The 109,582-nt window shown below is 55.0% G+C and overlaps 7 protein-coding genes, 1 long non-coding RNA gene, 1 other non-coding gene and 2 pseudogenes across 14 annotated transcripts; 4 read left to right on the forward strand and 7 right to left on the reverse strand.

Annotated features, from left to right (window-relative positions):
- Positions 1-8,280: 8,280 nt before the first annotated feature.
- Positions 8,281-14,083, reverse strand: FAM50A (family with sequence similarity 50 member A). 2 transcript variants are annotated; one of them, XM_055393415.2, is made up of 13 exons: positions 13,862-14,083; positions 12,711-12,795; positions 12,513-12,612; positions 12,132-12,277; positions 10,433-10,509; positions 10,261-10,327; positions 10,059-10,120; positions 9,751-9,827; positions 9,419-9,473; positions 9,165-9,213; positions 9,006-9,076; positions 8,808-8,918; positions 8,281-8,696 (listed from the first exon to the last, which is right to left on the reverse strand). In XM_055393415.2, the coding sequence occupies exons 1-13, from the start codon at positions 13,970-13,972 to the stop codon at positions 8,688-8,690; spliced, it is 1,020 nt and encodes a 339-aa protein (XP_055249390.1). In that variant the 5' UTR covers positions 13,973-14,083; the 3' UTR covers positions 8,281-8,687. The 2 variants fall into 2 exon arrangements, with proteins under 2 accessions (XP_055249390.1, XP_055249389.1); XM_055393414.2 differs by lacking the exon at positions 9,165-9,213 and having other exon boundaries at positions 13,862-14,081.
- A 724-nt stretch (positions 14,084-14,807) lies between these two features.
- On the reverse strand, positions 14,808-20,826 carry GDI1 (GDP dissociation inhibitor 1). Its single transcript, XM_055438612.2, has 11 exons — positions 20,499-20,826; positions 19,325-19,432; positions 19,067-19,166; positions 18,784-18,918; positions 18,120-18,318; positions 17,722-17,853; positions 17,082-17,181; positions 16,558-16,729; positions 16,113-16,257; positions 15,933-15,987; positions 14,808-15,842 (listed from the first exon to the last, which is right to left on the reverse strand). Exons 1-11 carry the CDS (start codon positions 20,541-20,543, stop codon positions 15,690-15,692), a joined length of 1,344 nt encoding a protein of 447 aa, XP_055294587.1. The 5' UTR covers positions 20,544-20,826; the 3' UTR covers positions 14,808-15,689.
- A 422-nt stretch (positions 20,827-21,248) lies between these two features.
- ATP6AP1 (ATPase H+ transporting accessory protein 1) lies at positions 21,249-28,947 on the reverse strand. The gene is made up of 10 exons (XM_055438613.2): positions 28,735-28,947; positions 28,379-28,505; positions 25,625-25,699; positions 25,169-25,362; positions 24,608-24,648; positions 23,783-23,868; positions 23,181-23,419; positions 22,667-22,714; positions 22,356-22,587; positions 21,249-22,129 (listed from the first exon to the last, which is right to left on the reverse strand). The coding sequence occupies exons 1-10, from the start codon at positions 28,884-28,886 to the stop codon at positions 21,920-21,922; spliced, it is 1,404 nt and encodes a 467-aa protein (XP_055294588.1). The 5' UTR covers positions 28,887-28,947; the 3' UTR covers positions 21,249-21,919.
- A 156-nt stretch (positions 28,948-29,103) lies between these two features.
- Positions 29,104-32,724, forward strand: LOC129564383 (uncharacterized). Its single transcript, XR_008687487.2, has 5 exons — positions 29,104-29,179; positions 29,548-29,746; positions 30,358-30,502; positions 31,618-31,765; positions 32,460-32,724. It is a non-coding gene; the product is annotated as an uncharacterized LOC129564383 (long non-coding RNA).
- Positions 32,725-41,065: 8,341 nt separating this feature from the next.
- TAFAZZIN (tafazzin, phospholipid-lysophospholipid transacylase) lies at positions 41,066-49,573 on the reverse strand. 4 transcript variants are annotated; one of them, XM_055393428.2, is made up of 10 exons: positions 49,087-49,566; positions 48,802-48,930; positions 47,580-47,625; positions 47,252-47,337; positions 43,019-43,099; positions 42,870-42,911; positions 42,577-42,639; positions 42,364-42,416; positions 41,936-42,013; positions 41,066-41,823 (listed from the first exon to the last, which is right to left on the reverse strand). In XM_055393428.2, the coding sequence occupies exons 1-10, from the start codon at positions 49,193-49,195 to the stop codon at positions 41,725-41,727; spliced, it is 786 nt and encodes a 261-aa protein (XP_055249403.1). In that variant the 5' UTR covers positions 49,196-49,566; the 3' UTR covers positions 41,066-41,724. The 4 variants fall into 4 exon arrangements, with proteins under 4 accessions (XP_055249403.1, XP_055249405.1, XP_055249402.1 ...); XM_055393430.2 differs by lacking the exon at positions 42,364-42,416 and having other exon boundaries at positions 47,580-47,668; positions 49,087-49,572; XM_055393427.2 differs by lacking the exon at positions 42,364-42,416 and having other exon boundaries at positions 49,087-49,568.
- Positions 49,480-61,098, forward strand: DNASE1L1 (deoxyribonuclease 1 like 1). The gene is made up of 8 exons (XM_055437694.2): positions 49,480-49,666; positions 52,738-53,336; positions 57,524-57,612; positions 57,687-57,773; positions 58,840-58,940; positions 59,089-59,201; positions 59,283-59,531; positions 59,619-61,098. Exons 1-8 carry the CDS (start codon positions 49,480-49,482, stop codon positions 59,757-59,759), a joined length of 1,566 nt encoding a protein of 521 aa, XP_055293669.2. The 3' UTR covers positions 59,760-61,098.
- A 696-nt stretch (positions 61,099-61,794) lies between these two features.
- RPL10 (ribosomal protein L10) lies at positions 61,795-64,139 on the reverse strand. The gene is made up of 6 exons (XM_055438603.2): positions 64,097-64,139; positions 63,301-63,359; positions 63,094-63,201; positions 62,761-62,899; positions 62,087-62,249; positions 61,795-62,002 (listed from the first exon to the last, which is right to left on the reverse strand). Exons 1-6 carry the CDS (start codon positions 64,117-64,119, stop codon positions 61,850-61,852), a joined length of 645 nt encoding a protein of 214 aa, XP_055294578.2. The 5' UTR covers positions 64,120-64,139; the 3' UTR covers positions 61,795-61,849.
- LOC129535323 (small nucleolar RNA SNORA70) lies at positions 62,296-62,430 on the reverse strand. Its single transcript, XR_008681597.1, has one exon. It is a non-coding gene; the product is annotated as a small nucleolar RNA SNORA70 (small nucleolar RNA).
- Positions 64,140-72,428: 8,289 nt separating the features above from the next.
- Positions 72,429-75,615, forward strand: LOC148773535 (large ribosomal subunit protein P1 pseudogene; annotated as a pseudogene).
- A 1,023-nt stretch (positions 75,616-76,638) lies between these two features.
- LOC148773536 (uncharacterized) lies at positions 76,639-83,174 on the forward strand (annotated as a pseudogene).
- Positions 83,175-83,257: 83 nt separating this feature from the next.
- On the reverse strand, positions 83,258-108,325 carry FLNA (filamin A). Of its 2 annotated transcripts, XM_055437984.2 has the most exons (48): positions 108,173-108,325; positions 104,814-105,301; positions 101,520-101,768; positions 101,334-101,431; positions 101,064-101,211; positions 100,501-100,619; positions 100,329-100,406; positions 100,073-100,235; positions 99,796-99,996; positions 99,162-99,299; positions 98,953-99,076; positions 98,700-98,836; positions 98,406-98,599; positions 98,205-98,318; positions 97,970-98,113; positions 96,975-97,098; positions 96,731-96,891; positions 96,553-96,643; positions 96,289-96,458; positions 95,913-96,030; positions 95,559-95,821; positions 94,737-95,334; positions 94,476-94,649; positions 94,227-94,389; positions 93,989-94,149; positions 93,730-93,900; positions 93,234-93,357; positions 92,986-93,142; positions 92,213-92,402; positions 92,033-92,056; positions 89,591-89,838; positions 89,388-89,483; positions 89,101-89,203; positions 88,872-89,012; positions 88,638-88,766; positions 88,282-88,455; positions 88,024-88,185; positions 87,727-87,930; positions 87,498-87,650; positions 87,262-87,384; positions 86,875-87,141; positions 86,611-86,748; positions 86,329-86,444; positions 85,669-85,801; positions 84,759-84,935; positions 84,362-84,580; positions 84,073-84,276; positions 83,258-83,740 (listed from the first exon to the last, which is right to left on the reverse strand). In XM_055437984.2, exons 2-48 carry the CDS (start codon positions 105,184-105,186, stop codon positions 83,553-83,555), a joined length of 7,944 nt encoding a protein of 2,647 aa, XP_055293959.2. In that variant the 5' UTR covers positions 105,187-105,301; positions 108,173-108,325; the 3' UTR covers positions 83,258-83,552. The 2 variants fall into 2 exon arrangements, with proteins under 2 accessions (XP_055293959.2, XP_055293960.2); XM_055437985.2 differs by lacking the exon at positions 92,033-92,056.
- Between the last annotated feature and the right edge of the window lie 1,257 nt (positions 108,326-109,582).

Consider the following 109,582-nt stretch of genomic DNA (forward strand, 5'->3'; position numbering starts at 1 on the left):
GAATGTTGTCATCTTAACAAGGCTTCCAAAATGGTGCTAGTGGTAAAGAACCCGCCTGCCAATGCAAGAGACATAAGAGATGTGAGTTAGATCTCTGGGCTGGGTAGACAACCATGGAGGAGGAAATGGCAACCCACTCCAGTATTCTTGCCTGGAGAGTCCCATGGACAGAGGAACAAGAGGGACTGGTGGGCTACAGTCCATAGGGTTGCAAAGAGTCAGACACAATGGAAGCAAATTAGCATGCACACACACACCATCTTAACAAGATTCTTTCCATCCATGAACTTGGTATGTTGTGATGATGAATTCATGTGTATTAATCTCACATGCTAGTAAAGTCATACTCAAAATTCTCCAAGCCAGGCTTCAGCAATACGTGAACCGTGAACTTCCAGATGTTCAAGCTGGTTTTAGAAAAGGCAGAGGAACCAGAGATCTAATTGCCAACATCCACTGGATCATGCAAAAACCAAGAGAGTTCCAGAAAAAGATCTATTTCTGCTTCATTGACTATGCCAAAGACTTTGACTGTGTGGATCACAATAAACTGTGGAAAATTCTGAAAGAGATGGGAATACCAGACCACCTGACCTGCCTCTTGAGAAACCTGTATGCAGGTCAGGAAGCAACAGTTAGAACAGGACATGGAACAACAGACTGGTTCCAAATAGGAAAAGGAGTATGTCAAGGCTGTGTATTGTCACCCTGCTTATTTAACTTCTATGCAGAGTACATCATGAGGAACGCTGGGCTGGAAGAAGTACAAGCTGGAATCAAGCTTGCTGGCAGAAATATCAATAACCTCAGATATGCAGATGACACCACCTTTATGGCAGAAAGTGAAGAGGAACTAAAAAGCCTCTTGATGAAAGTGAAAGAGGAGAGTGAAAAAGTTGGCTTAAAGCTTAATATTCAGAAAACAAAGATCATGGCATCTGCTCCCATCCCTTCATGGGAAATAGATGGGAAAACAGTGGAAACAGTGTCAGACTTTATTTTTTTGGGCTCCAAAATCACTGTGGATGCTACTTGCAGCCATGAAATTAAAAGACACTTACTCCTTGGAAGGAAAGTTGTGACCAACCTAGATAGCATATTAAAAAGCAGAGACATTACTTTGCCATCAAAGGTCCATCTAGTCAAGGCTATGGTTTTTCCAGTGGTCATGTATGGATGTGAGAGTTGAATTGTGAAGAAAGCTGAGCACCGAAGAATTGATGCTTTTGAACTGTGGTGCTGGAGAAGACTCTTGAGAGTCCCTTAGACTGCAAGGAGATCCAACCAGTCCATTCTCAAGGAGATCAGTCCTGGGTGTTCATTGGAAGGACTGATGCTGAAGCTGAAACTCCAATACTTTGGCTACCTCGTGCGACAAGTTGACTCTTTGGAAAAGACTCTGATGCTGGGAGGGATTGGGGGCGGGAGGAGAAGGGGATGACAGAGAATGAGATGGCTGGATAGCATCACCGACTCGATGGACATGAGTTTGAGTGAACTCTGGGAGTTGGTGATGGACAGGGAGGCCTGGCATGCTGTGATTCATGGGGTCGCAAAGAGTCGGACACTGAACTGAACTGAGGCTATAGTTGGCAATTATTTAATCAAACACTCATCTAGCTGTTGCTCTGCAGAAATTTCGTAGGTGTGGTGAACATCAACAATTGGTTGACTTTAAGTAAATTACACTCCATAATGTGGGTAAATCTTGTCCACTCAATTGAAGGCCTTAAAAGCAAAAACTGAGGTTCCCTGGGAAAAGGGATATTCTGCCTCCAGACTGTAATGTAGAAGTCCTGCTTGAATCTGCAGCCTGCTGACCTGCCTTGCAAATTTTGGACTTGCCACCTTGTCAGCCCTCACAACCACATGATCTAATTCCTTAAAATTAATTGTGTGTGTGTGTATGTGTGTGTGTGTATCCTCTTTTTTTACTCCGGAGAACCCTGACTAAATAGATGTGTTTTCATTTATTCAGGTTTGCTTTCTTTCAGTGATATTGTCTAGTTTACAATGTACGAGTCTTGCATTTCTTTTTTTGATGATTTATGTGAATTTTTTTTTCATGTTTTTATTGAAGGATAATTGCTTTACAGAATTTTGTTGTTTTCAGTCAAACTTCAACATGAATCAGCCATAGGTATACATATATCCCCTCCCTTTTGAAACTCCCTACCATCTCCCTCCCCATCCCACCCCTCTAGGTTAATACAGAGCCCCCGTTTGAGTTTCCTGAGCCATACAGCAAATTCCTGTTGGCTACCTATTTAAAATAGGTAGAATATTTTACATGGAAGTACCTACTTTATATGGAAATCTTGCTATTTATATTATTAATTTATTCCTAAGTATTTTATTCTTTATGATGCTATTGTAAAACAGAATTGTTCATTGCTCAGGTATAGAAATACAATTGATCATTGCTCGGGTATAGGAATACAATTGATTTTTGTGTAATGATGTTTCTTCCTGCAAGTTTGCTGAACTCATTTATTAGCTCTACTCTTTTTTCCAGCACATGTAGTAAGATTTTGCATATACAAGATTATGTCATCTGAGAATAGAGATAGTTTTACTTCTTCCTTTCCGATCTGGCTGGCTATATTGCCCTGGCTACACCCTCAGATATGCAGATGACACCACCCTTATGGCAGAAATCAAAGAGAAACTAAAGAGCCCCTTATGAAAGTGAAAGAGGAGAGTGAAAAAGCTGGCTTAAAACTCAACATACAAAAAACAAAGATCATGGCACCTGGTCCCATCATGGCAAATAGATGGGGAAACAATGGAAAGAGTGACAGACTTTATTTTCTTGGGCTCCAAAATCACTGCAGATGGTGAATGCAGCCACAAAAGTAAAAGATTCATGCTCCTTGGAAGAAAAGCTATGACCAAACTAGACAGCGTATTAAAAAGTAGAGGCATTATTTTGCCAACAAAGGTCCGTATAGTCGAAAAGTATGGTTCTCCAATAGTCATGTATAGATGTGTGAGTTTGACCATAAAGAAGGCTGAGCACCAAAGAATTGATGCTTTTGAACTGTGGTGTTGGAGAAGACTCTTGAAAGTCCCTCAGACTGCAAGGAGATGAAACCAGTCCATTCTAAAGGAGATCAATCCTGGGTGTTCATTGGAAGGACTGATGCTGAAGCTGAAGCTCCAATCCTTTGACCACCTGATGCGAAGAAATGACTCATTGGAAAAGACCTGGATGCTGGGAAAGTTTGAAGGCAGCAGGAGAAGGGGACAACAGAGGATGAGATGGTTGGATGGCATCACCAACTCGATGGACATGAGTTTGAGCAAGCTCTGGGAGCTAACGATGGACAGGGAAGCCTGGCGTGCTGCAGTCCATGGGGTCACAAAGAGTTGGACACAACTGAGCAACTGAACTGAACACTCTCCAGTCAAATGTTGGACAAAAGTGGGCATTTTCTTTTTAACTTTATAATTTAAAAGTATTTCAGACTTACGGAAAAGCTATAAGAAATGTACAGAAAGCTCCCATGTACCCTTAACTCACATTGACCAAGAGTTCATATTTTGTTCCATTTGCTTTCTCATTCTCTTTGTTTCTTGTGGGTGCATATATTTTTATTTCATATATTAGAATAATATTTACTCAGGCTTCCTTGGTGGCTCAGTGGTAAAGAATCCACCTGCCAATGCAGGAGACATGGGTTTGATCCCTGGTCCGGGAAGATTCCACATACCTCAGAGCAACGAGCCCCATTTGCCACAACTATTGGGCCTGTGCTCTAGAGCTCGGAAGCCGCAACTACTGTAAACCACGCACCTTGCTCCACAGCAAGAGAAAAGCCACTGCAATGAGAAGCCCATGCAGCAGCAAAGACCCAGCACAGCCAAAAACAAGTAAAAGAAGAAAAAAAACCTATGAGGCTGATATTCTGAAAAAACTATAATGAAAATATTTTCTCAACTATGTCTAAGTTGCATACAGCTTACTCCTTAACCCCTAAATACTTCCCTCTGTGTTTCATAACTATAGCATAATTGGCTTCCCTGGTGGCTCAGCTCATAAAGAATCCGTCTGCAATACGGGAGACCTGGGTTCCATCCCTGGGTTGGGAAGATCCCCTGGAGAAGGGAAAGGCTACCCACTCCAGTATTCTGGCCTGGAGAATTCCACGGACTGTATAGTCCATGGGTTGCAAAAAGTCGGACACAACTGACTGACTTTCACTCACTCACTCACAGCATAATTACTGTACTATAGTAATTATAGCCTCTTGCATAACCATAGTATAACTCTCAACACCAGAAATGTTAATCTTGATATTATTTTATTTAAGGTCTTGTTAAAATTTCACCAACTGTCCCCATGATGTCCTTTATAGTTTTGTTTTTTCTGATCCAGTCTAGGACCGACCCCACATGGCATTTCATTCTCATGTCTCATTGGCCCCCTTTAATCTGGAAGACTCCTGCTTGTCTTGGCCTTTCATGACATGGACGTTTTTGAAGAGTGCAGGCCAGGTATTTGGTGGACCATCCTCAGGTTGCATTTGTCTGATGTTTTCTCAGGGCAAGATTCAGGCTCTGTGTGGTGGGAGGTTACCAGGCCCTCTCTGTGCTTCTTATCAAGAGGCAAGTGTTATTGTTTTGTCCCTTCACTGTGATGTTAACTTTAAGCATTTGGTTAAGGTGGTAACTACCAGTTTCTCAATGGGCTTCCCTGATAGCTCAGTTGGTAAAGAATCTGCTTGCAATGCAGGAGACCCGGTTCGATTCCTGGGTGGGGAAGATCCTCTGGAGAAGGGATAGGCTAGCCACTCCAGTATTCTTGGGCTTCCCTTGTGGCTCAGCTGGTAAAGAATCTGCCTGCAGTGCGGGAGACCTGAGTTCGATCCCTGGGCTGGGAAGATCCCTGGAGAAGGGAAAGGCTACTCAGTCCAGTATTCTGGCCTGGAAAATTCCATGGACTGTATAGTCCATGGGGTGGCAAAGAGTCAGACACGACTGAGCTACTTTCACTTTCACCAGTTTCTCAAATGGACAGTAACTATTTTTCCCTTTGTAACTAAAAGATAGTTTGTAGAAAGGTACTTTGAAACTAAGTAACTATTCTCTTCTTCATCAAAATGTCACATCCTCACTGATAATTCTTGCCTGAATCAAGAATTACTCTAATGCTTCCCTGGTGGCTCAGATGGTAAAGAATCCACCTGCCAATGCAGGAGACCTGGGTTTGATCCCTGGGTCAGGAAGGTCCCCTGGAGAAGGGAATGGTTACACACTTCAGTATTCTTCCCTGGAGAAGTCCATGGACAGAGGAGCCTAGTGGGCTATAGTCCATGGGGTCACAAAGAGTCAGACACGACTTTCACTTTCATAGTTGCTCAGTTCCAAACCTCAAGATGATGATTACAAAACAGTGCTTCTTCTCCCTTCATGATCCCTCCTACTCAATGGCATCCTTCTTTCAGAAAGAACTCCTCTGTTTATCTATATATACATTATCTGTGTGCACTGGTGGATATGGATTTTATTAGATGGATTGTAATCCATTTTTTTAATCACACTACATGGAATGCAGAATCTTATTAATAGTTCCCCGTGCTGTGTGTGCTAAGTCACTTCAGTCGTGTCTGACTCTGTGCAACCGTATGAACTGTAGGCAGCCAGGCTCCTCTGTCCATGGGATTCTCCAGGAAAGAATACTGGAGTGGGTTGTCATGCCCTCCTTCAGGGGATCTTGCCAACCCAGGGACTGAACCCACATCTTCTGCATCGGCAGGTGGGTTCTTTACCAATAGGGCCACCGGGGAAACCCCTACACACAGGCTATATATATAAAAAATTCTGAATACATACTGATGCCCCCCCCAACTCCAATTTCACAGCAAAACTTCCTAGCCTTTCCCCAGTGTATATTTGTATCTCCCTTCAGCATTGGGAGACCTGGCTCCCAACACCACTGATGTACTGACTCATTTGCTTGATCCTCCAATAATGCAGAGAGCACTTTCAGAATCAAGTGTTTGTCCCTAGGACAAAAAAACCTACTAAGAGGGGTCTGGAATTTCCTTGCAGGATTTTTGTTGTTTAGTGTCGTCTTAAAACTGAAGGTATAAAGTAAAAGTGCTGTGTTTAAACACTGTTTGCAGGGACTTCCCTGGTAGTCCAGTGGCTAAGACTCTATGCTCCCAATGCAGGGCACCCGGGTTCAATCTGTGGTCAGGGAACTAAGATCCCACATGCCATGCAGCACAACAAAGAAACTGGGATGTTTGTCTAATTTTTTTTATTGATTTGCAGGAGTTTGTGCATGTCTGTGTGAATGTGTTTTGGATACCACCCCTGTCATAAAAATATTTTCTTTTCTCGAATCTACTGGCTTGTGTTTTCATTTTCATAATATCTTTTGAAGAGCAAAAGTTTGCATTTTTGTGGTCTGATTTATCAGTTTTTCTTTTTATGATTATTTTTTGTATCCTGTGCAAGAGAACTTTGCCCAGATTGCCTAGAGCAAGGTTACAAAGATTTTCCCCCTTGTTTCATTTATATGCTTTTTTTACTTTTAGCTTTTACTTTTAGGTCTACAACCCAAGTCAAATTCATTTTTCTCCATGGTCTAAGTAAGGGGTGTTCGTTTCCTATGGCTGTCAAAACAAAGCTCCACAAACTGAGTAGCTAAAACAACAGACATTTCTTCTTTTTTTTTTAACCCCTACCCCCTCTTCTCTCCTTTTGAGGTGATAAAATTATTCTGGGAGTAGATAGAGGTGATGACTTCACAACATTGTGAAATGTACTCAATGCCACTGAAATGTGCATTTTTAAATGGTTAATGGTTATTTTTATGTTATGTGAATTTTTCCTCAGTTGAAATAGAAATTGAAAAAAAAAATCCCCAGTGAGAGACCGCATGTGCCATCTCAGGTTGTATAACTGTTCCCCCTCTTTGGGAGTGACAGTACCGTGTTGGTGAAGCTGGGGAGCCAGGATTTTCACCCGTTGATCATGCTATAAAATGGGAGGGGTGTAGGAAGAAAAATCTATCACTCTCTGGAAACTTAATTATGCCTTCCCTGGTGATCCCGTGGTTAAGAATCAGTGCTTCCACCGCAGGGAGCGTGGGTTCAATCCTTGGGTGGAGAACTAGGAATCCTTCAAGCTGCACAGAGGTGGAAGCTGTTGGGAAATGTTTTCTTTTTGATTTTATTTATTTGACCGTGTTGGGTTTTCATTGCAAGATGCGTCCCTCAGAAACCATCCAGCCCTGGGTGAGCTGCTGAAGGGCTCCCTCTCCACAGGAAGCCACTCTTCTGGTGGCTTCTCACAGAGGGCAGGAGAGGGCTGGCGCAGGCCAGGGGATCCCCTCTCTGGGGTTTCCGGAACCCCACAAAAGGCCCCACTGACATTCTCAGAGCTGTCCCCCGCACCCAGGGCTTAGGCCAGGCCTGCCCACCCCTCCCCGCTGTGCCCCAGGTGCTCTGGCCTACGCGCCCCTCCTCCATCCTTCAAGTGAACCCAGATGGCCCTGCCCCAGACACAGGGTAAGGAAGCCCAAGTGACAGTTTCTAGCTGCCAGATGGGCCTCCCTAGGCCAGGGCTGACAGGGCCCTGCCACAGACAAGGAGGGCAAGGGAGACTGCACTGGGCAGAGCCCACCACTACCATCAGTTCTGCCCATCGGCCTGGGAGGTGGGGCCAGACCCAGAGCTGGGATGCTCACCACTGGCTGGGGGCTATCCACTGCCCTTTGCAGGCAAAGCAAAAAAGGGTGGTCAGCTTACCTTCCTCAGCCTCCTGGAGCTGGGTCCAGGGGAATTAGGAGTTGGCGGGGGCCGCCGAGGTGGGGCACAAATGACATCCTCAAGCTGGGGCCTGCCCCCCTGGGGGCGATGAGAGTAGCCAGCCCCAGGGCAGTGTGTGCAGAGCTACTCAGGGTAAGGTGGGCAAGTGGTGGGTACAGGGCACCCACAGTGGCCTTCCTGTGTCAGCACTGGGGAGAAATGCTGTGATGGGGACACAAGGTGGCTGGGAGCCACAGGACAGCTATGGCCCTTACGGAATGGGCCACTGGGAGACACAAAGGAGACCGAGGGGCCTGGGTGGGCAGCCCAGGGAGGAACGGCCTTCCTACCCACATAGGGGTTGTGGTGGGGACAGGCTGGCTACAGGGACAGCTGGGCCTGCCTAGGCCCCCAATGGATCACAAGTGCCCCCTCCTGCCTCCACGGATTCATGTTTCCACCCAATCTCCTTCCACCCTCAAATCCCCGAAAAACACACTCTTTCTTGCAAAACAGAAAGCAGAGATACTGCATGATTCTGTTTATCGAAACTTCCAGAATAAGCAAATCCAAACAGACAGGAAACAGACTAAGGGGTGTGAGGGGCACACTGCTAATGGATGTTGGGTCTCCTTTAGGGGTGATTCCAACACCATGAATGTACGCAATACCCCTGTGTGGTGTACTTTCACATGGTCACAATGGTGAATTTCATCTTATGTGAATTTTAGCTTGATCAAAAAAAGTTTTTAGACAAAACACATATTGGGTGCTCCAAGTGTCATGAAAGAAACAGGCAGGAACCAACAGCGCCAGGGCAGGGGCTGTGCAGGTCCGATCCCATCTCAGGAGTGGGGAGCCGGGTGCCTGGAGTCCTGGGGACAAGAGGAGGGGACCGCAGGGAGCAGGGGCCACATTGCCACCAAGTCATCGGATCTGGTGCAGGACGAGGGGACAGAGGAGGAGAGATGAGTGAAGTGGGGCTAGGTGGGTCTCCAGCCTGCCAGCCCGGCTGGGCTTCCACCCTGCGCTCGAGGGCTTCCATACCGTGTACTTGTCCCACTTCTTCTCGGGGTCATAGGGCTCCCAGCGGCTGGCGGGGAAGATATGCTTATTTTTCTCATACCAGCTCCGCAGCACCACCTTGCCTGCGTGCGACTAAGGACGGGAAGAGGCCCAGATACTGTGGCTCAGGGCCACTGGATGCCCACTCCCTCCTCCCTGCCCTGGCGGCCCCGAGCATACCTCATCCTTCTCCACGGTGGCGTCACTGAGCAGCCGCACATCATCGTGAACATCAAAATTGAAGAGGGGCCCTGCAGGGACAAGGGTCCAGCCCCCCCTCAGCTGCCACCCTACAACAGGGGCAAGCTCAGGGAGGAGGGCACGGCCAGGTGCACTCACCACTTTTCCCTCGAGCCTTGGTGACAATGAAGTCATAGAAGCTGTGGTGCTACAAGCCGAGCACAGGAAAGTGACAGTGGGTGACTCATTTCGGTGTCTCGCAGCTAGCCGCCTGCAAGCCCGGCTCTGACCCTGCCCACCCAAGCCAAAGACCCAGAGCGGGAGGGGGCCCCCTCAAATTCCCTGGGTGCACCAAAGCCTGAGACCTTCCCTACCACCCCGCCTGGGGCTGCAAGGACACAGAAGGGACTAACGTGGGGTATGATTAAGTCCTCCTTGATGTACATGAGCTGCTCCACCCCTGCCGATCTGAGGAAGAAAAGATGAGGAAGCCATTGGCCAAGGATACCAGGCACCAGAGCCAGAGGCCTGTGAGGCTAGCAGGCAGCCCAGGCCACAAGGCGCTTCCTACCCCAGCTCCCCATGGGGAGAGGGATGGAAAAAGGGGCCTGAACTCCTTTCTCGGGAGCACAGTGCCCAGCATGCCGCAAGCAGGAGCTGCCACTTGGGGGTCCCAGGTGCCAGGCTGAGGCTGCAGAATCTGGTGCACACGCTCACATGTACTCATATGCCTGCACAGCCCCACCTGAGTTCACTGAAGTCTTTGCGTAGGATCTCGAGTGCCTTCTGCAGGAACTGCTGCATCGTGTTGCCCTTCTTCATCTGTGTGAACAGGCACGCAGGAAACCAAGGGGTTGGGAAAGGAGGATGGAAGCCCAGAGGGGGGCCCTCGAGAAGGCAGGCACCCTGGAACACTCACTGCCCTCTTCCCTGCTCACCCCAGGCCACTCATGCCAAGGGGTCTGTGGGCTTTGTCAGGACTGACAGTTCCTTCTCACTGGAAGGCTGGGCCCAAGAGCAAGGGAAATGGGGCGCAGGTCTCACATCGCCTACCTTGACTGTGCGCCGGTGCCCAGAGCCATCCCAGTAACTAAAGGTGATCTCAATCTCCTCACCTACAAGACAGACCTGCTGCTTGGCCTCAAGACCCCTGCCAGCTCCCTGGGGCTCAGGGCACTGCCCATAGCAGCGTTCACAGAAAAGCAGGCATGGCCCCTGCCCCGGGCTGCACGCCTCCCACTCCAGGAGCTCTCACTCTTAATCTTCTCCTGCTTGGCTTCCCACTCCTGCCGTAGCTCCTCCCGGAGCCGATTTTCCTCCTCCTGGAAGAGAAATGGGCAAAGCAGGGAGGCCCAGGGCTGCTCAGGAGGCACGCGTGGCCCCCGCTTCCTGACTGAAAGCCTCTGCCAGGGTCACACCGCCTTTACCTCCCGGTCTCGGTCAGGCAAGAAGCTTGTGTCCACATCTGGGTTCTTCCCCATTTTCCTCTTCTTTGTGGTGATCTCTGGAGCAAAAGACACAAGAAGTCAACAGTATGATGGCCCTTGCCTCAGGGGGGCAACTGTATCAACTCTATCAACTGTCAGAGGAAGGACGTCATGCCACATCACATGATCTCTGGAAAAATCCACAGCACAGTCATGAAAGAACAAGAGTACAGAAGGCCAAGAATGTCTTCACAGGATTATGAAGATAGTTTTGATCTCGTGGACCTCTCCAAAGGGTCTCAGAGACCCTAGGGTCACCAGATCACTCTTTGAGAACCGCTGACCTAGAAGATGAGCCCGCACTCCAGGGCAAGGGTTCCAGAGCCTGGACAACTTACAAAAATTCCACACGGGGGACTTCCCTGCTGGTCCAGTGGGTACGACTCCATGCTCCCAATGCAAGGGACCGAGGTTTGATCTCCGGTCAGGGAACTAGATTCCACATGCCACAACCAAGAGTTTGCATGGCACAGCTAAGAGTCCACATGCTACAACTACAAATCCCATAAGAAAGACTCAGTACAACCAAATAAATACAAATATTTTTTTAAATGCTACACTGGCTACCGACGGCCAGGCCCCCAAAACAAAATCTCCAGGGGGAGGGGAAGCACCCACAAAGCCCCAATGACACACAGTGAGGTTGAAAGCCTCTCTCTAGACCCGTGCTGTCCCAAAGGTAGCCTCTGTCACACAGATGCAGCTAACACCCAATGCAACTGACCTGCCAATAGGAATGTTTTAGACACCAAATACTTAGTGTTACTAAACAGTACAAAGACTGCCAGGGTTTCCCCCAAGAGGCTGGCAGGCTCTTCGTTCTTTCTCCTGACAGCACTGGCTGCTCCCCTCAAAGCTGTATCTGTGCCAACCCCTGCCTCGGTTCTACTATACGCATCCCAGATCATTAGGCTTTCTAACCACCCACCCCCTCCAGGCCTGCTCACCCTCCCTAGTCCTAAAACTTGTGCACGCCCGCCGGCTCCACTTCTGGGCATACTCATCTCTCAACTCTACACGCCTCCTGACTCCCCACATCTCTGGGTGCTAACGAAATTCCCCTCATCCTGAAGGCCCAACTCAAATCAATCCCTCTCCCCTGGCCCCAGTGGGGTGCATGGTGTCCTGTGTGACTCCCACCAGGACAGAGATGGTGCCCAGTGTCTGTCCATCTGCCTTGGTCCTAGCCCATTGGCAAATGGGTGCTTGTCACACAGGAGCCCCATGGCGTCTTAGTTCTTGCTCACCAGCCTTCCCAAGTCTTCCCTGTTACCCCTTGTTCCCTTGGGCAAGAGCTGCTCTGTCCAATTAGCAGCAACTTAATGTCTGTGGTTGTGTCAATTTACACTGAAATTATTCAAACACAATTAACAGTTTGGTGCCCCAGTCACATGAGGCCTACTACACCCCCGCCAAGGGACTGCATACTCGGTTCCCAGTCAGTCTGCCACCAGAAAGCAAGCCCTCCACTCAGCTTTGCCACAGTGAAGACTTGGCTCTTTCTCTCCTGCCCCAACTTCTGAGGTTCAAGGCCCCAAATGTGAGCAGTTAAGGTTGTTGGTGGATGTGCTTCTTCACTCGAGACCCAGAAGCCAGGACAGAGCTCTGCCCGCTGAACCCATCCCCAGCCTGCCCTCACCTTCCCTTTCCAGCTCCTCCTCATCCATGGCCACCTCCTCCTCCTCCTCGCCTGCCTCCTCTTCTTCCTCCAGGGTGAAGGACAAGCTGGAGATCTTCCGCTTGGCCTCCTTCTTGCGCTCCTTTTCTCGCAGTTTCTCCAGCTTCCTGCCAAGGCACGGGTGGCTACCATGCATGTTCCCACCCCTAAGGCCCATTTCCAAACCCAAAGCCACCTGTGTGCTCAGTGCAGCGCAGGCCCAGAGTCCTACTGCCCTGGGTTCCTTCAAGTTCACCAGCAAGGCCCTGATGATCAAAAGGCACCCCCACCCACCGGCTTTCACAAGCAGGAACAGCCTCACCCGCCCCCAAAGACGAGCCCCATCTGGAGGGGATGACCCACAACTGGAGCTCCTTCGACTGCTCCTTCTTGGCGAGTTGCTTCTCCCGCTCCTTCACCAGCGCCTCCTGCTTAGCCTTCATGTCGTTCAGGGTCACAAGACCTGTGAGTTAAGGAGACGGGGGGGTGAAAGGTGGTCACCCAGAGCGAACCACGCAGCAGGCCTCGGGCCGGGAGTGGGGGCACGAACGCTTTGCATACCCACAGTGCTGGACTTGAGCTCGGCCTCCACGGCGTCGTAGTGCGCAGAGAACTTCTTGTCAATGTTGGACTTCATTATGTTCTCCTGTCCGGGAAGCAGAGCAGTGATGATGGCCACCTGCCACCCCACCATGGAAGTGGAGACCTGGGCTCTCATCCCAAATGAGTCCCTAGACTATGATGTGGCCTTGGGAAAAACATGGCCCCTTTGCCTGATGGAAGGTCCCATGGGGCTGTGAGAGGCTCTTCCAAGTGCCCAGGCAGCCAAGTGGGATGGTTTCCCTGCACTGTTCTGGTCTGTCCACATGTCCTGCTCACTCAGTAGTCTGGAGCCGTGGGTCCTACCTGCCGTTGGTGTTTTTCACACCCAGCTCTTGAGCTGAAACTCTGGAGACCCAAGGCAAGGAGTGACAAGAGGAAGAAGAGAGCAGCTGGGGGCCTAGACCCTCACTAAGCAGTGTGGCTCCCTCATGAGGCCCCCTCGCTCCAGGCCTGCCCCATCCCACTGCATACCACAGTATGGACCTCCGCAGAGAGATGGACCTCCCTCTGGCCACAGGGCAACAGCCGGGTTGGGGCTTGACTGTAAACCAAGGCTGTAGTCGGGCCTCAGCGTGCAGTCACTTCCCGGCTGTCGCGGGACCCAAGGCCCCCAAAGACCTAAGTGGGGTGGCCCACCGCCAGCGCCCACTCACAGAAGCCCTTAGTGAACCGCTAGCACCTAGGACCCTCCTGCCTGCCTCTGCTAGTTGAAACGGGTTCAGTGGCCAGCAGAGTGGTTGGGGCCCGCCTTTCCCGATAGCCACTGAACCCGGGCAGAGGCCTGACTCTCGGTGCTGAGGGGCCAGAGAGACAGGATGCTCTGTACCCTCGAGGGTCGCCCCAATTGCCACACACGGAAGCACTGAATGTGGCTCCTTCCTGTTGCAGGCTTGTCATAACCTAGCTCTTCTCAGCCTTCTGGGCCCATTTTAGAGAGGAGCAGACTGTCGCCGGCCCGCTTCCGCCCCTTGCTGGAGATTGGCGAGCAACGTCCCCACCCCAACCCGCCGCCCACACTCCAGTCCCGCCGCCCAGGGTCGCGCGGAGTCCCGGGGAGTCGGGGCGGCGGTTCGAGCGCCTGCTCTGAGGGGCCCCGGCCCGGCCCGCACCTCAGCAATCCTCTGCTTCATCTGCTCCATCTGCTCGCGCTGCTTCTCCCGTTTCTTCATGAGGTGCATGGCGCGGCCCGCCTCACTGGCGGCACCCTTGTACTGAGCCATGGCGGCGGAGACGGCGACAACGGACTGGCAAGGGCTCCAGAGCTAAAGCGGCTGTGGAGACCGCGGCTCTGTCCGCTGACGCCCACGCCATGACGTCAGCCACCAGGGATCGCGCAGCCGCCCCGCCCCGCCACGTGACCACTTGTCGCCCCGCTCCTAGCGGCCCCGCCCCGCCGGACCTTGGAGGCTGGAAGATCCGGCTCTTCCTAGCTTCCCCATCAGTTCCGCAACAATAAGCCCTGGCCTGAGGCTGGGTCCCCAGTCCTACTTCCTTCTGTTGACCCCAAGGCTGCCCCCACCCAAGACCCTTCACTTCTTCAGTGTTGATCTCAGTCTAAGGGTAGATCCCCCCAGTCCCCTGCTGCCTCCCTGCCTGAAGCGCCTCTGGTTACTTCTGCTTCCTTGATTTTGACTCCCCTCCAAGCCTGGGCCCCAGGCCTGTTTCCCCAGGCCTCGAGACTGGGCCTGAGTCCCTTCTGCCTCCTCCTTCTCCTTCTTGGCCTGAAGGCAGGGGCTCTGTGCCTCTGCTTTCGCCACTTCAACCCCCACCCCAGGTCAGACCGGTGTCTCCCATTTCCCTCACACTGACCCCCAAGGGTTGGAGTCCTGGTGTCAGTACTAGCTCAGTGTGTGGCCTCGGGCAGGGTGATGTGACCTGCTCCCTTCAGTTCTGGAATTCTGCAATTCCCTGATGAAGCAAGTCACCTTTTATAGCCATCGGGAACAAAGCTAAACCACGTGCAGTCCCAAGCCTGTGTAGGAGAGCAGGGCAGCCCAGGGAGTCAAGGCCCTGGCCTGAAAACAGCTTTGAGAAGAAAAAACTAAAGATCTAGGCTCAGATTTCAACACAGTTTTATTGGGAGAGTTTGTTTTCTGTGAAATACACTAGAGGATGGGGAAAGGGACACATTCACTTTGCAAGATAAGGATTTCCCACCACTAATGGGAAGGAATAGGGCGGGCAGGGCACAGGGGATTTGGATCCATTTTCCCACCTCCTTCTGCTTTGTTCACATGTCTTTTCTCTCTCAGGCAGTACCAGCGGACACAAAGACAAGAAACAAAAACAAGGTCAACCTCCTACGGGGCCACACCCAAGCCTTCTCCCTTCCCAAGCTGCGCCAGGGTTGCCAGGGTTAGGCAGGCCTGGCCAGGGTAGCTGTTCCACAGCCCCAGGGCACACCACGAGGCTGACGGGGACAGAGCTCCCTTCTCACACAGAGTAGGCCAAAGTTAATAAATTAGAATAAATTACGGGGGTAGACTAGGTAAAGGAATGTAACTTTGTGCTGGGAGGGCCCCTTCTTTCCAACACACTAGAGTTGGTGGGGGGAGGCAGGGGGCATCTCCAAAGGCCACTACAGTAGGGATAAGAACAACAGGGGCAGAAGTCAGCTTTCCTCCACGTTCTTCCCAAACAGAGCAGAAGAATTAGGGGTGGGGGGACGATAAACACACAAGGAGAGGAACCCCCTTTTCCCAGGATAAGGAAGGGCCAAGAAGGAGAATACTAACCAACCCCCCCATCTCCCAAACCATCACTAAGGTTAAGGATTTGGTCAGTGAATCAATGAGGTGGGTGACAGGAATGTGGTAGGGGAAGCAGAAGATGCTGGAAACGGGGACCCCCCCCAGCCACGCCCGTCTCCCCAGCCTTCAGGGAGAACAGACTCAGGTTGGGGGAGAGGACACCAGGGGCTGGGCCAGGGGTCAGCCATCACTGGTCAGCTTCCCCAAAGACATCATTCTGTTTGCGCTTCATGTTCTCAAAGTCAAAGGCGGAGCCTGCCATGCGCTTGTAGATGTCTTTGATGTCGTTGCAGGTTGTCTCAAAGTGTGTGGTGGCGTCGTAGGAGCAGGAACAGAACACCTGGAAACAGCCAGCGCCCAGGGCCCGAGGTGAGTGGGGCAGGGGCCCTGGGCTGGCAGCCAGGAGCCGGGGCCAGGACAAGCTGCTTACCTGGCTCTCGGAACCATCATCGATGGGCTCATACAAGTCACTGATGGCCACAAACCTGAGGGGCAGATGGACGGGCAGGTCTCAGGATCAGTCTTGCCCTCCCTGATGTCTGCCCTCCGGCTCCCTGCCTCCCTTCCTCCCCCCAGCTCCAGCCCCAGCCCCAGCCCCCCAGCCCCTCACTTCTGGTCAATGGGCTCCAGCAGCTCCAGGGCCGGCTCAACCTCCCTTTCAGGATCTGTGGTCTCCACCGTGGTGCTGGCGATGGCAATGTACTTGCCCTGCGCGGCCACGTTGTGTGCATAGGAGATCATGCACACGTAGATGTCTACCCACAAGAAAGGCTCCGTTAGCAGGGGCATGTGGGGGACTTCTGGGGGCCAAGCTCAACTCGGGCCCTCCTGCCCCTCCCCAGCCCTGTAGAGCTGGCCACATCCCAGCAGCCACCCTCATGGAAAGGAAGCGTCACTCCCTAGGGCCTCTAGGCGTAGGGACTGCCATGTGGATCCCTGTTCTTCCGTGGAGGGATCGAGCAGAGAGTCAGCCCCCGGGCTGGGGCGGGGTGCCGGCAAGACAGGGCTACCCCGAAGACAACACACTGGAGGAAGTCGCATGGGGCTTGGCCTACCTGACTTCCTATTGACCTGGTTCTGGGGGATGATGATTTGGCAGGAGTTGGCATCGTTGGTGTTCTTGATCGGGTGGCTGAGGATGCAGATGATACGGATAACCTGGCCAGCCTTCCGCACGCGGTCGGGAACATAGCTCGGGTCACAGATCAGCTGCTTGCAGCGGGCCACCTATGAAAGCACCAGAAGGCCTTGGCCCTATCTGACCGCCCCTCAATGTCTGAGGGCCAGGACGCCCAGGGAGGGCTGGCAGCTCTGGCAGGGGGGCCACTCCCCAGAGCTGTCACCATCACCCTGCCCACAGTATACATTCTCCTCCTGCGCCTCGGGAAGGTGGGCCCCCATCCACAGCTGTCTACTGACGGCAGTGACTACCGTCTTCCTCTGGAGCCCCAGTCCCCGGGCTGAGGCACCCGGCCGAGCTGCAGGAGCCCCAGCAGAGCCAGGGTGACCAGGAAAAGTGTCTCAAAGAAGAGGCCGAGCCCCACCGAGACCAGCGCGCCTGCGCAGCAGGAAGGCTCACCTCGCCCTCGGACTTGACGCCCACCACCTTGCCATTCTCCATGATGATGTCGTCCACCGGTTTGTTCAGCATGTACGTCCCCCCGTAGATGGCACTCAATCTACAGTGGGGAGAGAGACCATGAGGGTGCCTCCTGGGAGACACGGGGACCAGTGCTACCGCACGCCCTGTCCAGCGCAGGGCATGGAGAAGGTGGCCTCAGGCAGGCAGAGCTCAGGAGACCTGCGGGCTCTTCTGAGCTTTATTGCTGCCAGGACCTCAAGACTGAACCTGGAAGGGTCCCTCCTCTCTAGATTTAATGCCAGAAATTTCCAGCAAAGGGCTAGCGTGAGGGTGGCTCCTCAGGGAAACGTCCCAGGGAACAGAATTAATGGTCTGGAGAATCCGACCGGAGGTTTCAAGGCCACAGGCCCAGTCCTCGTGCCATCTGACTCCAGCCAGGAGCCAAGCGAGCCCCATCTGTGGTCTTTCATCTCCACACTTCAATGCCCTGCTGGGCTGCCATGACCCAAGGATGGCGGGAAGTAAACTAAGCCCACAGTGGGAAAGTAACAAAACACAGTGGAGATGCCCAAGGGGGCCCTTTCCATTGTTAGCCTCAGCCTTCTCCACTGGCAACCGACAGAAGCCATGCCCTCACCTTGCAAAGCCTTGCGGCAGCTCGCCAAGACCATAGAGTGGATACAGATATGGGCTCTTGCCATACCGAGCCAGGGACTCGCTGTACAACTTGATGCGGTTGATGGTCTCGAGACATGGCTGGTCCAGGTAGCTGGGGGAAATAGGGTCAGAAGAGGCTCCAAGAGCAGAAGGCCCAGTGTACCCCCACCCCAGCATCAGGCCAACCTTCCCACCCTTGCGGGCCTGGGAAAGACCATGGGTCAAACGCAGGGAAGGGACAGAAAAGGCGACAGGTGAGTGAGCCCGGAGTTGAGTATGGGAGGTAGGCAGGCTGAGCCAAGGGAGCAGCAGGCAGGAGTGGGGAGGGCAGGGTGTGGGCCAGCTGAGGGGTCATCTGCTATGCCAATTTCCCCTCACTCATCAGTGCGGTAGAGCGCCAGGGCATGGCCAGTGAAGTCAATGACATCCTGGCCCAAGTCGAACTTCCGGTAGACGTCACGCATGCTGGTGTTCTGGGGGTCGACGCCCTCAAAGGTCTTGGGGTCGTTCTCATCAAAGTTTGCCACGAACACCAGGAACTTGCGGAAGCGCCGTTTCTCAAACATGCCCATCAGGTCTGTGAGGGCCACGTGCAAAGCACCACTGAGGTGCGGGCCGTGAACCTCTCCACCTGCCAGGCAGGCAGAGCAAGCGGGTGCCCTAATTCCCAGTGGAGTTCTCATGCCGACCACTGTGTGATTTTCAGTTAACCCCTCTGTGCTTATTGGCCTGTTTCCTCAACTGTACCAAGAGTGAGTCTGGCTGGACAGCCTTTGAGGGCCCTCCCGGCTCTGACACTTGGGGATGTTTCACTGATCAGGTGAAGCCCCTGTCAAAAGCTGAAATCTGTCCAGAACACCATATTCCCTTTGCACTTGGACTCCCCTCCTGGCAACCAGTGGGTGCACACAGGGGGATGATAGAGCAAGGGGCTTTTGGTACTGCACAAGAAACATGACCTGCAGCAAGGGCCACCCTGCTTTCGCTAGCTGTCCCCCCTTCCCCCTCGCCCGATTCCCTGGCTCACAGGACCCACACTCACTGGAAGCCAAGGCTTCAGTCTCGGTAGATGGTACTTTGTAGATCTTGCCCCCCTTGTAGACAAAGCTGCCCTCCACCACCTTGAAGTCCAGGTAGCGAGTCACCTCTGTATACAGTAGCATCTTCACGAGCTGCCCTGCGGGGTGGCGTGGGCAAGGCAACACGGTCAGCGTGGCTCCCTTCACAAGCTCGAGCTGGTCTGTCTGCCCCTGGTCTGCAGTCTGACCCTTCTCTGCTCATCCCAATCACCCTGCCCCCCACAATACCTCCTTCATCTCCCTCACCATTGGCCATGAGGAATTTGGGGATCAAGTCAACGTTCCAGTCTCGGCCCCGGCCCATTGTCTCAGGGGGCCCCTCCAGCAACTGAAAACGCTTATACAGCTGCAGTCAGGGGAGGGGGAAGAGAGAGACAGAGAGATGCATCTCAAGGAATCCCCTTCCGCCCCCGCCCCCCACCCAGAAAACCTGGGGAGCTGCTTCATTCAGCACCCTATGCAAGAGGTTAACAAGGGACGGGCCCGGGGCCCAGAGCAGCCTACCTCCTCCAGGGGGGTGATGGAGGAGCTCTCGCCCCCATAGTAGGGGTTCCGGTCCATGTGCAGCACCTTCTTCCCGTTCACAGACATGATACCCGACAGGATACATTCCTGAGCGAGGGGCAATGTTCACTGCACTCCCATCTGTCCACATTCCCACCAGCAGCCCTGACCGTGTTCCCCAGTCCAGCCCTGAGAAGAGTCAACCTGAAGGACCTCTGCCTCAACACACAGCTCCTTGCATCTGTGGCTGGTCGCTTTGCCTAAAATTGGGGGGGGGGGGTGGCGCCTTCATTTGACCACGGTTTCCTTTTATAATCTTGCTGGGCAAAAAGGTGAACAAGGAAAAGGGTATCCAGCAGACACATGGATAGTCTTCAATCAACCAAGATGCCAAGAAAATCACCTATCAACGTAGAAGTCCACAAAAAAGCAGATAAAACACAAGGATCGCCTAGCTAGACAAGCACAAGACCCAAAAGGGAAGTAAAGAAAGGCTTAGCATGGTGCTGAAATCCGAGGCCCCACCCTGGGCCGCTTTCCCCAAAGAGGAACCCCTGACCCTGGGCTTTCCCAGCCACAGTAGGGGCTTCCACACCCGACTGTGGGGGAGGCGTCTCTCAGGGCAGCAGTCCAACAGGGTTCGGGGGAGGGTAAACACCCTCACCAGTCACTGTCACCAGCCCAAGGACAAAGACTGCAAATACGCCCCGAGGTCTCCATGGGAAACCGGGGTCGGGTAGCGGGAATGTGGTCACGGTCCCCACCGCGGCTCCTTCTGGAACATTCCCTGGGTCCTCGGGCCCCCTGAGAACCTGGGGAGGCAGGATGAAAGCCCACCCTGGCGAGGCCCCCTGCCCCGACCTGACCGGAGGTCCCTGTACCACGACATCCCAGCCAGAAAGAGCGCAAAATGAGAGAGGATGTTAAGCTGGTCCTGAGAAGGGGCCGGGGGTCGGGCCCGGGGTATCGGTCAAGAGAGACAGTCAGAAAAGGGGCCGCTTTTTGGGAGACCGGCCATGACAGGGATGGAGGCCGCATCACGGGGGCTGGGCACGGGGCTCTTTTCTGGGACCGAACAGCGCCGCGCAGGCACTGAGGGGAGGATGGGGCCAGGGGTTGCAGCATCCCAGGGAGGAGGAGAGGCGGCGCCCTGGACGCCGGTGGGCGCACTTACGGTGAGTCCGGTCCCCAGCACGATCACGTCGTATTCCTCATCCATGGTCAGGCCTAGGTGTCAGCGCCCGTCGGCTCCTCCTCCTCCTCCGCCACAGCCGCCGCCGCCTCGGCCGCCGCCGCCGCCGTCACCGCAGTGGACCAAAGATGGCGGCGCGCCGGCGCCGCTCGACCCCTCCGCAACGTCAAAGAGTCCCGGCCCCTCCCCTCCGCCGCCGCGCCGACCCGGGGACCCTGCTGTCCCCGCTTGCCTCCCGGGGAGGGTTGCTGGGGCCCGGGCTCTAGAACTCGCGCCACTTGACGGGCCACGCCGCCTCGCCGAGAGCCTCGAAAACAGGGCGGTGAGGCGAGGCGGGGCGGGGCGGGGCTGCCCGGCAGATGGTGCTGAGGCCCGCCAGGGATCCGTGCGCGGGAGCCGAGCTCGCCCCGCCCCGGGAAGCTCCGCGCGGCCCCGCCGGCTGGGTGCGCGCTGCTGCGGCAGCCCGGGGCGGGCCCCTGGGGACGTTTGGGCGACTATTGTCGTGGCCTCCCCCGCCTCCCTCTCCTGGGCGCTGACGGCCCCCGCCGTCCCCTAGTCGCTGAGGCGGGGACGGGGGGAAACCCAGTTTGCGAACGACCCTCTCGGCCTCCCCTGGGTCCCTGGAAAAGCAGCCTCCATCCCTCCATCCTCGGGCCTCCTCTCTCGGCCGTCAGCCAAGCGCATCCTCCCTTCCTTGTGCCCAGCGCAGAAATGAGTGACAAGAGGCCCAAGCATGGCGACCCGTCTTTATTTTATTCGGAAGGAAACCACGAGCACCCTGGGGCTCCTGCCGGGTACTCCCAACAGGAACAGGCCCCAAACCCCGTGATCACACCCAGCCCACCTGCCATGGAGGTCCCTTCCTTCTTAGGCCAAAGGAATAATCCCCAGTGTATGTCTTATTGTTAGCACATCACCAAAAAATAAAACAATAACGCCAGCTAAGCGGGACAGACAAATAGTACTTCCACACTCTCCCCCCCCAAACACAGGGTACGGAACAGCTCCTGGCTGCTACAAGGAACCCCATAGAGCCTGGGAAGGGAGGACTGGGTACACAAAAGCACTATCAACAGCAAGGAGCTAAGGTGGAGAAATGAGAATAAATAAGAAGAGGGGTGGATTTTGTAGAACTAACGGCCCCTACCTTTATAATGATCAAGCCTGGGAGCTCTGTCTACTGTCTATGCAGAAATATATACACCTTATGGAGAGAGATGTGGGGAGTGGGCAGCCCAGGGAAGACCTTCAGCAGGCTGAACAGGTAGCCTGACAAGCTAGGGGGAGCCAGGGAGTCATGGGATGGCGGAAGAGGGAGAAGCATTCCTGCCCAGTGGGCCTCTGATGTGGAGGTGACAACCTGGACCCCAGCCACGCCCTCAACCCCTGGCAGGTGTGTGGAATCACACAATCTGGGTCAAAGTGATGGTGGGGCCCTTGTGGTCGTCGAAGCGGTCCATGGTCTTGAGGCTGAGGATCATGTGCAGGCCGTAGGTGAAGATGAACAGCATGAACAAGGAGGTGAGCAACCCCATCCAGATACCCGGGGAGAAGAAGCCTGCACAGTCGCTAGCATAAGAGAACTGCTCGCCTGTCACATTGAAGGCCTGGATCTGAGGGACAGAAAGCACTGAGTGGCCCCACCCGGAGAGGCCTGGTAAGGGCGAGGGGTTCCCCAGCTGGTGGGAAGAGAGCACCAAGGGGACGGGACTCTAAGCTACATTCTCAGGCCCAAACCTGAAAGGACCTGGAGACCCTTCGCAGGCCTCTGCTCCCCCCGAACCCCTCCTCCAGCCAGGGCTCCCCCACTGTCAGGCACAGTTCCTCCTCCCTTCCTACCTGGAAGTCCCGAAAAGTCATCTGCCAAAGAGAGGGCTGCGTGTCAGGCACAAGGAGGTTGCCATCCTTGTTTTCACTGCTGACATGCTCGCAGTGGAAGGAATAAATGCTGGGCCCCGTGACCTGGGAGGCATTGAAGTAGGCGACGGAGCCGTTGCTGTGGATTTCCAGGTTCTCCAAGGTAAACCAGTGCCGGGCAGACACCGGGTAGAAGCGGTTAGCCAGAGTGAACCTGGGGGCGGGCCATGGGGGGGTCAGGCAGCTGGAGGCTGGAGCCACAGCAGCCCACCCACCTTGCCTCTCAGACTCACTTGAATGTCACCGTGGTCCCAAAGAGTGAGTCATAGGTCAGCACCAGCCTGTGGAGGAAGAGGGGTTTTCAGACTCTGGAATGGCCTTGAAAAGGCCCTCAGGTCTCCTTCTACCTGAGCTGCACCAGGTCCTCCCGCAGAGCCACCTGAAGAATCAGCGCCCTCGCTTGACAGATAGGAGACCTGAGACCCCCATCCCTTTCCAAGTCAGGAACCGGGTAGCACACAGGTGCCCCACCTCCAGCACAGGGCTCCTTCCTCTGGGTTCCCTGAACCCCCAGACTCCCTCTTGGGATTGCTTAAGGTGCTCAGGCTGGGCCATAAGGCTGCCCAAGGGGGTGGCACCGGGATCCAGGGTGATCAGGAATTGTTAACAACCAAGGCCCCAGCTAAGGACGAGAAGGCATGAGCCGGCAGAGCTCTGAGCAGCGGCCCCACCCTTCACCACCACCTGCGTCCTCACGGTGAATGCCCCCAACACAGAACCAGGCAGGGTCATGCACTTTGCCCTCACCTGGCAACGGAGTCGTTCCAGGAGGAGCCAGTCAGGTTGAGGTCCTGGACCCCAAAGGTGCGGGAGGTCAGGTCCTCCCAGTGCTCCCCGTATGCCACCGAGAAGTTTTGGGCCCAGAAGAGGATCCGGGGGGCAGTGTCATTGTAACTCACGGGGGCATTGATCGCAGGTGGCACCACCGTTCTCTGCAACAGCTGGCGACCCAGCCCTCCAGTCACCAAGGCTACATCGCGGGCCACCTGCAAACAAGAGCCCACAAAACCTTCTCTCAACAGCCCTGGGGGCAGGCCCTGAACCAGATAGTCTGCCCTTCGTCTCCCCCCTGGGCACCATCTCCGGTCCCACCAGTGATGCTCATACACAAAAGCTTCCTGTGAGCAGCTTTCCCCTAAGCCTCTGTGACATTGCTAATCTTTGCAACTTTGGACACTTAGACTTCATGTCCGAAGACGCCAGCCCATAAGGCTGATAGGACGAGATGGACAGTGATCGCCTGACTTCATGGCTCATCCATGCCCCCCACCCCTACACCTGCCCAGAGGAACCAGCCCCCCTCCAGGCTCCCTGACTGCACTCCTGGAGCCCTGGGCATGGGCACGTACCCTAGAAGGGCGGACCGCCGTGAGGGCCGCCGTGTAGGGGATGTCTTCTGACTTGAGTGTGCTCAGCACCTGTCCAATGACCTCATCTGAGGGGCCAGGGGGAGAACAGAGACGCAGGTCAGAGGCAGCCCCTCGCAGTCACTGTACCCAGCAGAAGCCGGGAGGGGCAGGCTGAGCCCTTCTGTGCCCTCTCTGAGCGCCTTCTCTGGATGGTGCTCTGTGAGACCACTTTGTGGAGGCAGGCACCCCTAGACGTCTCCACTGTGAAGCCCTTCCCACCCTAGCAACCGGCATGTCCCTGGGTGGGACACCGAGCCCCTCAAAGAGCCGGCTCCCATCAACCCCCCAGTAGCGTTTTCTGTTTCAACAGCCATTTCTCATCATCCCACCCGCTTCCGGCCTCCCCGGGAATACCATGGCCTCAGTCACCACCTCCCCCAGGTGGACAGAGAAAAGACAGCTACCGAAAACGCCAAATCCACCATGGCCAGTTTCCAGTGACCTTTCTGGGAGGAAGAACTGTCCTCTCTAGCGCAAGGGAGACAAGTTCTCGGAATAGGTGTTTGAAACAGTGCTAGCGTGTTAAACCCCCAGACCCTAGGGTGCAGGCTGCCTGGGTGGAAGCTGGCTTCCAGGCTGTGCAGAGGAGGCTCCTGGGGGTCCAACGCTTGGGCCGAGGCCTGGGGACCTTGCCCAGCTGCCAGGGGCTCGGAGAAGCAGCCAGGCCCCCTGGGAGTGCCGAGGGGCTAAGGAACCTGGGCCAGCTCCATATAGCCAAGGGCTGGATAAAGATGGAAACCATGCACCTTCCCCAACCCTGCTCACCATTGCCCATGAGGACTTCCTTCGGTGCCATCAGACCCGAGCTAGGGAAAAGATAGAAAGTTCGAGCCACCCAAATCCTGATGGCTCTCTGCCACCCATTGGGCTGCCTCCTGAAGCCCCTCCAGGCCCTGTCGTTCCCTGGTATAGCCCCGCCACCTAGCACACTTGAGCTGGGCCTCCAAGAGCCACACTCACCACCACCAGTCCCCCCTCCCGGGACCTCTGCTCACCTCGCAGCCATGCCTGGAATCCCCTGCGCCTTCTCCCCCAGCTCCGGAGTCCCAGTCACGTCCCTGCCACCTCTCCATAAACAGTCCCCGCTAGGCAGGTTGGTTCCCCGCTAGCGAGGCCCATGCCTGGCTCATCTCAGGAGGCCCAAGAGGCCTAGCTCGATGCTGGGCACTGACTCACAAGTCCCAACCTGGCTGGAGGGCCTTCCTGCCTCTTCTGGCCAGACAGACGCCTTCTGGGAGGGCCTCAGGGTGCTAAATGGAGGACAGCTCGCCTGAATGGAGCTGCGCCCCCAGAGCTTGGGCCCTGAGGCTAGAGGCCTGGCTGTACCTGGCTGTATAGGGCAGGCGGATGAGCAGCAAGGCCGGGATGCTGGCGTTGAGCTTAAGTTCCCGGAGAGTGGCCAAGTCGACGTGCAGGGGGCTGGCCCTGAGCTTCTCCTGCAGGTATGTGGTCAGAGTGCTGATCGCGTACCAGTCAACAGCAGGAAGCACCAGAGAGGAGGGGGCCAGGTCCAAGGCGTTCTGGGGACAGGGGGGATATAGGCAGATGAGTTAGCAAGGGGCCATGGGACCAGGGCCAGCCACCCAGACCTCGGTGACAAGCCACACCTATGCCGGGTCTCACTCCAGGTAAGAAACAAAACATGCCACACCCCTGGCCCTGAGACGCGGTCTTTCCCCGTCAAGCCAACGTCTCTGGTTCCTGAGGGGACAGTTCTTATTATGCTGGTGGAGGGGTGTGCGGGGTGGCCTCCAGGGTCACCGGCTGGGTGTGGACTCTTACCTCCAGGTTAGAAAAGGCGCTGTCTTGCTTGTTTCCAAACACACCACCATATGCTGTGAAGTCCTCAATGCTCAGCTAGTAGAAGGGAGGGAAACAGCCTCAGAAGGTTGGACAGATGCGGGGCCAGGGCAGGGGGCAGACACTGGCCCTGGGCATTTTTGCAGGGCCAGTAACATCTCATTTAGAGGCAGGTTTGATCTGGGGCGTGAGGGTGCGTTTTAGGGGTGGGGGCGTGGAAGGTTCTCTTTTTTCCACCAGCAACCCTCTCAGCAGGGTGAAAAGACAAGGAAGGCGGTCACGGGGTTGGGAGAAAATGTGTGGGTAGCTGACTCGTGATGACCTCAGGAGTAAGAGTCAGCGGCCTGCCTGCAGATAAGAGGAAATGTGGACAGAAGAGGGAAGCTGCAGGGAGGGGGCCGGCAGCAGCTAAGAACACTGATTGCATGCCCCCGGGGCGGAAGGCCCAGAAAAAGAGAACCTATATGCCAGCTGCAACAGATGGAGCTGCCTCTGTCCAGTTTGCACAGGACCCTTTGCAAAGGAGGGTGAGAAATCCCCTCTCCCTGCCCCAGTTTTGGTGGAAGGGGACAGAGGTGAGGACCTCAGAACACACTGGACTGACCACTGAAGGCTTCTGAGCACTCTGGACCACAATCACCCTGACCCCCATCCTTCTAATCTCCACAACCTAGGGATGTCCTTCAACTTCCGCTCTCCGCCCCAACTCCCAGCTTCCTCTGGCTTTTCCCAGGTGGGCCCAGAAGTGATCTTAATCAGCTTCCCTGATGTCATCGTGTTTAGTATACACACCTGCCCAGCCTCCTTGCCCTTCTGGGCAGGAATCCTGAGCCTCTCTGGCACCGAGGTTACCATTCCAAAAGCCTGTGTGTACTCCCTGCTGGAAATCACCCAAGGCTTCCTGCCACATTTTAGAACTGCGACCAACCCCTTTCCCCTCATCTCCGGGCTCCTCAACTGATCATCTCCTACGCCTTTCTCTTACTCACTGTACTCCAGCCATACCAGCTCTTCCACAGGCTCACCAGTACTCCTCGCCAAGGCCCTTTGCACCTGCTGTTACCTCTGCCAGGAATGCATACCTTCCTCCCCCAGGCACATGGCTCCATCTCTACCTCTGCTTAGATCTCTTCTTCAATACCACCTCCTCAGCAAGCGCTTGCCTGCTCCCTTTTTATCTTACACAGCATTGCCAGTCACTCTGTCCCCGAGTCTGCTTCCTTCTTATCTAAGGACTATAGTGCTGACCGTATGTCATACCAACTTAGCATTTACATAAACCTCTCACCCTCGCAAGGGTGTTAGCTTCTTCAGAGTAGGGGCTTGGGTGATTCTGCTCATTGCTATGTCCCCAGCACTTAATCAATACCTGGCACAGAGTAGGTAGTCTATATTTGACAAATGAATGAATGCCATCAGATGGGGGTGGGGGGGCTCCAGCCAGATCTTTTACATGGACTATCAGAATTGCTCCTCACTGCCCTCTAATGTCAGTGGTGTCTTTTTACAGAAGTGGAAACGCATTTGCAGAGTATTTCACATGTCTAAAGGCCAGTAAGCAGTAGAACTAGAACTGAGTTCCAGTCCGACTACATTATTCACCACCTCCTAGAAGGACTATAGGCTAGCACAGCTACCATCCCCTGCCACAGAGCAAGACCACAAAGGGAATGAGCCAAACAGGCCACCAATGAGGAATAGACGAGCAGAAGCTCAATAATCTTGCAAACACTAATCCTACACTGCCCTAGAATCATCTTGTGGTCTGCATACCTGCTTTAGGGGCAGAAATGCCCAGATGGGAGGGTAAACAGTGTGCTGGGTATGAGCACAAAATCACACTGGGGGAGGGGTGTCCAACAGACTCAGGCTGGAATAACCTGGGGCTTGCACAAGCCATGGAACTTCTGCTGATCCTACAACCCTTAGCTCCTTAGGCAGTAAAAGCAATATAATGACGTCAGCTCAGCTAGTATGAATGAAGCACTCAGTAAGCAATCGATCATTCTTCCATTCTCTGTCTTACGATCATTACAGTCAGAATCACAACTCTGCCACCCATTAGCTATGTGACCTTGGGCAAGTCACTTGCCATTCTTGGGCTTCTCATCTGTAAACAGGGCTCATCATCCCTGCCATGTAGTAAGTCAAGTAAGGGTTTGGCACTCAATCAGCATCTGGCCTCTGACCCCTTATTTCCCCCAATCAAGTGGGTGCCATTTCTGGGCCCTCACCATTCCTGTGCTCGGCAGAGTGGCTCAGTGGAAGCGTGTTGTGCCCATAACCCAGAGGTAGATGGATGGAAACCATCCTCTGCTAGCTGTTTGGCTTCCCAGGTGGTGCTAGTGTTTAAAAAAAAAACAAAACAAAAAACCCGCCTGCCAGTGCAGGAGATATAAAGAGATGTGGTTTCAATCCCTGGTTGGGGAAGATCCCTTGCAGGAGGGCATGGCAACCCACTCCAGTATTCTTGCCTAGAGAATCCCATGGACAGAGGAGCCTGGCGGGCTATTAGCCCATAGCGTCGCAGAGTCGGACACGACTGAAGAGACTTAGCAGGCACGCACCATTCCCACTGAATGTTCTAACGCAGGCCTTCCCAAGGAAGGAACCACACCTCCCTGTAGTTTGGACAAGGTCACTGCAGCTTCCCTCGGGGAATGGGCCTCAGTGTCCTGCGGGAGAGGGGGGCTGTCTCCTGAATGGCGAAGGGAGAGAGGGTTGGGGGAGGCGCACCTTGTCCTGCAGGAACAGCAGCACATTTCGGGGGCCCAGCTCCAGGGCGGGGTCTAAGTAGGTGGAGAGCTGCATGTCGCTGGTGATATGGCCCTCATGGGTGTCGGCCGCAGGAGCCCACAGGCCTCTGGCAGGGGATAGAGAGGTGCTGTCAAGTGGGGGCTTGAGATCTGAAGCCCGTGGGCTCCCAGCTTGATGCCTGGGGCCCAGGGCCAGCGCCCTTGCTACAGGCCGCCGAACAAGGGACAGCTCCCCTGGGCCTCGCCGCCCCCAGCCAAGGACAGCCCCGGAGTCGAGCGAGGGCACCTCAACCGCCGCGGTGCGCGGCGCAGCCAGCCCCTGCCCGCCCCGCTCACCGGTCACTCGACCACAGCACCAGCGGCACCTGCTGCTCCGACGCCGCCGCTGCCGCCGCCACCAGCATCAGCGGCAGCCATGGCATCCGGCAGAGTCCTGGAGCCCGCCGGGTCCCCGCCCGCAACCGAGCAGCCGCGGTCGCCGCCATCATAACCTCTCGGCCTCCACTGCCAGGACCCACCGCGGCCGCCGCGGATCAGGTGACCGTCGCCCCCACCCGAAGTCCGCCTTGAGCTGCCATTGGTCCGGGCGCAAGACGGCTCCCAGGCTCTCAGGTGATTGAACGATGTGGCTGTCACTCACAGCCGCTCCTTTTCGCTGGTTGGCTGTACGTGTCTTCAGGCGCGCACGCTCCAAATAGTTAAGGGGGCGGGGCAGCGCGCCTCCGGTTCCCACAGCCCGCCTGCCAATCTGCGGATGCTGGCGCCTGAGACCCAGCAGAAGGTACTGAGCGGGGTGGGCTCCGCTAGTCCCCGCACTCACGGCTTACCGTCTCCCTGTTTTAAAACTTCAGCATCAGGGTCTTTTCCAATGAGTCAGTTATTTGGCCACCTGATGCGAAGAACTGATTCCTTTGGAAAAGACTCTGATGCTGGGAGGGATTGGGGGCAGGAGGAGAAGGAGTCGACAGAGGATGAGATGGTTGGATGGCATCACCGACTCGATGGACATGAATTTGAGTAAATTCCGGCAGTTGGTGATGGACAGGGAGGCCTGGCGTGCTGCAGTACATGGGGTCGCAAAGAGTCGGAACCGACTGAGCGAATGAACTGAATGCTTAGAATAGCAAGAGTCCTTTCTTTTTCCCGCAGTTGGACCCTCCCTTATACAGGTAAGGAGAGAAGAGGACACCCAGGAGAGCGTCCAGAGAAACACCAGCACTCACTAGGGCAAGGAGGAGGATCCAGAAGAGAGATCGGAGAGGAGCATCAAGGAGGAGGGGGAAAACCCTGGGAAGTTTCAAGGACGCCATGATTAACAACGTCAGTCTCGACTGCTGACAGGAAGCAGGTAAGATGAGGACAGAAAACTTTCTTGTACTTCGCAACACCAGTTTGGTAAGAGCGATGTCATTGTGAGGAAGTGGAGACACAGCGTTGATTGTTCCTTTCTCGAAGTTTGCCTTCAGGAGAGGAAAGAGACAGCTAGAGCCACAAGATGTGAGATACCACCTCAAATGAATTGGGAGATTGTCATCTTTGTCTGTGCCTCTTTTTTTTTTTTTCTTGAGATATATATATATATTTTGTGTGTGCTTACAAAAGCACATACAAAACACTTACAATGTTTCAGGTGCACAGCTGAGTGGTTCTTATACACATATGTAATTTTTATAATAGACACATCTATTATTGTTAGGTTATTTTCCATTATAGATATTTCAGATAATTTTCCATTATAGGTATTCCATTAGAGATATTGACAAATTATTGACTGTAGTTACCTATGGTATACAGTGAACCTTTGTTGTTTGTTGCACATCTATTTTTTTAATTAGAATCTAGAAATCAAAAAAAGAAGAAATCTAACAATCTATTCATATTAAGTCAAAAAAGTGGAATCAAAATGTCATGTTTTTTTAGCTATATGCCTCTTTTTTTTTTTTTTGCCATATCATGCAGCAGGTGCCATATTAGTTCCCCAACCAGGGATCAGACCCAAGTTCCCTGCATAGGAAGCATGGAGTTTTAACCACTGGACCACTGAGGAAGTCCCTGTCTGTGACATTTTTTATTTCTCATATTGGCGACCATTGGAATCTAGTAGGTGAGTAAATGGGTGCTGTTTTTTTTTTAACATTGATACATGTACTGGGTTGAAGAGTATCCCCCAAAATTCATGTCTATCCAGAACTTATAAATGTTACTTCATTTGGAAATTAGATCTTTGCAGATGTGATCCAAATAAGGTCATGCTGGAGTAGGGCAGGCCCTAAATCCAATGACTAGTATCCTCCTAAGAAGAAAAAAGTTTAGACACAGGCACACAGGGAAGGCCAATCGATGGTAGAGACAGGGTTTTGCAGCCACAAATTGAGGAGCTCATGGAACCACCAGAAACTGAAAGAGACAAAGAGAGATTCTTCCCTAGAGCTTTCAGAGGGAACACAGCCCTGTTGACACCTTGACTTTGGACTTCTAGCCTCCAGAACTGGGAGAGAATAAATTTCTGTTGGTTGAAGCCTGCCCCTTTGTGGTAATCTCTTATAGCAGCCCTGGGAGACTAAAACACTATATGTTTGCAATTTTTCATAATAAAAAATATGGGGAGATGAAAGTTTGATCATGCCCGTTGCCAGCAAGGATGTTGGGAAATAGTCTCACCTACACGGTGGTGAAAATATCAACTGATCAAACTGTTTTTAGAGGATAATTTGGCAGCACCTAACAAACTGAAACCTGTATGACCTTTAACTAAGCGGTTTCCCTCTTAGGGATCCATTCAATAGAAATGGGCTTCCCTGGTGGTCAGCCTGCAGTGCGGGAGACCTGGGTTCGATACCTGGGTCAGGAAGATCCCCTGGAGAAGGAAATGGCACCCCACTCCAGGGTTCTTGCCTGGAAAATCCCATGGACAGAGGAGCCTGGCAGGCTACAGTCCATGGGATCACAAAGAGTCAGACACGACTGAGTGACTTCACTTTCACTTTCAATAGAAATACTCAGCCAAGCACACACAAAGAGAGCTTTGGCAGCACCGTTTATGGTTACAAAGATGTGGGTACTTGGGACTGGACATCAGGACACTGTCCAGCTACTGCTGCTGCCATCCCTGCCCCTCAAATACCATCTCCTTGGCAGAATTCAATCTATATGACCCCCCCCCACCCAGCTCCACAGAGCTAACAGACCACTGATCACCTCTACTCATCAACTGCTTAGGAGATTGTAATCATGGTTGTCACAAATGTGGCTTCAACTACGACAGTGGCAGTTGAGCTGAAGAAAGGAGGTGGGCTTGCCATCGTTGAGGAAGACAGAGACTGGAAGTGGCTCTTGGATCTGTCTGAGTTGGGGACTGGGAGACGAGGTAAGTTGGGGACAGTTAAGTTTGGGTTGCTTGTGGGGCCCCACAGTGGCAACGTCTGAGTCAGCTGCAGGGAGAGCTTTGTGCTGGAGCTCGCTGTGTCCCCAGAAGACCAGGAGAGGTTGGAAGGCATAGGGCTATGATCTGAGTTGTGTTTAAAAGGGCTGATCTGGCTGTGGCAGCAGAACGGATGAGGTGGGGAGAGTGGCAGCAGAGACCAGCAAGAGGCTGCTGCCCTTGTCTGGGAGGAAGGTGATGGGGCTGGACCAGGTGATGGAGAGACAGAGGGAAAAGCCAGAGAGACTGCAGAGATCGCTGCAGCATTGATGTGGGGTTGATGTTCGAGCAGGTGGCGTGGTGGCAGGGGCCCTGGGAACATCTGAAGTGAGAGATCGGAGCCAGGGTAGCCAGTGGATGGGGAAGGGAGAGACTAGAGTCCATGTGCTCGAGTCCTTCCCTGTCCTTGCTCTCACTCTCTGCCTGGGGGCTCAGTTGCATCCTCCTGGTCTGTCAATCCTGCTCAGCCTGGTGCCCCAAGGGAAAAAAAAACAGGGACACCCCCCAAACAGGGCATCACAGCATCACTGAAGTCCAAGTTTCAAGGGAAAGATTTTCTCAAAGGTGTGACCTTGCTGGCCAGCAGTCTCCTGCTCCCCGTCGTTACAGAGGTCCACAGATGCTTTTCTTCTTTGCTCAGTTCCCACAGGTCCCTGGAGTGGTAATCCTCTGGAAGCATGGCTACGGGCCGGGCACTGAGTCAGACTCAGACTCTGCCCCTCAAGTTCCCAATCTGATCTGCAGGAGATGCGACATCAGGGGTCCCAGCCCAGGGTAATGGATGTTCAAAAGGAGACACACAGGGCTGGGAGGGAGGTGCACAGAGGGGCGCCCACCTGAGTCTGCTTCAAATGCAAGGTGACATCTAAGCTGAGTCCTTCAATAAATATTGACAGCACCCATGAGTACCTTCTGTCTGCGGCTTCGTTTTGGGGGTGAAAGCATTTATTCATGAAAACCCACCTGGGCCCTCACCATCCCTGTGTCTTCTTTTAATACAATATTGGACACATCCCCAAATCAGTGTAATATCTGTGCTGTGTGGATTGTCTATGCTGCGTAGACACGCATCACCTTTACGTTACACACATCACATTATTGCATGTGAAATAGACAATAAAAGGAGCCCCCATCAGCTGCCCCAGACTTCACACAGTGCTGCCAGGTCCTGGGCAAGAATCATTCTCCCTGAATCCCTTTCTCCTGCCCCTCCCCGCCCCCAGAAGTAATTGCTAGTCTAAATTTGCTGTTTATCATTCCTTTTTCTCTTAGAGGTTGACCACTTCAGGATGCCCCCCTAAACAGTCTTGTGCTCAGTCTGCTGATACTTGAGGTTGACAAAATGGCATCATCCTGCTCGTAGACCCACACAGGGGACACGGGGAGCATTGGAGCATCCTCATGGAGTAAAACCAATGCCTGGTTTTCCTCTTCCCTTGGCAGATGCTGGTGCTCCTTACTGTCCCTTGGTTTGCCGGGAGGCTCTTAATGACCTCCAGACACAAGATGTCTCCGGGGCCATGGTTGACAGCTCTCTCGTTCACAATGATTCTGTCTCCTTCCCTTTAGAGCACCCCTCCTTGCCCATTGCTGGCCAGGAGACACACTGCAAGTGGCAGGGTCTGGGTATCAGGAGACCTACAGGCCACTTGTGGGAATCTTTCAGCACCCTCACCACAAGTGACTCAGCAATGGAACGTTGCTTGCAAAACCCTGAGCTCCATGCTGTGCTTGCTGTGAGACAGGTGAAGGGGGCCACCGCCTCACCCCTGCAGCCCATGTCACCTGACGTGCTCCCCAAAGTGGAGTCCACACCCTGAGCCCACTCACCCAGGCGTCACACAGCCCTCCCAGGCTTGCCTTCCCCCACACACTCCTTGTGTGACAGAAAAAGAAAAGTTGCAAAACCCAAACGTCCTGCGCAATGACTTAGCAAAGCAAACTTTGCCTTGGCATCACCCAAGTCGAGAATTCAAATGTCTACATCCTCATCCCCCTCCCATCACTTCCTTCTCCCTTCCACCAGTGAGCATGCACTTGATTTTTGGGGTTATCTCTTGGCTTTTCATAACTTTACCAATTGTATCAGTCCATTTGGGGTGCTGGGACAAAGTGTCACTTAGAAACAGCAGTTTATTGCTCGACTAGGCTTGCTGTCAGAGATCAAGTTACCATCAGCATGGGGGAGAATCTTCTTCCCAGGTTGCAGACTTCTCTTCGTATCCTCACTGGGTAGGAGGATTGAAGAAACTGGAATCTCTTTGATGACACTCATCCCATCTTGAGGACTTCACTCTCGTGAGCTCATGACCTGAGCACCTTTCCTAGGCCCCACCTCCTAATAAATACCATTAGAGCATTAGATTTCAATATATGAGTTTGGACAAACATCCTGACCAGTGAACCAGATTAGTAGGCATCTCTCAAAACAATGGTTTTGTTTTGTCTGCATTGGAATTTTGTTTAAGTGGAATTATTCAGTATTATATTTGTGTCTAGATTCTGTGCTCAAAATTGTTAATGTGAGTCATTGCATAAAAGTCACATGACTGCTGTTCTTCTGGACAGATATTCTGCCAGTCATTGAACCCTTCTGTTGAGGGATATTTGAGTATTTTCCCACTTTAGCTAGCACAGCTAGTGGTTCTGCAAACATATATTTGCCTAATGGTGCACATGTGTGTGTATTTCCATAGGGGCGTGTGTGTGTGTGTATCTCAGGTCATAGAGTATATACACTGGGTTGAACGGGCTTCCCAGGTGGTGCTAGTGGTAAAGAACCCACCTGCCAATGCAGGAGACGTAAGAGACACAAGTTCAATCCCTGGGCTGGGAAGATCCCCTGGAAAAGGAAATGGCAACCCACTCCAGTTTTCTTGCCTGGAGAATCCCATGAACAGACGAAGCCTGGCATGTTACAACCCATAGGGTTGCAAAGAGTCTGACGTGACTGAAGCAACTTAGCATATACTGGGTTGAATGGTGTCCCCCCAAATTCATGTCCAGGCTTCTGTGATGGCTCAAACAGTAAAGAATCTGCCTGCAGTGTGGGAGACCCGGGTTCAATCCCTGGGTTGGGAAGATCCCCTGCAGAAGGAAATGGCAACCCACTCCAGTATTCTGGCCTAGAGAATTCCATGGACAGAGGAGCCTGGCAGTCTATAGTCCATGGGGTTGCAAAGAGTTGGACACGACTGAGCTGCTAACACTTCAGTTTATTGTGCTTTGTTAATGCAATTACAGGAAATTCTTACAGTATATATGTTTTCAGCTTTGCCATTGTGCTTCCTCTTCAATGAAATGCCTGCTCACATCAATCTTCCCGTTTTTCTATGGAATGCTTATCTTTATCTTAGTGATTTATCCATGGGAGTCTCCATGGATAAATAGTCGATGAAGTGAAGTGAAAGGGACTCAGTCCTGTCCGACTCTTTGCAACCCCATGGATTATACAGTCCATGGAATTCTCCAGGCCAGAATACTGGAGTGGGTAAATAGTGATTTATTCATGAGATTCTCCAGACCAGGATACTAGAGTGGGTAGCCTTTCCCTTCTCCAGAAGCTCTTCCCAACCCAGGGATCAAACCCAAGTCTCCTGCATTGCAGGCAGATTCTTTACCACTGAGCCATCAAGGAAGCCCCCCTTTGCACTTTCTTCATGATGTCTTCTGGTGAACAGAATGTCTTAATTTTACTGTAGTAAATTGTATCATTTTCTTGATGGTTCATGTTTTTTGTATGCGTGCTCAGTCGCTCAGTCATGTCTGACTCTTTGTGACCCCATGGACTGTAGCCTGTGAGGCTCCTCTGTCCATGGCATATTTCCGGTGAGAATACTGGACTGGGTTGCCGTTTGCTCCTCTAGGGGATCTTCCCAACCCAGGGATGAAACCTGCATCTCCTGCGTCTTTTGCATTGCAGGCAGATTCTTTACCACTGAGCCACCAGGGAATCCCTCATGTTTTTAATATCCTGTTTAAGAAGCCTTTCCCTTCCCCTAGATTATGGAAATATTTGCCTACATTATCTTCTAGAAGTTGTCTTTGTTTTCCATGCATTCATGTACGTTGTGGGGTTTCCCAGGTGGTGTGAGTGGTAAAGAACCCACATGCCAATGCAGGAGACATAAGAGATGCAGGTTCAATCCTTGGGTTGGGAAGATTCCCTGGAGAAGGGCATGGCAACCCACTCCAGTATTCTCACCTGGAGAATTCCATGGACACAGGAGCCTGGCAGGCTACAGTCCATGGGGTCACAAACAGTTGGACACGATGGAGTGACTAACCCTTTCACTTTCTTCATGTATGTTGTGAGGCTAGGATCAAGTGTCTTTAAGAGAGCTGCAATTGTCCCAGTACTGTTTGAGATGAATGTCCTCTACCCACTGTCTTGAAATACCAATTTTGCTCTATATTAAGTGTCCTTACAGCTGTGGGTCAGCTTTTGGCTCCCTGTTCCATTCCACTAATAAATTTGTTTCCTGAGTACCACCCTGTCTTAATTATTATAACTTCACAATAAACTCTGATACCCAAAAAGGCAAATCCTCCCACCTTGTCCTTTTTCAAGAGGCTGTTCTTGGGCTATTGTGTGTCCATATCGATTTTAGAATCAATTCATTATATTGGCTAGATTATTTAAAGTTGTGGTAAAATGTACATAACAAAGTCTACCATTTTAGCCATTTTTTATTTAAAAGATTTATTGTGGTAAAATATTCGTGATATAAAAGTTTACCAAAAAAAAAAACTTTACCATTGCAACCATTTTTTAAAAAATTTTATTTAATATATGGTACAAAGCACAATGCCCAAAACATTAACAGTTAAAATTTCACGAAATTATATATATATATATATATATATATATGACTGTATCACTTTGCTATACACCTGAAACAAACACAACACTGTAAATAAAATATAGTACAATATAAAATAAAAATAAGTAACAGACCTTTGGGGCTTTACACCGAGTTAGAGTTCCTCTCAGAGGGATAACAGCACCACAGCCGTACTGAATCCACATGAAGGAGGCACACGAATGACTGGATTACAAGAGTTCCAGGAATGAGAGCTGCTCACCTCCCATTTTGCAACCATTTTTAACTGTCCAGTTCTGGGGCATGAAGCACATTCACATTGTTCTACAACCATCACCTCCATCCGTTGCCAGAACATTCTCATCCACCCCAAACTAAAACTGTCTCCACTAAACACTATCTCTCTCTATTCCCTCCTCCCCCAGTCCCTGTCACCCATTCTACTTTTTGTCTCTATGAATTTGACTACTCTAGGGATCTCATATGAATGGAATCATACTACATGTGGTCTTTTGTGTTTGGCATATTTCGCTTAGTGTAATGTTTTCAAGGTTCATTCACAATGCAGCCACAATGTCAGAATTTCTTTTCTTTTTATGGAGAATAATATTTGTATGACCCCAGTTTATTTACCCATTCATCTGTTGATGGACCCTTGAGTTTCCTTTTTGCTGTTGTGAGTAATGCTGTTATGAACATGGGTGTGCAACTGTCTGTCTGAACCTCGATTATCTTGTGATTGGAATCACATTTAATCTGTAGATCAATTCTGGAGAACTGACATATTTACTATATCAAGTATTCCTATTCATGAGCATGGGATCACTCTCCATTTACTTGGGTCTTCTTTAATACCTTTCCATAAAATGTAATGATTTTCCCTATATAGATCTTTCACATCTTTTGTGAGATTCCTAGTTACCTTGTAACTTTTGTAAATGGTGTCTTAAATTATAATTTCTAATTTTTTGTTGCTGGTGTATGTATGTAAATACAACTGATTTTTATACATGTTGTTCTTATAACTGGGAAGCTTTCTAAAACCTTGTTTCCAAATTTAGGTATACATTCTTTCAGGTATTCTTTCAGTTCCAGAAGCTAGAAGTGGTACCAAAACAATTAGACAAATGAAATGAAAAGTAGAATACTTGTAAAGAAGGAAACAACCTATTCTCTGCTATTAGGACTCTCCACATAGAAAAACCAAAAGCTGACTTTCACCTCATTTTGTTCCAAGTTTTCTGAGACTGAACATGAGACTTCCTTGGTGGTATGGTGGATAGGAATCCACCTGCCAATGCAGGCGACACAGGTTCGATGCCTGGTCCGGGAAGATCCCATGGGCAGCAGAGTAACTAGGCCCATGTGACAAAACTACTGAGCCACAACTCCTGAGCTCATGTACTGCAACTACTGAAGCCCATGCACTGACAGCCTGTGCTCCACAGCAAGAGAAAACACCACAATGTGAAACTTGTGCACCACAACTAGAGAGTAACCACCTGCTCTGGCAGCAAGAAGACCCAGTGCAACCAAAAATTAAATTAACAAATAATTGAAAACACAACCACATGGAAAAATGGAACACTTATGTAGGGTATCAAATTGGAACTTTTCGTGAAATAGTTGATGTCTGTAAAATGAATATTAAATATATACATGAAAAAGGGATGTTACATTTGGACCTATGCAGATGCAGACTGGCTGACAGTCTGTTTTTTCCTACAAGTGAAAGTCTCTCAGTCATGTCTGACTCTTTGCAACTCCATGGACTATACAGTCCATGGGATTCTCTAGGCCAGAATACTGGAGTGGGTAGCCTTTCCCTTTTCCAGGCGATCTTCCCAACCCAGGGATCGAACCCAGGTCTCTCACGTTGCAGGTGGATTCTTTACCAGCTGAGCCACAAGGGTTTATGTTCTTTTATTTTTTAATGTTTACAAGGGTTTATGTTTTTTTCCCGTTGTTGTTGTTCAGTTGCTTAGTCGTGCCCAACTCTTCATGACCCTATAGACTGCAGCATGCCAGGCTTCCCTGTCCTTCACTATCTCCTGGAGTTTCTTAAAACGTGTGTCCATTCAGTTGGTGGTACTAACCAACCATCTCATCTTCTGTTGCCCCCTTCTCCTTCTGCCCTCAATTTTTCCCAGCATCAGGGTCTTTTCCAGAGAGTCAGCTCTTCACATCAGGTGGCCAATGTATTGGAGTTTCAGCTTCAGCATCAGTCCTTTCAATGAGTATTCAGGGTTGATTTCCTTTAGGATTGACTGGCTTGATCTCCTCGAAGACCAAGGAACTCTGAAGTCTTCCCAGCTCCACAACCTGAAGGCATCAATTCTTCGGTGCTCAGCCTTCTTTAGTGTCCAACTTTCACTAATGGCGAACCTCAGATATGCAGATGACACCACCCTTATGACAGAAAGTAAAGAAGAACTAAAGAAACTCTTGATGAAAGTAAAAGAGGACAGTGATAAAGTTGGCTTAAAGCTCAACATTCAGAAAACTAAGATCGTGGTATCCGGTCCCATCACTTCATGGCAAATAGATGGGGAAACAGTGGAAATAGTGGCTGACTTTATTTTGGGGGGCTCTAAAATCACTGCAGATGGTGACTTACTCCTTGGAAGGAAAGTTATGACCAACCTAGACAGCATATTAAAAATCAGAGACATTACTTTGTCCACAAAGGTCTGTCTAGTCAAGGCTATGGCTTTTCCAGTAGTCATGGATGGATGTGACAGTTGGACTGTGAAGAAAGCTGAGCGCCGAAGAATTGATGCTTTTGAACTGTGGTGTTGGAGAAGACTTTTGAGAGTCCCTTGAACTGCAAGGAGATCCAACCAGTCCATCTTAAAGCAGATCAGTCCTGGGTGTCCTTTGGAAGGACTGATGTTGAAGCTGAAACTCCAATATTTTAGCCCCCTGATGTGAAGAGCTGACTCATTGGAAAAGACCCTGATGCTGGGAAAGATTGAGGGCAGGAGGAGAAGGCAACGACAGAGGATGAGATGGTTGGATGGCATCACCGACTCAATGGACATGAGTTTGAGTAAACTCCGGGAGTTGGTGATGGACAGGGAGGCCTGGCGTGCTGCAGTTCATGGGGTCACAGTCGGACACAACTGAGCGAGTGAACTTCACTAATGGAAGAAAGTGAAGAGGAACTAAAGAGCCTCTTTATGAGGGTGAAAGAGAATGAAAAAACTGGCTTTAAACTCAACATTCAAAAAACTAAGATCATGGCATCTAGTCCCTTCACTTCATGGTAAATTGAAGGGGAAAAAGTGGAAGCAGTGACAGACTTTATTTATTGGGGCTCCAAAGTCACTGCAGATGGTGAGTGCAGCCATGAAATTAAAAGATCCTTGCTCCTTGGAAGGAAAGTTATGACCAACCATCACTTTGTTGGCAAAGTGATGTCTCTGCTTTGTTCACTTTGCCAACAAAGGTCTGTATAGTCAAAGCTGTGGTTTTTCCAGTTGTCATACCTAGATGTGAGAGTTGGACCACAAAGAAGGCTGAGCACTGAAGAACTGATGCTTTCGAATTGTGGTGCTAGAGAAGACTCTTGAAAGTCCCTTGGACTGCAAGATCAAGGGACTTGATCCTAAAGGAAAAAAGTCAAGGAAAAGTAAAGGAAACAGTCAATCCTAAAGGAAACCAACCCTGGATACTCATTGGACGGACTGATTCTAAAGCTGAAGCTCCAATACTTTGGCCACCTGATGCAAAGAGCCGACTCTTTGGAAAAGACCCTGATGCTGGGAAAGATTGAGGACCAGAGAAGAGGGTGGCAGAGGGTGAGATTGTTGGACAGCATTACTGATTCAATGGGCATGAATTTGAGCATATTCTGGGAGACAGTAAAGGACAAGGAAGCCTGGTGTGCTGCGGTCCATGGGGTCACAGAGTGAGACACAACTTAACAACTGAACAACCACCTGTGGACAAACTGGAGGCCTAAGCAGAGCTGGTTTTTCCCTCAAGAGGATTTCCCTTCTGCCAGGAGTGCTACCACCCTGGATCCTCCTACCTTTTCTCCCACCTAGAGCCCCAAACTCAGTCAAGTTGTCCCCCTTCCCACCTCCCATCACAGCACATGTAGTTCACGGTGGCTCACTGGGAGCTTCAGAGACCACCTCTGCCTTGGGAACCAGCCCAAGGACTGAATTGCTACTTGCTTCTCCCCACCTTGCAAACTTTAGGTTCTGAATCAAGTCCACTAACCTCACGCTGCACCATTTGCAGAATGAGATGAAGCCCTACTGTTGTCAGGCTGCATGGGGATTGCAGACAAGGATGGAAGTCTTCAGTGGCTGGTGCCCACAGAGAGCCCATCCGATCAAGTGCTGTTGATGTGCCCAGAGCTCTCAGAGGCCAGCCTTCTGGTCCAGAGGGTCACCTCCCAGCCCCACCCGTACAGAGAGGCCAGAGGTAAAAGAGCACAACACAAATCCTTTATTAATAGTTTATAAAACAACCGGGGGATTCAAGTGATGCCAGGGAGGCAGAAAGAACAGTGGGCCCCAGCAAGGGGCCGGGTCTTGAGCCCCGTTGGACCAGGCTCCCCTTATAGAAAAGGGCAGCTCTTCCACCTGCAGCCCAGGGCTGGGCCCTGCCCGAGGCTCCCATGCCTGCAGGGAGTACAGGCAGAAGAAAGACATGGCTGATGGCTATCCCTGAGGAAGCAGTGGACTCCTTCCAGTCCCCAGCCGGATCAGGCCCTCCTTCCAGTCCCCAGCTCTGGGAGCAAATGGCTTGCAGGAGAGCAAGCAGGGAGGCCCCCGCCTAAAGCTCTTTCCTCCCTGTGTGGCCAAGTGCGAGGAGCAGCTGAGAGCCTTCTTTCAGTGGCAGAACCAGAGGTGCTGCAATGCTCGCCCACTTGGAGGGGGAACCCCGGAAGGGTTATACACCAGTCAAAGGGACCATATCTAAGCTCCGAGCATCAGTTCATCCCCCAGCCCAGCACCCAAAGGTGGCACTGAGAGAGCTGGGAGGGGTCCCAGAGCTGTGTCTGGCCCAGGCCTTGCCCCCCCTCCCAGTCCAAAAGGCAGCTAGACCTGGGTCGAGGCGGGATGGCACCTATCTGGCTTGCAGGTGGTTGTGGAGCTGCTCCGCCTGGCTCTTCAGGCGCTGGAATTCCTCTTGGATGAAGTCTGTCAGGGCTTTGCGCATCTCCACCTGAGGGCGAAGGACTGGGGCTGCCACGCAGTCCTCAGGGAGCTTTGTCCAGGGTGCCTGGGGAAGCTGAGGGCACTGGGACAGGTGAGGACAGCCCCAGGGAGAAACTCACCGCTGACTTGTTCTCTGCCCGCAGCCGTTCGAGCACAGGCCGGGCGCTGAAGGGCTTGCCAATCAGCACGGTGATTTTCTGTGGGGAGACGAGCCACCAGTGGGTTGACAGGAGTGGGAGGGTGGTGCCCACAACCCTAGTGCTAAGATGCTGAGAAACCTCTTGGGTCCACCCTCCTGCTTTAAAACGGGGCAGTCGGGCTCAGTGACATCCAAGGGCCCTGCCAATCCTGGGGTCCATGCCCAAGTCGTCCCTATCCTGCCCTGGCTGCGGTGCCAGGAAACCGCCACCCCTCATCTCTGCTTCACTCTGTTCCCTCTGCTGCAAGCCCAGCCCCTCCTGAATCTGGGTTCAGTGGTAATGCTTGGGAGTCATAGGGCAGAGGGCAGACAGAAAGACAGATAGACATGATCCGTGGCCCTACCTACCTGCCCAAATCGGGGGAAGTAGGGTGGGCTGTTAGGAAGGACGTCGTTCATTCCTGCAGCACAGCAGACAGAGAGCTAGGATGCAGGCGTGGGGGGTGGAGCAGGGCAGTCCGGGCACTCTGCCTCGACCACGCAGAGGAGACCCACCCCACAAGACCACCGTGCAAAGCCCCTCTCCCTGGGCTGCAGCAGTGGCCCGAGAGGGAGGCTCACCAACATGCCACAGGGGCAGGATGATCGGATTGAGATGACATTCGGCGATCAGGCGACCTATTCCTGCCCGGGTGGAGAGGCAGAAACATTGGTATGAGCGGTGTTTTGGTGCCAGCCTGTGGACAGGGCCACTCCTGCCCTCCCTCCAATCCCGTTCAAAGCGGCTTCCCTGGGCCAGCTCCTCTTCCAGGCAGGCCTTGGTCTGGGCCCGTCCCCCTTCTGTGGCAATGATCATGGTCATCCGCCCCACGTGCCTGGGCCCCACCCAGCCAGAAAGGGCCAGTGGCTCTTACCCCACTTGAAGCGGAGGAACTCGGAGCTCATGTTCACTTTCCCTGTCGAAAGAGAGGATGGAGTTGCAGCTTAGGGGCCACTGGGAGGGGGTAGGGGGCAGTCCCATCCAGATCCTCGAGCGGGTTGCAACCCTGCCAGCGCCACTGACCTTCTGGGAAGATGTGCACCCAGTCCCCGTGGTTGAGTTTCTCCAAAATGAAATCCATTCCCTTCTGGTAGACGCCGTCTCCTGCCAATGAGAAAGTCTCCTCCATCAGTCTTGGTTGTCCCTGGACCTCCCTCCTCCACCTCACCCCCAGGGCCTGGTCCAGAAGAACACCTCAGATTGTAAAGCGTCTGCCTGCAACGTGGGAGACCTGGGTTCAATCCCTGGGTTGTAAAGATCCCGGAGTCGGGAAGATCCCCTGGAGCAGGAAATGGCAACCTACTCCAGTACTCTTGCCTGGAAAATTCCATGGATGGAGGAGCCTGGTGGGCTATGGTCCATGGGATCGCAAAGAGTCGGCCATGACTGAGCAACTTCCCTTACTTCCTTACAACCCATCTATGACCCCGCCTTCTGCCTGTCAGTCCCAGCACAGCTGCGTCCCCTGAGCAACTCCAGCTGCGGTTGGACACCTGCAGTGTGTGCCCTCTCTGATTACCAAACCGATTACTGTCCTCCCTGCCCCCGCTTCCCCAGTTGGGCTCTCGGAGCCTTAAGACTAGTCTGGGGGCAAGACTCGCAGTGGCTGCTGCTGGCCCAGAAGGAGCTGCGGGAGCAAAGCAAGGCTATTTGTGATCTCCAGTCTCACTGGGGCCCCAGGTTCTGCACAGCAAGCCTTTGCCCAGGGTCTCCTCCAGGCCAGTTCCCACAGGCACCCCTCAGGGGCCTCTGAGCCCCGCCTGAGTCCTCAGCCTCTGCTGTCCCTCCCTCCTGCTGGCCCTTCCTCGAAGGGCGCCCCTTGAAAACTCGAGTCGCCCTTTGTAAAGAATCTGCCTGCAATGTGGGAGACCTCGGTTCGATCCCTGGGCTGGGAAGATCCCCTGGAGAAGGGAACGGCTTACCCACTCCGGGATTCTGGACGGGAGAATTCCACGGACTGTATAGTCCATGGGGTCGCAAAGAGTCGGACGCGACTGACTTTGATTCACAGTGTCACTGAAAGTTGAGGAAAAGTCAAATCTGCTACACAGAAAACGCTGTGGCTGAGCCATCCCTGATGCTGGTAACACTGCCTCAGAGATGCCCCGAGACTGTGACACTGGCCCCAAGTGTCCCAGTGGTCAGCAATAACCCAGACACGACTGCTGGCTCTCGACTTGGGAGTCACATGGGGACAATCTGTGCCCACATGCAGTAAAAACCTTGCTTGTCAAGTTTGTCCAGAGAGTGGACAGAGACCGAGAAAGAGGGAGGCTGAAAAAGCGGGGTAAATACCCTTATCTTGTCAAGTGAGGAGTAGAGAGCCACAGCACAAAGGGGGAGAGTGGGGCTTCCCTGGCGGCCCAGTGGCTGAGACGCCATACCTCCACTGCAGGGGGTACGGGGGCATTCCTGGTCAGGAAAGTGAGATCTTGCTTGCCCTGTGGCATGACCAAGAAAAATAAAACAAAGAGGGAGACACGGACAGATGGACGGTAGGACTACCTGGGTCGATGCCCTAAGAAATGGACTTCCAACCTGTTCTCTGCAAGGCCAAGGCTTTGGAAGGTGCTAGATAGGGATCCAACGGTCTCAACCCGATCCACATGGAAACGGCTCAGCAGCTCCCTCAGGGGCTGGAGCTGGGGAGCAGTAACCCACTGCAGTTTCTCTGGGTGTTGTGAGTGAGAGCTGCGGGTTTCCTACTTGGGATCACATGACCTGCTAGGGCTGGGCTTCAGAGGCACAGGCTCCTGCTTGACAAAAACCCACTGGTGCGAACCAGCCTTCCAGCTCGTGATCGAAATTTTAAAATTCTATGCTTGACATGAATCTGCCCCGGGTGTACATAAGTTCCCCATCTTGAACCCCCCTCCCACCTCCTTCCCCATCCCATCCCTCTGGTTAATCCCAGTACACCAGATTCATGTCAATGTATGGCAAAATCAATACAATAATGTAAATAGCCTCCAATTAAAATAAATAAATTAAAAATTCTATGCTTAAGGAGCAACGCTTCAGGATGTTTAGCTTTTACAAATGCTATTTCTACTCACTTGCATGGCTTGTGCAAGATCACTTTGATACTTCACGTCCTAGCACGAGGTGGGAAGGAAATTTTCTGGAACACAGAAGCAAAGTATACTGGGTACTTCCTTTGCTTCAATTGTTAGGCCTTTACTGCATGACCAATGCATTTGACAGCTTGTCCCTTCCCGCATTCTCTCACCAGAAGGTGCTTAGGATTAAGACTGCACTTGCTTTTATTGTACCCTAAAATGTAGATACAGGTCAAAAAGAAGAACGAGGCTAGAAGTGGATACGGAAGGCCTCTGAGGTCACAGAAAGGAGGGACTGAGACTCAAGACAGAGTACGCGAGCAGCATCAGGATTACTCAGAGCAGTGCGTGATGGATACCACGGTCAACTGCCATGACACTGGGGCCTCTGCTTGTGTTTTGGGGAGATGAAGTTGCCTCCAAATGCAGCAAAAAGAGAGTGTTCCAGGCAGGGTTCTCTGGGGAGTAAGTAAGTCTGCAGACCTGAGGGGTGGGCACTGCAACTTTTCATTGGATGGTGATGGTTTAGTCGCCAAGTCATGTCTGACTCTTGTGACCCCATGGGTTGTAGCCCACCAAGCTCCTCTGTCCATGGGATTCTCCGGGCAAGAATACTGGAGTGGGTTGCCATTTCCTTCTCCAGAGGCTCTTCTCGACCCAGGGATTGAACCCGGATTTCCTGCATCGCTGGCAGATTCTTTTCCGATTGAGCTAAACCATCATCACCATTTCCACTACTAGCAATAAGGTTTCCCCTGACCTCGAACGCCCCCTGGTTACTTCCTCCTGACACTCCAACCTCTGGGAGGAGTGGCCCCCCCCTTGCTGGGCCCCTCCCCACCTCTCCCGCAGCTCCAGTGGCTGTCAGTCCAGGGAAGTGGCTTCTCCAGGGTCACAGGAAGCTTCCACAATAGCCAGGAGCCCTGTTTCGCTCCCTGCTGCGCTGGGGGCTTGTGTCTCCACTGTGGTAAGGGGCTGTCCTGGTCCCTTCTCTCCCCCTCTACGCTCTCATTTCTGTGTGGCTGACTTTGTTTGCACCAGAGTTCCCAGGATCTTTTAGAGTTCCAGATGGCACATCACACTGTCTCTGAATTGCTCCCTCCTCAGGTGACAGGGTCTCTCAACGCCCTGCTGCTAGTCTAAGGTCCCATCCTCCCAGCAGCTCCCTGGCACCAGCCATCACCTAGTGTCATCATCGAATTTTCTTCTCCTCACCACCACCCCCCCGCCCACGACCAATCTATCAACAAGTCCTGGCAACTCCACCTCCAAAGCACAGCCCAAAGCACGTGGTCCCCAGCTCTCTGTGGTGACCCCCAGAGGCCCTGTCGCCAGAGGAACCATGACAGCCCCTAATCAGGCTCCTGGCCTCCACTCGACCCCGATTCTGTCCAACAGGTACACTGCAGCCCGGGGGTTCTCTCTTAACCACACACAAAAGCACATCAAATTCTTAGCAAGACTGTTCTAGAAGCTTCACAGGCAGCCTGCAACCTACGCTTTCTGCTTTGCTCACATACCCTGGAAGGTTTGCTACATGCTTCTTGGGTCTAGGAGGCCTTGCCTTTCATACTCTGCAGGGAAAAATTCCACTTCCCCAGAGGAACAAGCAAGCTGGATTTGAATCCGGGCTTGGCCACCTCTTGCCCTGTGACCTTGGCCCCGCAGCTTTCTCTCTCCAAGCCCCTTTTTCTGGAGAAGGGGGATCCGAATGGCCCTGACCTTCTGAAGCTCTCAAGAGGTGCGGAGTAATCACTCCATGTAGCACAGCTAGACACAGAAGCCTGTTTTCCCAAACTCACAGCCTCCGGCACATTCCACCACCATCGCTGACTGATGACACCACGCGCGCGGCCATCAGTGCATCTCTTAGCAATGGCCTCCCGAGAAGCAACTGTGGATAATGTCCCCTTGACCTCCAATGCCAGAGCCCCAGGGCACCCAGTCCTCTGGCACTCACACGGAAATCGGTGCTCTCCAAGAAACTACTGCTCCCTCCTCCCAGATGATGGAAGTGGGCCTCATTCTAGTGAGGCAGCTACCCCTGGCACCCAGGTGGCCTGTCCCACCGGAGTCCCTCAACTCCCAGTGCGGCTGAACCAGAGACACTGCCATCAGTCTCCCTACCTCCAGAAGGGCCAGGGAAGCGTCCTGGGCACCCAGCAGCCCAACAGCCCCTCGCAGAGGAGCAGCTCACCTCGACACACGGGCACACACTTGCCCAAGCTGAAGAAGTGTGAGTGCAGCTCCTTGGTGAAGCAGATGTCTGCAGCTGTGGGGGTCCTGGAGTGGGGACGGATGCAGTCACCCCAGCTTCCCCTGCACCCTGCCACCCCCGCCCCCACCAGCATGCTGCCTGATGGCATTGGCAATGCAGAATGGAGGCACAGGAGAGCCAGTGGGGTCCCACCCCAGGCCCTGTCTGGACTGCTGGAGGCCACCTCCTGAGCAGGCCAGGAGGAGGGCCAATCTGGGCAGACAGGTAAGGCCTGCTGGGCCCACTGTGGGGGTCCATTCCTCCTCACCAACGCATCAACTTCAGGTTCCAGATGTGACGGAGTTTCAGGATCCCTGGAGGAGAGGAGAAGGCTGCATGCCCCAACTGACGTTGTACCTAGGGGGGCACCACTTTCTGTCACCCTGTTTCAGGGAATGAGGGACAAGGACATTTCCCTATGGCCCAAAGAGCTATCTTCCAGACCCTTCGGCTGGACCCCCAAGTTCTCCCTGGTTCCCACCCCCTATATCTTAGTAGTCACCACATCCGGTCTGCCTACCTCCCTGATATATGCTAATGCTGCCCATCCCTGCTGACTCAATGTTAAAGAATCCACTTGCAATGTAGGAGATGGGGGTTCGATCCCTGGGTGGGGAAGATCCCCTGGAAGAGGCCATGACAACCCACTCCAGTATTCTTGCCTAGAGAATCCCATGGACAGAAGAGCCTGGTGCGCTGCAGTCCACGGGGTCACAAAGAGTCAGACAAGACTGAAGCGACTAAGCATGCGCACAGTAGATCCTTCTAACTATTCCTGCATTGTCACTGTCACCACCCTGGTCCAGGTGACTGGATGGCACTAAAACCTTCCTCCTGGTCCCTGGGATCTGCCTCTGGCACCCTACAGGCCATCTTCTGCCCAGCAGCAAGTGTGTGTTTTGAAAGACTGAATTGACCACATGGCTCCCCATGAGCTCCCTGTCCTCGTCCAGCAGTGGGAGCTCTGGACACCCCTGTAGCCAGACACCTGGGTTATTGGAGCCAAGCAACTCCCTGTGAAATCAGCACAGCAGAACTTCTAGACTCCCCAGTGAGGCTGGTCGAAGGTTACAAACCCAGCCAGGGGCAAAGCCAGAACCAGGACACAGGTCTTCCAGCCCCTAGCCCAGAGCTTCCTTGACAGGACATCCTGTGCTCCTCAGATTTATTCCCAAGGCTCTTCGGAGCCGTCAACAGTTTAGAGAATGGAGGGTCCCGCAGGCCTGATAGCTTAGAGCAAAGTACCGTCAGACCTTGTCTTGTGGTTATCTCCTCACTTCCTCCAAATTCCAGAGGCCCTCTACAAATCACACTGCCTAGGAGAATGCTGAAGGGGCCACAAATCAAACTTTCATCCCTGGGGCAGGACACCCCAGAAACAGGAGTGTCAGGGCTGGGCAAAGAGCCCTGTGAGGAGTTTGTTCTGCTTGTCTGGCCCTGACCCAGGTTCCCTCCTTGCCTCCCCAAGCCGAGCACGCTGGCCCATGTACCCCAGAGATGAGGGTCATCCATGCACGAGTGGTGATTGGAGACCGTGATGAGGGGTGTGGCTGGGCCTCGGTTCTCGATGAGATCGTACAGCACCTCCTTGTTGTGGACGGTGAGGTGGTTCATGCACTCTGAGGGGAGACGGGCAGGGTAGGGATCTTGGCTTCCTTTCCCCAGGGGCCCAGGGCTCCCCCTACCAAGCCAGCCCCTGCCAGCGCCCCGAACCCCAACTCTGGCTGGGCGTGGAGCCACGCGGCTGACCCTGCCTCGGCTGTGGGCCCACTCACTGGTCCAGAAGCAGCTGTAGGTGCCCACCAGGCCCATGACGACGCTGCTGGCCAGGGTCCAAGTGAGCGGCGGCACCGCAGGGAACGGCCATTTCACGTGGAGGGGCATCTCCCCCGCGACCCAGCTTCCGCCACAGCCCCCAGCGGCCCGGAGCTCCCCTTGCCCTGGGGCAAGCTTATAGGGGCCGCTCTAGGTGTACGTCCTCAACCGCTCGGGAGCCGTGTCACTAACAGGCCCACGGACGGGCGCCGCAGCTCGGCGCGACAGGGCACTCGACCAAGGTCACCTCGCGGGTCGGGCCTGAACTGGGCCCGGCCCCGGCCTCGCTCTCGCGCCACCCACTAGCCGTCCCGGAACCAAGAAACCCGGAGCGCACTCAGGACCCAAGGCTGATGGCGGCGGTAGCCCCGAGCTCCGCGGACCAGCCAGAAAGCGAGACTGCGGTGGCGCCGGGCTCGGCCGCCGACTGTCGCAAAACGCGCTCAGGCTGCTCTATGGCAGCGATGACAGGCTCACTGGGCGGCTTGGCCCCGCCACGCCCCGGCACAGAAGGGGCTCGAGCCCCGCCCCCACTTCCGAGTCCACTTCCCTTTTGTCTACTTTGTCCGTCCTTGGAAGAGTCTACATGAGTAACGTGCTGCCCGGCACGTTTACCTGACGCAACTCAAGGTCGGGGTTGGCGGAGCCCTTTTAGTTTTTTCCCCTTTGTTTTCATTACTTTCATCTAACATGGAATTAACTACTTTATAGCATTTTTATTATCTAGATTATTTTATGAATGTACCATATGTAATGTTATTACACTATGTAATTTTACATCATTACCTACATACACTGCAAAATTCAGACTTAAATTGAAGAAAGTAGGGAAAACCAGTAGACCAATCAGGTAGGACCTAAATCAAATCCCTTACAATTGTACAGTGGAAGTGACAATAGATTCAAGGGATTAGATCTGATAGAATGCCTGAAGAACTATGGAGGGAGGTTCATAACATTGTACAGGAGGCAGGGATTAAGACCATCCCCAAGAAAAAGAAATGCAAAAAGGCAAAATACTTGTCTGAGGAGGCCTTACAAATAACTGAGAAAAGAAGAGAGGCAAAAGGCAAAGTAGAAAAGGAAAGATATACCCACCTGAATGCAGAGTTCCAAAGAATAGCAAGGTGAGATAAGAAAGCCTTCCTAAGTGATCAATGCAAAGGAATAGAGGAAAACAATAGAATGGGAAAGACTAGAGATCCCTTCAAGAAAACTAAAGTTACCAAGGGAACATTTCCTGCAAAGATGGGCACAATAAAGGACAGAAATGGTATGGACCTAACAGAAGCAGAAGATATTAAGAAGAGGTGGCAAGAATACACAGAAGAACTATACAAAAAGGATCTTAATGACCCAGATAACCACCTAGAGCCAGATATCCTGAAGTCAAGTGGGCCTTAGGAAGCATCACTATGAACAAAGCTTTCCAGGTGAGCTATTTTCGATGCTGTGAAAGTGCTGCACTCAATATGCCAGCAAATTTGGAAAACTCAGCAGTGGCCACAGGACTGGAAAAGATCAGTTTTCATTCCAGTCCAAAAGAAAGGCTATGGCAAAGAATGTTCAAACTACCGCACAATTGCACTCATCTTACATGCTAGCAAAGTAATGCTCAAAATTCTCCAAGTGAGACTTCAACAGTACATGAACTGAGAACTTCCAGATGTTTAAGCAGGATTTAGAAAAGGTAGAGGAACCAGAGATCAAATATCTATCTGATGAATCATACAAAAAGCAAGAGAGTTTCAGAAAAACATCTGCTTTGTTGACTACGCCAAAGCCTTTGACTGTGTGAATCACAACAACAAACTGTGGAAAATTCTTCAAGAGATGGGAATTCCAGACCACCTGACCTGCCTCCTGAGAAATATGTATGCACGTCAAGAAGCAACAGTTAGAAACAGACATGGAACAATGGACTGGTTCCAGATTGGGAAAGGAGTACGTCAAGGCTGTATATTGTCACCCTGTTTATTTAACTTATATGCAGAGTACATCATGTGAGATACCAGGCTGGATGAAGCACAACCTGGAATCAAGATTGCCAGGAGAAACATCAATAACCTGAGATATGCAGATGACACCACACTAATGGCAAAAAGCAAAGAAGAAATAAAGAACATTTTGATAAAGGTGAAAGAAGAGAGTGAAAAAGCTGGCTTAAAACTCATCATTCAAAATACTCAAATCATGGCATCTGGTTCCATCACTTCATGGCAAATAGATGGGGAAACAATGGAAACAGTGACAGATTTTATTTTCTTAGGCTCCAAAATCCCTGCGCATGGTGATTGCAGCCATGAAATTAAAAGACACTTGCTCCTTGGAAGAAAAGCAATGACCAACCTAGATAGCATATTAAAAAGCAGAGACATTACTTTGCCAATAACGATCCATCTAATCAAAGTTGTGGTTTTTCCAGTAATCATGTATGCACGTGAGATTGGACTGTAAAGAGAGCTGAGCACCGAAGAACTGATGCTTTTGAGCTGTGATGTTGGAGAATACTCTTGAGAGTTCCTTGGACTGCAAGGAGACCCAACCAGTCCATCCTAAAAGAAATCAGTCCTGAATATTCATTGGAAGGACTGATGCTGAAGCTGAAACTCCAATACTTTGGCCACCTGATGCGAAGAACTGACTCATTGGAAAAGACCTGGATGCTGGGAAAGATTGAAGTCAGGAGAAGAGAAAGACAGAGGATGAGGTGGTTAGATGGCATCACCAACTCAATGGACATGAGTTTGACCAAGCTCTGCGAGTTGGTGATGGACAGGGAGACCTGGTGTGCTGCAGTTCATGGGGTCCATGGGGTTGCAAAGAGTTGAACAGGACTGAGCTACTGAACTGAACTGAAACTACATACAATTTTATATAATTATCATATTACAGAATTGCACTGTGTGAATGTATATTTGTAATATAATGTCATATGTGATGTTATATGCAATGTATAGCAGCATATAACATACAGTAGGAAAGACTGGGGGCAGGAGAAGGGGACGATGGAGAATGAGATGGCTGGATGGCATCACCGAGTCGGTGGACATGAGTTTGAGTGAATTCTGGGAGTTGGTGTTGGGCAGGGAGGCCTGGTGTGCTGTGATTCATGGGGTCGCAAAGAGTCGGACACAACTGAGCGACTGAACTGAACTGAACTGAGGAAGTACATATAACAGTATTTTACATCGTTTAGTATTGATACATCCACAATGTTATCAGCCATTTCCAACTAATTCCAGACATGTTCATCACCCAAAAAGAAAGCCCTCTACTCCTTAAGCAGTATAGTTTTAGTTTTTATTTATTTATTTTAAATACATGACTTCATGTATTTAAAAATCATTTCCCCAGCAATTTCCTGGCGGTCCAGTGGTTAGGACTCGGCGCTCTCACTGCCAAGGGTGCAGGTTCTGTCCTTGGTCTGGGAACTAAGTACCTGCGAGGTGTGGGGAAGCCAAAAAATTAAAAAATGCCCAAACCTTTTCCTCATCACCACCCCCAATCCATGAGTGGGTAGTTGTGGGGAAGACCGCACTACAAAGCAGCCAGTGAGGACCCACCGCCGGGCCGCAGAACCCGCGCGAGTCGCCCAGTTGTCCCAGCAGCGACCCCCACGGGGACTCTCCACGCGGTCTGCCCTGGGCTCCACCTACACGGCGCGTTCCAGCGCCCGCTCGCCTGGGGCCATGCAGAGAACCTAGGAGCGCGCGGCCCGAAGACTTGGAGAAGGCTCTTGTCCTGGGGCGGTGGGGGCCGCCCAGGTTCGCCGCGGGGCTCCCCTCGGTGCGCCAGGCGCTCAAGGTCGGGCTTCTTCGCCACCAGATCGCGCTCAGGGCCGGCTCTGAGTCACGGCACGCCCCGCGCCTCCGAGCCTCCGCCGCCTTGGCCGCCGCTGGCGCCCGGTCCCTCGCGGGCGGGGAAGGAGGAGTCTGCCGGGAAGGCGGGCGGCCGGGTCAGCGCTTCCCAGGCCTCCGGGCCGCCCTCCCTTCCGCCACGGAGGCGGAGCCAGGGCCGCGCCTGCCCGCCGGGAAGGGTGAGACCGGCGAACCGGGCTCGACGGGGCGGTCAGCGTGTCGGCGGCGTCTTCCTCTACTGTCTCCTTTCGTCTCTGTCCCAGGCCGGCGCTGCGATTCTGTGGGGGCTGTCGCGATCAGCCCACAGCACAGAAACGTGGAAAGGTGTAGAGACGACCCGGTCTGCGCAGGTATGGGCGCCCTCTGGCCAGAGGGGGAAGGAGAAAATGGTCCTTAGCCTGGGAAGGCCAGACGGGAAGGGAATTCCAGGGCTGGGGCTCAGGGCTGGTGTTGGGAGACCGGACCCGCTTTGGGCTGAGGCCAAAGTGAAAGTGAAGTCGCTCGGTCGTGTCCGACTCTTTGTGACCCCATGGTAGTCCATGGAATTCTCCAGGCCAGAATACTGGAGTGGGTAGCCTATTCCTTCTCCAGTGGATCTTCCCGATCGTGGGATCAAACCAGGGTCTCGTGCATTGCAAGCAGATTCTTTACCTGCTGAGTTATCAGAGAAACCCTGAGGGGAGGAACTCTAGTTCTTGCCCTCCGCCCTCCTGGGAGCCCCTGGCCCCAGAGCCTCCAAGCCTGCCCTTGCCTGCCCAGGGCTGCCTAAAGACCCAAGGGCATCCCAGAATAGGCACTGGGGGAGGAGTCCAAACTAGCAGGTGGCTAGAGAGAAACAGGCAGGGGGCCCAGCCAGGGAGAAAGTGAGCCCAGGGAGGAAGGTCACAGAGGCAACAGAGAAAAGCCCGCAGAGGGAAGTAGACGGACTGACATCGCTGTGTGAGGGTGACACCAGCAGGAAGTGGGCTTTGGTCGAAAAGAGTCGGACACGACTCTGGCTGACTTGAATCCAGCAATTATACTGCTGGGAGTTTGTCTTAAAGATCATGTCTGGCAGCTGGGGAGAAAGAAGTGCACCAAGATGGTCCTCCTGGTTGCTGATGGTGGTGAAAAGGTAGAATCAACTCTAAGGTTGAACCCTGGTGCGCTGCTGGTGGGAATGGGATATGAGGCAGCCACTGTGAAAAATAGTATGACATTCCTCAAAAAAAAAAAAAATAGAGAATTACCATTTTGTTGTTGTTGCTCAGTCGTGTTCGACTCTTGCGATCCTATGGACTGCAGCACACCAGGCTTCCCTGTCCTTCACCATCTCCCAGAGCTTGCTCAAACAAACTCATGTCCATTGAGTCGGTGATGCCATCCAACCATCTCATCCACTATCGTCCCCTTCTCCTGCCTTCAAGCTTTCCCAGCATCAGGGTCTTTTCCAATGAGTCAGCTCTTTGAATGAGGTAGCCAAAGTATTGGAGTTTTGGCTTCATCATCAGTCCTTCCAATGAATATTTAGGACCGATTTCCTTAAGGATTGACTGGTTTGATCTCATTGCAGTCAAAGGGACTCTCAGGAATCTTCTCCAGCACCACAGTTCAAAAGCATCAATTCTTCATCGCTTAACCTTCTTTATGGTCCAACTCTCACATCTGTACATGACTACTAAAAAAACCATAGCTTTGACTAGACTGACCTTTGTTGGCAAAGTAATGTCTCTGCTTTTTAACATGCTATCTAGGTTGATCTTAGCTTTTCTTCCAAGGAGCAAGTGGCTTTGAATTTTATGGCTGCAGTCACCATCTGCAGTGATTTTGGAGCCCAAGAAAATAAAGTCTGTCATCATTTCCATTGTTTCCCCATCTATTTGCCATGAAGTCATGGAACCGAATGCCATGATCTTAATTTTTTGAATGCTGAGTTTTAAACCAGCTTTTCACTCTCCTCTTTCTCTTTCATCAAGAGGCTTTTGAGTTCCTCTTCACTTTCTGCCATTAAGGGTGTTGTCATTTGCATATCTGAGGTTATTGATATTTCTCCTGGCAATCTTGATTCCAGCTTGTGCTTCTTCCAGCCCAGCGTTCCTCATGATGTACTCTGCATATAAGTAAAATAAGCAGGGTGACAATATACAGCCTTGCCGTACTCCTTTCCCAATCTGGAACCAGTCCATTGTTCCATGTCCGGTTCTAACTGTTGCTTCTTGACCTGCACACAGATTTCTCAGCAGGCAGGTAAGGTGGTCAGGTATTACCATCTCTTTAAGAATTCTCCAAAATAAGAATTTTCCACAGTTTGTTGTGATCCACACAGTCACAGGCTTTAGTGTAGTCAATGACGCAGGAGTAGATGATTTTCTGGAATTCTCCTGACCCAGTGAATGTTGGCCATTTGATATCTGGTTCCTGTGCCTTTTCTAAATTCAGCTTGTATATATGTAAGTTCTCAGTTCATGTACTGTTGAAGCCTAGTTTGGAGGATTTTGAGCATGACCTTGCTAGCATGACAAATGAGTGCAATTGTGTGGTAGTCTGCACATTCTTTGGTATTGCCCTTCTTTGGGATTGGAATGAAAACTGAAAACCGACCTTTTCTGGTCCTGTGGCCACTGCTGAGTTTCCCAAATTTACTGGCATTTTGAATGCAGCACTTTCACAGCATCATCTTTTAGGATTTGAAATAGCTCACCTGGAATTCCATCACCTCCACTAGCTTTGTTCGTAGTGATGCTTCCTAAGGCCCATTTGACTTCAGTCTCCAGGATATCTGGCCCTAGGTGAGTGATCATACCATCGTGGTTATCTGGGTCTTTAAGATCTTTTTTGTATAGTTCTTCTGTGTATTCTTGCCACCTCTTCTTAATATCTTCTGCTTCTGTTAGGTCCATGCCATTTCTGTCCTTTATTGTGTCCATCTTTGCAGGAAATGTTCCCTTGGTATCTCTAATTTTCTTGAAGAGATCTCTAGTCTTTCCCATTCTATTCTTTCCCCTATTTCTTTGCATTGATCACTGAGGAAGGCTTTCTTATCTCACCTTGCTATTCTTTGGAACTCTGCATTCAGGTGGGTGTATCTTTCCTTTTCTACTTTGCCTTTTGCCTCTCTTCTTTTCTCAGCTATTTGTAAGGCCTCCTCAGGCAAGTATTTTGCCTTTTTGCATTTCTTTTTCTTGGTTATGGTTTTGATCACTGTCTCTTGTACAATGTTATGAACCTCCCTCCATAGTTCTTCAGGCACTCTGTCTATCAAATCTAGTCCCTTGAATCTACATGATCCAGCAATTTCACTGCTGGGTACATAATGAAGAGGATTCAAAGTAGGAGCTTGAAGAGATATTTGTAGAGTCATGTTTACAGCAGCATTATTGACAGTAGCCAAAAGTTGGAAGCAACCCAGTGTCTATGGATAGGTGAATAGATAAAATGTGCTCCATCCATCCAGTGGAATGTTATTTAGAATTTTGAAAGAGCATTCTGAGACCTGCTACATCGTGGATGAAATGAGGACAGTATGGTCAGTGAAATCAAACAGTTACAAACAGACAGCTACTGTATGACTCCACTTGCATGAGGTGCCTAGAAGAGCCAGATTCCTAGAGACAGAAAGTAAGGATGGTGGGGGCCATGGGCTGGGGGAGGAAAGGAGGGTTATTGTCTAATGGGGACAGAGTTTCGGTTTGGGGAGATGATGAAGTTCTGGGGATGAATGGTGGGGATGATTGCACAACAAGGTGAAGGTGCTTCACGCCACTGAACTGTGCAGTTAAAAATGGTTCAGATGGTAAACTCGATGCTATGTGTATTTGATCCCAATGAAAAAGAACAAGACTGAAAAAGAGCTTCCGACATACATGCTGATGTCTGAAGGTGTCCACAAGGAAGAAAGTAGGACATGTACAATGGTGGCAGCACAGGGAAACTGGTTCTGGGTAGCAGGATGAGCATCACTTTCTCTGTTGCATATTACCATGTCCTTCTGGAACTAGAACTGTGTGCAACTGGGACCTGAACCTGGGGCAACCTGGATTCCTCTGGACGGTTCCAGAAGCCCATACATGGCCATGCTCTACTCCTGCTCCTCCTCCTGGCCAGTGGGGCTGAGACCTTTCGCATCTGTGCCTTCAATGTGCAGCGGCTGACACTTGCCAAGGTGGCTAGGGAACCTGTGCTTGACACCTTAGTAAAGGTCAGTTCATCCCTGCAGGGAAGCTGGGCATCTGAGGACCATGACCCAAAGCCCCTAGCCCTGTCTGACCAGGGGCATGTCCCAGAGAAGAGGGGGGCATCAGGAGACATGGTGTAGCAATGTGGAGCAGCACCTTCCTTCCCTGTCATTGGCCTCAGTCTCCTCCGTGAAATGGGTGCAGTGTTGATGGCGATGGCATTCCATCTTCTCCCATGGCTTTTCTAGCCTCACAGCTCTCTTGGGGCTGCAGCCAGCATGTTATGACACTCATGGCCACGCTACTGCCCAGTCCCCAGAGAAACCACCCTTCTCCCTGGGCAGCTGGCCCTGAGCGGGACTACTCTTCCTGGTTTCCTGCAGATCCTGGCTCGATGTGACATCACGGTGCTGCAGGAGGTGGTGGACTCTTCTGACAGTGCCATTCCTCTGTTGCTCCGAGAACTCAATCGGTGAGGAGGGCTCCGTGGGTCTTAACAGAGCCCGGAGCCTCAGGGTCGCTGACCTCAGGTCCCCTTTCCTGCAGATTTGGTGACTCTGGGCCCTATGCCTCCCACAGCAGCCTCCTGCTGGGGCGCAGCAAATACAAGGAGAAGTATGTGTATATCTACCGGTGAGCACAGACGGAGACTGAGGCAGCCTGGACGCTTGCTGCTGTGTAGTAGACCCAAGAATGGCCCTCACCTTCACATACTACTTCTCATCAGAGGTTTTATCCTGGGGTCTTCCCGTCCTCTACCCCAGACAGCTTTAGTGCCCATGTTTCCCTCCAGCAGGACACCTTCCTTCCCCAAGCATAGATGTGGGCACCCCATGCCTCCCCTCTGTGGAAGCCACTGGGGCTCGGGGTGAGGGTGGCCCCCTCTTTGGGAGTGACTGGTTGCAGCTCCTGGGAAGAGACTCCCTGGGGACCTGTCTTGAGTCCTGGGCAGACGCAGTTTCTGAAAACAGCCCTCAATCCCTGGGAGGACAGCCTGGGGGGGTCAGGATTGAGAGGGCAAGGGTGGCAGTTGGGGATGGAGACCTGCTCCTCTATATAGATGAAATTATATAATATCTAGAACTCACTGCAAAATGATGGGGGAACAGAGCCCTGCCCATACACCAGCCCAGCTCCTAGCCATCTCAAAGTGGAAATTGATCTGAGTGTCCATCAGCCAATGAACGAGTAAATGAAAGGTGGTCTCTCCACACAGTGGAGTATCATTCAGCCTAAGAAGAGAGAAAGTCTCAGCCAGGCTGCAGCCCAGATGAAGCTGGGACACACGTGCTAAGGGAGAGAACCAGTCACAGAATACTATGTATTATTTGATTCCATTCGCATGACGTGTTCAGCAGAGATGGAAAACAGATCAGGGGCTGAAGGGGAGGGGAACGGAGACTGCTCATGAGTGATGTTTCTTTGGCGTGCTAAAAATATTCTGAAATTTATTATGGTGATGGTTGCAGAACTTTGTGCATTGCTACTGAACTGTGCATGTTAGACAGGGTGCCTTTATGGTAAGTGAATTCTAGCTTAATCTAAAAGAAGTTCTAGAAAGAAGGGCTGGCAGGCTGTGCTTCCATGAAATAGAGCTGCTGGTGGCGGGCCCCCTTCCCTGAGTGCCAGCTCTGATATGGGCACTTGCGGACCAAGAGCAGTGACACGGGGCCACCGCTTCTTGCCACTGGTCCACCAGGTCACAGGAGGCAGAGGTCCAGGACTCCTATGTGTACGATGACCAGGATGATCTCTTCACCCGGGAACCCTTTGTGTGTTGCTTCTCCTTACACAGCAAGGGTGAGGGGACGGGGTAGAAGGGTGGTCCCGCTGTGGGGGAGCAGGAAGCGGGGTCTGGAGGCTTCTGCCAGGGCTGGGGCGTGGCTGGGTCGTCTGGCAGGGGAGGGCCGGGAGTGGCTGGGAGCCCTGTGGCCCTGGGGTCTTGCAGTTCTTCCCAGCCTGGTGCTGGTCCCACTGCACACCACTCCGAAGGCCGTGGAGACAGAACTGAACGCCCTGTATGACGTGTTTCTGGATGCTTCCGGGCGCTGGCAGACCAAGGTAGGGCTGGGCTGATTCTATGGGAGGGAGGAGGGCCAGGGCAGCCAGGTGGCCGGGCCTGATGGCTGCCTGCGTCTCCAGGATGTGATCCTGCTTGGGGACTTCAATGCTGACTGCGCGTCGCTGACCAAAAAGCGCCTGGACGACCTAGTCCTTCGGACTCAGGCCAGCTTCCACTGGGCCATCGTCGACGGCGTGGACACTACGGTGCGGGCCAGCACCCACTGCACCTACGACCGCATTGTGCTCCATGGGGAGCACCTCCAGAGCCTGTTGCGTGGCGCGGCCGCCTTCAATTTCCCCCAGAGCTTTGGGCTCACTGAGCAGGAGGTAAAGCAGTGGAGAGGCCACAGTGGGCTCCCCGGGAAGCTCTTCGGCCTGAGATTGATGCTTTGTCCTCCCCCTGCCTGCCCCCAGGCCCTCAACATCAGTGATCACTACCCTGTGGAGGTGGACCTGGCGCTGAGCCAGGCAGTGCACGGGGTCCAGCCGCCCAGCCTGGCCACTCTGTCACTGCTGCTGCCCCTCCTGGCCCCCCAGCTGGGCCTGGTGGCCTGAAGCCACCGCATACCTGCTGCCGCAACATGAGGACTGTCCTGTCTTCTGGACTCAAAGCCCTGCCCTGCTCCCAGTCTGCCCTGGTGCCACTCCTCTGTGTGCCTTCGCTTTGGGTGTGTCCTCTGGTCGGGCATGTGCCTGCCTGGCATCAGAAGGTGGAAAAGGCCAGCGGAGCCCTGGGGCTGGACCCATGCCACTTGTCCCCCGGGTAGTGTCAAGAATGAGGACAAAAGGCTGGGGTAGGGGGTGAGGGGGCTCAGTAGAAGTGATCTTGGCTCAAGGGCAGGGCTCAGAGAAGGGAATCGCAACAGATCAAAGGATTTTATCCTGACAAAACCATCCACTCCAAGAACAGAAAGCCATATGACACAGACATTACACGTGTGTAGCAGACATGCCCAAAGGTCATCTTTAACATACACGAGACTCCTAGGAAACAGTATTAAGACCCCAGGAAATACAAGGGTACAGATCAGCAGTTTACACACAGACACACACACATAAGAAAACAACAGCAAGTGGTCAAACTCATTGTAACTTAACCAGATGCCGTAACACCTCTGGTCAAGTCCATGTTCAGAGCCACAACACAATTTGGCCCCTACCACTCAGGGTGTGGTCAAGCACTGCCTAGAAGAGGCTGGTCTCCAAGGCTATGAAAGTGAAAGTGGAGTTGCTCAGTCGTGTCCAACTCTTTGTGACCCCATGGACTGTAGCCTACCAGGCTCCTCTGTCCATGGGATTTTCCAGGCAGTAGTACTGGAGTGGGTTGCCATTTCCTTCTCTTGGGGATCTTCCCAGGCCCAGGGGATAGAACCTGTCTCCTAGACGTACACAAAGTATCTACAGAAACAAGTTATCATGTAACCATTATAGATACTTTGTAAATGTGTGGTGTTAACCCACTCCAGTATTCTTTCCTGGAGAATCCCATGGACAGAGAAGCCTGGTAGGCTACAGTCCACGGGGTCGCAAAGTCGGACACGACTGAGCAACAAAACGAATGCACGGATGGGGGTAAAGACTTCCCTGGTATCTCAGATGGTAAAGCGTGTGCCTACAATGTGGGAGACCCGGGTTCAATCCCTGGGTTGGTAAGATCTCCCGGAGAAGGAAATAACCCACTCCAGTATTGTCTGGAAAATCCTATGGATGGAGGAGCCTGGTAGGCTACAGTCCATGGGGTTGCAAAGAGTTGGACACGACTGAGCAACTTCACTTCATGGGGGACACACAGCAAAAGTTAACTAATGACCCCATTTAGTGTGCTGTCAGCACAGAGCTCTTCCCCACCTCCCTTTTCCAGAAAGCAGACCTCATTAAAAATCTGGACATCAGAGCCACTGTATTGTGAATTATGTGATCTAGAAACATCTACTTGAGGTACAAGGGTGGCTCAGCTGGTCAAGAATCTGCCTGCAATGCGGGAGACCTAGGTTCCATCCCTGAGTTGGGAAGATCCCCTGGGCGGGGGTGGGGGGTGGGAATATCCCCTGGAGGAGGGCATGGCAACCCCATCCAGTATTCTAGCCTGGGAGATCCCATGGACAGAGGAGGCTGGCATGCTACAGCCTCCAAGGTCACAACAGTCAGACTCAACTTGGAGACTAAACATTTCTGCCATAGCAACTTGATGTCAGGGGTGGTGGTCCCAGGAATGAAGTCCTATAAGGGGTGGTGGGCTAGGCTTAGGATGGGGGAGGGCAACAAGGTTTCTCAACAATTCACAGGAAAAGGCAGCTAGACCCAGGACACATATTTAACTCTAGGGCTAACTGGATGACCCCACCTCCAGGGCCACAGCAGCCTGAGGCCTACATTAGACCACAAGCCCTTTTCCATCATCCAGGGTGTGTGCTTCTCAGTGCTCGACATACAGGTAGGGGGACTTCAGAACCTACTGCCTGGGGTCAAGGCATGTACCTCACTGGCCTTACTGTAAACTGGCCAGCTTATCAGCTTTCTGAAATGACAGCAACCCTTGGGGCTTCCAGAGCTTCCCCACCCACCATGAATCCAAATGCAAAGACAGATGGACAGGAAATAGCATTTATTGGTAAGCATGATTAAGTAGGGGACAGCGCTGATGCTCATGAGTGCAGGGCCCGCCATTTGTCCAGGGGACCACGATTAGGGATGTATTTGACCCCACAGCCGTCTGGGATGAGTCGCTTTTCTGCCACCATGTTCTCAAATTCATCCGCGTTGAACTTGGTAAATCCCCACTTCTTGGAGATGTGGATCTAGAGAGAGACAGAAACAACTGAGTCACGGGCCCTGAGGCCAGGGGCAGAGAAAGGGGAGACTAAGGCTACAATGCTCCTTACCTTCTGGCGGCCAGGAAACTTGAACTTGGCCCGGCGAAGGGCTTCAATCACATGTTCCTTGTTCTGCAGCTTGGTGCGAATGGACATTATGACCTGGCCAATGTGGACCCTGGCCACTGTGCCCTGAGGCTTTCCAAAGGCACCGCGCATACCTGTCTGGAGTCTAGATTGGGAAACAGCCCAAACAGTCATGAATGCCCACTAGGAAGAGTTGTCTCCAAGGTCCCTTAGGGCAACCTGTACAGGCAACAAGTTGCATACACTACCAAGGAGGCTGCTGTTGGCAGCCATTGCACACTGGGCCCCCATGGGGAAAAGAGCACAGTCGGCTTAATTGGCTGCAAAGAACAGAGAACTGAAAAAGACTAGCTTAGAGTCCCTGCAAGGTGCCATTGGGCTCCTCTGAAAGCCAACCAACCTATGACCACCCCAGCAACCTGCTTCCTTGCAGGTTATGTCACCAGGTGCAAGGAGAAGCTATTCCCACAGAAGCACCTTGCTCTATGTTGCCCAGAGCCATGATGCCTTGTGAGCTTCTTTCTGGGACTCTGAGTTGTTCAGTGTCCACTGACGTCCACTTGCTAGCCCTTTGGCCTGGCTTTTCTGTGGGGCCACCTCTCTGCCCTGGTCGATGAAAATCAAGCCTAAAGTAGAGGTCTCAGGATCCAGCTCACCTATCAGCTCCAGCGCAAGACAACATCTTGTTGATGCGGATGACATGGAAGGGGTGGAGCCGCACTCGGATGTGAAAACCATCTTTGCCACAGCTTTTCACCATGTACTTGTTGGCACAAATACGGGCAGCCTCCAGGGCTACAGGAAAACAAAATGCCACAGAAGCATTTACCATGGCTCTCTGTCTTGGTGGGATGAGTTTAGCAAAGAGGTTAATGATTGGGCACTTGTGATTAATAAGCTGGTCCTTTCAGTGCAGTGCGTTCCAGGTTTGGCTGGGGGGAGGGGCACATATGAGGAACCGGCAGCATTGACAAGGAAGCCTGCCTCACCTTCAGAGGAGAGCTGCTCATACTCATCTGACACCATGTGGCCACAGAGTGGGAACTCATCCACTTTGGCCTTCTTACGTCCCAAGTCGAAGATGCGGATCTTAGCATCTGGAAAAAAAAGACAAGACAATCTTGCTTAGTGTGGAAGTCCCATAAGCAACTAGGTCATTGGGCCCAAACCAGTTTGGGAGCTTTGCCCCTACTTACCAGGGACACCTCGGCAGAAGCGGGACTTTGGGTACGGCTTGTTCTTACAATACCGGTAACTGCAGGGAAGAGGGCCCAGGTTAGCGAGGGTTCATAAAGGAGCTCTACAACATGCACGTTGAGAGCTTGACACATGTTAATCTCCAAGCTTGGTCTCCTTTACTGGAAATGGGCGCTAAAGCAAGATGTGGCCAAAACTCAAGTCAACCATAACAGGAAATTAAAAAATAAAATACCATTCTTGATCCTGTTGTTTTAAAAGTCATATAAGGCTCACATTCTGAAACACACTTTCTCGGTTTAAATATAAAATAGCACAGTTCAAGCCATCCACCTAAATGGACCTTGGAGCACGTGGCATTAAGTTCGCCTCTAAGCCATGTGAAGGGCTCCCGGCGCCCCCTGCAGGGCCAAGGCGGCTGAAACCACTTTTCCGGGACTGCCCTTGGCATCCGAGGCGCCCATATCGCACGTCGCTTGGAAATAAGACGGGAATGGTACACAGAGGCCCTGAAAGGAAACTAAGCCGGGGAATTTTCAAGTCCAGAGGGCAGGATGCAAGGCAGACATCGCTTGTACCCCTACACTGGGGCCATCGTATGGAAAATTGGGTCAATCTACCACAACAAAATGGAGGAAGACCTCAAGTGACCTGGAATGTCTCAGGGAATACACAGAGTTCGTCCCCAGGACAGAAAAGCCGCACCAGGTAGACCCCACCCTATTGTTGCTTTCAACGGTTAAATGGCTCTCCCTCTCGCTTCCCAACAGCCAAAAAGCATGGAGTAGCACTCACCACCGGGCGGGGCGGCGGCCCATGGCGACACCAGGATCTTCGGTGGCTACAATGAAACAAATGAAACAAACTCTGAAAAGAACTCGAAAATAGGTATTAAACTAGAAGACAGAAATGGTAAGGGGACAGCCATCCAGAACCAGCGACTACTCACCGTGCCGACGGGAAAGAGGCGCTCCTACGCCTGCGCAGATCTTATATAGGCAGCCTATCTTCACGCGTAGGAACCATAGAGTCCATGCGAGGGCACATAGACGCTCTATCAAACTTCCGGACCATAGATGTAGCGCTGCTCTGCGCCTGCGTGCGGTCGGGGCTGAGCACATGCGCAGAACGAGAAGGCGGCTGGGCTCCCGACCGCGGGCGGCCAGCTGGCGAATGGGGCTTCGCCACATCGGCGCGAGAACCCAGCTTCCGGCTGGCCATCTTGGGCGTAGAGCTCTTGCCCGAGGCTTTGCCGTAACTGTGAGAGACGTTCCGTTCCTAGAGTTGGAAGAAATACCCTCAAGTGGGGGTTCACGGCGGCCGCGCGCATGTTCCCGGGCATCGCGGTGCCTGGGACAAGCCTTCTCCGCCTTCACTGGCGCCCCAGAGCCCGTCAGGGACGCCCCCGGCTGGAGGCTCAGCCTGCATTCCTTTGTCGACCGGGAGGCCTAGGGGGAAGCCCGCCCCTGCCCCCGCCCACCCCCAAACAAAGAGTCTTGAACCCACTTGTCCGCGAGCAGTACCCAAGTCCCCCTTCTCTGAAGACCCAGGGCGGGGGCGCGGGGGAGGGCAGCGCCGACCCCAGGTGGGCTGCACCTTCCCGCGAGAAAGGCCAAGGAAAAGCCGCCACCGAGATCCAGGGCTCAGGAGACACCCTGAGCACCGTTGGGCCTACCCTGTCCCCTGCAAGAAATGAGACGTTGTTCTCCGCAGGGCGCCTTGGAGAGGGGGAAAGGAAGCTGATGATCCCCCTCAGATGGCAAAGGAACACTGTCAGTCCTGGGCTGCGCCTCAGTCCTGGCCTCTGAGGGCTTCCTTGATCGGTACTCCTGGGGGCTTCCACACTCCCAGGGCCCAGAATCTGGTACTCACCGCACCCCCCCAGCCCCAAAACACACCCACCCCTGATGCACTTCTTTCTGTTCCCTGCCCACTGGATTCCAGCACCTCCTGAGTGTGCCTTTGAAATGTTTACAGATAAAGCATGGATCCTTCCCCCACCAACCCAAGGATAGTATCCAGAGAAGTGTGCAGAGGTAATGCTCCTACCACAAGGGATCTAAAGGTCCACCAGAGGTGCCCAGCCTTCTAGAGGTGAGGACTGCAGGAAGGTAAGGAAGTCTTGAAGGCATCCCCATGTTGCCTGACAGAGGTGACGCACATCTTCTCCAGGACGACCTGTCACTTTAGTGCATGGGTCCTCTAGGAAGGCGTGGGAAGATTTGCAGTGTGCACTTCCAGCTGTGGCATGGGGTCTTTCTCAGGGAACACGATCTCTCATTCCATCCAGAGGCCTTACCTCTGGAAATGGGGTGAGATGTGACTATCCGTGGGGGCAACTCAACTCAGGTTTTTGGCTCTGAGAACTAGAACATTTAGGGTTGTATAGTATACATCAGCAGAGCTGGATCAGCTGTTGATACTCTTCACTTACTCATGTCTGAATCTTTGCAAACCCATAAGATGCAGCATGCCAGGCTCCTCTGTCCTCCACTGTCTCCTAGAGTTTGCTCAAACTCATGTTCACTGAGTCGGTGATGCTATCCAACCATCTCATTCTCTGTCACCCACTTCTCCTGCCCTCAGTTTTTCCAACATCAGGGTCTTTTCTAATGAGTTGGTTCTTCGCATCAGGAGAAAGGATTGGAGCTTCAGTTTCAGCATCACTCTTTCCAATTAATATTCAGGAGTGATTCCCTTTAGGATTGACTGGTTGGGTTTCCTTGGAGTCCAAGGAGGGCTCAAGAGTCTTCTCCAGCACAATTGTTCCAAAGCAACAATTCTTTGGCTCTCAGCCTTCTTTATGGTCTACTCTGACATCCATACATGACTACTGGAAAAACCATAGCTTTGACAATATGGACTTTTGTCAGCAAAGTGATGTCTCAGGTTTTTAATATGCTGTCTAGGTTTGTCATAGCTTCCTTTCCAAGGACCAAATGTTTCATAATTTCATGGCTTCAGTCACTGTCTGCAGTGATTTACAGCCCAAGAGAATAAAGTCTGTCACTATTTCCAATGTATCCCATCTATTTGCCATGAAGTGATGGAACTGGATGCCATTAACTTTGTTTTTTGAATGATGAGTTTTAAGCCAGCTTTTTCACTCTCTTTCACATTCATGAAGAGGCTCTTTAGTTCCTCTTGGCTTTCTGACATAAGGGTGGTATCATCTGCATATCTGAAGTTATTGATATTTCTCCTGGCAATCTTGATTCCAGCTTCTGCTTCACCAGCTGGGCACTTCACATGTAGTACTCTGCATAGAAGTTATGCAGGGTGACACAAGCAGGATGACAATATACAGCCTTGATGTACTTCTTTCCCAATATGGAAGCAGTCTGTTTTTCCACGTCTGGTTCTAACTGTTGCTTCTTGACCAGCATGCAAATTTCTCAGGAGGCAGGTAAGGTTATCTGGTATTCCCATCTCTTTAACCATTTTCTGCAATTTGTTGTGATCCACACAAAGGCTTTAGCATAGGCAGTAAAGCAGAAGTAGATGTTTTTCTGAAATTCTCTTGCCTTTTCGATGATCCAACGGATGTTCACAATTTGATCTCTGGTTCCTCTGCCTTTTCTAAATCCAGCTTGAACATCTGGAAGTTTTTGGTTCACGTGCTGTTGAAGCCTAGATTGGGGAATTTTGAGCATCACTTTGGTAGTGTGTGAGATGAATGAAATTGTGCAGTAGTTTGAACATTCTTTGGCATTGCCTTTCTCCCATCCAAGTACTAACCAGGCCTAACCCTGCTTAGCTTCCGAGATCAGATAAGATTGGGCGCCTTCAGGTTGGTATGGCCGTAGACTGGCATTGCCTTTCTTTGGCATTGAAATGAAAACTGATCTTTTGCAGTGCTGCAGCCACTGCTAAGTTTTCCACATTTGCTGATATATTTAATGCACCACTTACACAGCATCATCTTTTAGGTCTTGAAATAGCTTAGCTGGAATTCCATCACCTCCACTAGCTTTGTTCATAGTGATGCTTCCTAAGGCCCACTTCACTTTGCATTCCAGGATGTCTGGCTCTAGGTGAGTGATTGCATCATCGTGCTTATATGAGTCATCAAGACCTGTTTTGTATAGTTCTTCTGTGTATTCTTGCCACCACTTCTTAACGTGTTTTGCTTCTGTTAGGTCCATACAGCCTCTGTCCTTTATTGTGCCCACCTTTGCATGAAATGTTCCCTTGGTGTCTCTAATTTTCTTGAAGAGATCCCTAGTCTTTCCTGTCCTATTGTTTTCCTCCATTTCTTTGCATTGATCACTGAGGAAGGCTTTCTTATCTCTCCTTGCTGTTCTTTGGAACTCTGCATTCAGATAGGTTTATCTTTCCTTTTCTTCTTTGCCTTTTGCTTCTCTTCTTTTCTCAGCTATTTGTAAGGCCTCCTCAGAAAACCATTTTCATCTGTGCATTTCTTTTTCTTGGGGATGGTCTTGATCACCACCTCCTGGACAATGTCCCGAACCTCCGTCCATAGTTCTTCAGGCAGTCTGTCTATCAGATATAATCCCTCGAATCTGTTTGTCACTTCCACTGTATAATCGTAGGATTTGATTTTGGTCATACCTGAATGGTCTAGTGGTTTTCACTACTTTCTTTAATTTAAGTCTGAATTTTGCAATGAGTTGTTTGTGATCTGAGCCACAGTCAGCTCTGGTCTTGTTTCTGCTGACTATATAGAGCTTCTCCATCTTCAGCTGCAAAGAATATAATCAATCTGATTTCTGTTTTGACGATCTAATGGTATCCGTGTGTAGAATTGTCTCTTGTGTTTTTGGAAGAGGGTGTTTGCTATGACCAGTGCGTTCTCTTGGAAAAAATATATACTCGATCTGATTTCAATATTGACCATCTGGAGCAGGGTGCCCAACTATTTCTTCCCTAGAGACACTGTGGTCTTTCAAAGCTTTTCAAGGATACTAATGTTCCTACTCCAATGGCTGTGTCAGTGCCTCACAGAAAAGAGCTGATTTCTCTCTCCCTAAGCTTTTGGATATGTACAAAATGAAGCAGGGTAAAGGCTAACAGAGTTTTGCCAAGAGAACACTGGTCATAGCAACAACACCAGAGACGACTCTACCCATGGATATCAACAGATGTCAATACCGAAATCAGATTTATTATATCCTTTGCAGCCAAAGATAGAGAAGCTCTATACAGTCAGCAGAAACAAGACTGGAGCTGACTGTGGCTCAGATCATGAACACCATATTGCCAAATTCAGACTTAAATTGAAGAAAGTAGGGAAAACCACTAGACCATTCAGGTATGACCTAAATCAAATCCATTACAATTATACAGTGCAAGTGACAAATCGATTCAAGGGATTAGATCTGATAGACAGAGTGCCTGAAGAACTATGGATGGAGGTTCATGATATTGTACAGTAGGCAGTGATTGACACCATCCCCAAGAAAAAGAAATGCACAAAGGCAAAATGTGTGTCTGAGGAGGCCTTACAAATAGCTGTGAAAAGAAGAGAAGTGAAAGGCAAAGGAGAAAAGGAAACATAAACTTATCTGAATGCAGAGTTCGAAACAATAGCAAGGAGAGGTAAGAAAGCCTTCCTCAGTATCACTGCAAGGAAACAGAGGAAAGCAATAGAATGGGAAAGACTAGAGATCTCTTCAAGAAAATTAGAGATACCAAGGGACCATTTCATTCGAAGGTCGGCAAAATAAAGGACAAAGGCAGTATGGACCTAACAGAAGCAGAAGATATTAAGAAGAGGTGGTATGAATACACAGAAGAACTATACAAAAAAGGTCTTAATGACCCAGATAAGCATGATGATGCAGTCACTCACCTAGAGCCAGATATCCTGGAGTGCGAAGTCAAGGGGGCCTTAGGAAGCATCACTATGAACAAAGCTAGTGGAGGTGATGGAATTCCAAATCCTAAAAGATGATGTTGTGAAAGTGCTGCATTCAATATGCCAGCAAATGTGGAAAACTCAGCAGTGGCCGCAGCACTGCAAAAGGTCAGTTTTAATTCCAATCCCTAAGAAAAGCAATGCCAAAGAATGTTCCACCTACTGCACAATTTCATTCATCTCACACACTAGCAAAGTAATGCTCAAAATTCTCCAAGCTAAGCTTCAACAACATGTGAACTGAAAACTTCCAGATGTTTAAGCTGGATTTAGAAAAGGTAGAGGAACCAGAGATCAAATTGCTAACATCCACTGGATCATTGAAAAAGCAAGAGAATTCCAGACGAACATCTACTTTTGCTTTATTGCCTACACTAAAGCCTTTGACTGTGTGGATCACAACAAATTGTGGAAAATTTTCAAAGAGATGGGGATACCAGACCACATTACCTGCCTCATGAGAAATATGTATGCAGGTCAAGAAGCAACAGTTAGAACCAGACATGGAACAAGGGACTGGTTCCAAATTGGAAAAGGAGTGTATTGTCAGTATTCAGCATCGAGGCTGTATATTGTCACCCTGATTATTTAATTTCTATTATGAGTACATCATGCGAAATGCCGGACTGGTTGAAGCAGAAACTGGAATCAAGATTGCCGGGAGAAATATCAGTAACTTCAGATACGCAGATGACACCACCCTTATGGCAGAAAGCGAAGAGGAACTGAAAAACCTCTAGATGAAAGTGAAAAAACTGGTTAAAACTCAACATTCAAACGGCAACGATCGTGGCACGGCAACAATCGTGGCATCGGGTCCCAAGACTTTATGGCAAATAGATGGGGAAACAATGGAAACAGTGACAGAATTTATTTTGGAGGGTTCAGAAATCACTACAGATTGTGACTGCAGCCATGAAATTCAAAGATGATTGCACCTTGGAAGAAAACCTATAACAAACCTAGACAGCATATTATAAAGCAGAGACATTACTTTGCCAACAAAGGTCCATCTAGTCAAAGCTATGGTTTTTGCAGTAGTCATGTATGGATGTGAGAATTGGACCCATGAAGAAGGCTGAGCATTGAAGAATTGATGTTTTTGAACTGTGGTGTTGGAGAAGGCTCTTGAGAATCCCTTGGACTGAAAAGAGATCAAACCAGTCCATCCTAAAGGAGATCAATCCTGAATATTCATTAGAAGGACAGATGCTGAAGATGAAGCTCTAGTACTTTGGCCACCTGATGCAAAGAACTGACTCATTAGAAAAGACCCTGATGCTGGGAAAGATTGAAGGCGGGAGAAGAAGGGGACGACAGAGGATGAGATGGTTTGGCATCACCGATTCGATGGACATGAGCTTGAGCAAGTTCTTGGTGTTGATGATGGACAGGGAAGCATGGCGTGCTGCAGTCCATGGGGTCGCAAAGAATCGGACACGACTGGGCGACTGAACTGAACTGTACTGAAGCCTTTGTATTCTTTCCTCCACCTCCTGTCAAGGCTCTTCTGGCATCAACACCTATGAAATGCAGGTCAGCAGTAGGTCCAAGTATCAGTTAGCCACCCATGTGAAGTGCGTGCTAGACTGCACAGTAGCTGCATTTCCTAATACTGATGCTTTCAATCAGAACCCTCTAGTAAGTAGACCTCTATCAGTTAATCCACTTCATCGAGTGGCCCAGCTTACCTACTGAGATGAACTACCTGACAAGCTCCTACCACAAATATCCAAATAAAGTTAAGCTGGTAGATAGCAGTGAAATCTGGAAAATATTTATTGATGTATGAGCTATTTCCTGAAGGGTCAGAGTTTGTGTCTGTCCCCTCAATCATGCAGTAATCAGACCCCAATTATATGTCTTGTGGCAACAGGAAGTGGTGGCAGAGGGTCTGAAGGACAATTGGTGACCCCTTGCAAGGCATTGGCACCAGGCACAGTCCTCAAAGGAGAGAACACCAGCCTCCCAGACACGGCCGGGCAAGCCACTTCCGTCAGCAAGGGAGGTTCTGGGGGACTGGGGGCTTGCCGATTGTCAGCTTCCACTGAGGGCAACCAGATATCCCAAGTCTCGGTTTCAAGGCCCCACTCGTCCACGCAGTGCCCCTGCCTTTCACCTAGGAAATGCAGAGAGGCTGGGAATTCAAGCGCCCTGGGGATTCTGCAACTGACATGGTCAAATGCTGTGTTTGATTTCCAGCCCCATCAGCGCTGCAGGCACAGGGGAATTTGCAGGCTGCCATGGATGAGCTGTGGCTGTCATCCTGTGACCTGAGCTGAGAGGTAAGGCAGGTGTCCTTGTCAGTTTCCTCCCAGAGACACTGCAGTCACCGCACAGCCCAGCCTTGGTCTCCGGTGTTCCCTCCATGACAGTTCGGGGTAGCAGCTGCTCTGGCTCCTTGGGCACTTGCTGCGCTTGGCCCTTCACCCCAGTCGAGCGCAGGGGGCAGCATGGTGACTGCTGAGACCCCCGCAGGTCATGGGAGACTTGAACCCAGGTGGTCACTCAGGGATGGCTCTGAGGGCTGAAGGCACACAGCGAGGACAGGAAGCAGCTGCTGCCCCAGACCCAGGGCAAGAAGGGAAGGGGTTGACGTCATCAGAAGCCCGGAAGCCAGGATGAGGGGCCAAGAAGACCGGCCCATCTCTCCTCAAGGTCACTGCCTTGTCATCTTCTGAGTCATCTACCTGTGGTTTGATTCATCAGCTCAGATTTTTATTTCAAATGTGGTTTTGTTTCTAACGTCTAAAGTTCTTTTTTCGTTTTAAAATCTGCCTATACTTTTAGAATTCGTCTTATCTTTTTGATTCCTTCTTGTATATCTACTTTTTAAAGTTTATTTTTAATTGGAGGATAATTGCTTTACAATACTGCATTGGTTTTGTCATACATCATCAAGGATCAGCCATAGGTATACATATGTCCCCTTCCCTCTTGAACGTTCCTCCCACCTCCCACCGTGTGTGTCTCCTTTGGTGTGTCTCGGAGGCTAGTGAAGATTTGGGGAGTTGCAATAGCCTTCTATCAAAGGAATGCAGACAACTGGTAAATATCCATGAGAACCGCTCTCTGATCTCATGAGAATTCAAAGGTACTGTCGGTCTGTTTCAAAGTCCCCCCTGATTAGGCACAAGAGTACAGGTGTTTCTCATTCCCACCTCCTCCCTTTATAGACCAGTCCAAGGCCCAGGGATATTCACTGGGACTCACCTCTGATGCTTTCAAGACAAGCCGATGTGCAATACGATGCCCCAGGAACCTCCTTGGGAGCCAAATGGAGAGCGTAGCCTGCGAAAGGGCTTCCCTGAGAGCTCAGTTGGTAAAGAATCCGGGTCAGGAAGATCCGCTGGAGAAGGGATAGGCTACCCATTCCAGTATTCTTGGGCTTCCCTGGTGGCTCAGCTGGTAAAGAATCCGCCCACAATGCGGGAAACCTGGGTTCGACCCCTGGGTTGGGAAGATCCCCGGGAGAAGGGAAGAACTACCCACTCCAGTATTCTGGCCCGGAGAATTCCATGGACTGTATAGTCCATGGAGTCACAAAGAGTCGGACACGACTGAGAGACTTTCACTTCACTTCACAACCTGCAAAAGGAGGTCAGGCTTAGAGGCCAGTGTCCTTATCCACTCCTCCCTCCTTCTAGTTAGAGATTCAGAACAAGCTCCACAAGCCTTTGTGTCCTCATCTGCTCACCTGGAGAAGGGGGTGACACGCTACTGACTTCCTAGAGCCCCTGCGAGGCTGGAATGGATGAGTCCAGGCATGTAGCAGACACTCCCAGCCCTTACCAAAAATTATATCATCTGGCCTCTGACAGTGACGCCCTGGGGACGTAATAGGGCCACTCCTCTTTTTGAGGGATCTGCCCAGCGTTCCATGAGAATGGGTAGTGTCTTCAACGTGAAATCGCAGACGGGTCTTCAGCTGGTCCTCGGGGAGTCCTGAGTGGGAAGCCAGGGGTGAGCCGTCCCTTCTGGGAGCATTCGCTCTGCCAGGAGCCCGGCAGTACAACCACGGTGCCGGGGCGGGGGGAGCCTCCCTCAGCCAGTGGTTTGCTGAAGCCCCACAGTCTGTGGCAGAGGGATGGAAGCCCCTGCTTGCAGATGATGGGGACAGGTCTTCTGCTCACTCAGACCCATGATGGGATGGACCCAGTCCCTTTTACAGCCTTGTCCTTTCTTCTCACTGTGCAGGTGACCTTTCGAGAGCACTGGTTTTAGGTGGATTCTCGGTTCTTATTTGTGCTTTCCCCATGGATCTTGCTTGATCACTTGTGGGCCACCTATGCGTTTAAATAATATAACGCACTCTTCTCAGTAGGTGATTCCTCGTCTTTTCCCCAACTGACCTGGCATCCCAGGAGGGCAGGGGCTGGGTGTCTGAGAGGCACTGGCCCCAGTCCTGGCCTCCCTAGCCTGGGATCATAGGCCAACTACGCCCCCCCCACACACACACACAAAGTAGAGGAGCCAGCAGGACAGCAAGAATCAGCCAGCCTGGGTCCATGAAGCATTGGGTGTGGGAACTCAGAAATTCTGCCCTGAGTCACATGATTCTCCTCACTTGAGGCAGGACAACTTTGTGCCCAAGATACACAACGCAGACATCATCAATCCAGAGTTTAATAATTTGGTCACATAAAACTGTGTAACTACTTGACAGCCGAAACCAGCCGGCCTCGTCTTTTGAAACAAGAGACAGGGGAATCCCACAGTGGTCCAGTGGTTAAGACTCCATGCTTCCACTGCAGGGGGCGGGCTCAGTTCAATTCTTGGTCTGGGAATTAAGATCTGGCATGCCATGATGTGCAGCCTAAAAAGGAGAGAGATCCCTTTCTTCCACGGCCCCTAAGGTGCTCGGTCCTTCCGAGTAGCCAAGGCTGTTTGGGGGTGAGGTCCTCACTTCATCTGGCGACTAGTACCGAGCCCAGCAGCCCCACCGAGCACGCGCCCACACCGTGGCCTCTGTCTCAGAGCTTCCCTGCACCTACTTGGCCCTCATTCTGCCTGGTGAGGTGATGGTCACAGAGGATAAGATCAGTGCCCTCAGTAAAGCAGCCGGTGTAAATGTTGACGGTTTCGGGCCAGGCTTGTTTGTAAAGGCTTTGGCCAACGTCAGCATCGGCAGCTACATCTGCCATGTGGGGGCTGGTGGACCTGTCCCGACAGCTGGTGCTGCCCGCTCCACCACTGCTGCCCCATCTGAGGAGAAGAAAGTAGAACAAAGAAAAAAGAATCTGAAGACTCTGATGATGACATGAGCTTTGCTCTTTTTGACTAAACCTCTGTAGTAACTTCCCTGGTGGCTCAGATGGTAAAACGTCTGCCTACAATGTGGGAGACCCGGGTTCGATCCCTGGAGAAGATCCCCTGGAGAAGGAAATGGCAACCCTCTCCAGTACTCTTGCCTGGAAAATCCCATGGATGGAGGATCCTGGTAGGCTACAGTCCATGGAGTCGCAAAAAACCGGACACGACTGAGCAACTTCACTCTCTTTAGTAACACATTCAATAAAAAGCTGAGCTCTTTAGAGAGAGAGAGACGGAAAGAAAGTCTCTGCGACGTATGGAACACAGGGCTAACAGCCCTGCTATATGCCGATCAGGGTCTTTCGCGGAGGCAACTGCTTAGTATCAATGACCTGGTAGTTCCACTTAAAGGTAATATCCTGAGGGAGATTTACAAATCTTCAGAGGTGCTAACAAACAAGAAAAACAGAAAAGGTAATACTACATCAGTTGGGGGTTTGTTATGTAAACTATAGTACATGTGTTCTCTTCAATACCTTTGGCCAGAGATGCCATGAGCTAGACTTTTGTGTACTGACAAGGAAGACTTTTGCAGATATATTATTGCTAGTAAAAATCACATTGAATATAAGGGTGTGTTTTTTTTTTAACCTGAGTGGGGAACTATGTAGGTGATCCCATAGAAGAATATAGGTAGAGGTGAGAAACAATTGTTAACAGTCTTGCCTAAAACAATGTTTTGTAAAAATCTTCAGTTATGTGCTTTAAAAATATCCGGGGTGGTAAGGTAAAATGTTCCAGCCACAGTGGAATGCAAATTGGCAGTTTCTTCCGAGGCTAATCGTCCACTTCCTTAGGACGCAGCACTTGCACTGCCGGGCGTTCATGCCAATGAAATGGAAAATTCTGACCACGGGAAAGCCTGGATACAAATGTTCAAAGCAGATTTTTTCTAGAAACCTAAAAGTGGAAACGGGCAACATGTCCTTCAGTGGGTGAAGGCTTGAACAACCGTGGCTGACCCACACCAAAGAAGAAGGCTAGCAATACAAAGGGAGAACTGACTGCTGAAACCAACTATCGATTTGGATGGACGGATCTCAAGGGCAGTGTGTGATTGATCAAAGGCCCGTCCCGGGTTTCAAACTGCATGGTTTCATTAATGTAGTGACGTGTGGTGTGTGTGTGTGTGTGTGTGTGTGTCTGTGTGTGTCTGTGTGTCTGTGTGTGTGTGTGTGTGTGTGTGTCTGTGTCTGTGTGTCTGTGTGTGTGTGTGTGTCTGTGTGTGTCTGTGTGTCTGTGTGTGTGTGTCTGTGTGTCTGTGTGTGTGTGTCTGTGTGTCTGTCTGTGTGTGTGTGTGTGTGTGTGTGTGGCGAGGTATGCATCATCATATCGACCCATCCAGGAATCGAACCCAGGCCATTGGCAGTAGGTGTGGTGTCCTAACCAATGGTACCAATGCCATCTCCTGGTGTGAGGGCCCACTGGCTATGCAACACGCTGATGCTGGGGCAACAACGGGAGGGGCATTTCCCTGTAACTTCCCGTGATCTTAATTCCTTCAGAATACAAGCTCACACCAAAGGCACACAGCAGGACTTGGCGTGTACACATCGGATCATTCTGTGCGTGACTCTGCACGGACAGTGTTGATCTCTTCGCGGGAAAGTCCAGAAGCCCATAGCACGCCTGCCTGCGGACTAGAAAAAAGTCCGAGGGGTGAGGGGAGGGCGGAGCTCACGCGATCGGCCTGCTCTGACTGGGTGACAGAGATGCCCGTCACAAAGAGGGACGGGCTTGCTCGGCGCTGGGGGCGGGTCTTCTCAGGAGTCGAGCATGTCATTGGCGACGCCAGCCGGAAGAGGTGGGCAGGAATGCGGTGCTCCGCGGGTTCCGGTGGGCGGGCTGTGGAGGCGAGCGAGAGGGGACGGCCGCGGGGACGCTCAGGGCGGGGCTCGAAGCACGGAAACGGCCCCCCTGCTTCGCATCCCCGCCCTCCATTTCGGTACACGGCAGCCCGCCCTCTGGGTCCTGGGCAGGCCAGAGCCCCGCAATTCGCTGGGTTGTGCGCCCTCTCCTGGGGAGAGGGCGAAGAGACGCCTCCCCGGAGCCCAGGGCCCTGGAGACCTTGGGGATTCCGTCGGGGTCCCACCCGCCGCTCCCGGCAGGACTCCCCCTGCTGTACTGAGAGCATCTGGCCCTCGAGATGTCTCGGGACAGTGTATTGGGGGCGCCCTCCAGTCCCGGCCTCTGGGGGCGGCCTTGCCCCGCGCTCCTGATGCCTTCCACCCTCCCAGGGTCTAGAATCTGGCCTCATCCAGCCGCCCCCACCCCTTTCCCGGCCCATCGTGTTCCTCCGCCCGTGAGTGTGACTGGGACGATTCTCTGTGAAGCCCGGATCTTCCCCTCTAACCCCCGCCCCGCACGGAGTAACAAGGGAGAGGTGGGCAGAGCTGATCCCAGTGCCCAGAAAGGCGGAGTCGGCCAGGAGTGCCATGTTTCTGGAGTGGAGAGGGCCCGAAGTAACACAGTCTTCCCCCGTCACTCGACAGGTGTGGCCCGCTGGGAGGGGATCTTGCCCAAGCTCTCCTGTTCTCCAGGACCGCCTATGATTGCAGCCCTCAGTGTCTGCTGCCCGCCTCTCCCCTGGAGGTCAAGGTGAGTGAGCCCGGCAGGGAGAGAAAGTCCATGGCTTCACTAGGAGTGGATGAGATCAGAAACCGTCCATCCCGACGGTGGTTCTCAGGCTGGAAGGGACGTGAGAACACCTGGAGGGCTCACTCAAAGCCGGTTGGCAGGGCCCCGCCCTAGATTCCCATCTGGGGTGGGGCTTGAGCATTTGAGACTCCAACAAGCTCCCGGTGCTGCTACCGCTGCTGGTCCACGAACCCCACAGTGAGCAGCGCTGCTCTAGAGGCCTGAGACTCCTAGGTGTGTGCCCCCTGCTCTTCTCCCGGACTGGCTCTCTGCAGGGTCCCCGCGGGGCTGGGAAATGCCAGGAGGCTGGTGGCTCTCAGGAGATCTGGGGCTTCCCGTTGAGCAGTCGTCACCCTTCCCTGCCTGAAGCTGAAGGAGGCGGTTGTCCACAGCCCAGGCAGGATCAGGTGTCAGGTTTGTGGAGCTGCTCAACAGCTCCTCTCTTGGGCTGATAACATCTGGACACGTAGGAGGGTGGGGCGAGATCAGATCCAGTGTCTGGGTGTGGGGATGGAGGAACTATCTGATGAGGCAGAGGAAAAAGGCGTGCATGCCAAGCTCAGGGATGGGAAAGGAACATTGGCCCTGAGACCAAGTGTGGGTTTGGGGGAGCGTGGAGACCCGAAGGGCTTCCCAGGTGGTGCTACTGGTAAAGAACCCACCTTCTGATCTGGGAGACGTAAGGAGATGGGGATTCAATTCTTGAGTTGGGAAGACCCGTGGAGGAGGGCATGGCAACCCGCTGCAGGATTCTTGCCTGGAGAATCCCATGGACAGAGGATCCTGGTGGGTTACAGTTCATGGAGTTGTGAAGAGTTGGACACGACTGAAGCGACTTAACACACATGGCCGGAGACAAGAAAGGGGGTTCTCTGCCCAGGAATTGCCCTGACAGTTGTCTGGTCTGCAGGTGTGGTCAGCCTTCTCTCGCTGGTGGGAAGCCACCGCCTTTCCTGCCACACGTTCCTCACCAAGAGGATCTCCCAGCTCCTGGGTGATGCTGCCCAGACCTGCTCAATGCCCAGCGCCACCACCGACTGCTTTGGCCAGTCTTTGCCAAGGCTGGCCTGTCTGTGGCTCCAGGATGGCCCGCCATCCAGTTGGAGCGGCAGATCAAAAGCAATGGCAGTGTCCAGCTGCCCCATGTGCCCAGAACCCGCAGCTCTGGGACCCCAGCCCCCGAGCACATTCTGGCTGTGGGATCATTCCGGGGCGGGGCAGTTTGGTTGGCATTTTCCAAGGCCCTCTCCTGCACCCTTTTCCTTGGGTCGCTGGTCTCTTCTTATTGGCTCGTTCAAGTTCTCTATACCTTTTTGATATGAGCCCTGAGTCACATCTTGGCACTATTTTTTGCCCCACTTTGTCACTTGTCTCCTGACTTTGTGGTTTGGGGTTTGTGTTTGGCTAGGCAGACGATCTTAGCGTTTGTGTCATCAGACTTTCCAGGCTCTTCCTAATGGTTTGGGGTTTCTTGTCGGTTTGTTTGCTCCCAGTTGATTTAGGGTGATCTCCATTTAGAGTCATCGTGAATAAGTTACCCATTGCTGAGTAACAAGGGGCTACCCAGGTGACGCTAGCGGTAAAAAACCTGCCTGTCAACACAGGAGACATAAGAGACGTACGGTGGGAAGATCGCCTGGAGGAGGAAATGGCAACCCACTCTAGTACTCTTGCCTGGAGAATCCCATGGACAGAGGAGCCTGGCAGGCTACAATCCATGGGGTTGCAAAGAGTCAGACACGACTCAAATGACTTAGCATGCAAGCATGTGTAGCAAATTATCCCAGATGTAGTGTAGTCCCTTAAAACAACCAGCACTCTTAATCTCCCAGGTGTCTGAAGGACAGGATTCTAGAAGGCCTGGCTGGGGCTTCTGGCCTGGGGTCCATCACAGGCTGCGGTCAAGGCTTCTCCGGGGCCACAGCCCTCTGGTCTGCCTGGGGTGTCAGGGTGGGAGGGGGGCAGGCTCCACTTCTGGAGGGCTCACTGGGCTGCGGCAGGTGATGGTCCCTCCCCACCAGGCCTCTCCACCGGGCTGCTCGGGTCAGGCCTTCCCCAGATCCAGCGATCTCAGAGAGACAGAGGAGCCCCGAGATGGAAGCCACAGTGTTTCTCTCATAACTCATCTCGAGGTGACACTCCCTCGCCTCTGCTGTGTTTTTATGGGTCACACTGGTCACCCCATGAAGAAGAGAATGGTTCCCGCGTGGGCCTAGTTTCTTCACGTTCGTGGTGCGTGACAAGGCTCCGAGGAGTGTCCCTGCCCCTGAGCCTGGGTGTGGGACTCCCGGGCTGCCCGGGCCCCTCCAGAATGTGTCCTTTGTGGAAGCAGGGTGGCGTGTGTTGTACAGGCAGAGTGGCTTTTCACCTCGAAATGGTTGCAGACAAAGCCCGCGGAAAACCAGAGAAACAGAGACCATGTGACCGAGCCCAGCATGGCCCCCCGAACCCACGGCATGAGCCCTCTGCCCTCCGCCCAGGGGTCCACAGCCTGGAGGGCTGTCCCAGCTGCTGGTGCAGCCCTGGGCGTGGGTGCAGAAGCTTTCTCACCCTGGCAGCCCGTGCACGCCACGGCTGTGCAAGTGCACACTCAGGCCTGGGCCCCGTGCTCTCCCACCTCCGAGGTGTCCCCACCCTGTGGTCAGCCCTGCCCGCACGCCCTCCTTCCCAGGGGGCCCCCGTTGAGGGGGCGCAGGCTGACGAGCCCCTTTTCTTCAATGGGGTGGCAGCCTGGGGTGGCAGCCGAGTGTCCCTTTGGTCCCCTGAAGGCGCTCCTGCTGTGCTCGTGGGGGACGTGTCCGCCCCCTCCACCACCTGGCTGGGACTGAGTGGGGACTTCCGGTGACATGCTTGGTGGCTCTGAATGTGTCACGCAGCTTCTCAGGCAGTGAGGGCTCCTCCTGTTGCCTCTTGCTTCTGGGCAGCACTGGGGCCCTTGGCGACATCTCCTGGCCCCGTCCGTGGCCACCATGCTCTTCTCTAACCTAACGCCCGTGGCCTCGGGAGATCCGGGCTGTCTCCGTCCCGGGGCAAAAGCAGAGGCTGAGGCTGAGCTTGGGGGGCCTGTCCTCGGGGATCGTGGCCCTGGCTCACGGGGACACCCCTCAGCTAGGATGTGCAGCCTCCACAGGGTCCCGGGGGAGAGGCTTGAGCACCCCGTGGTCCCACACTCCTGGGCCCACTGACTGTTCCCCTGAGTAGAGCCGCCTTGCAGCCCCTGAGCCCTGGGCACAAGGACCAACAAGGGGCCGGCTGCCCTGCCGTCTTCGCCCTCCTCAGGGCTGCCTTCCTCAAGCCTGCCCTCGGGCCCAGGGCTATGTGGGCACTGTCCTCCCTCTCCTGCCACCCGGGCACTGTGGCTGGCAGAGCTCCTGCAGGTACCCGCCTGGTGGACAGGCAGAGTCTGGGCAGCGGCCCCGCCCCGCTGTCCACCTGCCTCGGGCTTCACCCTCTGTCCGCATCCTCTGCCCATCAGGCATGATGATGCCTGCCCTCCTGAGCTCGGGTGCTGGGTGCTCCCGAGCCTCCGCTGGTGCTGGGTCCCGGAGCCGTCCCCTGGCCCCGGCCCTCATTCAGCCCCGCTCCCCGGGCTGTGGCCTCCCTGGGCTCATGGGGACCTTGCAGATGTCCGTCGAGAGTCGTGGAGCTGGCTGAGGCCAGCCTGACCTGTGAGCAGCACAGTGTGCCCCTGCTGGGTGCGTAAGTCCTCCTGGGGGTGCCCGTGGCCTGTGGAGGAGGCTGCTGTAGGTGGCGGGCCTTGTCCTCTGGGGACCTGTCCACAGCTGGATGATACACACATGCAGCTTGGACGTGGAGCTGGATCTCTCTCTCACACACACACACACACAGCTTGGACCTGGATCTGGATGATACAAACACAGACACACGGATGCACACACACTCGAGTTCTTGGCGGCCAGTATACATTGCTCCTCATGTTCGCTGACCACACACACACACACACACACACACACAGCTGGGACGTGGAGCTGGATCTCACACACACACTCGAGTTCCTGGCAGCCAGCATCCATCACTCCTCACATTCCCTGACTTAGCAGCTGCTCCCCCTCTGCCCACTGCCTCCATCTGGGTTCCAGTGGGGTGCCTGTCAGTACCCTGGCCCTGCGCCCTGGAGTGGGGTGTGGCCACCCAGACTGGGGCCGTGTGGGACTTCCTAGGGTCTCTAGACTGTCGCCATCGTTGAAACTCTGAGGCTCCCTCTCTGTGGGTGGGTCGCCGTCCCATCCTGAAGGGCGCTGTGCCCATCGCTTCACCTAGGTCTAGCTCACCCTCCTGGGGGAGTGGGCACCAGGGAGGGTGGGGTGCAAGGGTGCCCGGGGGCGGGGTGTGCCGGCTGTGGTGTGGAAGTGGTCAGCTCCCTGGTCCCCCTGACGACTCAGAGCAGACAGGACCTGCAGGATGCGGGGACCGTTCCCCACAGGGTGACCAGACACCCCCTCCCCAGGCTTAGTAGGGAAGAAGGGCCCCGGCGGGCATCTGTGGCTGGACCCCTCCTCTCGGGGCTGGACCCCCTCCCCTGCTGGCTCTGGGCGGGCGGCCTGGGCTGGACCCCCTGTGCAGAGCCCGGAGGAGGCCTGGCTCACCCCTGCCTGTGTCCTGGCAACCGGGGTGTGCTCTGGGGGTTCTGCTCCGTGGGGCCAGGTCTCAGGCCACTTGCCCCACAGCAGATGGGCTCCTGGTGCCATCTGCGTGTCCCCCTCTCCAGAAGCCCTCCAGAGGTGGCGACCTGTCTTGCTCCCTCCTGCCCCTGCCTGGCCAAGGCTCTGGCCTGGTCTGGCCCGTGGCCTCCATCCTCAGGGTCATTCTCCCTGTGGGTTCCAGCTTCTCCCCTTGCCGCCACACAGGCTTCATGACTGCCCGGGTGCGATGTGGCATCCAGGGAGGGGACAGCACTCCTGGTTATGCTCGGCACTCCTCTGGGGCCATTCCCCCTCGGGGGGCCCCACCAGGCAGGCTTTGGAACATGGGATGGCAGGGAGGACTGTCTGCTCTTGGCAGGCTGGTCCAGGGAGCCAGCAGGAGGCTCTGGGTGAGTCGGGGTGCAAGAGTTGTGCCTGGTGGGCCGGCAGAGGTGAGAAGGGGCTCATTGGGGGGTCCCCTTCCCTGTCCCCACCCCCATGGTGGGACTTCTCTAGGCCTGCATCTGCTTCTTCTTGCCCCCTTGTCCACCTGAGCAGCTTCTAGAAGTGTTTCCTGTGGACCAGTGGCTGTACGAGCTCTGCCTGCTCCCTCCATGGCAGAAGGGGCTGGGGGCTGGGTGAGCCCTTGATCTGGGCCTGGGGGAGCTGGCCCCCGGCCTGTCTGATCCTGTTCCTCTCCCTTCCTGAGCTCACACTCTTGTCACTGAGGTGGCAACTGTAATGAACCCTGGGCTCAGGCTGGCCCAGAAGGTGCTTCCAGACAGGGGTGTGGCTTCCAGGTGCCCCGTTGAGAGAGGAAGCCTGAAAGCTGGAGCCCTGGCTGGCTTTAACAGCCTTCCCGACCTGCGGACCCGGAGCAGGCTGTGTGCAGGTGGGAATTCTGAACAGCGATTCAGAATAGCGCGCTGAGGGGCTGAGATCACCCTACCGTGCTGAGGGCACAGCCCACCCAGGCACACGAGGCTGGACAGGCCTGGGCTCGGAAGGACCTAGTGAGGATGGGCAGATGCTGCTGGGGGCAGGGCTTTGAAGGTGTCTACCTGCTACCACCTGCGTGGCTTGGGGATGGCCCCTTACCAGGGGCTGGTGGCACATTTGAGATGCCTGGGTCACGGCCAGGAATCCACTGGGATTTTGCCTTCTGTTTGCCTGGCCCTCCCACCCAGCACGCAACCTCCTGTAGCCTGGCCGAGGCCTGGCCTTCCCCTGGGACAGCACCTGTTCCTGGTATGATCTGGGACAAGGACACCTATGTCAGGCTCAGTTCTCGGTGCAATCGACACCCCCTGGCCCACACTGATTGGAACCCAGGGAGGCGGAGAGGAGGCAGAGTCCCCAGGTGACCCCCAGGTGCTTGGGCAGCAGAGGGGGCCGGAGCAGAAGATCCCACAGCCTGTGGTCCAGGCCCCACCACCAGCCACCCTGTCAGCCCTCTTTGCCACAAAGCTCAACTTACGCTCAGGAGAACGGAAGCAGAACTTTTATTCCTCTTGGCTAGGGGAGAGAACTAGCGGGCAGGTGTGCATGGCCCCCCCCCCCTCACCCCTTCCAGAACCAAAGAAGACGGGCAGGCTGCCTCTGCTCGCCTCTCTCCTTTGCCCACATGGAGGCAGGTGAGTGCAGCACAAGGCAGGGTCAGGCTGCAGTGACGGGGTGGCCAGGGCTGGCCGGGGCTGGGGAGGGTGCTGCTTGGGTGGCGAGGGGCGGGCGCAGGGGCACTTCTCGTCCTGGGAGCTGCTGGCTGGCAGGTGCACAGCACTCAGGGCACCAGGACGCGGTAGGGGCTGCCCGGGATGTGCTCATCGCCCCATTTGACCACCAGCGTGTACTCCCCCTTGTCCTTGAGCAGGTAGGACACGCTGTAGAGCCTGCTGCCCACGTGTTTCACCAGGATCTCCTCACAGGGCGTCCGGGGCCCGTGCACGCCCACCAGCAGCATGTTGTTGCCTGGGGGTGGGGGCCGGGGCCTCACTGCCAGGCCCCAAGCCCCCTCCCATCAGTGGTGACTGCAGCGACCCCCTTTGTTCCTGCCCTGGGTCCTCCCCTTCCCACCTTGCCTGTCTTGGGGTGACAGCCCTTCTTAAAAACAGCCAGCACCCTGTCCCCCCAGAACAACCAAAGAACCTGTAGTTCCTCCAGGGCTCTGGAGGGCAGAGGAGCTAGCAGGGGGCCCAGAAGGCCCCCAAAGAGGCCTTCCCACCCCCTCTTTTCCAGGCACGGCCTCTCTGCTTTTCTCTCCAGCCTCCCATTTCTAGAAGGGCTGGGGCCCGCACGCCCACCTGCTTTGCTGCAGTCCACTGTGAAGCTGCTCTTCTGGCCCATGTAGGCCTTGCTCAGCCCCACGCCTTTGGCCAGCACCTTGCTGGCATCAGTGGGACCTGGGCCTGGGGCGCTGTGCTGGGGGACAGTGGCAGTCTTGGTCAGGGAGTCCACAAACACAGATGACGTCTCATGGAGGCTGTGGTTGCTGACGAGACGGTGACCTGCAGGGCAGAGTGGTGGCCAGCCAAGAGGTGGCAGGAGTGCCTGACAATGGGGTGGGTAGCAGCCGTCTGGCACCAGGCTCACCTGTGACTCTGGCTTTGAAGGGGCTGCCCGCAATGTGGTAGGGGCCGCCATACTTGATGGAGATGAGGTAGCTGCCAGGTGCCATGGGGGTATAGGTGACGCGGTAGCCCTCAGGGCACTCTTGGCAATCCATCTTCACCTTGGAAGGCCCGTCGATGGTGACTGAGAGGGCACCAGCGCCCGCATTGCTGGTGTTCACGATAAACTCAGCTGGGCTCCCTGGGGGCACAGGAAGGTAGGTAGAGCTGGCCTGGCCCGTTGCCCCACCCTCCACCACCACCCCCACCCCCCAGCAGAGTCTTGTCACCTCTGCATGCCACCTGTTGTCACCGAGAGCTTGAAGGAGGGAACCCTAGTCATTGTGTTCACACACTGGAAGCCGCCCACCCTGACCTACCTGTGATGCCGCCTTCCAAGCCAGCTCCATAAGCAGACACCAAGCCTGGGTCCCCTCCATGCCCAGGCTCCCCAACTCGGATCTTGAAGGGGCTCCCCGGGATGTGGGTGCCGTTGAACTTGACATCAATCAGGTAGATGCCATTCTCCCGTGGGATAAAGCGCACAGCGTACTTATCTGAGGAACAGAGAAGTAAGCGGTGGGCCTGGAGTCCCTCCTGTAAAACTGAGCAAGTGGCATGTGCCCACCAGTGTGAGTCCAGCAGGTCTCGGGGCCCAGTTAGCTTCTTCTGGGGACTGTGCTGGGCACCTTCACCCCATTGCACAGAAATCCTGAAGCCTGAGGGACGAAGCTTTAGAAGCCCAAGCTACTGATAGATGCCCAAGCTAGCTTTAGCTGATGCAGCATTGGGACTGAAATCTTTTGTAAGCAAAACACCTGCGTCAATGCCTCCTTAGAAAGGCTACCCCGAATGCTATATCTGCCACATGCTAACTGGGGCCCAGAGACAGGCAGGAACTTGCTCGAGGTCACACAGCCAGCAAGGGGCAGGACTCATCCGTGGACTAGTCAAATTGACTGAGCAGCTTCTCCCACCCCCAAACCTGTCCATGAGTTCCAGGCCCTGGCAGGCCCCACTGCTAGACTTGGGGTCTCTCTTGTAAGAGACGGCAGGATTGTGCCTGCAGAAGGCTTTGTCCTTTCTAGCAGCATGGCTGCTGAGCCCAGTCCCCAAAGGCTTGGGTCCCAAGTAGGGGGCAGGAGGCCCAGGCCCTGTCTCGGCTGCTTGCAGATTGTGTGCCTTGCTTTACACTCTCAGCCTGTTTCCAGCCAGCAGGGCCAGCCCGGGGAGGCCCACTGCTCCCAGCAGTGCCCGGGTGGATGGCTGGGTGGCCGGGCAGGGCCTCACCTTGGTCGATCTCGGTGACATAGCACTCCTCCAGGGCTCCTGAGGGGCTGTGCACCTTGGCATCGATTGCCCCCTTGGCCCCATTCAGGCTGACTGCAAAAGAGGCTGGCTGGTTGACCTTTAGCCCTGACTCCTGGAAGCACAGCAGATGTGGTTAGGATAGCGAAGGCTGGGGGTGGGGGGAGAGGGGAGGCTGGGCCCCAGAAGCAGGAGGCCCAGGGGGAGGCACTTACCCATCTGGCGTCCAAGTGGGTTTAAAGAGGGAGAGCCAGCACTTCTCAAGGGATCGCAAGCTCCAGGCACACACCCCAAACCCCCAGCCCCACGCACTCCAGGCACACAGCAGGCAGGCGGGAAGTGGGGCAGCCCCCGGCCCGCGAGCAGCACTCAACAGCCCTGGCAGGCGGCTGTCCCTCTTTAAACCTCAGCCCTGGTGCTCAAGGGGCACAGGCTTCTGTTCAAAGCCTTTAGACCTGAGACACGAGAAAAACTCCACGCAGCCGGCAGGGGTGCGTCCTGCCGACCCAGGCGTGGGCTGTTCCCGGCCAGAGCAGAAGCAGCCCGGCACCCCGAGCCGGGCTGGCCGGGTCCCTGGACACAGGGGCTCTGGTCTGGCCGGGCACAGGAGCCCCAGGCGGGCGGTTTCTCTCGGTGCCTCACCTGAAGACTAGAAACAGTAAGGCGGCGGGCGTCACCAGACGGAGAAGCCACAGGCACCACGAAAGGGCTATCAGGGATGTGCTCCTCGTTGAACTTGACTGACACCTCATAGTCACCTGGACAGGGAGCGAGAACAAGACGGCCATGCATGCCTTCCCCCGACAGCCCAAGAGGCCCTGGGGCCTCCAGGTGTGTAGGGGGAGAAGGTGGGGCTGTCTTTGTAGACCCGGACGGGCACCCACCCCCAGGGGCAGCCTGCTGGCCCCAGCCAGACTGCAGTACCTGGCTCCTGGACCACGTAAGCCACGCCACAGGAGCCATCCTTGCGGTCCTCAAAGGAGATCTCGGCCTTGCTGGGGCCCTCGACAGCAATGGCCAGGCCCCCTGCGCCGGCTTCCCGGGTCCAAATGCTGAACTCGGCTGCAGGAAAGCAGAGTGTGTCCTCATGGAGGGCTGTGCCCTGCTGGCAGGAACTGCTGGAGACTTCCTCCCTCCCACTGCAACCCCAGCCGGGAGCAGCCAGAACCCTGAAGGAAGCAGGCCTACCTGGCACTCCGGCTTCAGCCCTTTCCAGGCCAGGGCCCCCAGCACGGACCTTGTGGGCTCCCCCTTCCCCCAGGGGCCCCACGGTGAACTGGAAAGGACTCCCAGGCACGTGCTGGCCCTTGTACTTGACGCTGACTGTGTGCATGCCCATCTCAGCGGGCACAAAGCGGATGCAGTAGGTATGGTTCTCCCCTTCCACAATCTCGGCCTCGTGGCTCTTGCCTGATGGGCTAGTCACCTGGGCTGTCATGTCCTGGATGCTAATTTCTGCAGGTGGGGGAACAGCCAGGTGAGCAGGAGACCCAGGCCACGCCTCTCCGTCCGGGGGCCCCCCAGGGTTGGTGCTTAAGCCTCCCTGGGAACCGCCTGGGCCGTCACGGCTCCCACCTGGGATCTTGAGGCTGAGGTCACAGTGACTGCCAACATTAGCCACCGATGGGGCCCGTCGCCTGCGCGTGATGCTCTCTTTCACACGCCCCTCGCCTGTCACCTTCACGGAGAAGGGGCTGCCTGCAGGAAGGCACAACCCACACCCCGGACAGGTTACCCTCTGCTGGGGGCCCCCAGGATGTGGCACGGAGGGTCACCCAGCAGTGGGGGAGACACACGGGTGCTGTACCCACCAGGCACGTGCTGGTCAGCAAACTTAATATTGATGATATAGTTGCCAGGCTCCGTGGGGCAGTAGGTGACCCTGCATGTGCCATCCTCCAGGTCCTCTGTGTTGATGTCTACTTTGCTGGGACCCTCGATGGACAGGCTGAGCCCCCCATAGCCTGTGGGCGAGACATCCCTGAGCCAGGGGGCCAAGTATGGCAGTCCGACCCCAGCTCCCAGGTCCCTACCGCCTACCTGCATCGCGTGTATCAATGATAAACTCTGCTGGCTCAAAGGTGTGGCCTTCGTGGAGGCCCTGGCCCGAGACCCGCACGCGGCTGGCATCCCCAATCTCTGATTGGCTGATCACCACCGGAATGGGGCTGCTTGCCACGTGCTGCCCATTCTTCTTCACGTGCACCAGGTGTTCCCCTGTCTCCTTGGGCACGAATGAGATCCCTGGGCACAGGGCGGGGCTGTCAACCAGGGAAAGATATGCAACCCCCCCCCGCTTCCCTCCCTCCTGGAAGGCCCTGCTGCCCAGCCTCTTACCCACGTGGCCGTTGCGCAGCCGCTTCAGCAGACAGGGTTCTTCCCGGCCCGAGGGGGGCACCACTGTGGCAGTCAGCAGGCTGAGGTCCGTCTCGGAGATGTTGATGGGGATGTCAGCAGCAGAGCCCACCTTCAGGTGGGACATGCGCATGGAGTCGTCACCTGGCAGGGGTCAGTCACTGTGTGTCCAGGCACAGAGAGGGAGACTGCCCCCGCTGCCAGATGCCTCCTTTGTCACCGCTCCGGGCCATCCCCTACCTGTGACCCTGGCAGTGAAGGGGCTGCCCGGGATGTGCTGTTCGTTGTACTTGACCAGGATGCTGTAGTCACCAGGTAACACGGGCAGGTAGGAGACACTGCACGTCCCGTCCTGGTTGTCGGTGCAGCTGATCTCTGCTTTGGAGGGGCCCTCAATGGCCAGGGACAAGCCCCCTGGATAGAGTTGTGAGTGAGGGTAGGAACTGTGCCCGGGGACACTACCAACCAGGCAAGCAGAGGCTGGGGGTGAGGTGGGGAGGAGCCCTGTTTGGGGAGCATCTCCCGTGTCTAGCCCCGCCACCGGATGACGGCATCCGACCCCACACAAGCAGGTCAGGATGAGAGCTGCTGCTCACCCTCGCCCGCATCCTTGGTGTTGACAGTGAAGACCGCAGGCTTATTCACCACCCCGTGGGTGAGGCCCGGCCCATAGGCTGTGACGTGGCCACAGTTGACATAATCCACGTAGAACTGTAGGGGGCTTCCTGCAGCAGGAAGAGGGCCCACATGGATGGGGGCCTCCCGTCATCCCCAAGTCTGCCCCCCAGTCCACCCCCCGGGAGGTGGTCTGGCATGCTTAGCAGACGCACCTGGGATGTGCATGTTGTCATAGCGGATGTCCATCTCATGCAGGCCGGCTTCACTGGGGGCGTAGCGCACAGTCACGGTGCCATCCTTGTTGTCGGTGATGGCGGGCTGTGCCACCTTGCCTGAGGGCATCCGCACCTCCCCTGCAGGGCAGCGGGGGCCTGGGTCAGGGCAGCCCATAGGCACCCTCCAGCCTCTGTGGCTCCCTAGCCCCTTCCCAGCCGTACTCACCAGTGACCTCGCCCTTCTTGATAGTGAAGGGGATGACAAGGTCGAAGGGCCTCAGGCTGCTCACATCCAGCCCGTTGACCCCCACCAGGGGCCTTTCTGGGGCCTGCAGGGGGGCGGAGACACAGAAGGCCTGAGTGAGGAGCTGGAGGGAAAGGGAGTCCCGAGTGGCAGGCTCCGGGGTCCCTCCTCACAGATGGCGGAACAGGGCCTCACAGGACACCCAGCCGGCCCATCCCCAAATGTCCCCGAGGGTGGGGCGAGCCAGGAGGTGGCAGGGCAAGCCATACCCAGGTCTGCTGGCCCCCCTGGGCATAGGTATATGGTGGCGCCAGCTGCTGAGGCCGTAATGGGGGCTGTGCTGTGGGCTGATCTCCAGCCAGAGCCTGCAGAGCAAGGCACAGAGCTCGAGGCTGACCACACCTGTGAGCCCCGAGTGGGCAGCGAGCCAGGTCCCCACCCAGACCCCCCTCCAGCCCTGGTCCCTCCTGACCGTCACTTGGAAGGGACTGTTGGGCACGTGTTCACCACCGAAGCGGACACAGATGACGTATTTGCCAGGCTGGGGAGCTGTGTAGAAGATGTCAAAGGTGCCATCCTCATTCTCGACCACGTCCACATCCACCTCGGAGCCGTCGGGGGTGCACACGGTACAGGTGACCTTGCCTTTGCCTGCCGCCTTGGTGTCCACGGTGATCACGGTCTCCTCCCCGATCTGGATGGTGGGGCCAATGCCAGCACCTGGTGGGGCAGGGCGGGTCCCCGAAGGGGGGGCCGGTGCATGAGCTCAGTGCTCAGGCCGCGGCCGTCCACATGTCAGCCGCCCGGGCCTCTTACTGCCAACCACCAAGCACAGCCAGGCCTCCCGGCCCCCAAGCTGGGATGGTGAGTGATTTCTCAGAAGGCAGGAAAGGTTTCCCTGAACCACCTCAAGCCCGGGAGTCCTGTCTCGGGGGGTATCCCCATCACGTGGGAAAAGTCCAATGGGTGGCACCCAGGAGTCTGAGAAGAGGGGCTTGGAAAGCCCCAAGGCCACTGCCGGGGCCTAAGCATTTGCTACCATCTCCCCTGCCAACTTGGTCTCAGCCGGTGGTGCCCTGGACCATGCTGACTGACAGCCGAGCCCCGGGCTGTCTTCACCCCTGTGGCCATGCCCTGGCCCCCAGTGCTGTGTGCAGACGCGGTGAGGCAGAGTCCTGCTGCAGCGTGGGGCATGTGACGCTTGTTTCCCGCCCCTGGGGCCTGAAGGTGCAATTGGAGTTTCCTGACAACTGAGAAGGCTCGCTCTACCAGAGGCTTGCAGAGAAAGGGCAGCCGGGCACAGCCTGGTGCAGGCAGGTAGCCAGGAGCAGGGAAGCAGGGATGCAGCGGGGTTAGCACCCAGGCAGCGCAGCGCACCAGTTGGGGGGGGCAGCACCCAGGGAGCAGGGGGGCAGGGGGCCCAAGCCAGAGCCACGCTGCAAGGCGGTGAGAGCAGAGGGGAGAGACAGTGACGTTATGATCTGGGCTCAGCCATGGAGGCCTGGCAGTGAGTGCTTTCTGGAGCCCAGCCCCGGCCAGGGAAGCAGCTGGCAACACCAAACCCACCCCGTGGCTGAGTTCAAGGGTGTCCCCAGCCGGCCACTTGACCAGCCCCTGAGCTGTCCTGTCTACAAAGGGCACCCACTTTGCGGGGCTCCAGAACGCTACGCCTTGACCTCCACTGCCCACCCTGCCCTGGGAGGCCTCACCTCACACACAGCCACACCTGCTCTCCCTGGCTCGGAACCTGGACCCACCATCTAACGAGCGGCCTGGGCCCAAACTTCAGTTGGCCCCAACTGCCCGCGCTCCCTGCCCAGCACCCAGGTCTTCAGCTGGTCTGGGCTGCTCCATCCTTGAAGCCCCCACCCCCACATTTTGGTTCTCCCCTCACACCACACCCACCCACCAGCAGCCTAGCCCAAGCCAGCCCTGCAACTGATACCGAAGTGACTTCAGTTTCCCAACTGGGCACTTTGCCTCCGCCAGCACATGGTGGCCAAGGTAAACCAAGACCGCTCTCTCAGCCCCAGTCTCGACCTTGCCCCTGGTCCCCAAGATCCTACCCCTTGACCCAGGCACACAGGCCTGTCATCTCAGACCCTGAGGCCCCCTGAACAGAGTCATCAAACCCCTGCCGCCCTCTCTCTAGCTTTCTCCAGGGCCGCCTCGGCCAAGGTCCAGGCCACCAGCCTCCAGAGGCTCCCATGTGCTTGTGGCCTCTTGCTGGCATTCCTGGCTGGGGCGGGCCTCCCCTCCCAGGTCTGGTTGGGGACCATCTGAATAACGTCACTGCTGGGAGGGGCGGGGAGGGAAGGAGGCGGAAAGAGGGTGGGCCACCGAGTGCACTTTGGCACTCTGAGGCTGGGCCGGGCCCTGCCATGCTGGCCGCCCAAGCAGTTGATGCTGGTGCTACGGCACTACCAGCTAGCCCCACCCACTCATGCACCAGCACCTCCCCCAACCCGGGACGCGGAGGCCCCTGGGAGATGGGGACAGGGGTCTGTGGATCCGGCCTGGGCCAGGGACTCCCGCTGCTTGGGGGAGACCCTGGACTCAGAAGGAGGAAGTAAAAAGAGACCGGGCCTGCTGCCCGCCCCCAGGACTGCCCCGGGGCGCCAAGATCCCCAGACCCCAGAGCCCCCAGGGGGGTGCCTCTCGGGATGCACCTCGCCCCAAAGCTCACAGCTGCAACCCGAGTTCTCAGGTGGAAAAACCGAGGCCCAGAGAGGGGGAGGGCCAGAGCACTCATGCCCAGCTCCGGAGGCCTCCCGGGGCCCTAACCCTCCAGTTCCTCCCCTCTGTCCCTGCCAAGAGCTGCAGCTGGAACTGTCCTGGGAATCAGCCGGAAGAGGAAAGGAAGCTGCCCTCTGGGCAGAAGGGGCATTGGGAGTGGCCCCAGCAAGCAGCTTACCTAGCCCGTGACCTCCGATTGACACTGAGGTGAGAGGGCAGAGAGCAAGGAGAAAGGTCAGGTGAGTCACTCAAGGGGGCGGCCCCCACTCCCACACGCCGCCCCAAGCAGCGAGCCCTTGCACACAGGCACACCCAAGCCCCGTGCTGAGCGCCGTGGCTGCTGGCGCGCTGGGCTCACCTGTGACAGTGCACTTGCTGGCATCCCCCGTGGGCACGGCGCGGACACGGTATGGGGAGAAGGGGATCTCGTCACCACCATACTTGATGAGGATCGTGTAGCGGCCTGTCACGTCTGGCACGTAGGCCACTGTGTACGTGCCGTCGTGGTTGTCTTGGATGTGTGTCTTCTTAGGCTTGCCCTCCGGGTCCTGCGTAGCAGAGTACAGGGAAGAATAGTTGGTCCAAGCTCACCCTGGCCCGGGATTCCCTTAGGCCCTCTCAGAGGACCAAGCGTCAAGCACTGCTGCTGCAGGGTCAGCCACCATGGCCCAAAACGGCTGCCTGCATCCAGCACTGTCCTTTATTTCCCCATGGGCAAGGTCCAGAATGGAAGCCCCCGATGACAGGCACGGCCAGGAAACTTGGCACCCATCTTGCTTCAGCCCCAGTCCTCTACTCCAGGGCCAGCCCCAGCAGTAGGATGAGCTCCTCTGAAAGATCCCAGAGTCCCAACCTTATACCTGGCCCCGGAGAATGTTACAGGCAGAAAAGTTGAGGCACTAAAGGCTTTGGTGACATCAGAAGTGAGCAAGTATGTGTGTGTGGGAAGCCTGGGTCTGTGACCACCATCCTAGAGGCAGGGGCCCGGCTCCCAGGGGAGACCAGAGACCCCAGACTGGCTCATCTGCCCCAGGCTGTGAACCTCAGGCCCGGGTCCCTCCCCTCCTCACCTGCCATAGACCCAGAGCTGCAAAACAGCAGGGCCAGGTGGCCCCCACATGGCCCACTCACCGTGATCTGGACAGCCAACAGGCCCTCCCCAGCGTCCTTGGCATCAATGGTGAACTCCACAGGCAGGCTGGCAGGCACACCCGTAGTGTTGAGCCCTGGGCCACTGGCCTTGACCTTGCTGGCATCGTGTGTAGGCAGCACCTTAACCTTGAAGGGGCTGTTGGGCCAGGATGTTGTGGATGGTTAGGATGGCTCTTGGTGCCCAGGTCAGGGCTCCCTCCCCTAAGACAGAGGGTCCTGCCCCTTACCTGCGGGGTACCTCTTCGTCTCCATACAGCACTGAGATGCTGTAGGGCCCCTCGCGGCTGGGCACATAGTTCACAGTCTGGGTGCCATCGGCATTGTCCACCACGTCCACCGGCTCCACTAGGCCTGACCCCAGTCCCAGAGACAGAGCCTCAGCTGTTACTCTGGGTTCCTAGGCCCACTACACTAGAAAGCCGGATCTGAGCCATGTATACTCAGCCTCGACCCCAGGCCTAGCCCTGCCCATCCCCAGGAACAGCCCTGAGCCTCTGAGACACTAATCTGGGTACCACCTGGGCCCTTGCCCTCTCTCCTTCCCACATCTGCTCAGTGATCTATGTCCTTTTGGTCCCCTTCACCAGGTCACTGGCTCTGGTGTCACCTGAGGCTCCTCCGTCAACTCCCTGCCCACCTGCGTTCCAGCTAAGGTGCACAAGAGCCCCTCCCTCAGGGGACCAGGCCCTCCTGACCTGACCCCCACACTCCAGGCACACTCACCTTTGGGCCCCTGCACTTTGACCTGCAGTGGGGCCACGCCAGCCTTGCTCGTGTCCACCTGGAAGGACTGAGGGAGGTTGGCACGGACCATGCCTGGGCTCAGGCCAGGCCCAGAGCATTTGACCTTAGACGCGTCTGTTACATCGTGCACAGGGACCTTGAAAGGACTGCCTGTGGGGGCCAAGAGGTGGCATTTCTGAGACAGGCTGGAGGGCAGGCAGGTGGCCCCAGCTGGGTCCCAGCTGACCCGATTCCTCACCTGGCACTTGGTGGCCGCCATAAGTGACGTTAAGGCTGTAGGTGCCGGCCTCATAGGGGACGTACTCAACCGAGCAGCTGCCATCCTTGTTGTCCATGCAGGACATCTTGGCCTCAGAGGGACCCTCGACAGCCAAGCCCAGGCCCCCTGTGCCAGCTCCCCTAGTCCAAACAGAGAGCTCGTTATCTCCCGACTTCTAACACCCACTGCAGCCCCTGCTTCTAGGGCTCTCGCCCACCTGGTCTCCACAGTGAACTTGTTGGGCTTGTTGGTGGTGCCGCTTTGGATGCCCGGCCCATGGACGCGCACTCGGGAGGGGTCGCAGCCTTCAGTCACTGGCACCTGGAAGGGGCTGCTGGGCACAGGACTGCCGTCGTAGGTCACGTCCACAGAGTGGAGTCCTGCAGGAGGGCGGGCTGGCTTAGAAGGGGCCCACACTGCCCTGCCCCCTCACCCCCCGCAGTCCCTCCAGCACCCCGACACACACCCTCTTCATACGGCGTGTACTCCACTTTGTACATGCCATCGCCGCAGTCCTGCACGTAGGTCTCAGTCAGGTTGCCCGAGGGGTTGGCCACGCGAGCCTTGACGTGGGGCCCTCCAGTCTGCGTCAGAGCCCGGGCGTCCACACTGAACTCAGTGGTGGCTTCTCGGAAGACACCTGCCGGGGGGGAGGCGTGAAGAGGAAGACAGGGGCTCCAGGGGCCCCAGTTCCCCTGCTCTCACGTCCCACGGCAGAGCCTCGCACCTTGACCCTCGATCCCGGGCCCATAGCACTGGATGCCCGAGGTGTCCACCGCGGGCTCCACCTGCAGCTTGCTGGGGAAGTTGGGCACGGGCTGGCCGCCATACTTGATGGTGACAGTGTAGGCCCCAGGGCACAGGGGGATGTAGGTGATGGTGTGTGTGCCGTCACCGTGGTCCTGGATGTGCACCTCAGCCGGCAGCCCCGCCTCGGAGCAGATCTCAATGGTCAGCTCCGCGCTGCCCGCGCTTGAGCAGTCCACGTGGAACTGGCCGGCCTCCCCAGCCGTGGCCCGCTCCAGCCCAGGGCCCGAGCACTTGACCTTGGACGGGTCGAAGCAGGGAACAATGTGGGCCTTGAATGGGGAGCCGGGGATGTGGGTATCAGCAAAGAGGATGTTGATGTTGTAGTCCCCGGGCTCGGTGGGCACATAGGACACAGAGCACGTGCCATCCCCGTTGTCCAGGCACTCGAGCTGAGCTTCACAGGGGCCTTCGACCGTCAGGCCCAGGCCGCCCGTGCCGGCGCCCTTTGTGTCGATGGTGAACCGGGCAGGAGACCCCGCACTGCCCCCCTGCAGCCCTGGCCCGAAGGCTTTCACCTGGAGGAGGAGGGGCAGGTCAGGAGCCCAAGCTGCACCAGCTCTCTGACCCTTGACCCTCAGACCCCAGCCTGACTCCATCTGTCTCTCTTCTCGTTCCGGCTTCCCTCCCCTACCAGGCGGGTACAGGCCCGAGCAAGGTCCTCGCTCAGAAAGACCAAGAGGAGAAGGGGTAAGGGTGAGTCCAAAGCAGACATGGGCTGTGGCCCTGGCACTCCCCTTACCTTGCTAGGCTTGGTGGGGGGCACGGCTTCCAGGGAAAAGGGGCTACCAGGCACAGGTACGCCGTCATAGGTCACCTCAACCTCGTAGGGCCCCTCCTCACGGGGCACAAAGCGCACCACGCTATTGTCAACTCCGAGGCCTGGCTCCACCTTGCAGGGAACTGCTGCCCCCGAGGGGCCCACGATCTTCGACAGCACTTTGCCCTGGCCACCGGCGCCTTTGGACTTGACCGTGAACTCCTGGTCTTTGCCAACGTCCACCTCTATTGAAGCGATGGGGGGAAGACAGGACTGTGAGGCCGCTCAGGCAGCCCGGGCATTGCCAGTGGCCGTCCCAGGGCCCCAGCAACTTACTTTCTCCCAGGCCAGACACCTTGATCTTGCTGAGGTCCAGGCTTGGAGACACCCCCACTGAGAAGGGGCTTTTGGGAATAGCATCACCTCCATAAGTGACATTGATGCCCACTGGGCCCTGGGAGGGGTACAGAAGACAGGGTCAAGGGTCATGGCTGAGCTCCCCTGGCACGTGCCTTCACAACTCAGGCATGGGGGTTGGGTGGTCAGAGACACTGCACCCCCCAATTGCTGTGCCCACCCCGTCACAGGTGAGAAATCAGAGTGGGCACAAAGTCTCTTGGAGCCAGCCACCCAGCCCACCACGCGAAGGGGCCCACAGGCTCAGCAGGTGTACAGACGGGTATGGCCACAGGGGGTCAAGAGAGCTGGCTACCTGCTGCACAGGCGTGTACTTGACGGTATAGGTGTTGTCATGATGGTCAATGACGTCCACATCACGCACTGCATCCCCCTTGGCCAGCCCCGAGAACTGGACATCCAGCTTGCCTTTGCCGGCGGCCTTGGCGTTGACCGTGAAGTGGGTGGGTTTGCCAAGCTCGACCCCTGAGGAGACACAGCAACCCTCTAGGGGCTCCTGCACGTGCACACACATACCCTGTTCGGGGCCCCGACCTCCCCATGGGGTCCCCATCCTCACCAGTGCGACTGAGGCCGGGACCCTCCGCCTTAACCTTGCTGGCATCATGGGAGGGCTCCACCTTGACCCGGATGGGGCTGGTGGGCGTAGCCTGCAAGGGGTGGGAGGAGAAGGGCTGAGAGGTGAGCAGCACCCCAACACCCAGCCATCTTTGGGGGCCGGGAGCAGCAGCACCCACCTGGTCAGCAAAGAGCACCATGATGGTGTAGCTGCCAGCCCCACGGGGGGTGTACTTGACTGTGAAGGTGTCATTGTCGTTGCGGATGATGTCAAAGTCGATGTCGGCCTCGGCAGGACCCACCACGCCCGGGGCACACTTGATGCCAATGCTGACGTCACCTGCAGTGGAAGAGGGCATGGAGCTGGGGACCTCAAGAGGATGCCACGCCCACTAGCCACCCACTCCCGAGGCAGGGCCTTACCCTGGCCAGCCTCCGTGCAGTCCACAGTGAAGTAGGTGGGCTCGTGAGCCTTGAGTCCTGTCTTGGCCACTCCTGGGCCGTACACCTTGACCTTGTTTGGGTGGCTGCCAGCGCCCACGTTCACCTGCAGGGCACAGGGGCAAGTGCAGGGTCACAACCAGCCCAGAGGACAGGCGGGGGCTTTCTGACTCACCGCCGGCGGGCACGCAGAGTGGCACCACCACCCTTGGAAATCATTTGGTGGTCCCTCAAACACAAGCAGACTTCCCTGGTGGCTCAGATGGTAAAGTGTCTGCCTACAATATTGGAGACCCAGGATTGACCCCTGGGTCGGGAAGATCTCCCGGAGAAGGAAATGGCAACCCACTCCAGTATTATTGCCTGGAAAATCCCATGGACGGAGGAGCCTGGTGGGCTACAGTTCGTGGGGTTGCAAAGCGTTTGACATGACTGAACGACTTTCCTTTCCTTTTCCAAACACAAGCAACCATATGATGCTGCAATTCCATTTTTTGGTATCTATCCACCCAGAGACATGAGATCACTCGTCCCCTCCAACACCCATACTGGAACATTCATAGCATAGCTCCTGACAGCCAAAAGGTGAAAAAACTCCCAAATGTCCATCAACAAATGACTGGAAACAGAAAACGTGGTCTATCCACACAATGGTGCAGCCATCGAGAGGCAAGAAGCAATGACTCACAGTATACAGGCCACAGGGGATATGAGTCCATCCCCACCCAGCCAGAAAGCAGAGAGAGGAGAGGCTGCTTAGGCCAGGGCAGGGGGCCTTTGGAGGGTTGCTGACTTTCTTTAGGGGGTGGTGAAAATTGCCTCATCTTCCATTGTGGTGATGGCTGCACAACTCGGAACTCACCCAAAATTACCAAGTTGGATACTGGAAAGGGGTCGGCTGTATGGTGTGCGAGTTTCATCAAACAGAGCTGTATCAAATGAAGCAGGGGCCCCAGGGAACCGGGCTAAAGGCTCACCCGGAAGGGGCTGTTGGGGATGCTGACGCCTCCCCAGGATACCATGGCCGTGTGCTTCACTGGCTTCCGGGGCACGTAGGAGCAGCTGTAAGTGCCGTTACCATTGTCCTTGACCGTTGCCTCCACTGGGCAGCCCTCATTGTCCTACAAAGTGGGTGGGAGCAAGAGGCCTCCTGGTCAGTGCCCAGGTCTGGGCTCCTGCCCAGCCCGCTCCCGGTGCGGGGGAGCACCTCACCTGGATTTGGACCTTGAGAGGAGCCTTCCCGCCGTGCTTGGCATCCACTGTGAACTCTGCCGGCTTGTTCACGGCCACGCCAGTCTTCTCCAATCCAGGCCCACGTGCCTTCACCTGATGGGAGGCCACCCAGTTCTCAGGGCAAAGAGTGCTGGCCCCCTCAGCCCCCCCCCCGGCCCCGCCAAGTGGCACACACTCTACCCTGTCTGGATGGAAATCCTGGGGCGCATCGCGGATGTCGGCCATGAAGGGGCTGAGACGGATGTCCTCACTGTTGCACAGCACATGCACTGCGTACTCACCAGCCTCCTGTGGCCAGTAGCGCACATCGCAGGAGCCATCGCCCTTGTCGTCACATTCGATCTTGGCCTGCGATGGGCCCTCTACCGAGAAGCCTGACAACAGCAGCCAGCTCATGAGGGCCCTGGGGCCCTGGGAGGGTGGCCCTCACCAGCCTCTGCCCCCGGGGTACCCCCATCACAGCCACCTACTCACCCAGGGTGCCCACGTCGTCGCCGATGGCCTCCACAACAAAGTCTGCAGACTTGCCAACAACGCCGCCCTCCAGCCCGGGGCCCCAAGCCCGCACCTTCTGATTGCCGCACTCAGTGCCCACTTTCACCTCGAAGGGACTGCAAGGAAAGAGCCACCCAGGGGAGTGCCGGAGGGCCCATCCTGGAGGTGGGCTGGCCCGAGCCCCGCAGGGGAGGAGGCATGCCACCTCTAAAGCACTCATCCAGGGCCTCACCTGCGCCCAATATTTTGGCCACCCCACGTGATCGTGACAGTGTATGTGCCGGGGACCATGGGGTAATACTCGAAGCCATAGATACCATCACCCAGGTCCTTCTGCTTCACACGCTCTTCGCCCTCTGTCAGAGACAAGGGGAGGCCTCAGACCTGCTCAGCAGTGGCCAGGGGCTGGCATCGCCCTACCCCAGCCACAGGCCAACTTACTGGGGCCCTTCACGGTGACCTTCAGCTCTCCGCTGCCCGCCCCCTTTGTGTACACTTTGAAGTCAGCCGTCTCCTTCACTCGCACACCCTTGGGCTGGAGACCCCGGCCGACGGCACGGCAGGCACCTGGGTTACAAGCTGTGAGCAGAGGACTGGTTGAGCTGCTGGGAGCTAGTGCGGGACGACCCCCTCCCTTGTCTCCCACCAGACTGGGCCGGTGGGCCGCCCGGGATGGTGAAGGCCATGTAAGAAAGAACCGGAAGGGACCATGACCCAAGGATCTGGGGCCCAGGCCCGGACGTGGCAGGCCTCCTCCCCTGTGCTCCATCCACACCAGCTCCCCACCGCAGCCCTCCAACCCCTGACCCCCGAGGAAGACAGATCCAAGTACCGTTGACCCTGTGGGCAGAGCAGAGAGCAGCAGGTTTCTAGACAGCTGGAGCGAGCTCTTCTGAAGGTGAAAGCGTGGAGAGAGAGAGGGAGAAGGCGAGAGGAGGAGGAGGAGGCCCCAACAGTGGAAGCACAGATGTCCCTGGAGCCAGGGCGGGGCTGCAGCAGCACCTGCCCGGCTGCCCCCCTCCAAGACCACCCGGCTGGAGCTGTGCCCCGCGGAAGGCAGCTGGGGCTGGCCTACCTTGGCCCACAGTGACTGTGTAGGGGCTGCGAGGGATGGGCACCCCAGCGAAAGTGACGTGCACCGTGTGGACGCCCTCCACACTGGGCTGGTAGCTGCAGCGATATGTGCTGTCGCCCCGGGCCTCCAGCTGAGGCTCCACGGTACCCTTCTGGCCTGCCGGGTCCTGGATCACCACCTCCACCTCGCCTGTGCCCGCACCTGCTGGGAAGCAGCGGCTCAGCTTCCAGCCTCTCGTCCTCCCACGGGCCAGCCGGCCTCAGCACCCTCCACTCACCCGCCGTGAAGATCTCAAAGTAGGTGGTCTTGTTGGCGATGTTGCCGCTGGGCTCCAGGCCAGGGCCCTGGGCAGTCACTTTGCTGGCGTCTCCCTGGGACTTGTCCACGTACACTTCAAAGGGGCTCTTGGCAATGTGCTGGCCGGCAAAGAGCACAGTGACCTGTTCCCAGGAGGGGCAGGCCGTGAGGCCAGGTTTGGGTTCCCCCCTGGCCACAGCTTTTGTTCCCAGCCTCCCCTCAGGCTGAGGGCTCACCTTGTGAGTCCCCGTCACCTCGGGGACATACCAGACAGAGAAGGTACGATTCTTGTCATTATTGGCGGTCACCTTGGCCTAGTGTGAGAAGGAGCCCGTGAGTCTTCATTCGGAGCAGCCCCTGGCACACGGAGGCCTGGCAATCCCAGGCCCTATCTGCGGGCCGCCTTACCTCCTCCTGGTGCCCAGCCGGGTCCTCCACGTACACCAACACCTCTCCCTGCCCAGCGCTTCTGGTCTCCACAGTGAACTCTGCCCTCTTCTTCACCATGTTGCCCGTGGGCTCAATGCCTGCCCAGGGAGGGTGAGGAAGCCACAGGTTGGCTGTCATGACCACCCCCTCACCTGCAAGGGCTCAGCACCCCTCCCTATTCCCTTCTGAACTGGTGCTCTTGTGGGACAGGCCTGGGCCTGTTTCCTAGAATGCTCGCTTGAGCGTGCCGGGGCTCGGGCTCCCGTCAGATACCCTGGCTGGGTCTCAAGTTCACTTACAGCAAAGTGGATGGGTCCTTACTGCCTAAACACACTCTGCCTTGGGTGGGTGTGATGTGGGGAATGTCCAGCCAGTGGCTGCTTTTGATCAGCCCTGACCTACTCCTGTCTGACTTGTGGAAGGCAGTCGATAACCTGGCGGCCATGTGATGGAAGACTCCCAAAGAGCTGACATTTCCCAGAGGATGTGGCCCAACAGGGAGAAGGTGACCTCGCAGGAGCACTCCTGCCTGGCTCCCTCACCTGGCCCATAGGCTCGGGCTTTCTTCGGGTTGAGTTTGGGCCGCAGGGGAGCCCCCGGTTTCAGCTTAGCCTTGGGGAACTGAGACAGGTACGTCATGACGGAGTGCTCATCCACGTTGGGGTCCACGATTTCCTCGGGGGTGATCACCTTCACGGACAGAGGGAGGAGCCAGTGGGCCTCCAAGCCTGGGGCTCCTGGGACACGCCACCTCTCCCCACGGGGACCTCAGCCCCCACGCAGACCCCGCTGGCCAGGGGAGAGGAGCATACCTGAGGGATGCCCAGCCAGTCGTCAGCTTGTTGCATGGCTTCCCGTGCATTGTTCACGGGCTTGCTGGCATCCCAGGAATCCCAGTCAGGGCACAGGCCTGCAGATGGAGGAAAGTCGTCAGTCTAGGAACCACGGGACCTCGCCGCAGGCCATCCCCTTCACCCCCAACACCCGACACCCCTCACCTGGGGCACAGCTGTCGACCAGGGCGCCCAGGGCTCTGCCACTCTGCCAGTCACGGCTGAAGTTGGTGATGGGCAGCTGTGGCAGCTTGTTCTGGATCCAGCCCAGCAGCCTCTGCTTGGGGGTCTGCTTCTTGGCCTCCTCATCCTCCTCCTCATCCCACATGGGCATGGAGATGGAGTAGTGCAGGATCAGGGTCCAGATGAGGCCCAGGATCAACTTGAGGTTCCCATCCACGATGGCCTTGCTGTCTGCAAGGGCAACGAGTGGCAGTGCTGGGTGGGCATGACCGACCTTGAGGGGGCCCTGAGAACAGGCACAGACGCATGCGCACACACAGCTTTGGGGGGGCGGAAGTGCACACACGGGACGGCAGGCCACTCCCAGGCGCTGGCAAGTGTGGCAGACAGTGGGCCCGAGGGAGGAGGAGGCCTCTGTGGGGCAGGGTGGGGTGCGGATGCCTGTGGGAGCATCGAGGAGGTTCAGGGGTAAAACCCTCCCAGATGCACAGTGCCAATACAGCACAATCAGGGGGGCTGCCAGAAGTCCCGGGCCATGGGGCCCCAAGGACAGACAGGTGACAGACCCAGGCTGCAGACGGGGCCTCGATCCACAAAGATGGTTCCAGAGAGAGAGAGTGGGTGAGTGCTTTGCAGCCACCCAGGCCCCTCTCCAGAGGTCTCCAGGGAAGGGGCAGGGGGAACAGCTGGACCCCGGGGCCTTGATGCCAGGGCCCCTGGGCGGGCGCTGAGGAAGAGGAAGGCAAGCAGGGGTTGCGTTGGGAAATATGACTGCTGGCCCAGGGTGGGGGCATGAATGGCTGAGGCTGGGGAAGTTGGGCAAGGACCCTTTGGGTGGAGGGTGTGAACCCCCGCCTACCCCCACTTCCTTCGTGCTCACCCCTCCCCTGACAGAGCCAAGCTGGGGGTTGGACAGTCAGCCTGGTGCAGGGGAGGGGCTGGGCGCCCCAAGGAACCAGCAGTCTGGCCCTGACTCACTGGGGCCCAAAAGGGATGCCCTGCCAGCCGGGATGCCGAGCAGAACACATTCCAGGGGCCCCCTCACCCAGACCGATGGGGGCGGGTATTGGGCCTGCCAGCCTGGGTTGGGCGCCCAGGGCCCCTTGCTTGGCGGGGGGTTGTGGGTGGGGTCCCAGAGTCCTGCTGTCTCAGCAGCGGCTCAGCCACTGCCCGCCCTCCTCACCACTTAATAGGCCGCTGGGCTGCAGGCGGGTGGCCACCAAGCTCACCACAGGGGAAGTGGTTAGGGCAGGCACCCTGCACCCCATCACCATGGTAACCCCTCAGGGCCCCACCCAAGGCCCTCCTGGGTGTCAGTCTCAAGCGCTTGGGGACTGTGGCTTAGGGCTGGGCCTGAGAATGCAGGAGTGCCGCTTATCTTTGGAATACCTCCTGACGGGTTCCACTCACCCCCTCCCTAATAATCAGGAGAAAATGCTTGTCCAGTGAATCAACTGGGGGGTGGGGACCACGCAGCCTCTGAACCCAGCGGGCTGCACCTCGAAGACCAGCTCAATACCACTCAGACCAGAGTGGCCTCCCAGTTCTCAACAGAGAGCTCGTCCCAGTCCTACACCACTGCTTCGCACTATCGCCAAGCGGCAGGAGAGGGAGTCTCAGGCTAGGGATGACTGGAAGGCTCGGAGAAGACCAAGTACACTGGAGCACTTGCGCTTTCCCACCAGGTTCCCATCCCCAGAACCCTGAGCCTGGCACCAGAGACCTCTGGAGGCCTGAGGTCCACCCGGACCCACGAGGGGACACACAAGGCCAAGCTCATTGGTCCTCCCAGGGCTAGGCCCTCCCCCTGGTCCATAGGAGGTTGGCCCAGGCCGTCCCCATCCAACTCACAAAAGAGGGAGGGAAGGACCGGCTAAGAGTTGAGAGACTGACTGGATGGATGGCCCCGCCCCATCCCACCCCCTTTCCCCAGCCCCGGGGCCAGCCTGCCCCCTCCTTCCCCTAATCACTGCTGCTTTCCAACATTTTTTTGCCTTATATGGCAAAGCTCTGGGAACTAGGCCTGCTCCAGCCAGCTCACAAGAGGAGAAGAAGGGCGGGGTGGGGGGGAGGAGGAGACCCCCCCCAGACAACTGGGGTGTGGCTCGCCTCCCCACATCCGGTTGCCCCCCCCACCCAAGGCTCAAAGATGACTCAGCTTGGCTAAACTGAGTATGGGACTGGGGGGTGGGCCTCGGCCTGGACTTGCATTCCAGAAAAAGAGGTGGGGCCCTTGAGATCTGCCCAGAGTGGTTGGGGGCACCTGAGTCTTGGTCCCTCACTTTCTCAGGCTCAGCGTGGACCCGGCCAGGGCTGCAGGGGCCGCTGGAAGGCCTCTTTGAATGCTGAAGAAAATAAAGCTGGTGCCCCTTCGCTCCCTGTCTCACATCGCTGCTCCCTCCCACAAAGTCAACAGTTCTGGTGCCGGTCCCTGTGTGGCTCCCATCTCGAGAGGTGCCTGGGAATGATGCGGTAGGCCTGGTCAGTGCCAGCCTCACCAGCCCAGTGACACGGACACTGGGCTGGCAGTGAGCCCAGCACATGTTGGAGTACCTCCCAGCGAACTCCTGTATTCTAGATGCAGAAAAGCAAGTGGAAGCAAGAGTTTGGACCGCGATCAACAGTAATCGGGTGTCTAAGCGACTGACTACAGGCCAGCTCCCTCCACTGGCCAGCACCCAAACCTATCTCAGGTGCTGCTTGGTTAGCTGTGGTCCTCTCTGGGCCCCAAGTTCCCAAAAGTAGATCTAAACTTGGAGCAATTTTCAGTTGAGGGGTCCTAGACAATGGGACCCACAAGCTCCAAGTCTCTGTTTAGGAACCACAACGGTGTCCGGAGGTCAAAGAGCCATCTCCCAACTGCTATAGGAGGTGGAGAGTCCTGGCCTCCCCCTCGTTAGAGATGGGGCGCTGGGCGCACGGCCAGACCTTGGCCAGTGCCCGCCGCACAGCCTTCCCACTACCCCCCACCCCGCCCCGGCTCTCTCCCACCGCGGGCGCAGCGGCAGGGGCGCGGCCTATGGAGGATGTGAGCTCAGCCTGGGCGTGGGCCAGCCGGGGACTGGCGGGCGGGGGCGCGTAGCGGTCCGCACGCACCGCTGGGTTGCGAGCCTTTGTTCTCAAGGCCCGCACGCAGCTGGGCGGCCCCGAGGGGCCCCGGGGCAGCGCCGCAGCTTAAGGGGATGTCTCCGAGGGGTCGGCTCGGGAAAGAGGGGAGGACGCGCGGAAACCCCCGCCCTCGCCCCGCCAGCGCCACCGGGCGGCCCGCGCCCTCACCGATGGACACAAGCTTGATGCTCTCGCGGTCCAGGAACTCGAGCGCCACCGACACGTTCTCGAGCTGCATCTGCCGGAAGGTGGGCCTCTGGTTGTGCTTGCGGTGCATCTTCTTCTGGCTGAGCACCTCAAGCAGCGCAATAAGCCGCAGCCCGTCGCTCAGGTCCGTCTGCAGGTTGGCGATGCGCTTGCTCACGCACTTGAGGTGCTCGTTGCACCAGCGCGTGAACGTGTTCTGCTGGATCTTCTTCCACGGCGCATCCTCCGCCAGGTCCTTCTCAGTGGCCGGCATCTCAGCGTCTCGCGTGTCGGCGCCGATGCCCAGAGCCGCGCCCGCAGCGCTCTGGCCAGCCCGGGAGTGGGAGCTACTCATTTTGAGGCGCGAGGAGCCGATGGGCGGTGCTGCAGCTTAGACGAGGGGACGGCCCTTTAATTAAAGTCGCAGGCACCTCAGCGAGCGCAGGGCGAGGCAGACAGCTGAGGTTGTGCTGCGGAGAGAGAGCGAGCCCTTTAAATGCTGACGGAGGCGGGGCCGCGGCGGGGCTGGGCCGCGGGTGGGGCTTCGGGTCCGCACCCGCCCCGCCCCGCCCCGCCCCACCCGTTGGAATGCCCCCCTGAGTCCCCCCGCCTCGGGGCTTTGACCCGACCCCCTGGCACCGGGAAGGGTCCTTGAGCCCCGGAGCGAGCGAGGCTGCGAGGAAATGCTGAGGTCTCCCTCCCGCGCTGTAGGAAACGCTGCAGCGATGAAAGGCTGAGCAACGTCTAGAGCGGGGGACCTCTTGGCCTGCAGCAGGCACACCATACAAGGGACTTTCCTTCCTCGAGGCCTTTGCGGGGGGTGGCTCGCCCTCCCTGAGTCACGTGGACTCCACTCGGTCCCCTCCGCCCCCTCTCCCCCGATCTCCGGCGCTCGGGGGTCCCTGGCCGCGCCCCAGCCGTCCGCCTCGCCGGCAGCCAAAGGAAAGGGCCGGATCCGAAGAGGCGAGCCCTTGAAGAGCGCAAGTCCGGACTAAGCGCTGCTGCCCTCGCTGGGCGCGCGCGCGCCACGCCAGGAGAGCCTGTAGCCACCCGAACCTAAGCCGCCCCCCAGACCCCCAGACCCCCTGCCCCAGCACGCCGTTCCACTCTGCGGGACCCTGGCCTGCGCCCGCCGGTCCCCACCACCTCCCTCCCTCCCCGCTGCACCCCGGAGGAAATGGGGCACTGGGCCAGGAGGCCACCGGCGCTCCAGGAGCCAGCAGCCTTGGAAGGGGCCCGGGCATGCCAATGGGCACTGGCACGGGGCGCCCTGTGATGCGATGCATGCAGAGATAGCGGGTGCCTGCCTCACCCACCGGCAGTCCACCCTCCGTGGCTGGGATGGCCCCTGAGCCTAACCCAGGAGGCGGCCAGAGGGACCTGCCCGGGGCTTCCGATAATGTGCTCTGAGCACCTGGGTCTCAGTGGGCTTCAGGGTCGTGGGAGCGCAGAGGGGGCCTCCCGGACAGGGGGCCAGGGGACTGAAGAGGGCAAACCATGGAAGGCAGCCGGGGCCTGCCATGAGGACTGAGCACTGGGGACCTATTCGCTCAAAATACATTTTCTTGTAGATAACTGGAGACTATGGGGGGGTCACTGTGGGGATACTAAGACCAGCAAAGGCACAGAGGCAAGAAGCCTGTCAGGGACAGTCACTGCCACCCTCTTCATTCGGGAGAAGCCAGCATACCGGTGGCTTCGTCCCCAGAGTGGACTCACTTCCCTCGGTCCTGTGTACTTCCCCTCTGCAGGATGTTCCCTTCTTCACATCTTTTTTTTTTTTTCCAGAAAGGCATGTCTCTGTCCCTCCTGCTTGGTACTTAGATTGAGCTGCCGACTAGCAGTACCTAAGTTCTCTGCTAAAGACCAGTGGGAAAAGAGCCCCTAGGTCAGCATGCCCAAATAAGGCCGACTCTCACAGTCCTGGGGACTGTGTCACCCACAGTAGGGCTGCAGTTAGCGCCTGGCCTCCAGCATGCTCTCTTTGGGGCTGCCCGGCACTCCACACTGGTTTTTGCTCACCAGTGACATTTTTCAGTCTAAAGGCCTAACCACTTTAGACACACCTGTGCAAAACTCCACACCACGGTGTCTGGGGACTGGGATGGAGGTGGGAGGGACAGCGGTAGAGGGGGACCCGTGCAGACTCCTCCCTAGCAGGCCCCATCCAAGCAGAGATGAGAGCCATCCTTCTGATCCCCCTTGCCCCCCTGAAGAGCCAGTCCCCCAAGGAGAGAATCACACTGAGAATTCATTGTCACTCGACAAGTGCCATCCAGTTGGGTTATCTGTGTTCATTTCTTAATCTTCAGAGAGCAGGGAAACTGAGTCAGCGTCAGTAACCAGCAGCCAACTCCAGCAGAAAGGGGAACAGAAGCCCTGGCTTCCAGCCTTAGGTTTCTTCCCTATTTGGTGGGGGGGGTGATGAGAGATGGGGCTGTAACGAGTTCTTGTCCCCAGGGGACATAGTATCACCACCAGGTGGCGCCCCATCCCAAAGCCCCCAGATCGGGTAGTCCCTGGAAGCAGAAATCCAGCTCTTTCATATTTTCCCTTATTTGGAGTCGATTTCTTGGATGTTGTTAGATACACCCCGCCTCCCACCCCCACTCCTGCCCTCAGACCCCAATCCAGGCCCTCCCACGGCTGGTGAAAGAGAGGCAAAGGGTGGCAGGAGAGGCTGCCCAAGCCCAGGTGTGGCAGGCAGGCTGACAACGATCCAGTGCTGAGTTCCCACCCTGACTGCGCTGCTAGGAGCCCGTGCGGATGGGTCTCCCAGCGGCGGTCACCTACTCCTCTTGGCCCAGGAATCTGGAGGGAGGTGGGGCTGGCCTTCACATCCTGCCTAGCAGTGAACATCCAGCTCAGAGCCAACCTGGGACAGAGCCCAGCCTCGAATCTGGCCTGGCCAACCCCGTGTGCCCTCGCCCCAGTGGAGCGCAGCAGCCCGGAAGCCAGCCCCGCACCCCTACCCAACGCAGCCACTGCCCAGAGCACTGATGTCAGGGAAGAACCGACGGTCGACCTCCCTCCTGGGGGCATACTGGCTGCAAAGTGTCTTTCCAGGTGGCCTCTCGCCTGACCCCACACAACGTCCTGCTCTCAGAGCCCTGCCTTCCCGGACACAGTCACCTGCCCGCCCCCCGCCCCGGTTCACCCTCCCGGGCGCCCCCGTGGCTGTTGGGCTCTCACACTGCGGGGCCAGACCCGGATTCCCCAGGAAACCAGGGAAGGCGGCTGCACCACCACACCCCGGCTTGCAGCTGGCCCCGGGCATCACCCACCAACTCCACGGGCTGCCCGCCGCCCACTCCGCTCGGTGCCCGCCGCGGACGCCTCACCTGCTCTCCCTGTGGCCGGCCGGCGGCCGCGGGGTGGCGCCTGGCCGGTCTTCGAGCCCGCGCCGGGCGCCTCGGGGCTCCGCTGGCGTCCGCTGCGCGCCCGGCGCCTCCACGCGAATGGGCCGCTGCCGCCCGCCTTCTTGTTGGCCGCACCCCCGCCCCGCGCCCGGCCCGACCCGGCCCGGCGAAAAAGCCTTAATTGGTAAAAATCACCCAGGAGCGCGGTGGCGGGGGTGTTGTTCGGGGGGGGGCGCCCCGCGGGGGCGCGCCGTGAGCTCAGGCGTCCGGGCAGCCAGCGACGCCCCCCCCACCCCCGATGAGATGAGCTCACCCTATGCCGACAGGGAGGGGCGGCCCGGAGGGTCTGCAGAGCCCACGTCTCAGCCCAGCAGCAAAGGCCACCTCCTCCAGGGAGCTGCCCAGTCTTGCGCCGCCCACCCCCCATAACCCCAAGCATGGGGCTGGTCGGGCAAGTTGGATTCTACCTTGGAGGGGGAAGTGCAACACGTCAGCAGGTATGCACTGAGCAACTGCCACCTGAAAGTCTGCACGGGGACAGGGACCCGAGCCCCAAGACGAGCCAACCAATGTCCCAGGCTGGCACGGGTTTGGCCCCTGCCCAGTGCCAGGCCTGGCCTGGAAGCAAGCAACAGAAATGGACTTAATTCTCAGCAGCACGGTTAGCTGCAGACTTGAGGCCTGGGCATGGACGGTGGGGTGCAGCTGAGGAGCCAAGTGTCTGGGAACTGGGTGAGCACAACCAAACTCTGACACTGTCAGGCTCCCTCTTCCTCTTCTGCGTGCCCATTTCCTGGTATTAACAGCTTCGTATTCAGCTCAAATGTCACTTCCTCAGGGAAAGCCACACAAAGCAGTGTCTTCTCGCTGTGCCCACAACCCTCATGAAGAACTGCATCTTACATCCTGAGCCAATACTTTCAGGCACACACACAGATCGACACAAATGGCTGAAATAAACGTTCCACTAAGTGAGACTGTCCCTTACCACCTGAAAAGCAATCTGATCTTTCTTCTTTTATTCTACTTCATTAAAGAAGAAAAAGCAAAGAAGGGAGGGAGGGAGGCAAAAAGGGAGAAGCAGGAAGGAACAGCGGGGAGGAAGGGATAAGTGCACTCTCACCTGCTAAGTGGTTTGATATCTACAGCTGCACACTAACAGGAAGGCACTGATTGCCCTCCAGGCCTCCGCTGCCTTTGTTGGCAATGACCTCTCCACCTTGACCCCAGGTGAGACCGCCTAGCAGTGGCCTCTGCCTCTGTTTCTCCCCGCCCCATCCAGTGGGATCCACCCTTCCACCCCTCACGGCAGTGGGTTATCCTCCCTTGATATATGAGCAGCCTGAGTTTAGGTCCACGAGGTAGCTCATGGCCAAGGCTATCCTTCAAGGC

This window comes from Moschus berezovskii, chromosome X, assembly GCF_049115385.1.
Source record: "Moschus berezovskii isolate FMDL1 chromosome X, NW_MosBer_1.0, whole genome shotgun sequence".
Classification (NCBI taxonomy): Eukaryota; Metazoa; Chordata; class Mammalia; order Artiodactyla; family Moschidae; genus Moschus; species Moschus berezovskii.

What these genes read in the sequence shown, in the direction of transcription:
- TAFAZZIN (XM_055393427.2), bottom strand. Translation starts at nt 49,195, where the DNA reads ATGCCCCTCCACGTGAAATGGCCGTTCCCTGCGGTGCCGCCGCTCACT. An exon ending in GGATGACCCTCATCTCTGGG is followed by an intron (nt 47,626 to 48,801) that starts GTACATGGGCCA and finishes CCTCTCCTCCAG; the next exon opens with GGATCCTGAAACTCCGTCAC. An exon ending in CCTGCCCCTGTGGCATGTTG is followed by an intron (nt 42,014 to 42,576) that starts GTGAGCCTCCCT and finishes GTCTCCCCACAG; the next exon opens with AAAATCACCGTGCTGATTGG.
- FAM50A (XM_055393414.2), bottom strand. Translation starts at nt 13,972, where the DNA reads ATGGCTCAGTACAAGGGTGCCGCCAGTGAGGCGGGCCGCGCCATGCAC. An exon ending in CAGTCGAAGGAGCTCCAGTT is followed by an intron (nt 12,278 to 12,512) that starts GTGGGTCATCCC and finishes GTGCCTTGGCAG; the next exon opens with GAAGCTGGAGAAACTGCGAG. An exon ending in AAAGACTTCAGTGAACTCAG is followed by an intron (nt 9,474 to 9,750) that starts GTGGGGCTGTGC and finishes TTTCTTCCTCAG; the next exon opens with ATCGGCAGGGGTGGAGCAGC.
- GDI1 (XM_055438612.2), bottom strand. Translation starts at nt 20,543, where the DNA reads ATGGATGAGGAATACGACGTGATCGTGCTGGGGACCGGACTCACC. An exon ending in CCATCACCCCCCTGGAGGAG is followed by an intron (nt 19,167 to 19,324) that starts GTAGGCTGCTCT and finishes CCCTGACTGCAG; the next exon opens with CTGTATAAGCGTTTTCAGTT. An exon ending in GCGCTCTACCGCACTGATGA is followed by an intron (nt 17,854 to 18,119) that starts GTGAGGGGAAAT and finishes TATTTCCCCCAG; the next exon opens with CTACCTGGACCAGCCATGTC.
- RPL10 (XM_055438603.2), bottom strand. Translation starts at nt 64,119, where the DNA reads ATGGGCCGCCGCCCCGCCCGGTG. An exon ending in GGCCGCCGCCCCGCCCGGTG is followed by an intron (nt 63,360 to 64,096) that starts GTGAGTGCTACT and finishes TCTTCCCTGCAG; the next exon opens with TTACCGGTATTGTAAGAACA. An exon ending in TGAGCAGCTCTCCTCTGAAG is followed by an intron (nt 62,900 to 63,093) that starts GTGAGGCAGGCT and finishes GTTTTCCTGTAG; the next exon opens with CCCTGGAGGCTGCCCGTATT.
- FLNA (XM_055437984.2), bottom strand. Translation starts at nt 105,186, where the DNA reads ATGAGTAGCTCCCACTCCCGGGCTGGCCAGAGCGCTGCGGGCGCGGCT. An exon ending in CACCAAGGATGCGGGCGAGG is followed by an intron (nt 88,456 to 88,637) that starts GTGAGCAGCAGC and finishes AACTCTATCCAG; the next exon opens with GGGGCTTGTCCCTGGCCATT. An exon ending in CTTCAAAGCCAGAGTCACAG is followed by an intron (nt 84,277 to 84,361) that starts GTGAGCCTGGTG and finishes TCTGCCCTGCAG; the next exon opens with GTCACCGTCTCGTCAGCAAC.
- ATP6AP1 (XM_055438613.2), bottom strand. Translation starts at nt 28,886, where the DNA reads ATGATGGCGGCGACCGCGGCTGCTCGGTTGCGGGCGGGGACCCGGCGG. An exon ending in GTGCTGTGGTCGAGTGACCG is followed by an intron (nt 28,506 to 28,734) that starts GTGAGCGGGGCG and finishes ATCCCCTGCCAG; the next exon opens with AGGCCTGTGGGCTCCTGCGG. An exon ending in TGCTGTTCCTGCAGGACAAG is followed by an intron (nt 25,700 to 28,378) that starts GTGCGCCTCCCC and finishes CCCTTCTACTAG; the next exon opens with CTGAGCATTGAGGACTTCAC.
- DNASE1L1 (XM_055437694.2), top strand. Translation starts at nt 49,480, where the DNA reads ATGGCGGCGGTAGCCCCGAGCTCCGCGGACCAGCCAGAAAGCGAGACT. An exon ending in AGACGACCCGGTCTGCGCAG is followed by an intron (nt 53,337 to 57,523) that starts GTATGGGCGCCC and finishes GGTTTCCTGCAG; the next exon opens with ATCCTGGCTCGATGTGACAT. An exon ending in TTGCTCCGAGAACTCAATCG is followed by an intron (nt 57,613 to 57,686) that starts GTGAGGAGGGCT and finishes CCTTTCCTGCAG; the next exon opens with ATTTGGTGACTCTGGGCCCT.